The sequence below is a fragment of the Urtica dioica genome, chromosome 10, assembly GCF_054948205.1.
Source record: "Urtica dioica subsp. dioica isolate 48M chromosome 10, U.dioica_male_clone48M_v1_H2, whole genome shotgun sequence".
In the NCBI taxonomy this organism is placed as follows: Eukaryota; Viridiplantae; Streptophyta; class Magnoliopsida; order Rosales; family Urticaceae; genus Urtica; species Urtica dioica.
In genome coordinates, this window is record NC_142765.1 from 24835729 (window position 1) to 24976505 (window position 140777).

Here is a 140777-nt window from a genome sequence, read left to right on the forward strand (position 1 = left end):
TTTTTTTTTTTTTTTTTTTCGTTTGGTTTTTAAAAGTATAAAGAAAAATTACATGCCTTGATTTCACAATTACACATCTTTAATAGTATTTTTCAGTAAAATATATTACATCAGTGAATTGTGATCACCAACAATATTTATATAAAAAATTTATTTTAACTAGTCATTTCCTTGATTTTTTTTTTTTTTAATATTTTAGTAAAAACATTTCACCATTTGTAACATTTCACCATTTGTAACTTTGTACGACCTATTGTTAGAGAAATGCTTCAAAATTTTAGAGTAGGTTAAAGCATGCCCAGTATCTCAGTAGTTGTTTGAAGACTTCCCTTTTGACTGAATTAATCGATTTAAGTTGAGTTTTTAAATTAGTTGTCAGTTTGCATTTAGAAAAGGATAATTTTGTTATCAGTGAAGATTGAACCTACGATTTTCATTTTAAAGATGATGTAAAATTACCAACTACATTATGTTAAATAATAACGTTTGCATTGTTTTGCTCATTAGTAGTTTTGATGACATTTTTTTTCTTCAAAAAATGCTCAATAATTTATTATAGAGAATATATCACCAGTATCCTCTCTATTTATCGTAATGCGCGATTTTTATTCTTAATTTTCAGAAATATCAAATATATTCTTTCAGTTTAATATAAAAAATATCCCTTTTTCGTTTATTTTTTTACCAAATTTTTACCAACAAATATTTTGAACTCTCCAAAATTCCACTAATGAAATAGTTTTTCACTTTTTATTTTATCTATAAGTAATTTTTTTTTTAAAAGTAAAGAATTTTTTTTATAGAGAGAAGTTTTGATTTTTTAATAAAATAATTAAATATTTATTATATTAAGGATATTTCAGAGAATTCAAATGATTTTTTTGTAAAAAATAAACGAAAAAGTAGAATTTACAATATAACATATTTTTAAAGGAGATATATGTCATTTATTTCAGGGTGATGTAACTAAATAGTCAATTTAAAGTTATGAATTTGTAAAGTAGCAAAAGTTTGTCTTAATTTAGTGAAATAGTAAAAATGTGCAGTAAACTGGTTTAAAAAAAAAATTTGACCAAAGATTAATTTTTTTTTGAAGTGATAAATTGCTTATAATAATCATCAAAAAAATTTAATCTTGACTGTCAAAAAAATTTTGAAAACGTAAATTTGGCTATTTTGTTGAAAAATTGAAACTTTAACTATTTTACTAATCAATAAGTTTCAAAGACTATTTTATACAATTTTTTTTATATTAAACTGAAAGTATATGTTTGATATTTATAAAAGTTATTGGTATAAATCACATATTTCGATTAAACATAGATGATACGATCCATATTTTCTCTTTATTATATGATTTTTTTTAGTCCGGAGTCAATGTGACGGTGGGACCCACGAATTTTCTAGCTTTCGTGTATATTTTTTTTAGAATCATTTCATATTATATAATAGACATTAAAAAAAAAAAAAAAAACACACACACACACACACACACCGCTTAACTTCTCTGCATCTGCATGAATCTTACAATCAATTTACCAAAAAGCCCAGCAGTGACGAACGAGGCCTATAAATTCCCCTACGATATTCTCGGGAAACAAACAGATCGAGACCGCCATAGCAGGCCAACCTAACTCGTCATATCCACTGTCCTATGCGCCAGAGAGGTCGTCAACACAACCGAAGTTCCAGGAGCTTCTCCAGAAGTCGGATCGCCATTGAAGGCTCTTAGTCCTGACTTTTTCTCTTCGTAAACAAACACCTGCGATTTTCGAAATGGCCGGCGATGGGAGGAAGATTGAGAACGGTTAGAACACGGCGGCGACGGAATTCTCCGTTTTATTTGGTTTGATTGATAGTTGTTCTTATGTTTCTTTTTTCTCTTTTCATGAAAATGTAGGTGAAGAGCGAGAGTTGCAGAAGAGCTATTGGATTGAGCATTCGTCGGATCTGACTGTGGAGGCTATGATGCTCGATTCCAATGCTTCTGATCTCGACAAAGAAGAGAGACCTGAGGTACATCGTCGTTATCATCTTTCTGATTCACTGCTATCGGAGTTATTGTTCTATGTTATACGCATGCAATTCTGTTTATACTTAGGTGTCCCTGGTTTTCAACGAAAAAAAAGATCGGATCTCTGTTTTTATGCTTTATAGAAACGGATGTCTGTTTGGAATTTTGGTTTGAGGAATCAACAGTGTGTGTAGGCTCACGTGTTAGTGTTTGGGAATATTATTATCTTCCATGTTGCTTTGTCCATGAATAAACCTTTGACTTTATTTTAATTTAAAAGAAAGTTTTTTTCTTTCTTTTTCTTCTTTTGTCTAACTCTTAGATTGGTTGGCCGTGACCAGCCTTGTTACTATCGCAACTTATAACTGCATAATTAAAGTTGAGGTCTTTGCTTGGTTTGTTGGATTCTTTATTCTATAGGCTAATAGTTTGCTGTCATGAGATTGGTCAGTGATGTGAGATCTGTTTACATATGCAGGTGCTGTCTCTGCTTCCACCGTATGAAGGTAAATCGGTGTTGGAATTGGGAGCGGGAATCGGCCGTTTTACCGGTGAGTTGGCTCAGAAGGCTGGACAACTCATAGCCATGGACTTCATTGAGAGTGTCATAAAGAAGGTAACAACATTTAGTGCAATATTGATGTGGAAGTTGATCATGCGATTACTGTTATATTATGTCACTGAATTTGCTTTCGTGGTGCAGAATGAGCTCATTAATGGGCACTACAAGAATGTCAAGTTTATGTGTGCTGATGTCACCTCACCTGATCTGAGCATATCTGAAGGATCTGTTGATTTGATATTCTCAAATTGGCTTCTCATGTACTTGTCAGATAAAGAGGTAGTTTAGTTTTAGTTGAGTTCAGCCAAAAATTTCAAACTCAAGATTTTAGAAATTGGGTTTTTGTTGCTCGTTGCTAGTATCATTGTTTGTGTGTAATCCCTCATTGAGCATGAAAGCTGTTCTGTAGTGTTGCTTTTGGTTCCCTTATGTAATATGTGCAGCTGGGAATCATTTATGTTTGAAATTTTAGTATCCGGTATCTAATCTAATCTATATCTTCACTTGGGGACCGATTTATTTTCTCTTTATATCCTTTTTCTTATAAGAATTTCTCGCAATACAGGTGGAGAAATTGGTAGAAAGGATGATGAAATGGCTGAAGGTCGGGGGATTCATATTTTTCAGAGAATCTTGTTTCCACCAGTCTGGAGACTCTAAGAGAAAATACAATCCAACCCATTACCGGGAACCTAGATTCTATTCCAAGGTTTTCCATCCCGTTTACTTATTGAAATATATACCATAAAAGTAGCTAGATGGTTTTCCATCCTGTTTACTTATTCAAATGTATACCTTGAAATTGGCTAGATAGTAGATTTCAGATTTGCATCACTGGTCTACTGTTCATTGTATAACTACATGAATAGTATGTTGTCTATTTTGCCAGTGGACCATTGAGCAAAATAATGGTATTCATATTTACTCATTTCTCTTTTGCATTGGCTATCTAGGTTTTCAAGGAGTGCCAAGTGCGCGAAGAATCTGGTGATTCCTATGAGCTGTCTCTTATTGGCTGCAAATGTATTGGAGCTTATGTGCGCAGCAAAAAGAATCAAAATCAGGTAAGATACTTGATGAAATGTTATCTTCTGGTTCTTATTTATCAGTTCAATATACTGAATTGTGAGTATGTATTCCTTGATGCAGATTTGCTGGACATGGAAAAAAGTTCGATCACAGGACGATAGAGGGTTTCAGCAATTCTTAGATACTGTTCAGTACAAAAGCAATGGCATACTACGTTATGAGCGCGTATTTGGGTCAGGTTATGTCAGCACCGGAGGAATCGGTAATTCTTCATATTTTCCATAATTGTGCTTGTTCTTTCTTAGTGAAAATGAAAATGATTCAATGAACTCCAAAGAAAAATTTGACTACTGCATTTTAGTAAACCATTTGCCTCGTAGACAATAATAGCACATATTAGATTCATTGAGCTATCGGATCCAGTTTGACACGTCTTGTGTAACCTGGAGTTTCAACCTGTTCTTAGTACTTTTCAGCCATATGCGACATAAATTTTTCCTTTTACTTTTAACGCGCACAGGATTTTGAAATGCATTTTCTCTTTCAGTATGTAAACTTTCTGCTGATTGTTCACTATTTTCATTGTCATTCGTTCCCTAATGTGTTACAATGCTTCCGCAGAAACGACCAAGGAATTTGTGGAGAAGTTAGAACTTAAGCCTGGGCAGAGAGTTCTTGATGTTGGATGTGGCATTGGTGGAGGGGACTTTTATATGGCCCAGACATTTAATGTTGAGGTCGTTGGAATTGACCTCTCCGTGAACATGATCTCTCTTGCCCTTGAACGTGCGACAGGGCTCAAGTGTGCTGTTGAATTTGAAGTCGCTGATTGCACCACAAAGGTGTATCCCGAGAACTCGTTTGATGTCATATACAGCCGGGACACCATATTACACATCCAAGTAAGTTTTTTTTGTTTGCCCTTCATGTTTATCAATTTTTTTTATGAAATTTCCTATGAAATTCAACGTTTTGTGATGGCAAAAACATTTGCAGGACAAACCGGCGCTGTTCAGATCATTCTACAAGTGGTTGAAGCCGGGCGGGAAGGTTCTCATCAGCGATTACTGTAAGAGCGAAGGGACTCCATCTGCTGATTTCGCCAAATATATTGAGCAAAGAGGATACGATCTCCACGATGTAAAAGCTTACGGACAAGTAAGTTTCACACAAATAATAATCCCTCATTCGTTCACCTCACTCCTTGTATTTAATCTTATTTTTCTTTTCGGAAATAATCTCAGATGCTCAAGGATGCTGGTTTTGAGGATGTCATTGCTGAAGATCGCACCGATCAGGTTTGGCTGGCTCTTAAACGGCTCATACAAACTTGGATACATGTTATCTAAAATCACATGTTTGCTGTTTCTTCTATATGTTGTCCGTCTCAGTTCGTAGCAGTTCTGAAGCGGGAATTGAAGGTTGTTGAGAAGGAGAAGGACAAATTCATCAGCGATTTCTCTGAAGTTAGTTTCCTATCCGCTACTTTCTCACAGTTATCTGTAATACACAATGTTATAACACGTATCTTTCTTTTCCCATTACTTGCAGGAGGACTATAACGACATTGTTGGCGGCTGGGAAGCCAAGCTAACCAGGACTGCCTCGGGTGAGCAGAAATGGGGCTTGTTCATCGCCAAGAAAAATTGAAGAACTAGAACTTCGGCGAGTCATTATTTGAGTTTTATTATATATCTATCCCGACTTTGTATTCCCTTTGTGTTTCTTTCCTAGGACGACGGCTTTTTGGCTATCAACGAGACCATTTTTATTGGTGTTTTTTTTTCTTTGTTCTTTTCCCGTATGAGTTTATCTCACATTGTGCTAGCAATAAAAAGGCAGACACCAAAGTTGGGAAATAGTGAAACTACATCAATGTCATGCTTAAATATTTAGTTTTCTTGTCTTCTGATGATTGGTAAATTTATTTACAATACTGTCTTTTGACCGCGACATATATACCTTTAAGACTAGGAGTATATGAAGGGTCATTCATTTGAGAATATCTACAATACTCTTTCTTGATCTGACTACAATAGGTGTAGCAGTAAGACCATTCTCCATTGTCTCGTCCCGGCAAGTGACAATGCGAAAATTGCGTTCTTGATTCAGCTTCTTAGGCTCTACAGATTTTTCCGTCGGTGAAGAAGAACCATACATCTGAACAAGTAAGCTTCCACCTGCAATTTAACGAAGTTACCAAAATGGAACTCCACACTGAAAAACTGACTACTACTCTAAAACAAGAAGTTGGTGTATGTTTCTGTGACTTGGGTCTCTTTTTTACTGTTCCCTTTATAATAATATGAGTACTAAAAACTGAAAAAGTTACCTAGGATAAAAGTAGCTCCAATCCATCCGAGCGTACCCCACCTTTCCCCGAGTAGATACCAGGCAAAGCCAGCACCCCAGATCGGCTCGAGTCCGTAGATTATGGCTGTTTCAGTTGCTGAAACATCACGCATCGCTGCAAACTTTGTAAGCAAACACTTTGGTTAGCAAAAAAGAAAAGGAAAATAAGTTGTTTGTAGTGTGGATCACACACCTGTGTACGATTTATTGCTCAAGCGATATCAAGAAATCTTACCTCAATGAATGAGCAAACTCCGGTGGAAAAGACACCCGTGTATAGTGCAGGAATCCATGGGAATGAAAAAATCCAGTCCAAAACTTCTGTCCATTTCCACGCAAATCGGCTGAAATCTTGTTGACCCTTGAAACATCCTTCAGATAGAAGCCAAAGCGATGACAGCGCGGCAACAACAGCTGTCTGAAACGAAGCCATGGAAACGCTCGGTTGTATTGGTCGGAACGCCATAATTTTCATATTAACTTCATTATTATTCTATAACCTGGTATCCAAGAAGTGCCAAGAAATTCTTCGTGTCCGTGCTTCGTGAAATGCGCTCGGTTCGGAGCATGTGAATCCCAAAAAATATTGCACTCAGAAAGTTCAGAAGATCACCAATCTGAAGCACAACCAATGTACAAAACATTCTCAAAACAAAATAGCTATTTCTGATTTAAGTCAATTAATCAATGTTAGCAAGTTGGCACATACGTACATTTGGTGGCGATCCACTGCATTCGAGCACAGCAATTCCGACAGCAGACATGAGGACGCCAAACCATGTCCGCGTAGGAATTATCGCTCCAAGCATTCCATCTAGTAGCGGCACCGCAATAACCTGATCAAAGGTAGTGTATTTTCATCATAAATAAATACCCAGATATAAATGTGCAAATATATATATTGATAACTTACTGTGAAGAGGGAAATGAAGGAAGCGCGCCCGGCTTCTGTCGTGAGAAGTCCGACGGCTTCAAAGAAGTATGCAAGGCTGAGCCAGAATCCCAGTTCTATCCCGGCATTGCGGGTCTGGATATCGTCTGTGGACTGCAACAAAAAGGGCAAAAATGGAATTGCCGACATTGCAAATCGAACAGTCGAGAACGCCGCCGGGTCCATTGTGGCCTCTGCCCCTTTGATCACCAGAATATCACTTGCTGCAGAGTGAAACTTTCATTGAGGACTCCCCTTAATTTTAAAATCATGTTATTATTAGTATTTTATTAATAATATGTGTTATTAATTTAGTAGTTAATAACTTGTTATAAATGAAATTGTATTAAAATATGCTTTTTTCGATGACTTAAATCACAGAATATTTCATTGATCAAATTTATCAGTCTCTATAGGCGTATTTTTTTATTTCTTGGTACACGAGACTCATTTGTTTATACATATATGTGATTCTTTAGACAGAGAAAAAAAGATTCAAATGTATAATAAATAAATAATATATTGTCAATGTAAGTATATATTTTTTCATCTCAAATATATCAGTCTTTTTTTTACTTGTATAATCAACCATTATTTTACTATAGACAGTTAAAATTGTTATAATCTAATCTATATCATTATCACGTTTTTAAAAAAACCTATGACATTTTAAATTTATATTAACTGACAGCCATTCTTTACCGTAAAAAAAAAAAAGAGAGACTCGTGCTCACTTCTAATTCCCCTGGGCTATGATCTTCAACATATCAATTCAATAACTTCCTATCATAAACCATACTTAATATTATCCAAATTAAAGTTTCTGATACATAAAGCCATTGTTCGACATACCGTAGACAATGGTGATTACGTTGAGCAAAACAACACTCTGAGCTTTCTTTGATCCAAACAAAACCTTTTCCCAAAAGGGTTTCTTACAATACACTCCACCCATGCTTTTCCGCGTCATATCAGACTCGGTCCGTACAGCTGACTGAATCCCAATTCTGGTCATTTCAACCCCAACAGAGTTCTTAAGCTTCCCATATCGTCGTCTCATTTTGAAACCAAGCACTCTTTGACAAGTAGACCAAGATGAAGAAGAACAAGACGAGTGTGACGAAGAAGTGTCTGAAGAATGATCAAACCTTCTGTAACCAGCATGAGAAATCGGGATGGTTGAGAAGAAGATAAACTCTTTGCAAGCCATGTTGGAATCTTCAACTCTTGTGTATTTTTTATTTTTTATTTTTATTATTTTTTTTATCTTCAACCCTGAATATCCTTCACTTCTTTTTTATCAAGAGAAGCTATGGGCTCTATAATTTGTTTTGTAGAGAAGACGCCTTGGAGAGCCACAAATGGAAGAAAGGGATGTATTTTGTGATATTATTTTTTTCCCTCGTGGGTTTTTTAAGAGCCATAAAATTAATATAGTTTGATCAGTACATGGAGATCCAAATGAAAGAAAGGGATATGTTTTGTTATATTTTTTTCCCCTCGTGGGTTTTTTTAAGAGCCATAAAATCTATAGCTTGGATCATCACAATTGATTTTGTAAATATACCGAATAAAAATTAAAAAAAAAAACAAAAAATTAGAAAAATAGCCAACTTAAAAGTTTGATATTGCTAAATATCCAATGTTTTGTAAATATTAGGTAAATAGCCATAAATGATGACGTGACTTAATATGGCAGTGGTTATTTACTTAGTATCTACGTTTGTAAATATATAAAATTGACTATTTACCTAATATTTACCAAACATTGGCTATTTAACAATTCTCAACGTTTAAGTTGGCTATTTTGCTAAATTACCCTAAAAAAATTGGATTAAATAGCAATTTCAAACTACGAGAAATTCTATGAAATAGTTATTTCAAATGAATTGTTCAGCAAAAAACCATTGCTCGGCAACTTTTAAATTGGTAATGAATTAATGATTATTTTTCATATTTAATTATATTAAGTTTATAAAAATACTTGCTTGAACAATGCTACTTGTTGCTTAATTAAACTGAATGAGGGTATATCGTTTTGGTTGCACTCGGCTTAGTGTTTTATTGAATGCACTTTGTATAGTGCGTTATGGGTAAGTTTTGCCTAAAACTTGAAGTGAGAGAAATGAAGCTACTCGGCTTGAGTAGGCGTTTTATCACCAAACAAGGTTATCAAACATATGTGTCCTTTATTGCTTTTTGCTTGTGATTGTATATTTGATTGTTGATTTATTTAATCGTGTATAAACAATAAATTGTTTCACCCACTATTTGAACAACCATCTTATTACAGGTTTAGTAATTTCAGTTTTCAAACTTTTAACAAGTTGCTTTTAGTTATATCACCAACATTTAGAAACGACTAGGTGCTAATAATATCACTACTCAAAGTTGGTTCAATATTATTTCATGAAATTTTGGTAGTTTAAATACCCTCTTTTTTTTTTTTTTTTTTTTTTTTTTTTTTTTTTTTTTTTTTTTTTTTAATGTCATTAGTCGCTTCTAAGAGTCAGTTCAAAATTCGTGCTTTTTTTTATAGTGTCACTAGTTTCATCTAAAACAAAGATCAATATTAATTCAAAGCTTCTCTTCCTTACTTCAACAATTTGCTTCTCTCTCTACCCGAATTCCAATTTTTTGTTCTTTTTCTCTTTTTTCTACTAAGAGGAACATAAATGTTTGATTTCTCTTTTTCTTAATTTTGTTTAATTTCAAATTTGGTAAAAACAATTGTGATTTTTTTAAAACTACATATTATGAATTCCAAGCTCATTTATACTAATTGGATATTCGTGCAGGTGTTTGATATCATGTCGGCTTTCTGGGCATCCAATTCAAATGAGCAAATAAATAAATAATTTTTATTTTAAAAGAAAAACAATCGTTCCAAAAAAAAGCTGTAATTCTCAGATGATGACAAATTCTTAGAAACGGCATGTTGAACTAGAAGCAACATGTTGATTCTAGTTCATTTTTTGAGAAAATATGTCTCCGACCTTAGATATCATTGAACATTTCTGCCTAGACCCTCTCTTGTAACTCAAGAGGGGGTAAAGTGGAGTTTTAAAAGGGGGACACATACTGTTTTTAAATTCGTTTTTAATTGACTTATATTAGCGACAAATATCACTTATAAAAACTTATTTTGTGGTAAAATGCAAGGAACAAGTTCTGAGGACCCACATAATGTAATAATATTATATGTTATTTATTTACTTATTTTGAAACGGAATTTTAGCGTTTTAGGAAGTATAATTTGAATTCCTTTTCGAGTATATACTAACTTTAAAGAATTTAAACAACAATAAACATAGAAGATTTAGCAACTTTTGTACATTTAACAGTACTACTAATTCATCTTAACAATACTACTAATTTACTGTAAGAAAAAGAAAAATCCAATACTACTCATTTAAGTTCAAATTAAGTTTTATTTTTTTTTAGAATGACTACAAAGAAATATCAGAACAATAATTTCAGAGAAAGTGCATTGCGTAGTATGTTGACTCGGTCTGTAACCCTCATTCCAATGTGGTAGGAAAACATGAAAGATATCAGAATATATATATATATATATATATATATATATATATATATATATATATATATTGGGAGAGAGAGAAGTAGCTGGTATATTTTTTTCTATCAACGTCTGTCTCATCGCCTACATAATAATAACACAACGCATCTCTGCCAAAAATATATTACATGCAGAGATATATAGGCTGGAGAGAGAGAGAGAGAGAGAGTATAAGTTGTACGAAAATAACAGTGATCTCAGTGTGTGAAACGTCTGTAAAAAAAGTTGGAGACCAGAAGATTAATAATTGATAGAGAAAAAAGTTATACGTGAAAAAGAAGAAGCATAAATTTTGCTGAAGGATCAATTCTAATATTTGGAATGATGTCAACACAATATTAATTAAGACCTTACAGTCTGTGATGAATTTACTGCAACATCTTCTATTATGCCCTAACACTGTTTTGTACCTCTCCAACTCCAACATATATAATGTCTAGAGGTTATATATTCCAAAAAAAAAGTGTACCACTAAGGTTTTCATATGAAAGGTGTAGTACAACTCCATTACAGAATTATCTTAATCACTTTTTTGAAGCGTAGTAGACAACTAACTATAAGTGGTTAATTTGAATATTTTTTTTCCTCGAGATGTATAAATAACATTATATATGTATCATTAATGGCCTTCATTAAACGTATATTATTAGTGGCAATTACAATTCTACAGTGGAGTTCTCTTGGCGGTTTGATTATATAGCGTTCAGTCTTATTTCTCCATTATAACTACGATATCTAATTCTGATCAACCTTTCTACAAAGGATTAGCAAAAAATTAGATAATTAATCAATTTAGACGTTTGAGATTGCTATATAACCAATGTTTGATAAATATTTGGTAAATACCCACAAATATAACGTGACATTCTTGATTTGTCATTTATTGAAATAAAATAGTGGGGTATTTACGTTAATTTACACGTGGATGTGACTATTTAACAAATATTTACCAAACGTTGACTAAATAGCAATCTCAAAATATAAATATGCTTATATGTCTAATAGACCCAAAATTAGTAATAGATTTTTGAAGACCTACTCGTTGCCAACCAAAAAAAAGTAGTTGCAATATCTTTCATATGGAGGCTTATCTCTTTTTTTGAGAAATAGAAAATATATTTAATCCAATAGTTACGTAATTATCTGAAATAGAGTTCTGATCGAGTTGAGTAGCATCTGAAAGTTCTACCATCGAATATTTTTGTTTAAACCATCCTCATACCCATTTATTTTAGGGCGTCGTAGATTTGTAGACAAAACTAAATTATAAAATTGGGATGTAGCCAACGTTTGTAAACTTTTAGGAAAATATCCAGTGACAATTATATTTGACTTAAATATCCTTATATTAAATATGTTATGCTTTACAAAAAAAAATGTAAATAATTTAAAAATTAATGACAATTAATGTACCAATGGTGAACTCCGACGGAATTCTACAGTAGTAGACATGATTTTTCATCCAACAAAATGAGTCTATTTTTGAAGCTATTCTCGCTACGAATCTGTAGGAGTTTGAATCACTCAATTTTCGAGTTCATATGAGGAAGATATGGATTTTTGAAGTTTTGATGAGAAAAAAAGCTGTTATGAAAGAGAAAATGAGGAATCACTGTAAAAAAAAAAAAAAAAAAGGCTGAAAAGACAAAATAGAAAATTTTGCTGGCTTATTCAAGTGTCACCTCATCTGTTTGACTATTTTCTTAAAAATTTTCAAACGTTAATTTAGTTATATCTCAAATGTGATGTTTTGAATGACCTAGTAAGTTACAAATTTTTATATTTTAAAAGTGTGGGTAGTATGGGTAAAACCTATGGTCTAAGGTATATTCATGGGTTTAGGATGAATATTCTCTCTAAGAGAAACAAAGTAGACATCATCATATACTAGCAGTACCTACATTTTCTAAATAAAATTAAAAAAAGCCTAACTATATATATTTCGTAATTTTGTTTGTGTGTGCGCGCAAAAATCTCATGAATTTTCTTGAAAATGCGATCTTGCGCTAGGTTGAAATGTTTTTATTTTCCGCATTAGTCAGGAAAAGGATAGAGTGTATATACGTATATATAAGTTCAGTATAATTAATAACTTATTAGCTTCAAGTTGTGTGTGTGTGTGTGTGTATATATATATATCAATTTCTACAATATACAAAGAAAACAAAGTGGTCAAATAAAAGCCAAATAACTGGGACCGGCCAGTTTAATAGACTTCACACTTTTTTATTAATTCAATATTATTGTTGAGAAAAGAGTTGATATCAAAACGAACCAAAACAAAGCTCGAAGAAGTCAGAGAGTTATGACGAGTAGGAAATATAGTCCTCATGACGGGACGCTGTGAATATAGATGACATTTCCAATAGACAGTTGTCTATTTCAGAATCTTTTGGCTTTTTATCAATTTTATTTTCACCATCACCCCTAAATTATAACATTTAAAAATCCCATTTAGGTTTAATTTCGGTCTTGTTATGAAACCATTCGTGAGAACACAAAAATATGGTTATTTTATGCGAACCGAGTGTTTATCGCGATTTTACTTATGAGCTTTATAACATTAAGCTATTCCGCAGTTTTTGACGCAATTCGCGAAATTATATATATATATATATATATATATATATACTTCGGACTTTTTCTAGAGATTCAGTTTTTATCAACTGATAATCTATGGTTTTAATAAAGAAAAAACAATCGGATACCAATGTTAAGAGTAAAAAAGAACAGAATGACATAAATATACATGCTTAGTTAATTAGAGTAAAAAAACAATCGGATACCAATGTTAAGAGTAAAAAAAATCGGAAACGAAAAGTTAATTAGCGGGCGATGGCGATGAGATGATCTGAGGACGTGACTAGTGGCAAACACCTTTAAATAAATTTATATACATGCTTTAATTATTTATGACCTTGGGAATTTAAGATATTTTTATTTATTTCCGTAATTATGACAATATTTTCTTCGATATTATTTATCATGAATCTAATTTTTTTTTATATGCAATATTACTTTATGAAATAAAGATGTTCAATTTAAAATCCAATTTTCATTACTTTAATTTATATAAAAAAAAAAGTATGTTCCTAATAAAATCCAATTTTCGTTACTTTAATAATGGGCTATGCATCTCTTTTATGCATATCATTATTATCAATAGCTCTTCTAGTTATTACATTTATAAATTTAATGTGACTCATAACTCTCTCTCTCTCTCTCTCTCTCTCTCTCTCTCTCTCTTATTATTTTTAAATCATCATATTAAAAATAATAAATCAAATTTTGTGGCCTGTTTTACCTGTTTATTTATGATGGTTAATTTCAACGTATCTGGAACACATATGAATATAGATAGTTTATACTAAATTTTACGAAATTTAAATCCTATCACATGATTCATGCTACGAATTTTAATTCCTTATTTTAGCAGACTAGTTATCTCTCTCTCTCTCTCTCTCTCTCTCTCTCTCTCTCTCTCTCTCTCTCTCTCTCCTTATTCTAGTACTATTCTTAAATCATCGTAATGAAAAAATATAGATTCAATTTTGTAGCCTATTGTACCTGTTGGTAACGGTTTATAACGAATCTTGTGTATGAATACAAACATACTGTAATGTTTAATTTGTAAAGCCTTGTGTAAATAGTTGTTGATTTCGGTAAACAGCGTTTATTACGCAGTAACCTAAATAATTAAACAAAATGAATGAAAAAGTGGAAACATTATCAATTATATTCGTATCTATTCTCAAGTTTTATGCCATCAGTGATAGTTTCTTTATTTATTTTATAATTACGTTTGATTTTATTTCAATACTCTATCTCCCTATCTCTCTTCTTCCCATATAAACATTGACGCCACTTTTTATCGCAGTTCACGGTTCCGAAAATGGTGATGAATGATGGGAGAGTTTAATGGATTTGGCGTAGCAAGATCATGACAAAGTCTTTTTTTTTAAACCATTAATTTCTTCTAAATTATTTTACTATTTGAATTAGTAACGAAATTTTTTTTTTTTTTTTTCACTTATTGATATCTAGAGTCAGATTTGGTGGTTCATTTGTTGACAACCGTGTAATATAAATGAGAGTAGGCCTATCAATTAATATCGTAGGTGCTTTAAGATCTTCTAATCGCCATTGGAAATTACACTGGTTTCGGATCTTGGGTTTTTGCTTCGTGCAATATTTTATTTTTATTCCACTTATAGGAAATACTTATTTTATAATTTTGGTTAAAATATTGTTTCCCGAGAGGTTTGAATTGAATGGACTGTGCCCTCACATGCCTCTCTCTCGGTTCATTTATATCAATATAATATTTATGCTAAATACGTAACAAAAGAACAAAATATCTCTCTAACCTAAATTCGTAGTCACTTCAACATCAGAGTAGTCTATCGCATCTAACACCCCAACTTCCAGATTCCCCATATCAACATCAAACTCACATCTCTCATTCCATTTTCACACCCATTTCTTGAAACTCTCGTCCAAACTCAAAATGACACATATTCAAGTTACTCTAATTAGGCCCTATGTATAACTGTAACCCTATAACCTCCTGTGTAATATGCTTCCACATTATGGTAGCTTTTTATTTTTTCCATTTGATATTTGTATATGTTGAATTTAAACCAACATGGTCCAAATGCATTTTGAGGCAAAACAAGCCTTTATTTCTCAACACAACCCTAGACCCTACAATTGTCCACTTCCATCAAAATAATGAAAACCATACAAGCAAATATAACACATTACGTTAAAAAAAAAGGTCTTGTATTAATAATTCAAGATAATGCTACATATACTGATGGTCAATTCTTTAATGGAAGGAACTCGAAGAACTGGAATGGAGTCGGAGTGTTCGCCCCCGATATCGCCTCTTTGTCGTTGATAAAGTCGCCACCGCTTCTGAGTGGAAAGAGCTGAAGGGTTTGAGACTCTTGGCTGCTAGGGCAAATGTTATCATCACCATAATCATCACAATAATCATCATCATCATCATCATCATCATCTTCAATAATTTGAGAACTGTCACAGCTGTTAATCACAAGGCCATTATTTTGATGGTGAATGTGATGTGATGGTCTGTTGTAACCTGGGGTCATCAAGATGCTTATACAGTCTTGTTGTGTTATAGCACTGCTCTTCATGAGAAAACTTGGGTCCCTTGCTTTTGTGGTATTAGTAGCGTTATTATAATTATTACTATTATTATTATTATTATTATTATTATTATTTCTATCAATAGTAGTAGTAGTGATAGTAGAGGTGGTAGAAGTAGGAGTGTTTATGAGGTGGGTGAGAAGATGAGGGCTAGGACAAGTCAACTGCATCTTCTGCCACGTGGCATTCCTTTCAGCAAAGCCGTTCATGTTGTTGATATTCCATCTATTTTGCAATTCCAGTTCGCCCAATTGGATGCTGCCATCTGTCCTCATCTGCAGTGCTGATGATTCTGCCCCTGCCGCTGCTTTATTAATAATAATATTATTGTTGTTTTCTGAGACCGCCCTTTGTATTGAAACATGAGATTCCTGCAAAAATTCCACACAAAAAATTTCCCCTTCTAAATTCCAAGGACATGCAAAAAAAAAATGACGTTATTGGGCGCTCCCAATTTATTATGTTACTAAAGGCTATGTTATGTTTTGAAGTACGTAGATTAGTAGGGGTAGGATTGACTTTTTTAATAAATTTGAAAAGGGTGCTCATTTTTTATGGTTGATAAATTAATGACATGATGAGTTTTCGAGTTGATGTTATCAATATATGAAATTTGGGGCCAGAAATTGAAGCAAAAAGGCGAATGAAGGAATGAATGAATGAGATGAATAAGGCTGGTTAGCATGGGAAGCACAAGACCCAAAACCCTTGAGCAAAGTTTCACAACAGACGACCCGACAGAAAGGAAATAAGACAGCTTTTAAAGACCCTTTTCATTTCCCAACAAACAATGCTCTTTTGTTCTTGTTGGGGTTTTCCTTACATGAACCATCATCATCATCATCTCTCTATAATGATATGTGTGTGTGTGTGCATAGAGTAATAGCTAGGGGTTCTAATATTTTTTTTTCTCATAACCCACTTTGACTAATGTAAAACCTAATAATAAGTAGTAACAAACTTCAAGGTAGGTAAATGATTCTGTAGAATCATATATATGTGGTTAGATTATGACCTTGTTGTTGATATTTTTTTCGATCGTACCTTCTAGATATTATAGACATAAATAAAAAATTGTTCAAATTATAAAAATGATAGAGAGAGAGAGAGAGAGGAATATAGTAGACCTGCGAAAGAGTGGTAGTGGTGCAGTTGGAAGAGGATGGCCAGATCTTGATCTGATCAACTTCAAACACTGTCCTACTTGACTCTGTTGACAAAAAGAAAAACAAAAAGCACACTACTTTTTTCACAATCCAAACAACAATTGGAATAAACTCAGAAGAAAAGATAAATACCCTCTAACCAAACATCTATAGAAAAGAGAGAGAGAAGAGATAAAGCCAAACAAAAAAGGAACAGCCCTCTCTTTCTCCCTCTACTTTCTGTCAATTGCAGATAAGAACGTCAAAGTTTTGTTCCAACATAATTAGGTAGTAAATCAACACATATTTTAGAGACTAATTCATACAGAACGTGACAATGATATCAATCGCTAGCGCAGCAATAATACAAATTTATCAAAAACAGTGATCCGAATCCTTCATTGTTTATGCGTAAGAGACATAAAGTTCTTGTGAAAAGAATGAATCAAAACCCTAAATTTAATGAAATTATATTTGACTCACCTAGATCTTTGTTGAGGTCGTCAGCGGCGGTGGTGGACTCCATTTGGCGGCGGCGCTTCTGCCTCTCTCGGGCCTTGTGGTTCTGGAACCAGTAAAAGACGTTTTTGCCCTCGATCTTGCCGTAGCGCCGGAGCTGGGCGGTGATCTGCTGGATTTGCTCGGCGGAGGGAGTGCGAGTCCCTCGCCGGTAAAGCTCTTCGAGAGCCCTCAGCTGCTCCGGCGTTGGATTCCACCGCGAGCTCACCACAACTTGCGGTGCACCCCCACCAACACCGTTGCTGTTGCTGGAATCTCTCTTGCTTTGCTCCCCCAAATAGTTTCCTAATCCACCAAATGCACTTTTTAAATTATGAAATATATATCCCTAATGCTATTTTGATTCATCTCTTCATTTTACTACGCTTCTTTTTAGGATTTTATGAATTAGTACTTCGTACATACTTCGCTTACTGAAAATTAAAAAAAAAAAAAAAAACCATTAAATACATAACTATAGAATACGGCGTTGACATGGTGATGGCATTGAGAGAGAGAGAGAGAGATTGAAAGAAATATACGTACCGAGATGTTGTTGGTATTGAGCGAAGAAAGGAGGGTTTGAAGGAGAATTTGAGGAAGAGGAAGGCAAAGGCCTTGGGATGAGAGGACGGAGTCTCCGAGTTGTTCCGTTGAACGATGAGTCGTGTAGGTTTAGTTCACCGCCGTGGACGTCGTTATACCCCATCATCCACATCTTAATTTTTTCTCAATATAATAGATTTTCAGGGTTTGCTAATTGATGATGGGTTTATGGAGGGCATGCAATTGCAAGGGGTGTAGTGGTTATTATGTATATATACTGTTGAAGAAAGAAAAGTTAAAGCCCGGGTCTTTGGAGAATCAGCAGGGGTTTGTAATTAGTTGGAGGTGAAACAGTGAAGCAATAACAAGATATCCCTTTGTTTGTGAGACATTCGGAGGCTGTGATTCTCTAGTATATAGTACTATGGGAGAGAGAGAGAGAGAGAGAGAGAGAGAGGGAGAGAGTAGTGATAGATCATGCTGTAGGTTTTTAGGGGGTTCAATATATTACATTGAACAATGTGATCAGGAAAACATGAGGTTGACTAGCTATTCTATATTCTGTGTAGAGAGAGAGAGTATGCATGTATGTATGTATGTATATGTAATATGTGTATGTATATGTATATGTTTATGTGTATGTGTTTGAGGGTCTGGAGAGAAGGACAAAGGAAAAATAGAGGAAAAAAGCAAAGGAAGATAGCACAGAGAGAGAGAGAGAGAGAGAGAGAGAGAGAGAGAGAGAGCGTGGAATTCTGGGAGGTTTTTGGGAGTAGCGAATGAAAAACGACGTGACGATCATGAGGGTTATCATAAGCCTCATCACACACCTCTCTCATTTATTGTTCTCTTCATGTCTCGTGCCTTTCACACTTATTCTAAATCCAAACTGCCTCTCTCTCTCTCTCTCTCTCCACATTTACCTCATATTAGTCCACTCTTTCCCACAATGCCACAATATTGCAATTCTCCCTCTTTCGAATATTGTACGGATATTATTATGTATTATCTCTATCGATTACATACACGATATATACATATTCTTTTACCCTTCTATGATTCTATCTCTCACACACACACATGTACGTGGAATAAGATTTTGATGCTACGCTACTACACATACATCCAAACTTTTCATTTTGTCGATCCCCGCTACAATACATATTATATACATAATATTATTGTCCTTTCTGAGCTGTGTATAAGCTGCTAGGCATGTTGTTGCATGTATATATATGTGTGTCCATAACAAAATAGAATGGTTTTACACTTTTACGTGATACACCAAATTTACTGTGCCTTGTTTTGGACTCTTCTTTTTCCCTCATCTCTCTTTCCTCATACTAAAACCAAAACCTTTTAAATCCCATGTCTGTGTCCATATTCTGGCCGGCAAACAGCTCTCTCTCTCTCTCATGAATAAATGTTGTATATTTTAAGCCGTATATATACATGTATGTATGTATAGCCCCTTGGTCATTATGATAGAATGACTCAATTCTCGAGCGAGACAGTACTAGCCACTGTCCAATCCAGAATTTTGAAACCCATTATTGCTTAATTATTTCTAGCTTTTTGTTGGATAGAGGGCCTACGTCTGAATTATCTGAGCCCTATTAGTGTGTGGATTTATTCTCTAGCTATATGTTTAATGACTTTCAAAATAGTCAACAATATTATGCTATGCATAAACTAACCAGGTATCTAGGTCTGTGTGTGTGTGTGTCACCTAGAAATTAGCAATCTGTGATTATTAATATGAGTAGAATGTGTAATTATTGTGTCATCAGCAAAAAGGAAGAAGAAAAAAAGAATAAATATTACTTAAAACAATGCATAAAGGAGACTTTTGTAACGATGGTAAACATCCCTAGCCAGCTATAAAAGAATGTTTTCATTGTTTTTATATGATTATAATAACAAAGCAACAGCTTATTAATTATTGATGCTTCAAAATGTTATGAATGCATTTGTTTTTGCAATGTCATTCATCTATTGCCACAAAATTCTGGCTCAAAATTCTTGACAAGTATCATTTGCCTAATTAAACTTATATTAAAAAAAAATGTCACTGAAAATAACTTTAATTATTAGTTGACAACATTGATAGTCCATCCAACCATAAGCCTGACGTATTTTTGTAAGCTCTAATTTAGTTTTTCACCACAAGACCAGGGTAGTAAATAATGATGTGACTGTAACAAGCAAATCCCAATTTGTTAACTTTCTCATTTTTGTAAACCTAGCTAGTTTCTATCTTTTCGTTCTCTAGAAATGTGCTTGCATCGTTACGTGCTCCAAAATGTATTATCGACAGCTGGAACAAAGATTGTTTTGGAAATGTGTTCATAGGTTAATAATATGCAAGCTTTGTAAAATATCCACTAACTGATGATATGTATTTCTGAAGAAGGAACTGCTAAGGAATTGAAGGCCGTACTTATTTTAAAATTATTTACTTCGAGAGATCGGATTAAGATATTATAAGGCCTTAACAGGACGGGCTTCAGAAACATATAGTACATATCATTTTCACAAATTGGTAATATATATATATATATATATATATATATATATATATATGTATATGAAATATCGACGATATGTTTGTATCTTGATTTCTCTCTATTAAAAGTCATTTGTCAAAGGTGATAGTACTTACGGAGTTGCCAAAATATATACTGACGCTTTTTTTTTTAAATGTTCGGAAAAAGTATAAGCTTTGTCTTCTATATATGAAGATGGCTAGAAAATGTTTTCTGGGCCATATTCCCTTTGGCGTCTCAACAGTTTGCTTGGGATTTGTAGGAAGCTTCCGGGGGAACGTTGGTGTTCGATTCATATTTGATTTTAAACAGAAGAGTTTGGATTCAAATTTATCTTCCCATGTCTAATTCGACTTATTACAAACACCTTTGGGTCTCCTATTTAATTGGCGCCATGATCCAGGAGGCCTCTTGTATGTACTCAAGAAGAAAAACATAGGTTTTTTCAAGATTTGTATATTAGTGGGGTTTCTGGGTCTATGAGCGATTTTTCGTGCAAGTATTGTAGGCTGAGAGTGAGAGATTATTTGGGAAGATAGTTTCGTGTGTAAATTTTAGTTTTTGAGAATCAGGAATAAAATATTCTCTCCCCGAGTGCTCTTGTAAAAGGGAGGGGATATTGAGAGGAGCTTGACTCATTATGATAGATAGCAAAAGATGTTACACAAAGTTTATTTCATGGTGGGGTTCTTATTAATTCGAACTGTGTAAACTTCAGAGGAAAAAGGAAAAAACAACAACTATGGTAAACACCACAACCTGTGAAATATAAGCCAATTTTTAGGAAGGTACTTAAACGAAAGTTAGAAGAAATCGCTGTGGAAACATGAGGTTTGCACAATGGTTTCTTCAAACCATCGGGCGCACAAAAATTTATTACACTAAGATTGTTTCGAAGTACCCATTTTTAACCTAAATCATTGATGTTTCATTATCTCTATCTACATGTAAGAACACTTAAATACATAAGAAAAAAGAGGATGGAGTTACACTCCACCTTGTTGCATTTTCTGACGAGTTTTAGACTTCTGTTTTGGCGAGCTTTTTCTCGGTTCTTCTAAGTTCCCGCTCTCACTCCGAGATGATGTTTTGTTATTCTAAATGTGTGAGTGAGCTCAGGACCTCGAACATAGTTTTATTTATAGCCTACATTACCATCAATGGAGAATATTACGTTCTCATGATCGTAATTTTGGGCATTAAAATGAGCGCAATTTCATCAATGTTTAGTTAGTCAACTATTATATTTATAGAGCATAAAAGCGAAGGAAATATAATGATTTTTTTTTTATATTCTCCCACTTGATCCATATAATTACCCAACGCACACGTCACAAGAAAAAAAAAATGAATCATGGCATTAGGCTCTTTATGAGCGAGTAGGATCTTCCATGATACAATATATCAGGTCTCTCATACTTTATAGCCCTTTATTCTTTAGTGAATAAACCATATGTTTATTTTAGGTCCACACAAACGATATTACTCAATAAATTAAAATGAATGTGTACAACCATATGAGAAAATATCAAACTAAATAAGAGTTTCATGAAAAATACATGTAACATACAATAATAATAAAAAAAAAATTACATCATGGAACCAAGTCTCATGCTCCGTTGCAAGAAGGCAGTGGAGACATCGTCCAACAAAATCGTGGCGCTGCTGCGACGATGACAAATAGCAATCATTCGTACATGAGCACCGCTTTGGTGTCAAGCTATTTGTGCCATGTGCCTTCGAAGCCGATTCTGACGTTCTTGACTCCGGTGAGTTATATCATTTTAGCTATAGCTTACATTTAGCTCTATTTTATATTAAAAATATATATTATATTGTTGAATTGGTAATAGATGCCTTCAAAGTCTTTATTGATATATGAACAAAATAAGTTTTGATGAGAGAGAGAGAGAGAGAGTTAAACTGCGAGTTGAGAGAGAAAAAGACCGAGAGTTTTGAGAGAAAGTGAGTGAGACAGATGGGGTAAGAGAAATAGATTGAGACGGAGATTTGGAAGGAAAAGACACTTGTGAGAGAAAGAGAGTGAGAGCTTGATGAGAGAGAGAGAGAGATAGAGAGTTCAAAATTAAAGAGGAATGGAATGAAATGAGAAAAAAAAAGTAAGGATAAAATTGTACACAAAAATTTATATTTCCAAATTGTTAATGATGGTTTTGTCCTAATTATGCTTTTGATTGATTTTGGTAAAAATCTTCTAAACTACTAATATTTTTGTCCAAATCCCTTTTTACAAGTGAAAATTGCATATGGCAGTGTTTTACGAAATTAATGACATAAATAGGGTGTTTCAACTTTCAAGTTTATGTTTACATCTCAATAGGGCTTTTCTAAGTAATGAACAGTAGTTTATGTTCGCACATTTCATTTATTTATTTTTTGCAGTTTAGAGTGTATTTAACTGGATATTTTAAAGTTCTTTTTAAAAGAGAAATATTTGTTTATGGTTTGAAAAAAGACTAGGCTTTAAAAGATTAAAACACAAACTATTTATAAATGTTGCACTTATAAAACACCTAAATACTATTTCTGTAATTTTCCTACAAAGATTTGACAAAAAATGTGAAAAAGTTATAATGTTTTCCTAAAACCAATAGTGCTTTATGACAAAATTTGTAATAATATGTTGTCTTTTATATGACATTCGTCGTAAAAACTATAAATTTGAATAACCAAAATAAATTTCATAAACATTTTATAGGAATAAGAAATAACATTGAGTTCAGAATTGGACTTGAAAACACACACAAAAATGTGACTATTTAGTATTTATGATCATTTAAAACCTTTTTTTATATAAAAATTCATTAATAGCTTCTAATTAAACTATGATAAAATTTGTCAATAAACACAGTTTTTTTATTGACATGATTGTTGGTAAATATAGTAATTTATTGACAATTTTATTAATAAATAGTCATAATTTTGAAATTAGAAGAATTTTGGTCTAAAAATTGTAAATGGTCATAAATTGTGTATAACCCCTTTCATTTACGTAATTGGACTTGAAATGATTTCTTTTCGATTTAGAATGGGCCATTACAAAATACATAGCAATGGGGATTTCCCTTTGGGAAAATGTCAAAACTAAGAGTAATTTGGAGGATATTTACCTTTTCCTATGAAAATGAAAAAGTTACCATAATAAGACTCTAGTTTTTCCCTAAATCACTGAAATTATGACAAATTTGTAAAAAAAAAAATGTAAATATTCTTCAAATTACTCATAGTTTCGTCCATCTCTCTCTTTCCTTTTACCATAATTCAAGCTACAAAAGAGGCCCATAATTGTGCATATTTGCACTTTATCAAAGCCCAATAATTTAGTCATTGTTTTTTTTCTTTCAGCAATACAAAAATGGAAATATGAATAAAATTGTGGCATCTAGATATTGAGAATTAAAGAAAAGATGTAAGTCTCGTATCAAATAGATAGCCATCCGTATCTCAAAGTCAATTAAAAGGTCTAGTGCTCGTGTGCTATAAAAATCACCCAATTTGATCAATTTATTCACCTTAGCTATGAGGTTATTTTGTCTAATTAAAATTTATAGATTATATAGCATAGGCATATAACACTAAGAATGTATGCTCTGGACTAGCGAAACACTCTCAACGTGAGAGATGTATATTTTTTCTTCTCTATTATGTCTTTGTCGGTTTCAGCTGAGTTGATAATTATAGATTATATAAGGCATATAACACTAAGAATGATTTATAATTGATGAAACACAAATTTTTATTCTTTTAAGTAGAATTTTTTCCCCGATATATGACTTAAATATTCGACCTCTAATTATATGTTGGTGGAAGTGCTCACCAATTTAGCTATCTTGATCACTTTCTTCACGAAACAGTTTCTAATGTTCAAATTCATACAATTAGCTCATGCTCGTGATTTCTTCTAAAACAACCAATAACTATAAATCTCTACTAACATTTATTTGATCAAAACAAGAAATTGTTTATTTTTCTATTGTTGTTTCTGTTACATTTGTTCATTTTTTTTAAATGGACCAAAAAAAGGAAGGAAAACAAATATTGATAACTATGAACATCACAGTGCTAAACTTATGTAGGAAATTGAATTCTCACCCAAATTTCACCACATTTTTTTTTTCAATACACTCGCTCTCATACAAGTTCCATTTATATTAGGTGCAATGCGATTTCTATCAAATTTAGAGAATTGTAGTTTATTTTGTGTTTAAGATAAGAGCTCATAGTTGTATGAAAATAACTATTTATTATGTCTCAACGTGCCCAATATAAGTAAATGATCCACAGTTAATTGCACCTCTTAAATGTTCGAAAGAAAGGTTTATGTGTGCTTAATTGGAATTCTTACACTTCAATTAATTTTTCTACATAATATAAACGAATTAAAAAAAATAAAAAAACTGAATACAATTTTTTTTCTTCTTCTTTGTGAATTCGAAACGATAATTAGTCCCCACATCTTATCGTAGCTACAAGATATGGGTATCGTGATTTTTTTTTTTGGCTTCTCAAATCAGAAACAAACAAAGTATATCCACACACACAGAAAACAAAAACCAAAACAAAAAACAAAAACAAAGTATATCCACTACCATACGGTTTTTTGATGCAGTGCAAAACAAAAGTGATTTTCAAAAGGTTATACTTAATTACAATTCATATTTGTAGTAGCTTTGAGGGCAGATCAAGAAGTCTTTTTGTTGATGACGTTTTGGATTTTAGGACAGTCGAGAATCTCCAACTCGGTTGCCCTCGACGCAAGCAAGCTTACGGTGGAGAGAGGCAAGGCCAAATTGAGGCACAGCTTCAGCGAAAGCCTCTCCAAAGACTCAAGCTTTACAAGGCAATCGGAGATGTCTCTCAGGCTGTTGCACCGCCAAATGTTGAGGCTCTTCAGCCCCGCGAGGCCCGATAGCCCCGACGGAAGGCTCTTCACGTACGGAAGGTGGTCCAACGTCACCGACCCGAGGCTCGGAAGAAGATCCGACGGCCATCGCTTGCTGATCGGCGAGCACACGATCCGCAGCGACCGCAGATTGGAAAGAGAGGGACGCGAAGAAGCCAAGGGACTGTAAACGGTGTTCTTGAGGACGAGGCTTCGAAGCTCCGGCGAGACGGGCATCGATTCCAGCTTCGGACAGTCTTCCACGGCCAGGCTGTGGAGGAGCGGAAATTCGATCGTCGACGACGCGCCGTGGCTCCATGACCGAAGCCGAGGAAGGTCCACGAGTCGAAGCTCTCGCAGAGACGGGAAAAAAGGCTTCGAATCGCTGCTTATTATTGTTTCGTCGATCACGTGCTCGAGATCGGGCATATCTTCGAGCGACAAGGTCTCGAGGCGAGGCAGAGAGCTCAGCCCCGTCGGTAAACGCTTGCACTTGAGGCCCTTCCAGAGCGAGAGCTTCGAGAGGCTTTCTTGCAACGCAAGCCACGTCGGGAACTCGGCGGCGCCGAACCCGATGAGCGAGACCTCTTTCAGATTCGGGTGTGGTCTCAGCTCCTCGGTTCTTGTCCCGTCCCCGGGCCCCGGGTTCATCTCCCATATGAGGACCAGGGACCGGAGGCTCGCTTTCTGGCCGAGCTCGGCTTCTCTGACGTCGGTGTCGAGGCCGAGATTCTTGATCCTCAGCTCGCCTCGCAGCTCGTTTAGGTTCTTGAGCTCGGCGATCTGCTCGGTGGCGGTGCGTTTGGGGTCGGCGTTGTCGAGGACGAACTCGGAGAGCGTTTGGAGGTTCGTGAGGAGGCTGATGCCACGTGGCATGTGGGTGAGGCTGTAGCACGAGTCGAGCTCGAGGTCTCTCAGGCTCGGGGCGAGCTTCGAGATCTCCCTCGGGAGTTCCTCGAGCCTCCCGCAGAAATTGAGCTTCAGGGTCCGAAGGAGAGAGAGACCGCAGATCGAACCCGGCAGCGACTTCACGTCCGTGTTTCGCGAGAGGTCGAGGTACCGAAGTTGCTTCAATTTCCCGACCGAGTCCGAGACCGTCTTGAGCCCCGAGTTTTGGAGGTCCAGAGCCCTCAGACGGTCGAAACTCGACGCGATCACGTCGCACACGGACGTCCCCGATCTCCCCTCGATCTGCCACCTCAGCTGGCTCGGCAGCGCGACGGTCCGGACCTTCCTCGCGAGGAAAAGGAGATCCGAAATCTGCCACGGCGAGTCCAAGTGGAAATCGAACGACACGTGGCGGGTCTTCCCGTTGAGCGCGGACTCGTCCTCGTCTTGTTCCATGCCCAGCGCGGCGCACTCGATCCCCGCCACCTGTCGCGCGAGATCGTGCAAGATGTCGGGGATCGTGCACGTCGCCGCGTTCCCCGACTCGTCGTTTTCGACTCCTTCGAAGAAGAATCTCCCGAGCAGCTCCGCGAAGTGATCGTATGCGACGTCTTCGATGCGTCTCTCGGGGGAGCTCGCGACGAAGCCCAGGGAGATCCAGAGCCGGACGAGCTTTTGCACGTCGATTTCGCGTCTCTTCGGGAACAATCCGCAGATAGCGAAGCAGGGCTTCAAATGCATCGGAAGCCGCCGATAGCTCGTTTTCACGGCCGCGATCGCGTCCACTCGCTCCTGAGGCATTCTGAGAAGCTCCTTTTGGCTGAAAGACTGTTTCTCGATCCCCGCCCTTTTCAACAACACCAAGCTCCGGATCGCCTTTATGACCATCGGGTTTCCTCCGCACCTTTTCACGATCTCCGCCTCGTCTTCTTCTCTCGACGACGACGACGCTACGGCTCTGAACAGAGCCAGCGACGCTTCTTCGTCCAGAGGCTTCAAATAATAGGTCGTCTTATCGTCGTTTTGAAACTCCAAGGCCTTAGCGACCTCATCGCTGCGCGTAGTCACAATCGCTCTGCTTCCTTGCCCTGCGCGTTGCACAAACTCTCTCAAGATCTTGAACTTCGACGAATCGACGTTTCGAACGCCGTCGATCACGACAAGGAGTCGTTGATCCGCGTCTTTCGGCGGGAGGAGAAGGGATATCACCTCCGAGCTCAGCTCCAAAGTGTCGAATCCCGATATCCACAGCCTGTTTTTGAAAGATTCTCTAACGTCCTTATCGTTGAACACGACTTTAGCGAGTTCTGTTTTTCCCAAACCTCGATCGCCGACTATAGGAACCACCAAATCACGGCTCGTGAGGAGTAGCGTCTTGATCGTGAGCCGATCCCCGTCCCGTCCCACAAAGTCTTCCAAGGGCACTTGGTCGAGTTTCGGATTCCTTGGGTTTTCTTTGTTCAAGAAGCTGGACCTGAACTCGTAGGCTCTTTTTTCGACCAATTCGCTCTCTATTTCTCGGATTTGGTGAGCTATTTTGTTGAGGCGACGTGAAGCGATTCTGTTGCAGTCTCGGGCGAGCGATGAGGAGTCAATCAAGTCGTCGGCTTGGTACAGCAAATTCTCGTGCTTCTCGAACATATCGCTGGTGCCGAGAAGTTGGATCGCTTCGCTCTCTACGTCGATTAGTAAATCCTTGAGCACGTTGCCAATTCGAAGCGCCGACTCAACGCGTTGCATCGCTGCTGGGCATATCATGCTTAGAATACGCTCGACCACGTCGTTGCATGGCTTCTCTTCTTTCGAAAGCAAACTCCGAGGAAATGCACTCATTCTGGTTAAAGCAATCGAATGGTAGAGAAATAAAATGTTGAGGATTAAGTTTGAATCTCTGGATTGGGAAACAGATTAAAGTTTAGATATAGCTTGGTTGAACTTTCTAATGCCTTGTCTTCCAAGAAAAAGACTAAAAAAAAAAATTCACTGTACTCTATCTACACTTCAGTACGTTATTCTCACTCCTCAGCTGTATAATTGCTTGATGTGGGGTTTAAGTATATCTCTCTCTTGCGACCATTTTTTAATTTTTTTAATTTTTTTATTGGGAAAACGACCTTTTATTTCGATTAGGTTCTCTTTAGCATATTAAAATTCTATACTTTGCTTGAACTAGTTTATGATCCAATTATAATATACTCAAAACAGGATAACAGTGTGGTAAAGAAGAAATTTGCTTTATTTTTTTTAGAACTCTGATGATTATACGCAGAATTTTAGGCATTTTGTTATACCAAAATTGGACAGCAAATATAATGCCCTTGATCTTTTTATTTTTGTGAAATAGTTTATTAACCGCGTGGAGGAGTGTTGTGGCTGTGGGGTTCGAAGGTTGCTTCGGGTTCGGCAATGGAGGCTGAGATTTCTGGGGTTCACTTGCTGGTTTTTTTTTTTTTTTTTAATATTCTGAAGTTAACACACCTTATATTTTCTATTCAATATAACAACGTCTATTTTTAATTCCAAGAAAAAGTGGAGTGAAAATTAATTTAATTATAATTTATGAACTCAATAGATATTTATTTACAACTCTCAACTTTTAGGATTATTAATTTATAATCATGATCATCGGAACCGTAAGTCATCGAAAATTATGATTCCGATGTTTTAACTTTACGCCAACGAAAGTACCATTCGGATGACAAGCAGTATCTGATGGTGAGCTTCCGATGGAGTGACGGAACAGAAGAAAACCAACAAAAATAATCACTTTCGGTAATTTTTGTAAGTTTTTAAGTTATTATTATTATTACTATTAATTCTGTGGCCGTTGGATTTTAAACCCAACGGCTAATATAGCTTCTTTTAATAGTTTGCCACGGCGAATTGCAATGTTCGCCGTGGCGATACTGATTATTTATTTTTTTCGGTCGTTTTACATCGAGTCCTCTAGGATTCCTCTTCAAAAGTCAAAACGACCGAAAATTATTGAAACTTGAATTTCCAATACATAATCTCAGCGGAAATACTAGTTCTGATAACTTGAATTTTTCAAGTTTAACAGTCGGAAATTTCTGTTCCGATAAAAACCGGATGCCGGCGCAATTGAAACGATCCTTGCGTCCAATGCTCTAGATTATAAAATTTATAAGAGCATATTTAATGGTTTGTAGCTTAACAATTGTGAGGATTTGCTAGCAATTAGCAAAAGTTGTAAGCTAGTTGCTTATCTTATTTTGCATTTTACCTATTAGCTTAACTAAGCTACTTTGCTTAACTAAGCTACTAGCTTAGCAAATTAAATGGGTCAATTTTTTATTTTATTTTATTTAATAAGTGAGAATTGAATAGAAAATAATAATAAAATATTAATTATTGACGTGTGGGATAAAGTTAAGCTAGGAGAGTGATTTAGCTTACCAATAGAGAACAAATTTGCTTAAATTAATTGTAGCTTAAATTGCTTATGTGGCAAGTTAAGCAAATATGGTATTTGCTTACATTACTGAATGAGTTACTCTCTAATTCACCTGTAAACCGTATAAACTATCCTAAAAAAATCTTTTCGAGTATTGATTACTATCTGTTTCATACAATTACTGAATGAGTTGACAATTCAATACATATAAATCCTTATATTTAAACTTTAAATCCAAACCGAAACATTTTGCGCACAGTAAATTGTGATGTTGTACATCAACATTAGTAACAGTACTAATCTTTAAATAAACTTTTCTATCTGCCCACGATACTTGCCTCAAAGTGGCCATATGTGACTCATCTCTCTCTCTCTCTCTCAAGGTACAAATTTTTGGAGTGAAACGTGACTCTCTTGACTTGGGCCATAACTGAGTGGGTATTGCAGTAGTTACTGTTGCGTGATTCCCTTTCACATGTTTAATGATTTTATATTTCTTTTCTGTATTTCTCTTTCAAACTGTTCAATACGGACAACATTTCTCCACTGACCCTCTGACATATTCTGTCATTTGTAGCCCTGTAATTTGGCGGTGTAATTTCAGGTAACAGTACACTATGAATTTATAAAAGAATTACAGAATATATATAGATTATAGACCACATTAAATCTAAATTTAAGACCATCTCCATTAAAATCCAAAGATACTATTAAAGAAAATAGAAACATTTTAAATATTAAATAAATGTTCAAGCTATTTTTATTATATTTGAAAAACCCTAGTTAGGGTTAATTAAAGATATTATATATATATATATATATATATATATATATATATATAAAGTAGAAGATAGAACTCACAAAATTTTTAAGAAAAATTAAAAGGTTGGACCCTAAATACAAATAATATTCATTCGTACCGATTTTTTTTTATCAAAAATATAAAAATATCTTCAAAAAATTTTAAATACATTATTTTCAAAGGTAAATATTTTTGTTAGTAATTTAGTATCCACGTTTGAAAATAAAAATGATTAAATAAAATGGTATGAAATAGCCAATTCAAACTATGACTTTTGCAAAATAGCCATAGTTTTATTAAGTATAGCAAAATAACCAATTGAAATTACTACGATTTTTAATCCTGCATCGATTAATTTTAATACAGCTTTCATAAATCTTACATTCTGTCTTTATAGTTCGTTGAGATTAAATTTAATTCAGCCTAAATTAATCTTATTTTGGCTAGTTTGCTTATTATTAACAAACTATGGCTATTTTGCAAAGGCTTAAGTTCTATTTGGCTATATAGCCGCTTGACCCAATATTAATTAGTTTCCTTTTTTATGGAGGTAGTTATATCATCATTTTTTATTCCTTTCCAAAATCTTCTCTCTCTCTCTCTCTCTCTCTCTCTCTCTCTCTCTCTAAAGTCGTAGGAAAGAAAAAAAAATAGCAGTGCATGGCGGTCGGCGGCAGGCGCGGAAGAGGTAACTAGTGTTGGTCGGGATCCCGCGCGAACTCCGGCCTCGAGCCTTGGAGGGTGGTTGTTGGGCAAATATATAATTTTACGCCAATCCCTCTCAAATAAGAAGACGAAAAATAAACAATAGCAAATAACAACACTAGATTTATAATAGTTCGATCTCAACATGAGATCTACGTCCACTTTGCCGCTGCAAATTTCACTATAAACTCAATGGAAAATGTGTTTACAATCGTTCTTTCTCTCACTCTACCGATTTTTCTCTCTTTTTATTTTTCAAACTATCATGCTTATAATATCTAGAATGAATACCATTGACCTAATTTCTGACCAAATCGACATAAAAACTATCGTCTGGTCTAAAGCTCGACGATCTTCTCCAGCTGCCAGCTCGGCACCGTTCTCCAGTTTATCAGCTTGGTGACCGGTCTTCAACTGGGCAGCTCTCTAGTTGGCCGATTACGCTCCATATACCTCAACAGGCGGCGCTCATTTTGCGCTGGCGAGCAGCCACGTGTCATTGCGTAGATATGCGCGACTCTAGGCTGCGAGACGACGGCGAGGGATTAAGGCCCAGACGAAGTTGCTTGGAGGACGTCGCACGGCCAGATCTGGGCTCTGAGGATGGCAGAGCTCTTCGTCGGCTAGCGGAGACGCAGAAGCATCATGCATCATGTAAATTTTCGCAAATTAATGCTTTTGTGTTCCATGTTATACAGTTAATTTATGTAAAGTTTTGTTATAAATGCTGCGGTGTTTCTATGTTATATAGTAAATTTTTTGTAAATGTTCGTTAATAATAGTTAATTAATGTCAATATGTAAATTGTGTTCATATTCACCACCATTTTTTCAGACCATGAGAGGAAGAATATCCCACCGAAAGCGGGGGCTGACTGCAAAATGGGGAGAGTGGAAAAAAAAAAAAAAAACAAGAGCGAGAAAAACCCTAAAAAAAAAAGAAAAAAAAAAAGAGGAAGAGAACTTTATTAAGGAAATCAAAAGTTGTAGTATCCAAGGAAAGGGAAAATGTGACGAGTCGAACGTTGAATAATTAACTCGGATTTTAACTTTTTATGTTTAGTTACATATTTTGAGCTGTAACACACAACATATATTAAAGAAAGGATCTCGGTTAAAAATAAAGCATAGTTGTGTTTTAATTTTATTATCTCGAGGCTGTTGGATTGGAGATCCCATCAACAGCAACTTAACATGAGAACATTGTTCCTTCCAATACCTTTTCTCTGTTTTTTATTTTTATTTTAACTTTCACTCTCTTTATATAAAAACCCCTCTCACCGAACACTCACTCTCTACTCTCTACTTCACATTGGCCGAAAGTGTGCTCGTCTCTGCTCTCCTCTCAGCTTCAGCCATGGCGATTCCTCAGCTTCCTTTCCTATTTCTGTTCCTCATTTTCCCTTTCCTCTCCTACGTTTTAGGTACTCTCTCTCCCTCTCTCTCTCTCAATAAACAGACGTTGTTTAAAGGTATTAAAACAACATTTTACTCAAAACACATCTCTACTTTGCTCAACATCTCTTAACAATAGTATAATAAAAAAAAAACGAATCACCTAGAAGTGCATACTCTCTCTGGAAATGCAATGCAGATTAACATCAAGTAATAAAAAGTGTAAATGTTCATAGATAATGTCATTTTTTTTCACCCACGCTTCTTACCACCGCCAAAACCATGGATGAAATATTCTAGAAAACTCCATTCAAACTACAAAACCCAATTTTTGATCCTTCTATTTTGTCATCCTAAAAACTTAAAGCAACCACAATGTATGAAGATATCACAAGCAACTTCATTTTCCCATTTTCTATATAAATTAAAAAAAAGGCTCTTAACTGAATAACTAATACCAACTTCATACCAACTACAAAGCTATTTTTTTTTTTACCTTTTTTACCCCTAATTTTCGTCATGAAGTACTCTCTCTCTGTACATTGGGATCTCTCTTTTATTCAAAAAATTTCAGTGTTTCCACAAAGTATAGAGCACTCCTAAGAAAATCTTAAGCAGCCACAATAAATAAAAGGAAACTAGCAAAAGCACTTCTATTTCCCATTTTCTGTTAAATTAAAAAATAAAGCTAAAAGCAACCACAACGTTTGAAAGTTGAAACTAGCAAAAGCACTCTCATTTCTAAAGCAAACCAGAACATTTGTAACTAGCAAAAACCCCTTTCATTTCCCAATTTTTTTTCCCTTCAAAAAAATAAGATAACCATTCTAAAACGATTGAGATTAGTATATAACCAACGTTTCGTAAATCTGAGTTGAATAACCATAAAGGTCATGCCATTTCATTGAAATAAAAAAAAATACGTTATTTACGTAAATTTACGCGTGTAAATACATGGACCTGACTTTTTATCTAAGATTTACGAAATCTTGACTATATAGTAATGTGAAACTATAAATATGACTATATACCCAATGAACAGGCAGTACAAGAACGATAGTGTCGTTTCAGAACAAGTGCCCATACACGGTGTGGCCGGGGATCCAGCCGGGAGCCGGACACCCGATCCTGGCCCAAGGCGGGTTCGCCCTCCGACCCAACAAAGCCCGCTCCGTAACCCTCCCCCCACTCTGGTCCGGCCGCTTCTGGGGCCGCCAAGGCTGCTCCTTCGACTCCCGCGGCCACGGAAAATGCGCCACCGGAGACTGCGGCGGCGCCCTCTCCTGCGCCGGCGCCGGAGGCTCCCCTCCGGCGACCCTGGCCGAGATCACCCTCGGGGCCGACCAGGACTTCTACGACGTCAGCCTCGTCGACGGCTACAACCTCGCGATCTCCGTCACCCCCTTCGGGGCGGCCCCCACCGCCTCCGCCCGCTGCTCCCACGTCGGCTGCGTCTCCGACCTCAACGTCATGTGTCCCGCCAGCCTCCAGGTCAGGGCGGGGACGCGGGTCGTGGCGTGCCGCAGCGCTTGCTCCGCTTTCAATTCCCCGAGGTTTTGCTGCACCGGGACGTATGGGACGCCTCAGGCTTGTAAGCCGACCGTTTATTCGAAGATCTTTAAAGCCGCGTGCCCGAGGGCGTACTCGTACGCTTACGATGACCCGACTAGCATCGCCACCTGTACCCGCGGGAACTACTTGGTTACTTTCTGCCCTCACCAAAAGAAACACTAGATTTGTTTTTTATCTTAGTCTTTTAGACTACTACTACTAGTTTCGGTAATACTGCTGATGTTTGTTTTGGTTGATGTTTTCGGGACTTTTTAAGTATATGACTAAGTTTCTAGCTTCTGAAATTATGTGTTTTTGTGATGGTGATGATATGGATTATATACTGTGTTTAACCAGATTATAGATGTTTAATGGTAAAAGAGACTAGATTATTTTACTTGATTTGCTTGTTTTGTTAGTGTTGGACTTGGTTCAGCCTGATTATGTTTTGCTTTGGTTGATGTTTTCCACTTTTCTACGTGCTATGTCCTCTGTTATATAACACTAGGTTTCTAGCTTCTTTTTTATTTTTTTTTAATTGATGTTGTTAAATTGTCGAGCCTAATTCTTCGTCGACGATATGAAGATAAATCTTACGACAAAGAATGAGCTTTCATTGATGTTTTCCACTTTCTAAGTGCTATATACTACACACCAACGCTCATCTCTCCCTCCTCGAATCCGTCCTCTGTTACGAACATAGATTTTAGGAGGAGAATGACATTAATCGGCTTGTGTTGTGTTTTCCGCGGTTAATTTTGGAGCGCCTATTTTATTGGCAGAGCGAGAGGGAAGATTGTTCTTCGGGGCTCGAATCCTAGATGATGTTTGGGTGAGTTAATTAGTTAGCATTAGGGGATGATTAATTTGACTGGTGTGAACCTGCTGTTTTTTTTTTCTTTCTTTCAGTGTTTAGCTTATTCAATTAATGTTGGGTTAGATTAATATTCCTGCTTATTTTTTTGGGTTAGTGTTGAATGTATGAGATGAAACTTACTGGTTTTGCGTAAGTGTTTGATGCTGAAGATATACACAGGTTATTTTACTGTCTAAAAGTTACACAATTGGAGTTTAACTCTTTTTTTTTTTTTTTTGCTATTTATAGCTGATGGTATAGGTATGTGTGAGTTGTTCAGATCTCAATGAGTATAACTGGTTATTCATCATCTATCTAGTTCTGTTGTGAAAATCATTTTGTACTAGGAAGCAAACAGACAAAAGACAAGTGATGAAAAAAGAGTTGAAAAAAGAAAGTTGTTTTGCAATGAGTTTCCGGGTTTTGTAAGCATAGATAAATTATTGTACGTGTAAGGAAAAACACAGTGGCTTTTGGGTTGGAGGCTGAGGTGTGCGTGTCCAATCATGTCGTCCGATTTCAACAGCTACTTGTTGAACACTTCTTATCACCAAAATGACTACCTTTAAAATTTTATTTTGCCTGATTTCCCAACTTGACAAGAAGAGCAAGGACTTAGAACAGCTGTTATTGAAATCACGGATTGCGAGTCCTTTTCCCTTGCCGCGAAGATTTAGCATTGCTCCCTGAAATTCAGCTCATAAATACTAACCACTCTAACGAATAATTATATTCTTATTTTTACGAGTTTAGAGTGAGCATCGATGTTTTTTTTTACATTTGTGGTCCTTAATTGTCACTGCAGATGTCGCTTTCAATGGAATTATTCGAAATATCATCAACACGACATGAGCTTCCTTCAATCAAGTTTCGTGCCAATGGGCCAAGCAACAAGCCCACATGGAGAAAAGGGCTTACCTCTATTCCAGCCCGTTTACGGGATTGAAGTCAATTGGAAAACGGCCTAAACTAGTAGCATAATTTTGACAAAAATAGTAACAGCTATGTTTTTTGAACATTTTTTTTAGGGTCACTTGATGCCCGTGATTGTGTCCCTTAAATCCCTCGTGGCTCTGAAAATCTCGACTCTCGTGGTTTACGCTTGTTCGATCTCCATGATCATGTCGTTTAAGGTCCCGTGACTCCGAAAATCTCAACCTTCATTATTTAGAGTCATCTGATCCTCGTGATCAAGTCTCTTAATTAAGTCTCATGTAGCTATGAAAATTCCGACCCTCATGGTTTAGGGTCGCCCGATCCCCGTGATCGAGCGCTTAAGGCCCCTGTGACTCCGAAAATCCTGACCCTCGTAGTTTAGGGTCGCTCTATCCCTGTGATCGAGTTGCTTAATGATGCATATCAAAAGAGTCTGGAACGTTGGGATCGCAGAAATGGACATAAGAGGAGTGTTTTTTGAGTGGAAACGTCCTAGTAAACAAGACCCACAAAGTAGGGTCTCAACATTTAAGCATAATTCAGACGTTTAGGCTTTCAAAATGACGTTTTGTGTCCTGTCCGTTTTGTTTCATTGCTATTTTTTTTTTAATTTCGTTTATTAATGTTTGTTAAGAGTCTTTATTAGTGTTTAATTATTCAGTTTTAGGGATCTGAATGGTCACAAGATGCATCTATAAATCTTGGTGACTTGTTTTTGTAAAAAAATATAAATTTTTTATGAAATGAAAAATTGAAAGTTGAGTGTTTCTCCCAAATCCGAGCGTCGTGAGCGAGCTCCGAGTTGATGCCCAAAAACCGGTATTCGTGCGCGAATCAACGGTGATTGGATGCCCCGAGTCTAGCATTCACGAGCGAATCAATAGGCGAAGGAAGGTTCTTCGATCGGTTATTCGTGCGCGAATCAACGATCAAGTTCGACTATCCGGTTACGTTACTTTTTATTTTGGTTTTTTTTAAATCAATCTCTTATCTTTGAATTCTCCGCTGCATCACTTAAGGCCTCCACGGCTCCGAAACTCCCGACCCTCGTGGTTTAAGGTCGCTCGATCCGCATGATCAAGTCGCTCAAGGCCTCTGTGGCTCTGATAATCCCGACCCATGTGGTTTTGGGTCACTCGATCCCCATAATCGAGTCGCTTAATCCCATGTGGCTCTGAAATCTACGAAAAACTCAAGGTTAGACCCATCACAGTGCAGATGAGCACACACCAAGGCCATTGAAGAAAAAAAAAAAAAAAAAAAACTCCCCTAGAGCAATTAATTTCCCGCACGACCAGTCGCGTGAGAAATCAGGGGTTGATGTTGGGCCATATTTTTGAAAACCCAAGAAAGCCAGTTATCAACCACTCCCTTCTTCCTTCCGCTTTCTCACGTTGTCCACCCAAACAAATAATCCGTTCTGCCACGTCATCCGCCTAAACAAAGTAATTCCTCGCCATGTCATCTGCCCAAAAGACAAAGCAATTCCCATGTGTAAAAATACACGGCCAAACACTCACAAATGAGCTTAAAAGGCTTATTTCCAATTAGGACCCACCAATAACCCATGTAACAAACACCGCAATACCAATTCACTCTAAATATACCCTTTCACTCCATCACTCTCTCAAAAAAATAAAAACCTAGACAAATTCAAGTGAAATTTCTCTCTCAATATTCTTTCTTGATTTATCTCACAAACATATTTAAAATCCAAAAAAAAAAAAAAGACTCCCTCCACTCACATATATCACACAAAAAGAGAAATAATCTATATTCATTCTCACTAGAATGATAGAAGAAATAATTACTCTCTCAAATCACTTTCTCTAAATAATCAAGGTTAATCAAACTAAATTATATTATCTCTCTAAAAGTGTCAAAGAGCTTGAGAAACCAATTCTAATGTTCTTCACTTGATAATAGGCATATCCCACCACACACTTCACGTTTTCTTATTTCTTAGGAAATCACGGCGACGAACTCACTTCCGGTGCGAAGTTGAGTTCCCCACACAATTCAAGGATCCTCTAAAGCTCTTGAACGCGTTAGGCCTCACCCTAACTTTCCTCGAGCCCTTTGGAGTCTTGAAGAGTGATTTTTGGCCCATCCAAAACTAAGCACGTGACCAATCCAAGAAGCACACCATGTGCGCACAAATGTTAATTCAAAAAACGGCTTAATACCGATTATATAAAATTAATGCTAAAAGTCGTCCTAAATCTTTAACTTCTAAAATATCTGTTATTCGTTGTTATACATTCTCTATTTTGCTCTCGAATTGTATGAAATTGGTTAGATAAAATCCATGCGAAGTAGGGATTTGTAACAAATATTAAAACACACGAAATGGCATTCATCAGCTACAAAATCAATATTGGTTTCTTCAACCCATTTTTATCTTTTTTTGTAGAAATTAGGTTATACAACGGCCATGACGGTCCAAATTAATAACTAGCTAGAACATTATACTAAAACTTATAAGTAGGGAATAAACATGGTGGAATCCTAATATTATACACACAAAAAAATCGACTAAAACTTATAAGTAAAGAACAAACATGGTCCAATCGTAATATTATACTACCAAAAAAAAATCGTATTTAGGATGCAGTAGATATCATAAATAAGAGAGATTAAATTAATTTTTCTTTTTCCAAAAATGCTACTCTAGCCGTGGAAAACTCCCCTACTTCTCATTCCTGGGAAGGCTTTCCAATGTCTAACTGATCATATTCCTGCGAAACGTAACAAATATAGAGATGATAAATAAATAAATAAAAAACCATAGAAACGAGTCTAGAAGCATAACTAATGAATACCTTGCATTCATACCATTAATGAAGCTTCAGTCAATCCAACGTAAACTCCTTCTCTTTCTTTTCTTCTTAGGAATAACACAGCTACACAACATTGCCCCCAAAGAAAGGACACAAATAACACGAGGCCAATTATTCGAAATATGAATCGTTTAATTATTATAAAAATAAAAAAAATAAAACATATTGTAACTGTACATAAGGTACCATAATTATAAAATCCTTTGCGCGTATGATAATTAGAGCATATGATCACTTTCATACAAATTACCTCGAGGATGGTATGTCTGACTTGGTATCCTCGTCTCCGCCGCCATTGTTCGGCCACGCTGATGAAAGTTCAGGTTCAGTGGTGGCACCGGAGATATCAGACGGCGAGGCTACGGAAGGAGAAGCGATGTTGACTCCAAAGAGCCGAACCTCTCTCACCGCCATTGTTTGACTAACACTGTTATTGTCAACCACATCGCAATCATCTTCTTCTATTTGATCAATAAACTCCTCCGTGGTGGTGTCGCTGGGACTGGTGGTCCGGCCGAATTCCTTCTCCTCCGATTGCCAGCTGGGAACGAGCTCTTTCATATCATCTCTACCAGCTCTGGAATTGTAATTGTTTAGGAGGTTAAGAGCTTGGGGTTGGAACACCGGGATTGGAACCGTGGAATGTTGGAACGAGATTGACCAAGGGTTGACTTGACTCACGTCATTCTGTAATATTTGATTGTCATTATCTCCTGTTTGTTGCTTGTCCCATATAACCTGTGAATGGTTGACCACACATGAGTGAGACGTGATAAATAATATATGTATACAAGCACTTGCAAAGCAAACTTTTTAGGCATCATAGTCCAATCTAAGCAATAAAAAAAATAAACAAACCCTAAATAGGACTTTTTGGGGTGTGTACAATCTAAGCAATAAAACAAACAAACCCTAAATAGTTAAATTAAGCAATTCTAAGCATTCAGTCAGAAGAAGGTCAATACCACCTGATTTTTTTTTTTTTTTTTTTTTTTTAAGCCAAAATTAAGATGGATATAAAGAGGCGTACGTATACCTTGAGTATTCTCCATGGAGAGATGGGAAAGAAGATTGGATCAAAAGGTTGAATAGAAGAGAGAGTTCCAAGGAAAGGCTTCTTGAGAGTGGGATCGAGAGAATCCTCGAAATCCATCTTCACTTTGGCTCCCAAAGCGAACGCCGACCTATAACAAATCAGCCGATCCACCGCCTCAGCCCTCACCACAAACTCCGCCGCACCGCCGCCGAACCGAGGCTCGAAAACGACATCGAACGGCCTCCCGGCGGCGGCGAGGCTCGCCGCCGCCACAACATCCTCGGCTTTCACCTTCCCTGAATCCCCGCTCCACCGTCCTCGCCGGACTCCGACGCCCATCCCGCCGGCGGCGAGCTTGAGGAAGAGGATGCAGTCTCCGGCGACGAGGCTCTTGCTGTTCACGAAGGTGCTCCACCCGGAGGTGAGGAGGTGCCGCCGCGGCGTCCCCCGGAAGATGTGGCGGAACCTCCATTCCGTCCCGTGGACGTCTCTCGGGGCGATCGTCTGGACCGGAGGGTCGTCGGCGCTGTAGTCCAGCGCCGGAAAGATTCTGTCGGCGCAGGCTTTTGGGACCGAGAACCCGCCGCCGTTGTTGGCGTCGGATTGGGTCAGGACTTTCGAGACGCACGGCGGTTCTCCGACGTCGTATCCGCCGCCGCCGTCGATATCTCCGTCGGCGGCGCCGTAGGGGATCGGCGCGAGGGTCATCTTGGCGTAGACCTCGTCGGTTTTGGGATCGGCGGCGAGTTGTACGGCGGTGAGACGGCACCGGAACATGTGCGGGATGGTTCCGGGGAAGTGCGGAGAAGAATCGGCGGTCTCGGCGTGGCCTTGTGGGAAGTAGTACACGGCGGAGTTGACCGGAGGAAGACGGACCAGAGGGCCGGCACAAGCGTGCCATAACTCTGAATCCATGGTGGTTGATGCGCTGACGATTTTGTGTTAGGGTTTGAGCAGGATTGTTTTGTTTGTAAGTACGCGCTGTGTTTTACTATATACATGGAAAACCTAATTCGATTAGATTTTGTAGAATCGGTTTTAGTTTATATTTTTCTTCAAGCGTAATCATTGGAGGCTGTCTTCTAGTTTTTAAACTAATTAATAATGTGTATACAATAAAAACGACATATAAATACAATCAGTTGACTTTGTCAAAAGAAAAAGAATACTAAATATATAAACTTAGGATTATAAATTAATAGAAAGAAAAAGAGAGAAAATGTGAAATATAATTTCATTCTATTGACTTTATAAATAGTTAAAATCCAAGCATTACACGTAGTAGTTGTATATTTGTTAAAAGAAAAATTGTCTCATTTGCCAACAATTTTATAATTTTTTCTCATTTTTCACAAAAAGACTAATATTTCCCAAAATACCACTATCTATGTCAACAATATTGACATCTATTTTTGCGCTTCACTATAAGATGTCAACATTGTTGACATAAATGTCAACAATGTTGACATCTTGATGGCATTTTGGGAAAAATTAGTCTTTTAATGGAAAGTGAAAAAAAATTATAAAATTTGTGACAAATGGGACAATTTCTCTTGTTAAAATGGACTTCTAATATATTTTCGGACGAAAATACTTTTTCTTAAAATAAATTCATTGTTTTTCGTTTTTCATTTTTCATCCAATGATATTTACGACCAACAAAACTTTGGACTCGATGTTTCTCCTTAATTTTTTTTTTTTTTTTTTTAAATGTATCCGATGAATAACGATAAAATCTAACGAGTTCTTTATTAATTTCGATAGCTGAGAATGAAATTTTTAAATATTCATGTCGTCAAAAAAAAAAAAAACCACCATCATATCTAACAAACAAACACACCATATTCTTGGCTTAGTTCAAACGAAACATGAAAACACAACAATGTACATAAGAAACCATACGGTGGTACCAAGATTCTGGACTCTCCCACAACCAACAACCGTTCTTATTTCTCTCTTCCACAACACCACAGCACAATCTCACCAACACCAATTGGACGAAGAAGTGAGCGTGAACGACAGGTCGTACTGGACTAAAACCATCCACAGCCTCTGCTCAACCCACCGCGACGTCGACGCCGCTCTCCGCCTCCTCCGCCGCCTCACCCTCCGCGGCTACCGCCCCGACGCGCTCAACCTCGGAAGCCTCGTCCACGCGCTCTGCCACGCCAACCGCTACGCCGAGGCCCACCAACGCCTCGCCGACATCGACCGCGCCACCGTCCCCGACGAGCGCACCTGCAACGTCCTCGTCGCGCGCTTGCTCGGCGCTCGCTCGCCGGACCAAACTTGGCGCGTGGTTCGTACGCTCGTCGCGTTAAAGCCCGACTATGTTCCGTCGCTCGTCAACTTCAACCGTTTGATCGACCAGTTCTGCTCGGAGGCCCGAATCGTGGACGCCCATTGGCTTCTTTACCACCTTCAGAGTAGAGGACATAACCCCAACGCTGTTTCGTACACGACCCTGATCAATGGTTACTGCCGGGTCGGCGACTTGGGTTCTGCGCGGAAGCTGTTCGACGAAATGCGTGAGAGAGGCGTGGCACCGAATTCCCTCACGCATAGTGTCTTGATCCGAGGGGTTCTGAGGATGAGAGACCTCGAGCGAGGGAAGAGCATGATGACGGAGCTTTGGGAGAGGATGAAGCTCGAGAGCCATGATGACACGCGAGTCAACAACGCGGCGTTTTCGAACCTCGTCGAGTCGCTTTGCAGAGAAGGGTTCTTCGGTGAGGTCTTTGCGATCGCAGAGGATATGCCTCAGGGAAAGAGCGTCAGAGAGGATTTCGCGTACGCGCAGATGATCGACTCTCTCTGCAAAGCCGGGAGACACCACGGGGCTTCGAGGGTCGTCTATTTGATGAGGAGAAATAGGTTTGTTCCGAGCATGGTTTCGTATAACAATATCGTCCACGGGCTTTGCAACGATGGCGGTGTCATGAGGGCTTATCAGCTTCTCCAAGAAGGGATCGCGTTTGGGTATTTCCCTTCCGAGCCCACCTTCAAAACCCTGGTCGAGTGTCTGTGTCGGGACTCGGAGATTCTCAAGGCCAAGGAAGTCCTCCGAATCATGCTCGACAAGAAAGACTCGGACAGAACCAGGACTTACAACATTTACCTGAGAGCTCTGTGCTTAATGGACAACGCGACAGAGCTTCTCAACGTGCTCGTTCTCATGCTCCAAGCCCGGTGCCAACCCGACGCGATCACGCTCAACACGGTCGTCAAAGGGCTCTGCAAGATCGGGAGAGTCGACGAGGCTCTCAGAGTCCTCGCCGACATGACAGCTGGCAAGTTCGCCGCCCCGGACATCGTGACCTTCACCACCGTCATTTCGGGTCTGTTGGGCGTCGGAAGAGCCGAAGAGGCCCTCGAGATGCTCCGTCGGATCGAACCGGGCGTGGTGACTTACAACGCGGTGCTCCGCGGGCTGTTCAAGCTCCGGCGGGAAGAGGAAGCGATGGGTATTTACAACCTGATGGTGAGCCGCGGCGTAAGAGCCGACAGCACGACTTACAGCATCGTGATCGGCGGGCTCTGCTGGGCCGACCAGATCGAGGAGGCCAAGAGGTTTTGGGACGATATCGTGTGGCCTTCGGAGACTCACGACAGTTTCGTGTACGCCGCGATTCTCAAGGGTCTTTGCCGGTCGGGGAGGTTCAAAGAGGCGTGCCATTTCTTGTACGAGCTCGTCGATTCGGGGGTCTCGCCAAACATCTTCGGGTACAATATCCTCGTCGATTGCGCTTGCAAGTCGGGTTTGAGAGCCGAAGCGTACCAACTCGTGAGGGAAATGAGACGCAACGGCTTGGAACCCGACGCCGTGACTTGGAGGACCCTCGATAGGCTACGCCAAGGCTCGAAGAAACTCGTCTTCGTTCGGTGATTTCGAGTTTCGATTCCGAACATGGAAATGTCGAATGAGAGTTTCTTGTGAATGTCTTAGAGTAGTGGGACAGCTTGTTGCCTTGTTTCTTTTGCTTTGCAACTCGTGACGGCTTCGAATTTGTGATCGTTTAAAAGGATTTTTTTTTTTTTTTTCCGTTCAAGAAAGTACTAACGTTGTCGAGTAAAATTATGAAAGAATGGTTGGATAAATCCGTCCCGTTTTGTTCTATAGGATTACTGCCCATTGCTGGAGGGTCATGAAGGCAAGTTTTAGAGACAAGACTTTGACTTGAATTTTTAGAATTTTGAACGAGAGAGAATTGAACACTAGCTACAATTTTTATGGCGATAGTCTACGACAATGAACTCTAGGAAATTCTATTTTCAATTTTACTAGAGGATGTTTCAAAATTTATCTTGATATTTAGTATTTTTCTAGTAAAAGTTTGCAAGTTTATCTGAAGGGCAATATTATCCTTTATTTTTATAATGGGTGATTTTGTAACTTGAAAAAAATCGAGGCAATTCTCATGAAGATTTTTTACGGGTATGACGTGAATTTGAGCTCATCCCCCATATAATGCCGAAAAGTATGAATTCGGTTTAGTTAGAGTTTGAATTTGGGGAAAATTTGAAAAAAATACGATAATGTACGATGAGATTCATACAATGTATGATGATATACGATAGTGTACGATGACATTCAAAGACTGCGATTTTTTTTTTTTTAATTTTTTGAGTTATGATAGTGTACGATAAAATACAAATGATAAAATGGAGAAAAATGTATTTTTATCCTCTTTTTTTTTTTTTTGTCAAAAATCCAATTTTAGATATTTTGATAATAAAGAGTCTAGTCTTGATATTTTGACCTATTTGAGATTCATTTCAAGAAATTTCTCATCCAAATATAGATCACCACTACTGTATAAATTAATATTAATTTTTTTTAATAATTTAAAAATTGACTCGAATTTGAATTTGTAGTTACAACTTTGTCCCTAGCTTATATATATATTTAATAAGATTGATTAAATTATTAATTGAATATAGATATTTAAATCTATTTTTTAAAATACATCAATTCAACTACAACTCATATGTTCAAAAAAATTAAAACTACTACAATAAAGTCGCACTACTACATAGACAATTGAAATTAAAATAACAAAAACAAAAATATATATATATATTAAAAACATAGATAACATATAAATTTTGTGATCTGAAAAAAATAATAGATATAAAAAAAAACAAATAATAATTATTTTGGAAAAATTTACAAAATATAAAAATACTAGAGGTTTAAAATTATAATCTTAAGAAAATTAAAGTGAAAAATAATTTACTCATAATATTTTTTTAAAAAGATGTAAAATATAAATGAGTTAGAGATGTAACACACTATTCACTTACGCAAAAATGCATTTTGGATAAAAATTTACATCTGTATTGGAGATCGCTCACGGTCAGCATAAAAATAAGTACAAAGTACAAAGAAGTCTTGACTTCTTTTTTTTTTCGCCTAGAATTCAAGTCTATTTAGGGCGGACGAATTTCAGCTTGACCACCATCCCTGGGACCATGGACCTGCCCATATTGACGGCTCTAATCTAATATCACGATATTACGAGCAACTTGGAGACGCATAGGGATAAGATCTTAATAATACTAATAATAATAATACTTTCTCAGCTTGATAGATTGTGCAATTAACACCATTAATTAATATACGACGATGACAAGTCCAAATTGGGCAAGTTCTTATAAGGCGAATCTAAGGACTGCATGTAAGAGAACACATGTCCATTATACGAAGCTTTGCGGTGGCTTTTCCTTCCAACTGATAACCTCCTATTATTTTATCCTCACTCTTCATGAATGTGTCAACAAAGTTGTTTGGATGATCAAAATTTAAATATCTCTCAGCTTATATATATATATATATATATATATATATATATATATATATATATATATTATTTATACATTATATATAATTCGTTGTGACAGCTACATAGAACTATACACGTCAACCACCACGGCTAGGCCGTCGGTACAATAAATCCTTTGTTTTATTTTTAATTCATTTTTGTTAAGGTGGAGGGAAATTATCAAAAAAAAAAAAAAAAATTGGGTCAAAAACGATAAATTTTCATATACAAATGAACCATGCATACCATTCTATTTCGTCTTTACCAAACGGAAAAGGCGTTACCGTACACAAAGTTAAAATGATATTTAAAGTAAAGAGCACAAGAACCATAGAACCCATTTGTCCAATCAAAGCATAAACATTGTATTCTTCGGATTGTCATTGTCAATTTGCATTGCCTTTGCTCTGTTTTCTAGAGGAAGTTGAATGTTTGTGTAAGAAACGCGTTGAAACCGAGTTGAACAAAAGAAAAGGAAAAAAATGGGCCAATTGCAAAGTGCATGTGCAACACGAAGTTGCCGAGTATAATAAAATGGAAGTAAGCGAAAAACAGAGAGTCAGATAATTCAACATGGCATCTAATATACACTCCAGCCGACTCCAACATACGTGCTTCTTATTGAAGTGGGAAATGAGTCACACGCACATTTGTTGTGTGTGTGAATGGGCATGTGTTTATATATTGGTTGGGACCCTCCACTTAATATCAATTGATTTTGAGTTGGATTTCCACATGGTATCAGAGTCAAACTCATTCTCGATGTTGGGGATGTATCTTTTGTACTCCTTATAAAGGTCATGAGTTATTTCTCCTATTGTCAATTGGTTTTAAAATGGAACCTCATGATATTTTAACACTTTTATTCTTACGTCTTTTTTAATCTTTTTTTTTTTAAATGCAAAATGACCGTCAATTCACGATAATGTAAGATACAAAATTGGGGTGTTCGTGATAATCGTTGAACCAAATAATTCGATCATCCAAATCAAATCGTTCCATAAAAACTTGAAAAAGTTTGAGATCGAGTTGAGTTGATTTTTATTTTTTATAGTCGTGAGATTGGGCTAAACCAAATCAATCCGATAACGTTAATATTTAAATTTTTCTTAAAATTTTAAATATATTATGTGAACTATTGTTAAAAAAAATATATCTTTTTTTTAATAACACTACAATTAAATTAAACAATACTCATTATATTTTATTAAATACATGAATATTTAATTATTAAAATTATGCATGATATTATTCCAATAGTAAGCTTTCTTTAGATACATAGCATAATCCGAAAAAACCAACCCAAATTAATCCGATTATTTTTTTATTTAATTTTACTTTTTAATTGGGTTTATTTGGGCTTTAAAACCTTTTTTTTATTCCAGTCGGGTTAATAGAAACTAATGCATTTTGACTGAAGCTGATTCGTCTAATATGACTTATCATACGTCTTCAGCTTCTCAATGTATCCATAGAACTAGACCACAGACAATTGCTGCCATCAAGACCAATCAGTCAACTCGCTCGAAATGATTCATGAACAAAACTTACTATTACTTATTTTTCACTTTCTTGGAAGTAATATTAGAGAGGAGATGCTCACTACGATGTTACACTCGTGATAGTAGTAGCTCCACTTAAAGTTGGTGTAGAAATCATCCAACTATGAAGTTGTAAAGTGTTAAAATCGCGACATCTTTGACTAAATTTTTTTTGCAATACTCAAGGGTTTTCGGGATAGTTCATCCATGGAAGAAAGTCCAACTGGAAAGGAGATTGAGACGAAGAGAAGCAAAGTAGACGAAATGCAAGAAAAGTGAATTTGGGGGCATGACATGTCGCAATAAAAACTGTTATGAGAAACAAGCTTAATTAACGATTTTGGATAAATGAAGAGAGAAAAGATATTGGGTGAACTATTGAAGCGGAAAATTAGATAGTCAAGATGGAACCGAGATCATAATATTGTGGATTTCGGAGCTGAGAGCTTAAAGAGTTCAATTATGAGATAAATTTAAGATTATGGTTACCGTGAAAGGGAAGTGAAGAGTAAGCATGAATTTGAGATGAATGGTTGATCATGACATGAGAGCTCGGAATTGAAAATTTTGGTAAAAAATAGAAAAGAATGAAAATGATCTATATTTGGGCTATAAGTAAGAGAAATAAGCCGCTATATTTTTCGTTTATTTTTAATTGATTTTGCAAGATCTAGGATTTTCTCTTATTTTATTTCAAGTGTCGTGTGACAAACACATCTTAAACAACATGAGCTGAAAATTGATGGATAGATAATGTTTTAAATTGTGATTGGAAGGGCAAAGTGTTACTAGTGCAAGAATTAGTAAGAGAAATATGTGATGAGAATTCGACAACAATAATACCGTTTCTTGCCAAAAATCAACCATAACTCAAAATTTGATACATTTATTACAAAATCACTTATGCAAATATTGGAATACCCACAATGAAATATGTCATTTCGTGACATACCTGTCAGGAAATCGAAGGACTTCGTGAGATATCTGTCACGAAATAGAAAAATTTCGTGACGTTTCTTTCATGAAATTCTTTAACCTATTTTAAATTATAGTCGAAGGATAGACGTGTCACGAAATTAATTCTTCGATTTTGTGACAGATTTCATTAAAGGTATTATAACTTTTGTACAAGTGATTTAGTAATAGATGTGTCAAATTTTGAGTTTTAGTTGATTTTCGGTAATTATCAAATAAATAGTAATATTTTGTCAATTTCGCATATGTGATTCATCCTATATATAAATATTAGTGCTCTCTATTTCGCAAAGCCAAAAACGAATTTTGTATTCTTGCGTACCAGCCACCACATCATACTTTCTACACGCGGTTGCGTACTTCTTTTTCCACAAAATTAATCACTAATTATTAATAATAATAAAAAGAACTTGTTTTAACTTTTAATTAGTTAATCTAATAACCTAAATTATTAATCTTTAAAAATCTCGTGGGGACCCACGGAGAAAGTCCATCTCGTTCACCCGATGACCGATCCGCTTTTTCCTACCTCGCCCCTATAAATATATCCTCTTCAGGGCTCAGGTCATACACTAATTAACAATAAAAACATCAACACACGCATTCCAACAAACTCAGAATCAGAAGAAACAAAATCAGAAGCTTCAAATTTCAACAATGGCGACGAACCCTAGCCCAAGCCCCGCCGCGGATTCGATCCAGGCTCAAGCTCCTTCCTCGGCGTCCGTGTACCTCCAGGATCCCGACGAGGTCCGCCGCGTCTTCGAGCGGTTCGACGCCAACGAGGACGGAAAGATCTCTATCACCGAGCTCGCAGACGTCCTCAAAGCCTTGGGCACGACGGTGACGAAGAAGGAGCTCGACGGCGTTATGGAGGATCTGGACTCCGATAACGACGGCTATATCTCTCTCGCCGAGTTCACGGCCTTCTGCCGCAAGATCGCCGGCGACGGTGGCGACGCTGAGCTCCGAGACGCCTTTAGCCTCTACGACCAGGACAAGAACGGCCTCATCTCCTCCGTCGAGCTCAACAACGTCCTCAATCGCCTCGGAATGAATTGTTCCCAAGAGGACTGTACTCGAATGATCGCCTCCGTCGACGCTGACGGTGACGGTAACGTCAATTTCGACGAGTTTCAGAAGATGATGACAAACAACGCCAACGGAAATCCGTGATTCTGGATCGATTGGGAGGATCGCGTGAAGAGTACGCGCTCTCTCAATAGATCTAAATCGTCATTGTCTACTTATGGTGATAGATAATAATTATAATAATATTATCGACGATAATACAGAGTAATTTTAGAGTTGCTTCACGTTTGGCTATAGTTTCTTTGTTTAATTTTAGTATCTTCACAATTTGTGTGTAGTTTCTGCTTTGCTTGTTTCCCGAGAAAATTCGTTTGTGCTTGGGACGGCTATTGCTTCTCAGTGGAAATTATTGTTGCAAATTGCAATTCATGGAATATAGATCAGAAGATAAGTTCCGGTGTTTTTTTTTTTTTTTTTTTCTTCAAACAAATGAGCGTTGTTTTTGGGAAAATGAAATGGGACAACTTGTCGAAGGCTTTGAATGTGGGGTTCGATATCCATTTAATACTGAAACCCTCGTGCATTTATTAGTCAAACTTTGATTTATCCTGGTCAACCCTGATAGGTGATGTAATCCTCAACTTTGGACGGAATTTTGTAAATCTCATTCCGACTACGGAAATTTTGGCCTGTTTGTTTCTTCATTTGAAAACTGTTTTTGATTTTTTGACTTTTCTAACTTGAACAGATTTTTGAAAAAACTGAATTGACTGTTTGTTTGATGATTCTCAGAATACAACTCAAAAAGTTTTCAAACTGTTTTCTGTTTTAATGAAGAAAATCAAAAAACTATTTTTAGGTGTTTTCTAATTTTTTCACTCAACTTTTTTAACTTTTTTTTTTCTTTTTGTTTTTAATATATCATCTTGATATTTCCTTCTCTCCTATCAACATCATTTCATTTTCCTCACTTTTGATTATCGAATTTATTTTCGTTCCCTGAAAAACTTAAGTTTTACAATTATGGCAAACTTTAAACAATCAGAACTCCATTTTACAAACTATTAATTGGTCGTGATCCTCTCGTCAAACACACGAGTTTTCACTATTTTTAGTCAACATTAGGTATCAATATTTGATATTTGTTGTATTGACTACAAAGATAAACAATATTTTCCGATAAGCTTGTGAACAATCATTATTACTAAAGGTACGACCATTATATTCGCAGCAAAGACTTTCAATTAGTATATATCTCGACGCCTAATTCTTATGTGAATTATTACACTACAATTACAAAAAACTGAATAAAAAAAACTGAAATCCTTACCAAACAGTTATTTGAAAACAACTGCAAAAAAATTTTAGACTACAACTATATGAAAACAAAAACAGTTAGAGTGAACTACCAAACAGGCCGTTGGTTTTGTGTTTTTGGAAAATTTTTTAAAAATTTTTTGAAGTTGTTTTGTAAAAAAGTAAAGAAAAGTGAAAACAAATAAAATGTGTTTTCGGAAATTTTTTTCTTCTCTTCTCTCCTCCTTCTCCTCATCTTCTCTTTTCATTTTTTCAAAAACAAAAATGAAAACTATACCTGTTACGGGATAAAGTAGTCAGACACCGAGTAGGGTAGTCAGACTACCGAGCAGAAAGAAGAATCCAGCATCAAGCTCAGGTAGAATAGACCCAAGGGCTGTCCATTGAAAAGGAACGAACCGTTCATAAGACAAGAACGAAACCTACCGATCAGAACTTCGGAGAGAAGAGAAGATCGTGGGTCAAAGACTAGTCAAACCAAAAGAAAACATGTTTCCAATGCATAAACGCACACCTCGACGGTTCCAAAGTCATACGAAGGAAAGTAACTGTCCGCTTCAACAAAAGGGAAGTGACAGTTACCCGAAAAACCGTCTAGAACGTGGGATTGATCACCCCACGTTCCCCAGAATAACCGTCAGAGCCCACAACCACGAAGCTACACCAGACATGTATAAATAGGAGCTCGCAGAGGTTCTCGAGACACACAAAAAACTCTTGGAATACTTTTACTTACTTTCTTTCACTTAGAACCTCTAGAAAACATTGCTCTCTTGTATTAGATTCGTCTATATAAAGAGAAAGTCTTGCCTAAATCATCTCTGTACTCGAAGTTCTCGTACTCGGAGTCTGTGTATTTTCGTAAGATATTGTTGTACTAATTTTACAGGTCAACAATACCAAACACTTTTTTTAGTTTTTTCACTTTCTCAAAAACAAAAATGAAAACTGTACCAAACAGCTTTTTGAAAACAACTGCAAAATTTTTTTTCAGTACAACTACAAAAATTAGAAAATAAAAAATAATTTTTTTTTGAGTTAACTACCAAACAACCCCGAAACTTTTAGGGTGTGTTTGGTTCTCATCTCAAAAAGAAAAGTGTTTTTGAGTTTTTGAGATAAAAAAATAGGAAACAAAAAGTGAAAATTGTGTTTGGTAAAATTTTCGGAAAAGTTGTTTTGTAAAAGAGTAAAGAAAACTGAAAACAAATAAAATGTGTTTTTGAAAAAAAAAAAAATCTTCTCTTCTCTCCTCCTTCAAAAACAAAAATGAAAACTGTACCAAACAGTTTTTTCAGTTTTTTCAATTTCTCAAAAAGAAAAATGAAATTGTACCAAACAGCTTTTTGAAAACAAATGCAAAATAATTTTTCAGTACAACTACAAAAATTATAAAATAAAAAACAAAAACTTTTTGAGTTAACTACCAAACGGGCCCTAAATCCCAAAACGGATTGAATTATCCAATTGGATTTGAACGATAGCTCCGATGTCATTTGATGAGTAAATTATTTCTTTAAGATTAATTACGTTTAAGATTAATTACGGTTCTCATGTATTGAACACGAATAATCGTTTCAATATTTCTTATTGGTTAACTCAATCTCTTAACTTTTGCAATATATTTAATAGTGCAGAATAGAAGAATATACGAATAATTGCTTATCATTAACATAAACAATAATTACGAAAAAAAACTCAAAATTATTCAATAATAACATATCTAATATTGGAAAAACATTATCAACATAATACCCTAAGAGGATTTCAGATTACATACATTTCGACTCAACTACATATCATCCACGCTCCTAGCTTTTGGATTTGCTTGCTTCTTGCATCAAGGCTCCAGGGATCTTCAGATCTCGGCTGCTCTTGACTCCTTTGATCTTCAGATCTTCAAGTCTTCGGATCCCTCAGCGGCTCATTGCTTCTTGGATCTTCGGATATTCACGTTCGGGTTGAGCGATACCGCAACTTCCAAAATGTAAACTCCGAATGGATAAAGACCGAGGTGTGGGCCAACTCTTTTCTCACTAATTATTCCAACAAGATGTCAAAATAATTCTTTCTTTCTTTGGGAAGTGATATGAACAAATTTTCCAATTCCGGGAGAGAGGAAAAAACGTCCAAGACCAGGGGAAAGGGGCTGCCGAAATTCCAATGTGGAATAAGGCTTGAATGGGCGAATTTGGCACCACTCAAAACCTGTTATATATAGCTTTCTAACTTACCCAAAATAGAATATACAATTTCTTGATTTCCTTTGATCTTATACTAATTAATGTGATATATTTATTCTATGAATAGAATAAATCAAATATCTTCTAAATACTTTAATAAATAAAATATTCAGTTCAAATCTTATATTTATTTACTTCTCACTTTAAAATATATTAATCAGGTAACTGATTAATATAGAATATCTTCATGATACTCTTAATAAATAACATCATTAATATATTATTTATGTCTCATTATAAGAGATACTTTTCTATAAATAAGATAGTATAGAATATCTCCACGATACTCTCAATAAGTAACATAATTAATATCTTATTTGTTTCTCTTAATATGATATATTATTCCATAAAATGAATAGCAAAGAATATTTCCATTATACTCTCATAAATAACTACTACATTAAATATCACAAAATCGGATCATATTTAATATATAATATTTATTTCCTATTTGAGAAAAGCCCCAATCCTATTGGGCTTTGATCAAACAAATTCAAGGCCCATGAAGCATGATGTATAAGCCTACCACAAGCCTTATTGGGCCTTATGGACCGATTTAAATTGCTCTTTTTACAAACCTATTTAAATCTAAATGATATTCCGAAGTTACTTAAAATTAATAACTTATTCGTAAAAAAAATTATTACGAATGCGAAAGAAATTACAACCAAGTTGCATTATTGAGTGTATAATCAATTAACTAATTATCATGAGTATCTCTTTCCATCTTTATCAGAGCCACCTTGAGGACTATGAACCTAGTAACCGAAGCTTCTACGAATCCGAATAATTAGACAAAGCCTCTATTTTGTCTTATTCATTCGATTCATCAATCTCGTCGTCATACCACAAGATGAGCCGAGACTGCACTTTTCTTATTACTATAATTATATTTTACTCGATGTTGTGAGTGTCCATTGGTATAATTAGTTCATGAGCTCAATTTTCCGAGCTTCTGGAATCAACCCTGAGGTGAGTAAACATTGACCTTCTTTCAGGAAGACTAGATTATGTATATGTGAATCATTTTCCGCTCATATTATATCCTGAATTCCTAAGACATAAGTATTTAGGTATCTTCAAGTAGCGATTAACGAATGAGTCAAAGAACCCGAAAATACAACCTAGAAGTCCGTGACCACTTCAGAATTTAGATCAAGTCTCACTGTGACCTTCATAGGGACCCCATTTAATGTGTCGTAACAGTGATTAAACGACACATCAATAATCAAAGTCTGTCCGGGTAATACACATACCAAATGTGTAGAATGCTCCCCCTCAAGTGATCAACCTTTCACTTGTGTTCCACATATGTTATTTTAGATTCATCTATCCATGCATGGATCAAACACCGACCATGTTTTAGCTCACGCCCGAACTTAGATGTTCAACGTGTAATTCAATTTAATACAGAGGCTATGGATGATAGTTGTTATTGATTCTAATTAGAAAATAACCTACTAATTAATAATGCTAATATATTTAACTTTCTACAAAATTCAGTAAACATTCATCTTTATTTCATTATCTTTAGTGAGCAATATTTCTAATAATCTCCCACTTTGAGCAGAGAAGATAAAGCGGGTTCCTTAGATCATTAATGCTCAGCTATCGTACAACAGATGGCTCAGATTTCTTACTAGGATTAAGATTCTCAACTTAACTTGTATCTCTACCAATTATGTCGATCGATGTATATATCTCATTTAATATTCTTATAGTACATGCTTCTTTGTGAGTGACCTTTGACTTACCACTTAAGGTCAAGTTAAGTTGTTCGCTGTAAATGATTTACTATTGAACACGTTAACACTTCAGATATCTTTTAGGCCATACAGCAGACCTTATATCTTTAAGATAATAAGTCTATCTATTCTTGGTGTATATCCGTTTTGGCGCCAAAACCATTTGCACCATAGCATATTTAATCTCTCACCACTATCCAGAGTGTGATCTATTGAATTATTTATAAGAACTTTGCATTGACCTATTTTCATTACTTAGTTATTTACAGTTTGTCCTTATTAGTCATGCTCATATTCAATATACACATGACTAATGATTTACTATATTTTAATAACTTAGTATCTCACTATTTTCAAAAAATTTAGTGACGCCGAACTTTTCAAATACTAGGTTATTAAAATATAGTAAATCATTAGTCTTGTGTATATTGAATACAAACAGCTAAGGAAAAACTATACATACCCAAGTAATGGAAATAGGTCAATATATATTGCTTATAAATACGTTCAACAAGTCACACTATTTATAGTGGTGAGAGATTAAACATGCTATGGTGCAACTTATTTTGGCGCCAAAAGGGATATACCCAAGCAATAGGTAGACTTATTATCTTAAAGATATAAAGCTTGGTATATGATCTAAAAGATATGTGAATTGTGAATGTGTTCAATAGGTAGACTTGTTATCTTAAGTTTGGTATATGATACAAATACAAGTTAAGGTGAGAATCCAAAAGTTGATAGTTGAATCCAGAATGGATCGATTGTTGACACCTTTGTGCTATGAACAGTAAAGGATCTTTCGCTAGAGAATCAGTGGAACTCGGGGCTCATAAGTAACTCGAGGGTATAACGGTATATTTGACCCTTCGTGTCACGAGCTGAACCTGAAGGGTAGATACTTACGAACTGGCTATATCAATTGACACTTATCTTGAAGGATCAGGTAAATATAATTCTTATAACTTTGAGAGGTCCAGCCTTGGGATATTAGTGAAATGTCACCAAGATTTGATGAAACGAAAGAAGAGAGGTAACAGTGTCTACGCTCTCGCCCATGTTCATATAGCATTGAGTTATTAGGTTCATAGTCTTTGAGTCGGCTCTAGTAAAATGAGTTATAATACTCTTGTAGTAAATATGTGAATTTGACTACACACTTACTGGTGCAACTTGGTTGCAATATCTTTCGCATTCGTAATAAAGTACTTTACAAAGAAGTTATTAATTGTTAAGTAACTTCAGAATATCACTAAAAATTATATGCACCTGAAAAGAGCAATTTAAATTAGTACACAAGGCCCAATGAGGCTTGTGGTAGATATCTACATCAATGTCCATGGTCATTAGATTGTGTGATCAAAGCCCAATTGGATTGGGGCTTTTCTCAAATAGAAAATTAATAGAATATTGTATATTAAAAACGATCTTATTTTGTGAATATTTAATATAGTAAATATTTATGAGAGTATATCATGGAGTTATTCTCTACTATTCTATTTATAGAATAATATTTCTTACTGTGAGAAACAAATAATGTATTAATTATATTATTTAATGAGAATACCATAGAGATATTCTATATTATTTAGGTAACCAGATAATATATTCTAATATGAGAAGTAAATAAATAGCAGATATGATCTGAATATTTTATTTATTATAAAATATTGAAGATATTTAATATATTCTATTCTTATATTAAATATCTCATATTAAATAGAATAAATCAAATCAAATCAAGTAAGTGCATATTCTATTTTGGGTAAACAAGAAGGCTATAAATAAGAGGCGCAAGGTTGAGAAAAAAAATAGACAATTGTCTTCTTCCACACTTGGAATTTCGGTCAGCCCTCCCCTATAGTGCCTTGGACGTTTTTCCTCTCTCCCGGAGTTGGAAAATTTGTTCATCCCATGCGCATAATAAGTTTGTCTCGACTAGATGCCTTGGAACATGATCCGTAATATGTTGAGGAAACTTGACCACCGTGCGCATAATCTGTATATTTGGCAAGTTTTCAGTTCGCCAAGATTGTTAATAGAAGACCTTCTACGTTTATTTTCTCCGCGTGAATGGGTAAGCAAACCCTGATTCGACTTGCAAAGGTGTTGACCACTATAAAAGAAAGCTCCTACCTTTAGTGGTCTTTGACGCATTCATTCACACAATTAGAGTTCTTAGACATGCAAGACTGACGGACTAAGAAATGGTTGTGTTGTGTGTATGGTTTAATACTATAGACGTTATTCTGTTTCATAACGAGTTAAGTCTTGTGTGGGTTTTGTATTTCGTGATTGTGTATTAACGGTTGTTGACATTGAAGACAAACAAACACTTGGAGAGTGTTTGAGTGGAAGGATTGGAGCTCAGATTCGGGAGAAGCCTGAGTTGAAATTCACAGGTAGTAATAGAAAAAAATGGCCTATAAGTGAAGATCATTCATAGAAGACCATCGTGTACTATTGACGAATTTTTATATAGTGAATTTCATTTCCACAGGGAAAACTGTCCCTCAGAGTATGTGACGTTGCATCAAATTGGGTTATCATTATTTGTATCATTTACTTTATGCATTGTTTAATATTTTTCATCTATGACATCTGAACAAATTGTTGTATACATTGATTCAACAGTGTGTGCGACATCTTATTTCTGACTAAATAGAATTTCAACCGGCAATATTTCTTCACACAATTCCATAACCCCTTAATCTCCCGATCCTTTGCCTGAACAAAAAAATAATTGTATCGTCGTTAAATATTAGGTGAGAGATCAGAGATACACTCAACCTTGAGGTGGATACGTATCTATATATACTCATGTCACAAGCGTGCCCAAGCATTAATAAATTAGGTATGTCTAGAACTAGTTGCCAAATCAATTTAAGAACCACCCAACTCTCTAATAATGTTGTTTCTTTATTTCTCTAGCTAACTAATTTTATTTTTTCCTTGGACGGAACTATGGAGTCTATTGCAAAAAAACTTGAACTTGGGCAATGGAACTCAATTTAGTCACCAACTTTGTCACGTCCAATCCTAACACTAATTTGGTAAGCGCAAAGCATGTGGAATTATTGACAATCATCACTCCTAATACCATTGTGTTTAAGGCTTTAAGCAACCCATATCAAGGAATGGAAATTACTTTTTCCCTTAGACAAACCTAGCTATCTTTTGGAGCGTTGTCCAACAATATTTAGACGAGTGCTTCGGGAGAAAGTGAAACCTACATAAAAATAAAAAAAATAAAAAATAAAAAAGCTTATTATTACATGTGGGTGTATATGATTGGTTCTTCAAGGATGCTTAGAGGGCTAATTAGTCAAAAGGAAAATTTGAAAAGAGCGTTTTGCTTACTTTTTTTCGGTTAATTACACCCACTATCCTTGACAACATCATCAATTAAACCCATCATATCATAAAATGACTCTCATTCCTTGCGTTCCATATTTATTATTTCCTTCCATAGCAAAACCATAAAGCCTAAGTTTTCTTCTTCTCTTCTGTTATAGCCTTTTATTCCTTCCAAGTTCCAACTGAGTGAGATAGAAAAAGAGGAGGGAAATCAAGTCGATGGATGATTCATTTGATGAGGATTGTGATTACCTCTTTAAGGCAGTTCTGATTGGAGACTCTGCAGTTGGGAAATCTAATCTTCTCTCAAGGTTTGCCAAAAATGAATTTCGTTTTGATTCCAAGCCAACAATTGGTGTGGAATTTGCGTATAGAAACATCAAAGTCGGTGACAAGCTCATCAAAGCACAGATATGGGATACTGCTGGCCAGGAAAGGTATTTTTTTTATTTTTATTTTATATAATATTTATTTTACAATTAATAATGATCTTTTTACCTACTCATAGGATGTACGTTGATTCATACGAAAACATATACCATTTTTTTTTTTGGCATCAGAATATATATTAAAGTTATTTTCTTAGTTTTAATCTTTAGTTTAATAAAGAGAGTTTGTCAAAAGAAAATAGTAATATATAGAAGTGATGAATGATTCGGCTATTCTTATTCCTTGTTTTGTATATTAACCTTAAGTTACTTAGACTTTTTTTTTTCTAGGGTCCATTAAGTAAATAACCAATAATTTGACATTGCTAAATACTTAACGTTTCGTAAATCTTAGATAAATAATCATTTTCATATATTTACAGACGTAAAATTTAAGTAAATAAACACTTTCATTTATTATGTCACGTTATCTTTATGATTATTTACTTAAAGTTTACGAAACGTTGGTTATATAGCAATTCCAAACGTTTTAGTTGGATTATTTATCAATTTTTTTTTGTTTTTTCTATTACAAATTAAAAGTTCTGAAAGAGAAGCTTCTTTTATAAGGAGTAGTTTTATTATATGAATATGAAAGAGATATTATTTTGAAAAATGGTCTAACGAAGCCGAATTATTAATAGTACTTGGTCCTCCTATAGTTATCTACTTAATGATCATATAATCGGCCCTACTAATTACGTACCTGACTTGGTTTTTTTGGATTTTTGTCTACATTTTGCGTGCAAAATTCAACTCTATATAGAGCTTGGAAATTATAAAGTATTCTTGTATATACATATAATTAATCTGGATCTTGTAATAACTCTGCCTTTGTTTCTCATTTTATCATTTATTTTAGTCAGGAGTTTAAATACTTATAAAGCAGAAATTACGATAAGATCAGCTTTGATTGGTACCCTTTCCCATGTAAACAAAGAAATTTTATGTTTAAAACCGATAAAGGATTAATAATGGAATGAACAAACTTTGACAAGAAAGGATACGCATATTAAAAAGTCTCCTCTTTGAATTCCATCATTTATGCTTTTGATCTCAAGCTTACTTTGTCGTTTGGCCATAGCCATAAGTTATATATTATGTCACACATTTATAATTACAAGAAAAGTACGATGAAAATAGACATTTAATGAAAACTTGTCAAAGATAAGTAGATAATAAAATAATTCGTAACAATGAAATAAATCTTTGTAAAACGACGTATAGGGAAAGGGTATGTCAATGATATCCTAGCTAGCTAATTTAAACTAATAGATTTGTAAAAATAACCAAAAAAAAAAAAAATTATCTACAATTAGTTATATAGCAAAACTTTTAGAAAATACCAAGTGATAATAATTCGTCTATCCCTATCAATAAATTTATATACAGAGGTAATAATATCAAACATTAGGTTCTTTTTTTTTTTTTGTTTTTTTTTTTAAATGAATACATTGCCTTTTTGCTAAAAGCTTAAAACATTGGCTATCGGTAATTTCAAAATGTCTATTCTCTACAACATTTATTTTATTATTTTAGCATTAACCATATTTTATTTAATATAAAATAAGGTAAAATACACTTGAATTAAATTTAACGTTATTATTCTCAAAGTTATATATGTCTGTTTGATTTACGTAGTGTAAGTACCTTTTACACTTATGATCGAAATATTCGAATCAAACTATCAAAGTAATCATTACTCTAGAAATCTCTCTGTCTCTTTCCGGTTAAAATAAAACTAAAAAGTAAAAAAAGTAAACTCACTGTTTACGTTTAGCAAAATAGACCTTCACCCTTAAACTTTCTGAAAACTTAATCCCCTTTTTTCCTGAAATCAAGCCCCGACTTTTCTCTGCGAATAGATACTTAACCTTGTAATTTATTTTTCTGTGATTATAATTATATATATTTTTCAGATGATGTCAAATACTCAAATGATCCTTCTTTGTTTTTTTTTCTTTTTCTTTTTTTTTTTCATTCAGGGTAACACACACTATTAACCCATCTGGAAAAAGGTTGGATGAAAAAAAAAGGAAATAAGAAATTATTGTTTTAATTTCTTATTTTCCTAATTTTAGAAGAATTGCATCCTTACTACAAATGACTAGACATAAAGTATTTTGCAGCAATAGTATTCTTTCTGGATATACTTATATATATATATATATATATATATATATATTTAGGAAAGATATATTTATAGTTTTAATTATGCAATTTTTTTATATAAAAGAATTTTGATTATGCAATTAACTTATACGATATATTTTGCAAATTTCGGAGCCAAAATTTTTTAAACCAAACAAAAATATACAATGTTCATATAGATTCGTAATTTGTAATTTTTAATTTCATGGTTTTTTATTTACCACGCGTAAGTAATTATCACTTGTGGTGGAGCACAATAAATAATAAATATATACCTCTCAATAATAATTGAGGTAGAGCCCTAAAGAGCATGCTCAATCATATCTTTTTACCTATAGCAAACTTAGATTATAAGCGACACCATGACTCGCGCTGCACTTTTATTTATTTTTTATTATTTGTAAAAATTACAAGGAGTGAGGAGAGTCCTAAGAGCAACCATGCCTAAGAGCGTGCTCAATCACGTTTTAATAATTAAAATTAGGACCGGACGTGCCCGGAATTGATTCTCAAACTATATTGCACTTATTCTCAACGATTTTTTTTCTCAAATACAACCACTTGTATTTAATAAATAAATATGATGTTCATCATGGAAATTAATGAGAATATGTTGTCTAATACACATAACACATGATAGTTATGAACATCATTTCTCTTAATTATTAAGTTGCTCGTCATTCGATTTCTACACATTATTTATTGGGTCAATCAGAAAAATAGTCAACTTAAACGTTTGATATTACTAAATAGTCAACGTCTGGTAAATCTCAGGTAAATAGTTATTTTCATGTATTTACAGACGTAAATCTTGGATAAATAGTCACCTCTATATATTTGGCCACGTCATTATTTATGGATATTTACCTAAGATTTACCAAACGTTGTTTATTCAATAATGTCAAACGTTTAAGTTTGCTATTTTTCTAATTTTCTGTTATTTATTTGGGTTTAATTTACGGTTCAAATTTCTTCAGATTTAGAGCAATTACGAGCTCATACTACCGCGGAGCACTAGGCGCATTGCTCGTGTACGACATAACACGACACAACACGTTCACAAACATACGAAAGTGGCTTTCGGAGCTGAGGGACTTTGGGAAGCCCGAGATGGTCGTTGTGCTCATCGGCAATAAGTCCGATCTGGCCACCCAATCCCGTGAGGTGAGCGAAGAGGAGGGTCGGGTTTTCGCCGAGAAAGAAGGCTTGTGCTTCATGGAAACCTCGGCGCTTGAGAATTTGAACGTAGAGGAGGCTTTCACTAACATGATTGCTAAAATCCACAATGTCATGACAACCCAAAAGAGCTTAATCGCCAAAACCATTGCTCATGATCAAATTAGGCATGTCACCCTAAGTTCCACCAAGGAGATTATTCATATTGATGATCACGAAGTCAGTGCTACCAAACAAACGAGTTATTGTTGCGCAGCCAATTGAATTTATTGATTAATTGTTTCGTATAGACTTGTTCTTAGCAAATGGGTAATAGTATCTTTAATAATAATATTAACATAAACTACAAATTATTAGTATGAAATCATCACATATGGTTTTTATTTTACATTTGAGGAGTAATTATCATATTGTCAATTAACTAAACAAATCTAGGAGTTTACAATAATTAGTTCGTCATTTATTGTTAATTTCTTAGTGTTGAATGTTGCGAACAAAAGACACAAAGAATAAAGAAATAAATAATAACGAATAAAAAATAAATAAAAAATAAAATTAATGGTAATTATAATTCTACATAGAAGTTGTGCATTATTTACGCGTAAGACTTTAGTATGCATTATTGTAATTTTTTTTATATTAAAATAGAAGTACATAAAAGTGGAATGAGAATGCAGATACAAAATGTTCAAAAATCCCACATGAAACAAGCACTGTAAAATGAGACCAAGAGATCTACTATAAAGTAGTAAGAAGTTCACCATCTTTATTATAATAAGAAATTGTTCTATATTAAATAAAAAACAAAAATAGTAAGTTATAATGTATTATATCCAAACTAGAGGTTACGTCAGATATAGCAGGAGTATATATTTCCTCATTTGAGTAATCTTCATCATGCGTGAAATATATACAACTTTGTAAACTTTGATGCTCAAACCAGTATAGTTATATTATCACCCAATCACCCAAAATAAGGCCACAATTATCTAACATCTTCCAATTTATAGTTGCGATCATCTAACTTGAAAAACTCAATCCTTCTCTATCAAACGAGTATCAGGACCCCTATAAAAAGGAAAAAAAAGAGATAGAACTAGTTGCAGCCATAACACGAAGCAGGTATGTTGGCTATATGTTTATGTACCGATTTTAATAAAGGTAAATAACTAATAAAGTCTGCACGTCATCATTTGTGGCTACATTTGAATTTTAAATTAAATACCAACATTTCAAGTGACTTAGTTTGTGTAATTTTTCTTTATAAAATAGAAAGAGAAAAAAAAATAAACCGAGAGAAAAATCAATAAAATGTACATTGCCTTTTTCACATAATGTGGAAAATAAGCTAGTAGTGGAACTATTGATCAGTATAGAAAATAAAGACTTTCACTTGATTAAAGGTAGGGGTAATCCCGATTTTTTATTTTAAATAAGCTTGACATATGGGTCCAATTACATGATTTCTCGCCTGGTTTTGAGTATGAGAAAGTAGTGTACTACGTGGAAAACTACATTGGAGAGTTTATCGAGTAAAAAAAAAAATCGTTTGGGTCTGGCGTGAGTTCTTGCAATTAAGGAAAACCATGAACATTGACAACCCGCTTAATAGAAAGATGAAGATCTGGAAGAAAGGAGAAGCGAAAGTCTGGATTAATTTTGAATACCAAAAAATTCCAACGTTTCACCTTATCTGTGGGATCAGGAACGAAGCCACTCAATTTTTTTTTTTTTTTCATTTTTTGCCCGTTTTGATTTTTTTTTTTAAATTTTTTTTATCTTAAAAATTTACAAATAAGCCCCCTCAACTTTTTCTGCATATTAGCCCCTCCTAACTTAAATTCCTGACTTCGTCCCTGTGTGGGATCATCAGTCACTCGGAGAAATTCGGCACCAAGCTATTTGAAGCGGATGGAGAGGCTATGAGAAACCATATGGAATTGTGGATATACTTGGAACGGCGATCTTATTAATAACATCTTATCATAAAGAAAGCTCTAAGTTGGATATAAAGGAGAAGAAGTGGAGAAAGATTATCGTGGAGATGGATAGCCTGGTGCTTGTTCAAGCAATCTGAAGTTGCAAAAGAATGCTCACAAATTTTTGGTTCCTAATTAATGATTGTAAAGAAATCACTGTTCAAGTTGATAGCTAAATCGTTATTAATTAAAAGATCTCGCAAGCTTAAATTATGTAAATAAGCAGACCTTCGTTTTTCTACGACAGGTGCGTACATTTCTATTCTCATATTAGATTTAATTTTAAGAACATATTACAGCTCAAGTGCCACGTAACGTAAGTAGCAGATTAAGCCACATATTATATATCTAATCTACCGTGTGATTAAGAGGATCTCAGTCCGTCAAAAGTTCAAAGAACTAATCAATTTACACCCAGTGCCAAAAAAAAAAAAAAAAACACGATCCACTGAAATAAAATAATTTCAAATTTTAAAAATGAAAAATAAAAATGGTATAGTGGTTAGCACAATTGAGTCAACATATGACTATTAGTATTAAAACTAAAATCATTTGTAACGCGAGAGTCAGTTACATTAATAGATAATCAGTATACTAAATTTTTGACAAGTTGTGGTTCTATGGTGTAGTGGTTAGCACTCTGGACTTTGAATCCAGCGACCTGGGTTCGACTCCCGGTAGGACCTTTTATAGTTTTTAATTTATTACATTGATGATTTATAGTTAATAAACCGAGTTACCATTAAAATTAGGTTTTTTTTTGGCGATAATTGAAATGTCAACAAACTTTTACTTCATTGTCTTTCATTACGTACTTCACAGCAACATAAGAATAAAAAAATTTCAAGACTAAAATAATATTATCTTATATCATTTACTATATAATAATTCATGAAAAATTAAATATATTATTTTCACGCCAAAATCTTCTATTCAAATTAACATGCTATTAAAAGAAATTCTATAGTAATAATTCTCAAGACAAATCTGACTAAACAAGTTGAATAAGGTGTTGTCTATGAATCACCGAAACATAATCACAATTCACAAAGTGTATTTGAATCATCTCCGAAAATCCACATATAATTTGTAATACTGTTCACATATATTTCACATAGTATATACATAAATACACATCAGTAATACATTTGTGAATTGTGATTTCTATATTTACATTCGGTACTACAATTAAGCATTTAAATTGATAAAAAAAAAATTCATTAACTTAATTTTAAACACAAATGTTAGATTAATGATTTTCATCAATGACATTAGCGATCGCTGATCTAAAATAAATGGCGAGACTCGTATACAAGTGATTCTCACTTGGTGGTAGCTAGTTTGGTCTAGCGGTAATCTCACACTCACCTCGACGGAGAGGTCATGGGTTCAAACCCCCATGGAATGCAGAAATGCATGCCCCCTATAGTATTAATCCTGGCCGACAGTGCCCTGCTCAAAAAAAAAAAAAAAAAAAAAAAAAAAAAAGTGATTCTCACTTGGGAATTAGGATTATTTTTTATTTTTAGCAACCGGAGTCCGGATTTGAATTTGATTAAAAAGTTATTCTAAATTTTAACGTTTTAAATGGCAGGTCTTTGTCACAGTACACACGTGTCTTACGGGTTCCTCTCTCGATCCAATATACGATTAATTCCTCACATCACTCGCAATCCAACGGCATAAACGCTAATCGCGGTGACGCATTTCGTCACCTCGCGGTCACTTTAGTATAGCCTAGTCTGTCGGATCATCATCTTCAACTCGCGCGTGCAACGCTGCGTTTTGCTAAAATACGCTTCTACACGCGACTTCTTAATTTTTAATTTTTTTATTTGGTAGTCTTTCTGTTTCAGTTCATCTGAGAACTCACGAAGAAGAAGTAACAGAAATCTTCGTTCTTCCATGGCGAATTGGATCTCTTCCAAACTCAAAGCTGCAGAGAGCATTCTTCAGCAGGCAATGATCTCTCTCTCTCTCTCTGTGTCCACATTCATTTCCTTAAAATCCGTTTGTACTATTTTTTTCTTTCGCAACAATTCGTCATAGTTACATACACTAATTGTTTGGTTACTAAAACCCTAGGAGTGATGAATTATCTCCTTTAGTTAGCTGTTTCTTGATTATAGGATCCGACATGATTCGATCGTTATGAAATTTGGATTTGTTTTTCCTCAGAAATAGATTTTTTGCTGTATGATTCTTTTTTTTTTTTGAGATAATTAGTAATTATATTTCGAATGTGATGTGACGCTCAGATTGATCAGCAAGCCGCGGATTCGCTCGGCAAAAACGAGAAGCCTCTGGTGGACGGGGTGAGTTTTGACAGTCCGGCGAAGCCTGAGAGCAGTGTTCCTCTTAAGGACCAACTAAAGAAGAAACCCCTAGAGAGTAACAATGTCTATCGTGGGAAATTGCCTAGTGATCGAAGTCTTAACAGTGTAAATTCTAGTTCAAGTGGTAGTAAAGACGAGAGCTTTAGCTTGCACAAAGAGGGTTTTCTTAGTCCGAAACAACCCTCTCCGAAACCCAAAACGACGCTCAATGATAACGATTGGACTCAGCTTCTGAGTACGCCAACGGCTCCTTCTTCTGGTGCCTCCTCCGCTCGGGTTAATGGGGTTTCTGGAATTCGGGGGCTGAGGAAAGATCTTAGGAGACAGGTCGATTTGGGTTCGAGTTCGAGTTCGGGTTCAAGTGTTTCAGAGGGTAGGAGGAATCAGAGGGGTTTCAATGGCGGTGTAAAGGCCTCGGGGAAGGTTCGTGGTTTCGAAGGAAAGAAGGTGAACGGAAAAACTAGTGACGGGGATGAGTTGGGGTTTTCGGATTCTTCTAGAAGATCTTCCGGTGTTAAGGCTCCGAATGATGCTAGATACGCAAAGGGGCGAGAATCGGATAACAAGGAGGTTGGGGAAATTCGTCCCGCATTACAAGTGGACAAGGGAAATGAAAGAAACGATGACAGACCTTTTGACTCTATCGATCTTCCTTTGGAGGCTTCTTCGCAGTCCCACAATAGTGATTCCACCTTAAAAGGGGTACCGATCTTGGGAAATATAGATGAAGTCTCAGAGGCAAAGCTGCAAGTGGTTGATACCCGCGATAGCGTGAGAAGCACTGTAGTAGCGGAGAAGCACGAGACCCGTACTGTTGCATCGAGAAGTTCTACTTCTGATGATTTAAAAAGAGGTTCTTCTTCGGTGAGCTATCAGAGCTCAGATTCAGATTCGGGGTCCGGTTCTAGTTCTGACTCTGAAGTCGAAAGGGAGAGAGAGGAAAGGAGACGGAGAAGAGAGAAGATACTTGCTGAAAAAGCTGCAGCTAAAGCTGCGGAGGCAATTAAAGAAAAAGAAAACTTAGTTGCTCGATTGGAAGGAGAGAAGCAAAGCTTAGAGAAAATATTTGAAGAACAGACCAAACAACAAGCACAGGAGGTAAAGTTACCAGCTTTAGATGTACTCTTTAATTCAGTTACTTATGTTGTGTTGATGAATCCGATATGTATTCTTATTTTACAAAAAAAAAAAAAAAAAAAAACACAGACTGAAGAGTGTTAGAAGGCACCGAGGATACCGTAAACCTTGATAGGAAAATTACTCTTCGGAATGACAGGTCTAATTGTACAAACTTTTGGCTGCAGATAGGAAACTACTTTTGGTGGTATTAAATTGTCTGATAGTACTTGCTTTTGAAGTCAGTTGTATTTATGTAGTTGAAAAATTGATTCATCAGCTTAATAATTAAAATATGCTGGTTTTGTGCTGTATGTAAAATTCTTTATAAATGTTAACAGTAGGACCGAGATACATTTGGGACAAAGAAATTAATGGAAATCAGAAGTAACTTGAAATATTTTTTTAGTTTTAAAGTTGGTCATCTAAAGAAATGAAAGAAGTCATATTTGTGTGTATATGTATGTATATATTTGTGTCTCTGAGGTTTCGTTCAAGATTGTATTCATCATTCAGTTTTACTTCTTTCATTTAGGCTTCTAAGCTGCAAACATCTATGATGGAGACTATGGAAGCTGTTGAATTAGAGAAACAAAAACATAACAATACAAGAATGGAAGTCCTAGCACTGCTGGCAAAACTGGAGGTATTAATTCAATTTGGTTATTGTCTTTATGCTAGACTATAGTGCTAATCTCTGTTTATTTTATGGTAATTAAAAATTTCTAGCTGATGTATTTTGTACTATGCTGTGAGGTCTGTTCTCTATCAAACTTGGAAAATATTGCTATGTTGGTTAATTAAGTTTAAAAACAATTGAAAAAGAGTTAACTTCGCTGGTAGCTAAGTTGAATTTTTACTTTTTTGCAGACTTCAAATGCTGAGCTTGCTAGATCACTTGCCACAATGCAGTGGAATCTTGAAGTAGAGGTATGAGAAGACGCTTAATTAATTATCAAAATTGCCCTGTTCTGGATATATGTATTTATTGTTTTTCTTGTGTAATTATATTGGGTATGTGGTAAACTGAAGTTAAAATATAGTACTATTTAACTTATGCTAATGTCATGTACTTGACCAGTAACTTGTTCTTAAATATGTTACTAGGTTGACCGGGTCACAGAACTCCGACAACAAATCGATTTGAAAGAAGCAAAAAATGAAGGTACGTGTCTTACTTACTCATCAATCAATTCATATACGAACTTTTTTCTCTATTTCGGAACAAAAAGTGTGATGCTTTACGTTGGTATATCCAAGAGGTTCTAGTTATTGTGTTAATGTTGACACACCTATCATAAAAAAATTTCTTCAACTTTTGTCCGCCTTGATTATGAGTGATAAAATTAAAATATACTACATCATTAATTCTTGTTTAATATTTTCCGGAACAGGAAGCATACTCGTTTTATCAAACTTTTGCATGTTAACATAACATATATGATTAATAAAATTGATGCCTCTTTTCCTTAAAAAAAAAATATATATATATATATATATATATATATATATATATATATAATAATAAATAAATAAAAATTGATGCCTACTAAAAGAAGAAATTCCGACATCATGTTTATGAGATATTATGTTATTGATTGTTTCCCTTGATTTGGTAAATGGAGCATCGTATCTAATTCTTATCTTCTTAACTGAAACACTTGTCTAACAGAACTCCGGAGAAAGATTTCTAATGCTCATCAAACGGGAATGAAGAATGTAAGTTGCGCTTTTCTTCTGAAATAGAGTTGAAACTTGAAAATTCTGTACATACAAATTGAAAATTGCTGTTATGTGCTTATCTATAGAATCAGTATAATATCCAGATTTTGTTAAGCCTTTGGGTGACCCTGAAAATTGCATGTGTTTGCAGATTACAGCTTTAAAAGGGGGTGAAATTGAGCAGGAAATTTTGGAGGCAGAGTACACATTGCTTACAGATAAAGTTCGAAAATTGCAAGACAAGGTTAGGATTCTGTGTATCTCTTTTATGTGAGAAGTCGGGCCTTACTGAAAGATTTTGTTGGCCTAAATTTTTTAAGAGAAGTAAAGAGTTTGTATTTATGGGTGTAACAAGAGTATAGAAATAATAATAATATTGCAGAGCTTAACGATATTCTAATGGGTCAATTATTGCATATCTTGATTCATTGCTAGACACGAGTGATGTTTCGTAGTTGCTCGTGGTTGAGTACTGTATAAGCTTTGGACTATATTGGAGGTTTATTTTGACATTCATACTCTAAGTGCCTCAGTTACTCTGACATACTTTTTTTCTGTCAAGTTCTCAACCGACATAGATAGCCTTCAGTGTTGTATGCTTGCTTCTTTTTTAATGCTATTGATACAAGCAACGCGGTGTTTCGGAACTCATTATGTATAGGTAAAGAAAATGGAAGCAGACATTGAAATGACGAGGAAAGAAATAGAAGAGCCCACAGAAGTGGAGGTGGAGCTGAAGCGCAGACTGAACCAGATGACTGATCATTTAATTCAGAAACAAACCCAGGTTTGTCATTTAAACATGCTCTCTACACATTCAATTGTACAGAACGAACCATGATTTTCGCCCCGCAAATCAGATTAGACAATAATTGATCGGCCAGTAAGGAGTTCACTCCAGATTGCTGCTCTAAATTGAATTCGTTTGTGGGCAATTCGATTATCAATCTATATTTACAAAATGTTCTTTGTCAACCAGGTTGAGACTCTCTCCTCAGAGAAAGCAACTTTACAGTTCCGAATTGAGGTATATATTTAGTTATTATATGCTAATAACAATTAAAAAAGAAAATCTCGAAATGTTCTGCGGTGAAGTCATGTGTTTGTACGTGCCTCAGGCAGTTTCAAGGATGCTCGATGAAAACAAATCAATGGCTGACTACGCTGGCATTACATCGAGGGACTTGGAATCTGGAATATGGGACCTCTCAGATTCCAAGTTGAAGATCAAGGACAAAATACGTTCGAGCCAAAAGCACTTGTACTCGTTGCTTCAACAATTCGATTCCATATTCTTGGCAGGCGCGGTGTTTTTGAGGAGGAATCCAACGGCCAAACTTTGGTCCTTGGTTTACCTTTTGTGTCTTCACTTTTGGGTTATCTATATCCTCATGTCACATTCTCAACCTTCATATGAGTCCAAATCTGGTGCAGTTTTTTCTTTGGAAAACATCAACAACGCTTCAACCACATAGCTTTCTTCCTTTCTCCTTTTTTTTTTTTTTTTTTTTTTTTTGTATTTTTCGGTGTTTTTCGAATTCGTTTGCCTCGGCTTTTTAGAGGGGTCCCTTACTGGGGTATTATGCGTGACTCCTTTTTCATGCACAATACACTGAGTAGATAGAGCTGTAAATGTGCTTCTAAGGAATAATCATATATACATATAAAAAAAATATATAATATTCATTCACGAGCATTCACGGCAGTTGTATTTACGCGAGCTCATGAAACAAATTGTGTCACGTATTTTTATCACATCAATAATGATTGAAACCACAAATCAGTTTATTAGTGTAAAGTGTATTTTCTGGACCTTTGGAACTAACTAGGCACTTAAATGCAAAGGGGAAATAACATATAGGGTTTAATTTTTCTTTTCTTCTCAAAACTATATCCAAAATTTAAAAAAAAAATGTTAGGCATTATAAAGTCCTTGATAATTAAAAGTTAGAACTACAACCCAAAAATGGAAAAAAAAAAGAAAAAAAAAAGAAAAAAAAAAAAAGAAAAAAGAAAAAAGAAGAAGAATGAAACCAGAATAAAAAAAGGAAACATGAAAAAACAAAAGCTTCTATAAATGCTAGGTCTTTTGCATTGCATCATAAATGGACCCGAGTCTCACTAAATTGAGGAACATTGACAAAAAAATCACAAATGTCTAATTTCAACTTTTTCATCACTATAAACTTGATTGTGGGATTGTTCCGTAGTTCCACTATGAAGAAGAAAGATTATATTTTCCTAAGTAAAAATGTTGCAAGGGCAGGACCACCCGTCTCAAATCGGGGAAATTACAATAATAATACTTTTTAAGTGTAACAGTGTTGTTTTTTAAACGATAAGCAATTATTTTTCTTCTAAATTAAATTGTAAACAATGAAATTATGTTTAGTTAGAGACAAGATGTCGCACACAATGTAGAGTTAATATATATGACAATTTCCAATGCAATATATGAAAAATATAAGGGAAGCAGTGCGTAAAAGTATATGACACGAACAATGGTAACTCAGCTCGGTGTAACGTCACTTACTCTGGAGAACAGTTTGCCTAATCGAAAGAAATTCACTCTTATAAAAAAACAAGTAAATAGTCAATAGTACACAATGGTTTTATATGAACGATTCCCGTCTCAAAGTCCTTTTTTCCTAGTACTACCCGTGAGATCCCCTCACTTCCACTCTCAAACATTCTCTCAAGTGTTTGATAATCTTTGATATCAACGCTCGTGAATGCTCAATCACGAAATCACAAAATTCAAATAACACTCTAACGCTCAATGAATCTGGAATAGTGTCTAAAGAGTCACACCGCAGACACCACACAAATAGTTTCATTGTCCGTCCTCTTGCACGTCTAAGAACCTTAATTGTGTGAATGAATGCATCCAGACTAGTAAAGGCAAAACCTTTTTCCTTTTATAGTAATCAACACCTCTGGAAATCAAAATAGGGTTTCTATATTGGCCCATTTATGCGAAGAGAAGCTCGTGAGAAAGTGAGGGGATCTCCGACCTAAAGAGAGCTTAGGTTGTCATTCACCGGAAATACGAAAGACGTGTAATACCTCTAAAAGGGAGTTTAAGGTCTAAGTCCGTGTAATACCTCTACTGATTATTTAGTAAATTATTTTCACCACTAAGCGACCGCTCTCCAAAGTGTCAATTTTTATTTCCGCTTTACTCATAGATTACCATTGCTTTCAATGTGATCTAATAATTAAGATTTGTATTGTTTTGTCTTTCTTTTGAGTTTTTTTTTTCTGCAAGTGTTTACTAATTTCAAATAAAAAAGATAAGATCTTTAATAACGGATCAGAATTTGAAAAGAGGTGATCAATCAAGGTCGTTGACTTAAATGGTCATCCACTAAAAAAGATTTGTATCGTTTTTACACGGATCAGAAGCCCAAAATTCCGACGACGGTTCGAGTATTTGGCTGGTTGTATTTTTTTATGAAAACTCGGCACGGCATACCTCATTCAGAGGATGAATCTCAATAAGCTTACAATCGTGTAACGAATTCGAGGAGTTTGGCCTATCTTTAGTGATAGCAATAATTGCAGAACAAAAATGTAGGCTGCCAATCAAAGTTTGGGAAAGCCTCTTCCATGATTTAGGATCCTCATTGGGACAACAAATAAACAAATCACTCCAACTATATGAATGCATATTCCTCCAAATTCACTTATGTTTGAACTTTGAACAAGATAAAAAAAAAACATAAAAGTGGAGAAGAGAAGAGAAGAAAGAACAACTTGAATCTGATGTATAACCGTACATAACTCATCATGCACTAACTCATCTTCACTCCGCCGCTTCCTTTGGAGCTTGTTCTACACCTTGCATATATGGCAAATATCATGAACAAGGAAAATAAAACTAAAAGATAATCATAAATAATAGATGCCACATAAAGATTCATACTTATGCTCATCGTGCAATTACTATTTTCATTAAATAGTTGGCATGAATTCGATTCATCCCAGTCCATAATTTGAGTTTCAGAATAACAAAACTAACACTTATACTCTAACATGGACCATCTTAATGCCTTGATGCAGAAGTAATGTTTTCATAGTTGGTTCAAACCTCTTGATTGCTTTAAGGAATCGAGGTTGGAATAACCAATCTTTATATATAAAAATTAAATTATTTTGCTGATACATTCTTCCTTTAACTAAGACATTTACACAGCAGCGAAGTACATAGACACAAATAAAATAATTCTCGAAGAACAAAGGTCTTAAAAGGAAGGAAATGATCCGGAGTGTAAATGGTATTTGAGATGGTTATATTATATCTTTCATGTTAGTATTTCTTGCCACATGCTCTTATAAAAAAAAGTAGACAATATTTGGGGTGAAATACCCATAAATTGGTTTTGAGAAAAAGTGAATAAGTTATAGGGATGTGTAAGTACTATATCTGACATGGCTGACAAAAGTTCAAAGAAAATAGTGTCATGAAGAGAGCACCAAGCAAAATTAATAACATAAAGCCGTCGTAGTTGAGGGAAGGATCTAAAGAGCTATAAATATAGCATGAATAGTAAGTAGTTTTTGTACATGATTAGTAGACTCACCAATTCAATTCTTCAATGGGAAACTCACGGCTATACAGAGGAAGCTCAAAGAGGAACGTTTTTCTGAACCATAACGGCAAGTTTCCATACACAACCGGGGGTAGCGGAACTAAAGGGCTGAAAACACACACACACACACACACACACGTTAATTTATATATATATATATATATATATATATAATGCATTGACACGGGAAACTGACGTAACAATACCTCGTTGTTCTTTTGTACACCCTGTACGCATCCGAGTTCCCAAACTTTTTATCTGACGATGCCTGTTTGTTGAACTCAAAATATCATTAGCAAGTGAATTTTTTTAAAAAAAAGGGGTTAGTACGATTCATGATGAAAAAAAAAAAATTCAGGAAGAGAAAGTAGACCTCAAGCAACGGAAGACCACTGATGAAGAGAAGCAAGAGAGAGAGGAAGATCGGGCCGAGAATCACAAGCCACTCCGCTCCGGCAAGCACAGGCGTCGAAGCCACAAAAACCCCCCACCACAAGAAGATCTTTTCACAGAATTATTCATCAAGCTCGACACCAAAATATATATATATATATATATATATATATATATAATCGAATATTTTAAGAGAATGTAGCAAAGTTACACAAGAGGTGTGTGACAAACCTCTCCAAAATAATTCGGGTGACGAGTATATTTCCACAGTCCGACATTGCACCACTTGCCTCTATTCTCGGGATGGTTTTTGAAAGCCAGTTTTTGCTGGTCAGCGATGGCCTCGGTCGAGAAGCCTATCGCCCACATAATCCATCCGATTATGTCCCGAGCTTCAATGGCTGCTTTACTGCTACTCGCATTGACCAACGTCACGGGTAAACTCACAGTCCAAACCCACACAGCCTAAAATAGAAAAATTTAGTTCCCTAAAACAAATTAGTTTAGTTAAAAAAATACAGTAAAGGAAGAGATTAAACCTGAAAAATCCAGAAAACAGCCAATTTCCCCAATTTCCCGCGCATTTCATCGAAACGCCTGTCCTCTCCCCACTGTAAAATCCTGGTCAAGACATTATGTTTGTGACAAGAATTCATCAAAGAACAGAGTTTGTGTGTGTGATAGCGAATAACATAGTAACATAAAGATACATGTGAATTTGTGGTTCGACCGAGTCTTATCACCGAAATCATCACGAGTTGAAGAAAAAAGAAGGTAAAATCAAGTACCTTATCAATAGAAACAGTCCGAGACGGAGACCCCAAACGATCACAAGAGAACTCAAAACAACCTGAAAGAGAGCAACAGTAAGTATATTTGTATTTTTGCTAAAACCAGTTCTAATTTGTATATTTGCTTGCTTATGGAGAAAGAGGCTTGAGAAATCAAATACAAATGCATATTAGACAAAGAATTGGAAATAACTTGAAAAAATTCAACTTAACTTGAGACGAAATCCCAGGAAAAAATTTCCTCTAGTATTTGTATATTTAAGCTCTTCGAAAAGGAATGATTTTTTTTTTTTTTGTATCTTTTGTTTATTTATATGAATTTGTGTCACCAAATTGACAAAATAAATAAAACCATAAATTGAAAAGGAAAAAAAAAATTGAGTACCTGTCTGAAATGCCATGAACCCTTGAGCACTAGAGTCAATATAGCAAGTATAACGAAGTTGGTACTTCCTGTGTACAGGAAAAAAAAAAAGCCAAACAAACAAACATATTGAATTCATAAACGAAAAAAAAAAATCACACATATATTACAAGTAAAAAGTGGAGACTAATTGAATAATTATGCAACCTACACAACCACATAAGCGTACTTAGCCTGAAAAAAAAAAAAAAAAAAAAAAAAAAAAAAAACTCAACGAGATAAAAGATGCGAACTAATACCAGCAAAGTCAGTGACTTTATCGATTTTGAGAAGGGCAGTGATTATAAAGAACAAGAATTGATAGGCCACCTTCAAAAACAAAAATATAAATCAAAAGTTCAAAATCCAAATCACATAATTATATAAATAAATAAAACAGAGTAAGAAAGTTAAAGTACTGTAACAATGGCGGTTAGGCCCAAGAAATGTGCGTCGATAACAGTCCCCATATTAGTGATATTGCTGATTCTCTTCTGAGAGTAATAGTCCTCTATTCTATTATCGCTGATTCTCTCGGTTTCCGGGTTTGGTGGTTTTTTTTTCTGAAGATTATATTTGTAAATTCTTAAGTATCGGAAAAGAAAGAGTTTTTTTTTTTGTTCTGATGGAGCAAAGAACGAGTTTTGTGGTCGAAATTGTAACACACCATGCTAATGCAATATGGAATAAGCTTTATTTATTGTTATTATCTTTTTAATTTTCGTTGTAAGACTTTTCCTTGTTTTACAGACTTTGGATCCCTGGACCCAAGAATAGAGGGGGCTGACCATTCCCTCTTGTTGTTATCGTGGATAGTTTTGTTATCTCGGTTTGACCGTTAATTTCTGATAACAAACTCATCAACTAGAATAATTTTAGGTTTTCAGTGTAAATAATCTTTGAAAGTAATTGTTATTGTTGATTTCGTTTCCGAACCTCAACAATCACAAAAAAAAATTAAAGTATGTTAATAATTTGATTTGATTTAAATTGAATCACAGAGAGACTTCGTATAGGAAACAAATATTAATTATATGATAATAAATACGAGAATAACATGAATAAATAATTGGCTTTATTTATAATTCGATCTTGAGTACACTGATCGAGCTCATTCAAGTAATAACACAAATGACGAGCTCAGAAAATGCAATTATAGAGAGAGGGTATTCGATAAAAATAAGCAATGTCGGGAGAGAATTTATACTATGACGAGATGCGAAATTCTCAGAGACACGTGCTGGTGACCTCGTCCTTCATTGTCTCGTATGCACAGCCGGCCCTGGGCTAAGGCGGGCTAGGCCCAGGCCTAGGGCCCCATATGTGGATAAGCCTAAAAAATTTACACTTTTGACCCATTTTAAAAAAAAATTACATTTTTTACCCTGAAAATTTAAATTTTTATTAGTATTTTAGGGCCCCAAAATATTATTCGCCTAGGGGCCCCGGTGAGTTTGGGCCGGCCCTGCGTATGCTGCCACGTTGCCTTCTCGTTTGAATGAGCTTGGAAGAAATCGTCAACACTCCGAGTTTATAGGCGAGATCGCATCTCTCATTTTGACTTTGACTTCGTCGTGACCTGTTGCGGAGGTAGTCTAAGTTCGTTAAATCACTCTCGCCGGGCCCAAAGGATATTCCTTTGTTTTATTCGATAATAATTAGTAAAATTCGACAATTAAATATCGTTTATTAATCATTTATTCTATTTTGCAAATGAGCTTTTTCAATATTAGATTGGGCAGTCCAATATCAAGATTATAAATGGGCCGAATTCTACCCCCACAGAAATGTGATTCATAGCAATATCACTTCTTCTTCTTCTTTTTTCCTTCTTTTTTTAAGAAATTTATGTAAGGATAATTTAGACAATCTTAAGTAGTCAAGATCTCAAAACTATATGTTTTTCACATACCACTAGAGATAAAGAAAGTCTACATCGATCCATGACGAGAGCTAGTGTCTTACACCTCTATTTTGAGCTCGTCTAGGCTTAGTAACCCAGAAACCATGTCAGACTTAGAGCCCAACCCAAGATCTTTGTCTAGGGTCGCAGATGAGAATGACGATCTCCTCAAATCTTCTTTGGCTACTTCCAATGACCAGGTAGCTTTCCGTAGGAAGTTCCAGATCCATCCGAAGATTCACCTTCTCACACCCCCTCCGGAGGCAACGGCAGATACAGTCATTAGAAACTTATGTTGTGTTTACGACATTTATTATGAAAAGTGTGGCCTCAGATTTTCGATTCCATCTCTCCTTCTAGATTATCTTAAGGTCCTTAAGATCACCATCTCTCAGATGTGCCCAAACTTTGTCCGAACAGTTATTGGGCTCATCACCCTCTCGATCGAGGTGAGAGTCGACCTCACAGTGACGGATTTAATCCGTCTCTATGTGGTCAAGGCGAACTCGAAGCACGACCCTTGTTACTTCTACATGTCCAAGTCTCCAAACAAATGGGTTTTGATAAATATTCCTGGGAAAGATACCGACTCGGGAAGAATATATTTTATTTTTTCGTTAACAAGCATTCATTGGGTGCTCACGTCAGTTCATTCCAGGCGACCTGGTCTAGTGCCCCCGGTATGATTCAGTTTACGATTATTAGAAAAACGCAAGTATTTTTGTTTTTTTTAACGTCATCCTTATTACTTGTTTTTTGTTTCCAGAGAGAGTTCGCGCTCTCAATGCTGACACGGAGTTTAAGGATAAGCTTTCCAAACTCAGGAAAGGCCAAGTCGAGTGGTCTGACTTCAGACCCGTGCAGTACATAGCGACAAGACTTTGGCCAGCTCCCCTCCTTCTCGACATCAAAGAGGACGAAGAAGAAGAAGGTGAGTTCGTCCTCGCAACTTTTGTTTCATTATATGTTCCTTTTTTTACACAACTCCGCCATATTACACAGCTCCGCCAAAAAAGTTGATCGAGGCTCATTTCACTTTTGGTTAGCAAACCACTTCGTACTTAACAAGCTGGGGAATTGGTTGCTAGCGTAGCTCCGCCGCCGAGTGTTGACGATAATCTTGGAGTTTGAGGAAGACTCGATCGCCCACCATAAACTCCACGTCGGTGTGCTTCTCATCATAGACCTGCTTCATACGGTTATGCGTCGCAGCCATGATATGCTGCGAAGCATGGCGATGATCTAATCTTGGCTGTGCAGGGTCTCGTCTAACTCTGCTGACTGTGCGGTGCTCAGAACATATATAGCTCAGGAATGTCGGAGGGTCGAGCCCGTAGATGGCATAGAATGGAATGGACTTGATCTCTGAGTGCCAACTTGTATCGTAGCAATATTCTACCCAAGGAAGCCAACGCACCTAATCCTTCGGACTAGAGCTTGTGAGGCAGTGCAAATACATCTCGACCGTTCGGTTCAACACTTCTGTTTGCCCGTCACTTTGGGGGTGGTAGGCCATCCAGAATCGACTACTGAAAGTTGGATCGCAGTCGCAAACAAATTGATACCTTTCTCACATACAATCAATTCTCTATGTATTCCAACCCTTCGAATTTCATTAATAAACTTTTCTTCATCCATTCAATTTCATATATTGTTCTTTATATCTTGTTAATTGTTACAAATTCAAATCGGGCTTTGTTAAAAAAAAATTGTGACTATTTTGATTTGAGGATTCACGTAAACGCTAACCACTTAGAAAATGAAGATTTCCTTATAAACCATTCTCACATTTAGTTTCCTTAGCAATGTGGGACAAAATTTTGAATTCACAATCCATAACTATTTTAACCATATTCAAACATCAATTTTTTATTTATTTTAACTCCGAATTTTAAAAATAAATCAGTATTCTTATACCTCGTCGCGAGAAATAAGAATCCGGTTAGATCCATCTAATTTTACGTCTTAGTCCCACTCAAATTATTTTCACAAACTGAACCACACCCATATAGTCATTAAATATAATTTAATACCATTTTTCTAACACAGCACACTTCATTTTTTTTTTTTAGCAAAGTAAAATCCTTATTATAATAGCAATATTGATAAAGTTGAAAACTACACTATACTGCACTACCCGGTATTATTACTTTTTTTTCCCCTTGTAATGAAATCACAAGTCAAGAGATATAGAAAAGGGCAAGATTTCCAAGTATAGTTTGAATGATAGTATCTCCTAGAGAAGAGAAGTTGAAAATGAAAGCAAGTTTTATTAAGCAGGTGCAATGGAGACCTTATCAACCTCAACAATGTACTCAAGAGTGGCATTGGGAGGGATTTGGACACCAGAGCCCAAATCAGCACCAGCTTCTCTAAACCCCAAGTTTGGAGGGACAATGACTCTCCTTTTCCCACCAGACTTCATTGACTTGAGAACATACTCAATCCCTTCACAAATTCCCTTGCTGTACGGCCTTGACCCGATCACTAACGCCAATGCCTTCTTTTCTTTCCCAAATGTCTCCACAAACACCTCTCCACTTTCCTTCACTTTCCCTTCCACATCTATCACCACCAAATCCCCTGCCCTTGGAATTGCTCCTCCTCCAACTTTTATCTCATAGTATCTGTCAATGTCATTCCAAATTCAAAAAAAAAAAAAAATTAGTATTGACAATGTTAAAGAATTATTGACAATGTGACTTATGTTTAGCTCCTTTTCTGTTCCATTTTCAATATAAATAGTATGAAAAGGTATTCGTGTAACTGCTCGTCGAGTACTAATACCGGAGGATTATACTTATTCCTACATTCAATTTCAAATATAAAACCGGAGAAGGGATTTTTTGTGTTCATAACTTATTTTATATCGAATTGAATTCCATCGGAGAAGAGATTTATCCAATGACAAGGCAATGAGGTGTCTATGACGTTACTTACCTTATTCCATTCGGCAACACTACTTCTTCTTCCTTCTCTACGGTTCTGCGAAAACGCAAGTTATGTATAGTTATGACTAGACATATAGTTAAGAAGAAGACATGTGATGTGTTAAAAAGAGAAAGAGAGTTAGATATGAAATTGAACCTTGTGTTTGCCTCTTGCTGTGAGACCTCGAAGCGGGTCTTTACCTGCTCGGAGATGACCCCGAACGCAAGAAAGCCGGCCCAAGCGAGGCCCGCCCCGAGGCCGAACCGCCTCGTCAGCGTCGAAGCGATCCAATCGGTGGAGTCGGCTTTCTTTGTGGATTGACTTGATGGCTTAGAGGCTTGTTTGGGAGGTACAACTACAGGTGTCGGCTGCGCTGAAGAAGATGCGCTTAGCTGCTGAGCTGGCGGCGGCTGCGGGCCCGGCTGAGCTGGCGGCTGAGGAGGAGGTGTTTGTGATGATGAAGAGGTGAAGTGAGGATTTCTAGTGAGAGGGTGAGAGAGAAATGGTGATGAAGCAGGAGAGCCAAAGAAAGAAGCCATGTTGGGATATAGCAACAGATAAACAGATTTTGGTCAACATTTAAAAAGAAAGCTCAAAAAGATATTTCAACAAAATTTTATAGAGTGCTCTTTGGCTTGGTCCTACATTATCCTTAGTTTGATGACATTTGGGCTTTGAAATGGTGGGTGGTCCTCAATTTGAATTTTTTTTTTTAGAGAATTAATTTAGGACCCTGTTTGGCTTCTGCGAAAACAAAAGCTTTCAAGCCTGGCATTTTACATTAAAATAAAATAAACAAGAGCATTAAATTTGGAGTATTAAAAAAGAAAAATCATGATGATAGTTCGGGAGAAAATTTAAGCATTCAAACCAGTCACCATAGCAGAATTGGAGTATTGTTTCTATCGTTAGAAAACATGTAACTTTTTCAATTATTGTACCCCTTTTTTTTCTCATTCGTTCATAACAATTAGGCAAAACAATTCACAAGGGCAGCGAAAATTCAAGACAATGATTACAACAATTTCAATTGAATGTTATATTTTCCCTTCTTTTTTTTTTTTTTTTACAAACAAAGCACAACCTTGGAAATGGCTGCCCTGCAAAAATACGAGGAAAAAAGGAAATTAAGACAGAGAATCACAACCCCAAATTTCGATTATACGTCGTCTGATGATCTTCGATCGTTTTCTTTTTGACACTTGTTCCGAACAATCTACAAATGGCGGGAGAGAAGCTATGTCCAGTCAAATCAGGGAAGGAAAAAAAATTGGTCTACTAGTCTGCTTCTTCTGACACTCGTGGCTGAACTCTTTCGCGACCGGGTCTCGGAATTTGAGAGCTATTTATAGGCTTCTGTAACGGTTTCAATATAGCCATGATCTCTGCAAACGTCGGTCTCAGTCTTGGATCTCTGCAAAGTTCATTTCATCAATTGTGAGGTCAATAAACACACAATGTATTGACAGAAAGTAATCTAATATTCCTGAAACGATTCGTCGCCGTTTTGGGCTCTGAACGAAGATCAACTAGATAACATAACTCGCAGATTCGATACAACGAGTAAACAAATTAACAAGATCACAAAATATGACGACGACGATAACTGGCAGAAAGAACTAGCACAAGATCAGCAACTAGTTCAATGTGAGACTATTAGAGTCAAATAAACTAAACATTAAGCCTTTAGCACCAAGAAATGACAATGTTTTGCCTCTCAAACGTTCAAGAAAAATGTTAAGAGGTAGCCATAATGTGTTCAACCTGATAACTGCTAGGTCGAGAATCAGATATTCAAAGCGAAGCCAGCGGATAATAGAAATGGGATATTCAAAAAAAAAAAAAAAAAAAAAAAAAAAAAAAAAAAAAAAGTGGACTCACGTTTGCCAGCATCTTCTGATGATGTCAGCGACCGTTGGATCCAAATTCTCGGGAATCTCGAGACGGCGATGTTGGAATCCAACGGCTCCCACGACTTGCATCGGATTCATTCCTCCCCACGGCTGCTGCATCGTCGATAGTTCCCACAATATCACCCCAAAGCTATAAACATCACACCTACACATCACATCACACTAGTTTTTTAATTAAAACCCACACACACACACACACACACACACAAAAGAAGAAGATACTAAGAAGCAAGTGTCTAATCTTGGACTATCGGGAAATGAGAGCGTACTTCTCGTCTGAAGGTTCATTTCTGAGCACTTCCGGAGCCATCCATTCCGCCTGAAGAAGAGCGGGATAACTTTTAAGTGTCATTAAAACTGCTAGCAATACAGTAAGTAGGGTTATTTTGATCATCAACGACGACGAAATGACACATAATAAAAATGGCTTCTTTAAAGTTACTTTAGTAGACTGTTGGATAACCTCAAAATACGATGTCCAAGAACAATTTCACGGACCTGGTTATGGTATCTTATGAGAACTGTGTGTGTACATATATTAGCCATGGTTCAGCTTCATTGATCAACACCTTTTTTTTTCAGTCGGCAAAAAGAAAAACATGCTATAGACCCTTCAGAGACCATACACCTATTATGAAATTAAGGTTACCATATAGGGCTCGACAATTTCAAAACGTTATCCTGTTCTAGAATGATATGCTAATCGAGTATCAGAAACATCTCACTCATCTACCAGTCAAAATATTTCAAAAAAATATGAACCATGGAACAGTTCTTTTTCCAATGCTCTACGGGTCTCGAAATTATAAGTGCCAGAGTTGGACTCTTAAGATTAAGCCAAATAGAGGGAATGTGTTCAGGGATTAATATTGACAAAATATGAGTAAGCGCAGTATAAAAATATATGCTATTCACAACATAACTGAAAGGCCAGTTAAAACAGAAAGTGACCAATAAAAATAACGAGGAACTTGTCTGAAATATAAAAACGGCTTACCGTCCCCGCAGTGGACCTCGAAGAGAGAAACGTACTGTGCTTCATTTTAGACAGTCCAAAGTCACAAACCTAAAAGTAAGAAGTCAATGTTAAAAAAAAAAAAAATCATCGAATCCTAGAGGCCTTGGTTTAAGGCATGAGAGTCACCTTAACGACCCAATTTTTATCGACAAGAAGATTTGGCGACTTCAAGTCACGATGTACTATAACTGGTGTGCAGGTATGCAAATAGTTCATACCCCGGGCCTGAATACAAAAGAAAACTAGTCTAAAAAATGTATTCCCAGTATAAGAGGGATTTGTTGACTGAAAAAAAAAATGTTCGAGACATGTAAAGAAAAATCATACAGCATCGAGGGCCATTCTCAAGCGCCTCCTTTCGTCTAATTGATTATTCGGCCGATGAAGTAACCTATATAAACTACCTCTGGACACAATAAATTATTTCAGTATTCTGTCTTACATGATCATTGCTTAAATGCACATCAAACATTAAGTGGCAATAGTTTCGCACGGGACTTGGGCTTGATAAGTAACATAAGAATGAGGAATGTGAAGAAAAGATACCTCGGAAGAAATTCCGTGACGATTGAAAGATTTGGAGGCCGAGTTACAGCTCCCATGAAAAGGACAACATTTGGATGCCTTAGTTTTTTCATTATTTGAACCTTGCAATTTGAAGAAGAAAGAAAACCTCAGATATGCAAAATGTATTGTAATGATTACTTAAGAAGAAGTCTTGTATAATTTATATAGGGCATGTAATTATAGAACTTGGTTTTCCATTCCCAAAAGGCATGCAAATATAAATAGAAAAATAACACAGTTCGACGAACAATGTTGCAAATATATGAAAAGCAGATTGGGGGTTTGTGGAGGCAACAAGTTGTACCTCTTTCATGAATTCTGCAAGTGATTCACCTGTAATATCTTGGTCCAGAAATCTCTTCACAGCCACTTCCTAAAATCCGAATAAAAAAACATATTTGATGAAGCACTTTATCACAACTTTTTGTTCTTACAAAAAAGCACGTCATCACAACTTTTTTTCTTCTAAAAAAGCGGTTTATCAAAGTTCATTAGACCATGACCACGACGATGCAGAGATCATGACATCATATCTCTCTGATTCAGCAAGAATCTATCGTTATACTAGACTGTCGCGTTTCTCATATCGCATTTATTTCTTCACATGTAAAAAGTACAGAAACATAACAATGACTTTTTTCTCCAATCAATAACAAACTCAATTGAAAACTATTCTAAGAAAATCATCATAGCCCCCCCAAAAGAAAGCTGTTATCGCTTCATGCATGAGGAGAAACTTACAGTCCCGTGCCATTCTCCGCGGTAGACCTCACCATAAGATCCTGTATCCAAGAGAATACGAGAAAAGAAATGAAATTCTACGATACTCCTCCTCGGGTGGGAACAAAAGAAAAAGAAAAAAAAAGAAGCCGAGTATACCGAGTCCGATACGCTCACCGACGGAGATATCCTCCCACGGGATCTCCAAGTCGGCCACGCTCTCCATCGAGTCGGACATTGTGCTCTCGTTGCCCACCGACTTGTCGGAGATCCTGTCCCCTTCCAAGGCCACGGCCTCGGGCTCGCGGTCCCCGCTTCCGCTGTCGCTGTCGCTCCGCTCGTACTGCTTCGTCACCGCCGCCGTCGTCGCCACCACCGCCGCCGCCGTAGCCGTCGCCGCCGCCGCCACCGGAATCTCGAGGCTCGACTCCTTCGCCGCCGCCGCCACCACCATCGACGACGCCACCACCGCCGCCGCCGCAGCCGCCGCCGCCGCCACCGGAACGTTCTTCCCGTACCTCGCCGGAGAAGCGTCGGACTGGGACGCGACGATATGCCCCTCCGCCGCTTTCGGATGCGGGGCCCGGTGGTGAGGCAGAGGAGGTAAGAAGCAAGGCGGGGCTGCGGCGGTGGCGGTGTTGGTGTTGGGGTCGGGGTCGGGGGTAGTAACGTCCATTTGCTCTGGGTAGGCCTCGGTGAAGAGGTTCGGCGGAGCAACCACGCCGCTCTCGAGCAACACGTCGTGGAGTTTCTGGGCCAATCGCGGGTTCTCTTTGGCGGCGTCGATCATGTACTTGGACACGTCCTTCACCTTCTTTTTCCGGACCGCGGGCGAGCTCACTCCTTCGGTCCAAGACGGAGACCTCGCGTGGGCGTAAGTGTAATTCGCCTTGCTCGTGAAATCCCGTCCCAGCCCTCTCTCCTCGCTCGGATTCTCCGCTTTCGGTTCTCCCTCGGCCTCGGCTTGCTTCGCCTGAGAAGACGATTCCTCTCTCTCTTCGCACCCCCTCGTGCTCAAATGAGGGTTTTTCCGCCTCGCCCTCTTCTCGGAGTCTGAATGATCTTCTAAAGAACTTCCGACCCAACTTATCGACGAAGTTGTCCCAGATGAACCGACGTTTCTCGAAATCGGGCTCGCAGAGAATAAAGATTTGTCGTACCCAATATGCGATCCAGCTGTGTCGGCTGGGATTAGAGTACCCGGATCCGACATCAGATCAACTATGTACTCCCTGAAAACCAGATGGCACACGAATTAGAAAGCCTAGTGACTCGAGCTTTCTAAATCAATCATACTAGACTTTGCGACCTTCCAAGGGAACTAATACGGCAGTGCATCATAAGGACAAAAAAAAGGACAATTCTTGGATGGCACAACTCGAAATATGTATGAGTATGAGAAATAAGTTAAAAAAAATAATAATTACCTTCCATCATTCAACTTTACATAGTTCATCGCTACATCGCTGGAGCCCGTGTACTGCTCTCCCTTCACCAGTCGGCACGGAATGCTTACACTATCAGCCAAAACCTATCAAAGAAGAGACATCGAAACTCTTATTATTACATAGCTTAAGAAAACCCAATACAACAAAGGTAAATCTGTCTAGTCGTTCTTTCAGAAACATCACGATGTGGATTAATGATTGAAAAAAGAAATTATCTTACGACTAACAGAAGAAATTTCAATCGAGCAAACGATACATATTAATTTAAAACATAGAGCAATGGGCGCGAAGCGGTTTAATATAATTGGAAGAAGCGTTGGGTAATCATGCTTTATCAAAGAAATGTTATGTCGAAATCACCTTGAACAACAATGCACGATGACGAGCCAAACCAACTTTAAGAGAGCCGAGAGGCAAAACCACACTGCCAATCGTTGCTTTCAAATCGTAGGTGAGACTTTGCCATTCTCTGAGCATGTTTACAGGATTTCCAACCGGACCACCCATATAGTCCGCGACTAAGACAGCGAGTTTTTGCACCAAGTCTCTGTTCGCAGACAGCAACGATTCTGACCTCGACTTCACGGCCATCTCAAGCGCGATTTGCTCTAGTTTCAGCAAATTCGAATCGGCGGCCTTGTTCACCAAAATTGCCTCCCAAGCAACGCTCTCTGATACGGGTGTTCCTTGTAGATCAACTAGGGAAGGCATTCTTTCCGAGCTCGCATCGTTCATGATTCCGTATAGGTCATAGAAGCCGTCCAATATCTTGTCATCGTAGCTGAGAGCATTGTAATTCTGCGGAGCATGGATAAATCTACGATATGAGACACGTTAGAACAGAATAAATTTCTGATGAAGATGAGTTGAAAACAGTTTTTACAAGTATAGGGATAATTCTTCCCTGCTCGAATCATGTACCATACAAAATACACAATCCCTTATCCTAAAAGATTAGAGTACGTAGAATCATAAGTTCCTCCAATTTTGGAGAGGAAAAAAAAAACAGGTATCATAACTTCTAGCTAGTTAAATTCTTAGCAACATGATGACCAAAAATTCAAGGATATGTGAAAACAAATTTTCTACATAATAGAGTCTCGAATAAACTTTAGACTGTAAAATCAATCATACGCGACACACAACCTTTTTTAAGAAAAAGAACATGATCACAGTTCTTCTCCTTGGCCTACATAAAAACAAATATAATAACTACTTAAGTAATCTAAAATCTACTACCAAGCAAACTGAATTTTAAACGCTGGATAAGTACGGATATGAATCGCATTACTACTAAATGTGTAGGCGACATATTCAAATGAGGCTCAAACAAGACCACGCCAAAGTTGAATCTATATCGGTGTGTGTGTGTGTGTGTGTGTGTGTATTGCCACACATATGTAAACCAAAGTGAAAGAAGTTGAAAAAACCAAAGTGGATCATGTGATTGATGTCAACAAAAAGGCACCTAAGAAATTAGTACACATGACTCATAAGAACATATGTCATCCATCAATCCACTGAAGAACTCACACAGTTTCCTTCAATTCAGGGAAAACCTGAAACACCAAAAAAAAAATAAGGAACTCTAATCCAGACCAGTCCAGTCCACATCATTCATTTCCAAAAAAAAAAAAAAACCCAGAACCACCACATAAACGACGAACATTCCATCTTCGAAGCTCGGTTTTTTCCAATGCCATAAGTAAAATCTCTTACCCAATATCGGAACGCGACGACCTCGGCGGGAGTGTTGTCGAGAGCGCAAGAGCCGAGGCTGATCTGCTTGACGGCCTCGATCTGAACGGCCTCGGGATCCTCTCTCGCGCTCAGCTCGAGCGCCAGCTGTATCTGGTACTCTTCCTCGACGTCCGGGTCCCGCGACGCGGGCTCCGATTCCGCCACCTGGACGGCCTCGGGCCTCGCCGAGGACGAGACCGAGAGGTTCGAGCTGTGCCTGTTGGCCACCGAGTTGAGCCAGCCCGAGAGGCCCGTCAATGGCTTCCCGTGCTCGGGGCTCCCGTGGGCTCTCGGGTTCGCCGGCGCCGGAGAAGAGCCCTCGACGACGGACTTGTTGTTCGCCCTCGACGACCCGTCTCCGCCGTCTTCCGATTGGTTGTTCTGGGACATGATGTGAAGCTTCTTGAGAAGGTTCTTCATTGGTTTTTGCTTACTCGGACTCAAATCAATCCCTTCTCTTCGGCTGTGTTCGGCGTTGGAGTGGCTCTAAAGGAATAAAAGTCCGGCCATAAACCCCTCCATTGTCTCGGACCAAGCATGAAATCCACAGTCCCCTTTTATTGTGCAACCGAGTTCCGAAAAAGAAAGTCTTTTTTTTTCACTTACTTCGGAGGTGGAGATAAACCCCACAAGGGTCTCGAGAGTCCAAACGCCGAGCACAAACCCATCACTGGCTAGGAAGACCCAGATGCGACTTTCTAATTTTATTGCTGTTCAACAGAACAAGTGGAGAGAAGAGGGAAGCAAATAGAACGCAGAGCCGAGCAGGTAAACAGTAATATTCAAAGACATGCAATCAATCGGAATATCAAAATCTCAAATTGGTAGCAATGGATCTTTGGTTGCTAGTACTGAGAGAGAGAGAGAGAGAGAGAGAGATTGGCTAGTACTGCTTGCTTACTGGGTCAGTTTGAATAAACACTAATTGAAGAAAAGAAAGCAACCCCAAAAATATAATATTCAGAGAGAAGGGCAGGTGAGAGAGAGAGAGAGAACAAGTGGAATAGTTGGACCTCAAAAGATGACCCACTTGAGCTTAGAGAGAGAAATATAAGAATGGATTTTCACGGTCCCAGAAAAAGGTTGAAGAAAGAAAAAAAAAAAAAAAAAAAAAAAAAAAAAAAAAAAAACTGGTGGGAAAACACGAACCAACTAGCCTTCTGTCTCTCTATACTAAAGTTCTAAACTCACTTGGGTTTATGGATATCCACAAGAAAAAGAGAAATTTGCAGTCTTAAGAAAAGATTATTAATAAAGAAAAAAAATAAAACCCCAAAATCGAGTTGGAAATTTTGTGGTAAAAAGAAAACTAATCTGACAAACAAAAATGAGAGAGGAATGGGAATATGGAATGACCAAGTTGGGAAAAAAGTAATATACTCTTTGGCTCATCAATGCTTTTGCTATTTCTTGCAAGATATGATCTTTGTCATGTCCCATAACAATTCGAGGCTTCCCTTTGCTTTTCCCACTAAACGACAAACCCGTTTTTGCGCGTAACTGTATAACCCGCAAGTGGTTAAAACTTAAATATTCACTCCTATATTCACAGCCCAAAATTAATTTTTTTTATATCTCAATTATAGCTATAGCCGGCTTTTGATGTGGATCATTTAATGTACCTATTTCCTATATGCTGGTCCTTCTTTAATATATATATATATATATATACGCCTTCAAAAAAATATATATATATATTAATACAGATAGGAGTTTATTTGATGATTTATGATGTTGATATATGATACAAGTTATTTATTTATAGTTTCTAGGCATTGTGGTTGGATCATAATCAGATTGGTAGAGTAAAGTATTGACCAATTTATTTTCATCAACAAAAAATCGAAATCACTACGTTGGTTTGGTTAAACTTTTATGTAAGATTTACTCGTTGACTTAAGTGTTTGAAGGATTCATGTACCAATTATTATTACTATCTTATCCATTTCTGTTTTTCTTTCTTTTTGGGCGCCATTATCCAACTACTAAAAAAAACTATTATATTTGGTATAGGATAAGCTATTTTAGAACTTCCTAACTTTGGATTTAAATCCCTTCCTTAATCTTCTAGTGAAAATAAAATATCGTGTATGATTGTTTTATGTGTCTCCTACCAAGAAACCAAAGATCTTCCATTTGTTTTCTTACCACTTGACGAAGTGATTTATGTCCCATTTTTTTTTAGTAGGAACACTATCGACCAAGATTACATAGTAGGTGACACAATTAACCAAGATTACATAATTTTTAGAATAAATCCTAGGGGGCATGCATTTCTGCATCCCATGGGGGCTTGAACTCATGACCTCTCCATCGAGGTGTATGTGGGATTACCGCTAGACCAAGCTAGCTACCACTGATTTATGTCCCATTGTTTACATGTGATTTAGGTGAACTTAAATTTAACTGTAGATTGGGTGTTCGAGCTAAATAATATTTTGGAACTAACAGAACCATGAAATTGTTAGGAATATTGCCCACTTGAAGATAATGAATAAATGATTACTAAATTCGATAATAAGATAACTTTATTAGCATTATATGATTAGTGGGTTGAGTTCTAAACAATTAGAATCAATAACAACTATCTTCCATAGCCTCCGTATCTAACTGAGTCACGTGCTGGGCACCTGAGTTCGGGCGGTGTGCTAAAACATGGTCGATGACTGATATACGCCTGGAAAGCTATATCTAAAGTCATATATGTGGAACAGATAGGTGAAGGCTGATCACTATGTGGGAGCATTCTACACTTGTGGTAAGTGTACGACCTGGACAGGTCTTGGTGTAGATGTGTCGTTTAAGGACCGTTACGACACACTAACCGAGGCCACTATGATGGTCACAGTGAGACTTGATCTAAATCTTGAAGTGATCATGGACACTGGGTTATGTTACTGAGCTCTTTGACTCATTCGCTAAAAGGTTATTCATGCTAATCACAGCTTATGTCTTGGGAGTTTTCTCAGAGCATGATTCGAGTGGGAAGTGATTTACAGATACGGAATCCAGCCTTCCTGAAAGAAGGTTAATGTTCACTCACCTAAGGGTTGATTCCAGAACCGATGGATTGCTAGCACTTTCGAAGTAAGTAACGTTCGAAAGAATCTTTCGTTGGGGAAGCAACAATGCTTAGGGCTGATATGTATCAAGAGAAGTATAACGGATAAATTGACTTCTCTCGATACGGGTTGAACCTGGAGGATCTTGATCACGAACTGACTATATCAGTGGACACTCGTCACGATGAGTAAATATAATTCTAGTATAAAGGAGAGTTCAGTCTTGGCTTACAAGGTGGAGTATTTGACCAAGATTAGACGAATCGATGGACAAAAGAGAAAGGACTATTTCGTCTTTTTCATCGGATTTGTTAAGCTCCTATTACTAGGTCCATAGTCCCCGATTCGGCTCTGATAAAGGCGGATAAGAACTTTCTTATAATAATGTTTATCATTATTAATCTCACTTGCTGTAATTGTGATTGACAGCATTAATTCTGGAAAACGGGTATTCGCAGAATTAAATAAATATTTATGGTAGAATTGTTTATTTATTGTTTGATCAAGTAAATAAACAATTATTAATTATTTGTTTATTGTTGGACCAAGTAAATAAATAATTAATTGGGTTTTAAGCAATTGGGCCTTGCACAAATATGAAAGTCGGATTTAGGGTTTTGGCACTAGGGTTTGCGCAAATCCCCTTGGCCGTGTGCCTAAAAACCGATTTTTATAATATTGGTATTTACCAATATTTTCTCTTTAGTTGTTTAAATAAAGGAGAGAGAATAATATAAGATATTTTCCTATATTTTCTCATTATTTAAAGGAGAGTATTTAGGAGAATATTTATGAGAATATTTAGGAGAAAATTTAGGAGAATAATATATTCTCATTTATTATCTCACTAAATAAATTATTCTCTATTTAAATATCTCATAGATATTGATCTGATGGATGAGAGAAAAAGTAGGATTCACTTGTTGAGATCCAAGGGCCTAGATTAAATCCTCTAGTGTGAACATAATAAAATGAAATAAAATATTCTGGAAGATTCCAATAATATCTCATTTTACTACTATAAATAGGGGTTCATGAGAAGGCAAAAATTAGCAATTATTTGAAGCAATTTTTGGTGAAAATTTCGTGCTCTCTAGCCTACCTTGGCCGAGCACTTCACTTATCTTCCCCTCGGAAAATTCGTTTCCATTCTTAGTAAAATAAGAGCGAGATTTCGAAACACCTAGTTTCGTGATCTAGTGAGATAAAGACTGTGCCCACTCATCTTTCTTATTCGCATCGGAGATTACGTTTCGGAAGACTAAGGTGTCATCCTCGAGTCCTTCATCAAGACGACTCAAGACGAAGACGGATTGTGAAAGCTTTCAGTTCGTGAGCCAAAAATCGTAAGTATTCGTTTTTCGTCCAAATCGGTTGCTTGATAAATATGCTCTCGTGAATTAAATTAATTAAACATAACTAGATCTTGTTAATTATAACCATAATTTAATTAGCTTATGATCAGCGTAATTAATTATTTTTCCGCATTAATATGGTTATATGGTGGAATCATCTCAAAAGAGGCGCGTCGGAGCGATCGTTCGTGTCCGATGCGCGCTCGATCCACCAACAGAAATTACTATAATTTTCTTAGCAGGATAATAATAAGGGAGCCCGAGCTAAATATTAAAGTCAAACGTTGTAATTGTCAAAATAGCCAAGTTTTGGTTTATTTTTAATGTGTAGCCAATATACCACATTAACAGTTAAAAAATACAAATTTGCCCTTCATTTAAGTAATATCAAATCAAATTCCTGCGTCCAAAAAAAGAAACAAATAAAATTGGAAGCAATGAATGTCAACTAAAAAAATCCGCCGTGATAAATGCTGCGTATCTAAGAAATCTACCGCGATAAATGCCAACCAACACGCAACCACATCTACAACGCACGAGAAAAAATTCAAAACAAAGTCAAACAAAAAAATTTGAAGCGAGACCGGCGATTAAAATTAACAGATATTAACAGAAATTAACAGCAATTAACATAAATTAACAAGATTGAAATCGTTCCATACATGAATCAATTAGTGAAAAATCTTCAATCAAAGCTCTAAATAACAGCAATTAACAGAAATTAACAGGATTGAAATCGTTCCATACATGAATCAATGAGTGAAAAATCTTCAATCAAAGCTCTAAATAACAGCAATTAACATAAATTAACAGGAATTAACAGAAATTAACAGGATTGAAATCGTTCCATACATGAATCAATGAGTGAAAAATCTTCAATCAAAGCTCTAAATAACAGCAATTAACAGAAATTAACAGGATTGAAATCGTTAACACCAGATCGTCAACAACAATTAACATAAATTAACATGATTGAAAACAAGATCTTTAATTCCTGTACAAATATCAAACATAAAAACAGATAACAAAAACCTATAAATCGTTCAATACCTGATTCAAACACATGGGTGGACGACGGCGCGGCACCGGTGGCGCCGACGGCCACGGCGGGGGCAGGGGGAATGCGCTCTCCGGAGATCAAGATAAGTCTTCCCTTCTCATCGAGGTGGTGGGCTCGGGCGATGCTCCTCCGGGCGACTGGGCCTCACCCGGCGTGGCCGGCGGCGCGGCCGACCAGGCTCTGCAGGCAGCCGAGCCCGCCCAGGGCGTTGGCGCGCGGGATCGCCGAGGAGGGAGCCCCCAACCAGGATAGGCCCAGCGCTGGGACGGCTGGGACGCCGGCGAGCAAGGCCGGTGCTGCTCACGAGACGGGGCGCGCGAGACCGAGCGTTTGGCTGGGCGTGAGAGAAAAGTCTCTTCAAATCTGAACGTGTATATTTAAACGTGGAAATTCTATTAAACAAGCATTTAAAGTGGATCATTGGTTGACTTTTTCATTTTGATTCTTTACGTTTATATAAAACCAACGTTAAAAAAAAATAAGGGCATTTTAGGTAGAAAAAACACGTCTGATTTGCCTGCTCACCCATATTGGTTATTCTGCAAAAGTTTCTCAAAAGTTGGCTATTTTGCAATATAAACGTTTGGACATGGCTAGTTCGTCTAATTTTTCTAATAATAATAGCAATAATAAAATCCCAAACTACTTCATTTATGAATAAAAAAAATACACATATACAATGTCAAAAATGAAGAATACATATAACATAAAATAATAGTTTTAGCAATACGACAACAAAATTAAAATTATTCAGTGTATATTATATATATTATTTCGAATATATAATGTAAATATTTTAAATACTACGTCAAAAAATAGAAACAAAACATGAAGAATACGAAGAACTTAAACTAAATATTTTGATACTATGAATTCAAAGAACACATAACATAAAATTTTGAGATTGGACAATAAAGGTATGCAAAATTAAACACGAAGACGATAGATCAATCATGAAGTTGATGCTCAACGTGCTCTAAAGCAATAAAAAAAATATTACAAAAGAAAAAAGTCTAGTAGTAAAAAAAAAATTGATCGGAGTCTAGTAGTTAACTTGATAGTTCGCCGACAAATTTGCTTGAAATTTTCAAGCATTGACAATCTTACTAAACAATTAGTTAAGAATGGCTAATTTTCTTTAAATCTGTAATGGCTTGAACTAATCATCTAAGATACAAGCCAATTACATGTTTGGAAACAAAGTTTGAATTGTGCGCTTAAAGTTAAATTGATTTTTGATAATTGAGTGGCTTTCATCGGTTTAAAATAGACAAAAACGTAATAAATTATAGGCCAGGTTGTGTATATAACCTAGTTAGTGTTTGGATAGAGTTCGGCTTCTTCTAATAAAACGACATTGGGCCGTCAAGCTCGACAATCAACTAAATCCATCTTATAAAACGACACATAAATTTATCATTCATTGATGTAAACGCTTAAAGAATCTTTTGGGCATGTCCCAAATCCATTTACAAGCTCAAAGTACCTTCGCCAAGGATCACGACGAAGTCGAAATCAACACAGGAGATGCGATCTCGCCTTGAAACCCGGAGAGTTGACAATATCCACCGAGTCAATTCAAACAAAAGAAGTGACATAACAGGACTAGAGGCGATGAAAGGCGAAGTCGCCAACACGTGTCTCTAGAGATGGCGTATTTTCACGAAGTATAAATTCATTTCTTCAGAGAAGATTTGACCTTTTTCCCAATTATCTCTTACATCTCTCTCTCTCTCTATTGTATCTTCGAGCTTGTCAGTTTGAATTGCTGAGCTCGGCATCTGTGTTTGATCAATATATCAATAAAATCGCTTACTTTCTTATTTAATTTTCACATATATTATAATAATCAATTAATAATCGTTTCTATACGACGATTTTCCGAGATCTACATAATAAATTAAATCGAATCAAACACCAAATCTTTTTCAGTTTTCTTCGTGATTATTGAGGCTTGGAAACGACATCAACAGCTAGCTCATTTTTTTAATTAGATTAATTGTCATCTTGTTTAAGAAAATAGCCAATTTCAAAGTTCAAACCAAATTTTTTTAATATTTCTTAAATACATATGGCCTAAATCTAAAACTAAACTAAAATATTCAAACCAAAATTCCCAAAAGTAAGCTAAATATATATATATATATATATATATATATATATATATATATATATATATATATATATCAAAATATCACGAATTCTTAAATCACTCAATCTTAAAATCGCCGGTTCCCAATAATTGCTTTCTTTCTAAACTAAATTATTGATAAAAGTCTTCTTTGTGGAATAGCAAGTGGAAGACGCGGGAGACGAATTTATAATCTTATTGAATCATGTAACTTTTGATGACATTTTTTGCTTATAATTGGTATCATTGTGTTATATATTGTCATTGATTTCGAAAATGTAGATAAATTTGTTTTGCATTGCTCATGATTGAAAGAACGATTCCTGATATAATAAAATGTAAAGTCAGACTTAATACGATCGAAGGAGCGACGACACAAAGATATTCAGAGCCAATTCAAATGCAATACTAAAGATAAGAATTTCATAATTTGAGCGAACATGGATGGATGAAGCATAAAGGCTTGGTTTTGGCTAATCTACACTTTTGCAGATGAATGTTAATGTGGTATTAATGTTTTTGGTCTTGATCAAATAACAAATGTGGATGGCTATTGATTACCATCATTAGTTCATCTTCAAATAATAGTTTTGAGTGGGTTGAACCCAGAAGGTTGTATTAGTTGAGCTTTAATCGTGATTTATTTATATAGCAGTTTTTATAGTATATTTAAGCTTGAATGAGACTCTTTGTATGCATAATACGAAAAATGGTTTCATGACTATATTTAAGTGTTTAATGCCTATAAATATTTTTTCGTATTAATATATAAAAGATACACAGATGGATAATAAATAAGAATGTATCTCTTTTAAGTTCTTCGTAAATCATTTTGAACTTATCAGAATTCTTCGTGACATTCAACATGACTTATATCAAACGGGATTCCACCATCATTTATGGCATCTTCATTATACCAAGGTTCTTACTTCATTATAAGTTATAGATTACGATTTTCATCCCTCGCGAATCTGATTCTATAAAATAATTTTGAAGACTTCATTGTTGCAATTGTCGGCATGATTCATATCAAGACTTGTAGGCTTTATATATATATTTTAAAAATAACAGCTAGTTCGGGAAACAAATCAAATTTTAATGTAGCAATCAGAGCAAAATCGTTAAAGCCTTCGCCACATCAGAGTCAATAGGTTGAGCAAAAGAAGCAATGTAAGCTTGTAAGGCTAAGCTCAAAACACCTCCAATACCACACTTCTTACCAATGATATCAATGGTCAATCCAAACTAACAAAAAGCCAATGTGTTTGTTGTGTATCACTAGTTACTAACCAAAACCATTCAAAGTACCCAAACGACCAATTAATAAAATCGGTGGGAGTTCCTACCGTATTATAATGGATCATATTGTTCTGGCAGTTTACACACTCAACAAAGAGTTCAAAATGATTCAATCACGAAAATTACTAGGGAAAATAACACATTTATACTCTGTGTTTTAGTGAAATATCGAGTTTAACCCTCGGTTTTTAAAAATGTCGAGTTCATACCATCTGTTTAACTAAAATGACAAAATTATACCCTCTGTTTAACTAAAATGACGAAATTATACCCTGAAATGAATAACAACGTCACAAATCTCTCTTTCATTGATATTAACTCTTATATAAGAAAAACCAAATCAAATCTAAATCAGTGCCCTAACTTCCAAATTCTCAATTTTGAAATAAAAATAGCCTTAAATTGAAATTAAATAATAAAACTCATACCTCATAAGAAATGACTCCATTCCGTGTTCGAATTGTAACTCTAAATTCTAGATTATCTGTTCGAATATGCGATTTTGATGACTATCAACTATCGATGTTTACCCTTTTGCCTCTTTCTGTGTTCTTCACGATTAAAAGATTGTTGTTTATTTTTTAGTTTTTAAATAAATTATATATATGGCGCGAATGAATAAAGATAATTGGTGTTTATATATAAATATTATAGTCAACGTCAATGAAAAGTCAATAAAAATAATATTCGTGACACTGTTGTCTATTTCATGGTATAATTTCGTCATTTTGGTTAAACATAAGGTATAATTTCGCCATTTTAGTTAAACAGAGGATATGAACTCGACATTTTTGAAAACCGAGGGTTAAACTCGACATTTCACTAAAACACAGAGTATAAATGTGTTATTTTCCCAAATTACTATTAATTTCACTGCTAATTTAAGGTATAAATTTATGAAAATGACTCGAAGATTCTCGTCTTTTTTCAAAGATACTTCTTATAATATTTTGCTCACTTAAAATGATTATTTTAAGGATTATTTCTTCAATTTTTCTTTTGTACTTTTTTTTTATATACCTTGAATCTTTTGAAAACCAAGTTGGAAGAGAGGTTTTTTTTTTTATAAACTTTCTTTTATTATTCAATATATTTTTTGACGAGAAAAGGCCAGGAAAGTTGTTGATGAGATGAGGATAAAGCCATAAATACAATTAGACTTGTACTTTTCCTTTTTGTCCCATTACGAATACTGTCCTAATTGGCAGCCATCGCACGCACCGCCTAGGCCTCTTTTTAATATTCACTAGTTTCGACCACGCGCCGCCCGCGCGCGTATTGATTGGTCAACCCTAAAAATTTGTCATTATTTTATGGGTAATTTAATAAAATAGCCAACTCAAACGTTGAGAATTGCTAAATAGCCAAAGTTTGGTAAATATTAGGTAAATAACCAATTTGATATATTTACAATCGTAAATATTAAGTAAATAATTATTGTCATATTAAGCAACGTCATCATTTATGGCTATTTAACTAATATTTACCAAACATTGACTATTTAGCAATATCAAACGTTTAAGTTGGTTATTTTTCTAATTTTTTGTTATTTTATATCCAATGATATAAAAAATAACAATTGTGAGAGCCTCGTCCACAGTTCACATCACCGTAAATAAGTAAATCTTTTTTTTTTCCATAGAAAAAAGTAAATCTTTTTTCTTAAAGATAAGAGTCCATCCTTGATAACAGAAGCTAACGAAAATTACTGTTATCGTTAATGTGTCTTCCGATCCTTAACGAAACTGGTATTTATAATAAGCACAGTACCATAATAATGTGTTTAATAGAAATGATAATTCCGTTAAAGTTAATGAAAAGTTTTCTTCCACTAACTTCCGATTTCAATAATAAAACTAGATGACAAATAAAAACAAATGCTCTAATGGAAGTTATTGGAAGTCGGAACTTACAACACTTTTTTTCCACTTCCGACACGCGGTCAGAAGTGTGTCTTTCGATATCGTTGTTAACGGCAACGGAACTTTCGTTAGGCAATATCAAGTCGTCGGAAATGTTGGCTGTAGAGCAATTCCAAAGGTTTTAGTTGACTAATTAACTAATTAATATATATATATATTCATAAAAAACCATAAAAATTATTAATATTATTAAAATAGGAAATACTATCTTTTATTTCATCATAGAACTATCGAAAGTGAATGGAAAGAAAAGTAATTACTTCTTACTTACAAAAAATTAAAGTGATTTGTGATGATTTGCGATTAATTTGATGCATTTGACATCCATTTAAAATCATTATAAGTTACCAAAAAAAAATTAACATTTAGGTAAAAATTGATTCGGTCTCAATCAATAGAGGACTTTCGATTTAGGAAAAGATATATTTATTTTATTTTTCATTTTTTGTTTATGTTTCAATAATTCAGACTTATTAGATCTGGTTTTTGTACCGTTTGAATATCTCTTCAGATCTGAATATCAGATCCAATGTATGATTTTCTTTGTGCGTGGATTTCAGTCGGACAAGAATCATAAAAAATCTACAACAAGCGAAAACTAGCGTTTCCGCTCGTGATTCATATAGTAATCTTATAATGACTGATTTTTTGCTTAGACGGGTAACTTACATGTTGTTTTGTTGTATTTATGATTGTATGTGATTCACATTTTTTTTTCACGTAAAAGTTTTTTAATTTCTTTTGCGCTATTATTGTAATCTAAGTTTTTGGTTTTTTATCAAAACATTCTTTTGAGTAGCCCCTTCATAATAATAATAAGAAACATAAAATTAGGAAAATAACCAACTTAAACGTTTGACATTGCTAAATAACCAACGTTTTGTAAATCTTAAGTAAATAGTCACTTTAAGACGTAAATCTTATGTAAATAACCAACGTCTGTTATATGAAAGTGACTATTTACATAAGATTTACGTTTGAAAGTGGTTATTTACCTAAAATTTACCAAACGTTGATTATTTAGGAATGTCAAACGTTTAAATTGACTATTTTTCTAATGGATATAATAAAAAAAGTAAAAATTGATTCATTGTGCACATCCATTTCAAATATTTAACAAAATTCGGTATACCAGTTTATATGATTACGGTAATCCTGATAAACTTGAGCATGTGATTTTGAATGTGATTATTAAATTCTTAGACTCGAACAAGCGACACATAATGTAAAAAAATTGATGAAATTGATTTCGGAAATGGATTTTAAAAACATAAAAAAAATAAAAAATAATATGAAGTATATTTTTGTCTATGTAACAAATTGATGAAATTGATTGCAGGAGATTGAGAAAAAAAAAACATAAAATAATTAGTATGAAGTATATTTTTTGTCGGAACTAGAAAGATTATATATATAAGTTTTAAATTTTGAAATTGGTGTGTTCAGTTTATCAATTTATTTTTTTAATCATTTTTTCAACGAATACAATTTTTAGGTTAAAAAAAAATAATAATAATAAAAAAAATGCTCAGTTGACTAGATCCATGGGCGGCTTTTTCTGTCCTGCAATTTTTAATGCCAAAAAGCAAAATCTTAATATGGCTTCGTCTTTTTGAGCTCATTACTTTTCGAATTAATTATTTGCACATTCTAGTGCACTTTTGAATCAATAACATGGCTCACCGCTATCCACCCAATCAAACAAGCGCGTGTTAGAACTTGTATCCAATCAAAGCCTTGCTCTACGTCTGGCGCGTGTTTATCAATGACAGAATGGGACCCACGAGAAATGGCTGTCATGCCTGCTAATTGTGCATTCTGAGGCAGATTTTATTTTTGGCTATATATTCGAGACGGGAAGGTGTCAAATTTTTTTTTTTTGATAGAGAAATTTCACAAAATAAAATAATTAATGATTGTTTATTACAAAAATAATTAAGCATTGGCGTTGCGGTGGTGGCCGTCATTTTTCGAGAAGCCATCCTTGTGATGCTTGTCGGTGAAATGGTACCAACGAATAAGAAAATATTCACAGTATTCCTAAGCCTGATGCCTTTTCTGGGCCAAGTCAATCCTCAAGCCCAGCAGGCCCCACAGCCAACCCTAACACCGATAGGGCTGGGAAGGTCACAGTATTCCCGTCCTTTGGAAGCTCTGGGCGCGATCCCGTCTTCAACGATGGAAGCAATCCTGGGGGAAATCTCCAGAGCAGCGAATCCACGGGAGAAACTGCAAGCGGCTCAACGAAGAAGAAGAGGAAAGTGGTCTCCAAGACTGGAGAGCTCAAAGCCTGTCAAACCTCAGATACCCAAGCAGGGAAAAGGTTCACGACTTTGAAACGAGCCGCTCGAGGTGCTGGGAAGAGGACCGGACGAACCTCGGAGGGGCAGCCTGGAGTTTCGACTGTCACTCACCACCAAAGCCTCCCCCCCTGCCCGGGCATCTTAGAGGAGGAGGAGGCCTATCAGACTTATGATGTCCAAGAATCTGAGGGGAAGTTGGAAGAAGAAGGTTACAATGCAGAGGAAGGAGCGCCTCTGGGATCGGCGGGAGCTGGCGATGAAGGCCAGACCCGCCGGTCGCCATGAATACCCTATGCTGGAACGCTCGGGGACTGGGCAACCCCGACGCGTTCCGAAATCTCCAGAAGATTGTCCGACAAGTATCCCCTGATGTTTTCTTCATTGCTGAAACAAGGTTACAGTCCCACCAGTGTACCAAGTGGAAAGCAATCCTGGGAATGAATGGGTTTTTTGTTGTTAATAGCGAAGGGCGTAGTGGTGGGCTTATTCTCATGTGGTCCCCGTGTCTCGGTGACCGTGAAGTCTTTCTCGAAAGGCCATATTGATACCGTAGTCAACGATCACAGCCGTCAATGGTGTTTCACAGGCTTCTATGGAAACCCAGGACCGGAAAACCGAAGATTTTCGTGGGAGTTACTCAGAAAGCTGGCTAGCTTTTCAGTAGACCAGTCAGAGCCGTGGTTGGTGGGTGGAGACTGGAACGAGATCCTGTATGACGGTGAGAAGGATGGGGGAGCAAGAAGGAGCTGGGCATTAATGAACGACTTTCAAGAAGCCCTCGAGGACGCCAAGCTGGAGGATTTGGGGTTCTACGCGCAACGGTTCACGTGGGCCAATGGCTGGGATCCACCTGGGTTTATCCAGGAACGCCTGGATAGGTTCTGTGCTAACGAGCCTTGGCTCCAAACCTTCCCGGAGTTTCGGGCTTATAATCTGGAGTACTCACTCTCTGATCACCGTCCTATTCTCCTGAAACTCGACGGGACAAGTTCAACGGAGGCTGTCCGACCCAAAAGACGGTTCTTTTTCGAGGAAAAGTGGGTTCACGATGAGGAGTGCCGGGATACCATTACTGAGAACTGGCAACAGCACCGAAATAACTCGACGAATGCTATACAGGAGGATCTCGGCGCTGTTAGCAGGGCTTTGGATACTTGGGGTCGGGACAAATACGGCAACCTGCCGAGACAAATCAAGGAGCTACAAAGAGAAATTGAGACGGCGAGACGCGATGAGTCACACCGAGATAACCTCAGGAGAATCAGGGTCCTTAGTGCCAAGCTCGAGAAGCTTCGTTCGGCGGAGGAGCTTCACTGGAAGCAACGGGCTCGCTGCAACTGGCTAGCCCATGGGGACCGCAACACCAAATTCTTCCATGCGCAAGCTAAACAGCGTCGACGAACGAACCATATACCCTCCATCACTGACGAAACTGGAAGACGGTATACGAAGAATAACGACATCAGTGAGACCTTCCGTGCTCATTACAGGAAGCTCTTCACCAGCTCCGAGCCGCCCGAGGAGGGTATCTCAGATGACATCCCCCGCCTCTCATCTAGAGACCGGCAACGGCTTGAAGAAGACTTTACTAGGGAGGAAATCGAGGCTGCTCTATTTGGAATGCACCCCACCAAGGCTCTGGGGCCGGATGGGCTCTCCGCGATATTTTTTCAAAAATATTGGGACGTCCTTGGGGATAGAATCGTTGAGAGCTGTTCTAACATACTCAACAAAGGAGAAAGTGTAGCCAGGTGGAACGATACGTTACTCACGCTCATTCCAAAGGTCGAGGAGGCATCTCAAATCAAAGACTTCCGCCCCATCTCGTTATGCAACATCACCTACAAGATTATAGCAAAAGCTCTTGCGAACCGGATCAGATCAGCCATGACAACGATCATCGACGAGAACCAGAGCGCTTTCATCGCTGGTCGGCATATAGGACACAATATCATGCTCGGCTTCGAATGTAACCATTGGCTTCGATCGCGATCAAGGGGTAGAATCGGGTACGGGGCACTCAAGCTGGATATGAGCAAGGCATATGATAGAATTGAATGGCCCTTTCTTCGACGAATCATGGAGGTCATGGGTTTTGGGCGTGTCTGTATAGCTCGAGTCATGGACTGTGTCTCGTCAGTTCGGTTCTCGGTCCTTGTTAACGGCCACATCTCCGACCATTTTGCTGCCTCCCGCGGCCTGAGACAAGGTGACCCCCTATCGCCATTCCTGTTCATTATGTGCGCCCAGGCTCTTTCCTCTTTAATCCATGCTCAGGTACGCCAAAGAGCTATCCACGGTATCCAAATAGCCAGGAGAAGCCCCTCGGTCTCGCACTTATTCTTCGCCGATGATAGTCTCCTATTCTTTAGGGCTGAGGTGAATGAATGTCGGACCATCGTCGATTGCATCCGGCGCTATTCAAATGCCTCGGGTCAGGTCGTCAACTTTGACAAGTCGGCGGTGTCGTTCTCCCCCAACACAGATCAACAGATCCTGCAGACACTAGTAGAGACCCTGGGCGTGAAGTCGACAGGGGGCTTGGACCTATATCTCGGCCTCCCCACCTTCTCGCTTAGGTCTAAAAATATCCAATTCGGATATCTCAGGACGAGGGCGCTGAAGAGGATGAGAGGCTGGAATCAGAAGTTTTTCTCGATGGGGGGCCGCGAGACGCTCATTAAATCGGTTATCCAAGCCATACCCACATATACCATGAGCACTTTCAAGATCCCAACTGGGATTTGTGACGAGATTGAGTCAGCGTGTGCCAATTTCTGGTGGGGCAACGAGGGCAACAAACGCAGGTTTCATTGGCAGAGATGGGGAAAGCTGTGCAGGGCAAAACGCGAAGGGGGCGTGGGGTTTCGGAGCCTGAAGGAGTTCAACCAAGCTTTGTTAGCTAAACAGGTTTGGAGACTCGCTAGGGCCCCACAATCCTTTGCTACGAAGGTTATGGCGGGTAAGTACTTCCCTGATGGCTCTATCCTCAAAGGTACTAGTAAGGCTGGTTGTTCCTATGTCTGGAGGAGCCTTCTGTGGGGCATTGAACTAATCAACAAAGGATGGAGGTGGAGAGTCGGCACCGGTGAGGATATCTCGATTTACGACGACAAATGGATTCCCTCCCCGACAAGCTTCAGAGTCCAATCGCCTCGAACGCTCGAGCCCTCCGCCAAAGTCAGCAGCTTGATCACCGCGGCAGGAGAATGGGACATCCAGCTTATTCGTGACTCCTTCCTTCCTTTTGAGGCAGACCGAATTCTCTCCTTGGCGCGGCCCCACGGAAGGAAAAACGACTCTATCATGTGGCATTATGACAAGAAGGGAATGTACTCGGTGAAGAGTGGTTACCACCTGGCCATGGAAACTAACGGCGAGAGACCTGAGGCCAGCTCATCAACTCCAAGTGTTTCTCCCATTTGGAATCGTATCTGGGCGCTCAAACTCCCCCCAAAAATAAAGATTTTCATGTGGCGCGCCTGCAAGGATTTCATTCCTACTCGAGCTAACCTTGCGGGGAGACATATCCCAGTTTCTCCTAACTGCCAGATCTGTGGAGGCCCGTTGGAATCTTCAGCGCATGTGCTTATCTTTTGCCCTCTCGTCGAAGCTGCTTGGGAGGAATCCCCCTATGCCTGGATTAGAGATCTCCACCCACATCGCCATCTGCGAGACATCCTCACTGAGCTCGCCATGTCCCTACCAACCCGTGACATTGCGTTAATTTCCATCTTGCTATGGGAATGTTGGAATCAGCGGAACAAGCTCCTCCACGGTGCAGCGTACGAGAAGCGAGGAATCTTCCACCGAGCGCTGAATCTGCTGGAGGACCACGAGCTGTTCACCCAGGTGCCAGAACAACCGGCAAGACCTCCGGCGCCGTCTCTCTGGAAGCCACCTTCTGCGACCCGGTGGAAACTCAACGTCGATGCGGCTTTTCCGAGGTCAGGAGCGAGTATGGGAATGGGGGGTTGTATTCGCGACGGGACCGGGAAGTTTGTAGCAGCCTTCAGCAGGACATCCGCCAAGGCTACCTCTGTTCTGGGAGCGGAGTTGGCTGCAATCCGGGCTGGAGTTCAGTTCGCCAAAAGCTGGAACTTCTGGCCATGTGAGATTGAATCTGATTCCAAGGCCGCAATCACTCTGCTCCGATCGACTGAACCAGTTGCCAACGAGGATGGGTTCATCATAGAAGATATCTGGTCCATGACCTCTCCGGGCTACGGACTTTTCTCCTTTGTCAAGCGAAATGGGAATAAAATTGCCCATTATTTTGCTCAGTGTAATCTCAATAATTGTTTTCCTGGGACTTGGCTTGAAGAGCCCCCCTATTGTATCACTGATCTCCTTGCAGCCGATTTGGCTTAATAAAACTGATGGGTTTTTTCCTCAAAAAAAAAAAAGAAAATACTTACAACTTTAATGTCAATCATGTGTTTTTTCGTCATGTGCTTTTTTTTTTCTCTTCTTAGTGTCATGGAGCTAATACCGTGAATCCGTCGTAAGTCTATATTCGATCCGTCAACTATATCTACAAATTTTTGAAAATTGTAATACATGTATATAATAACATATAAAATTGTAGGATTGATACGAGGTGAACAAAAATAATTTCCACTACATATATAAAAATAAAAATCATTTTCATATGAACATCTTGTAGAGAAAAGAATTTAAAAGAAAAAAAAAAGAGAAAAAGAAAGAACAGAGAGATAAAGAAGATTGAGAAAGAGAACGTGGAGAATAGAAAGAGAAAATGAAAAAAAAAAAACAAATGGAAAGAAAGAAAAAAAAATGTAAATGAAAAATAAAAGTGTCAAAAACTATATTTTGATAAAAAATAAAAAAATAAAAAATTGAAACCACTATTACTTGGGTCAAATCCCTATACTATAGAAACATATTATTTTTTTATTTTTTATTTTTACCAAAGTCCATATGTATTTTTGAATTGGTAAATACAAGCAACTCAAGTTTCCATACACTTTTTCAATCATTAATACGTCCTAAATTTATCAATATTTTAATCAGTATATACTTTATCTCTAATTAAAATGATCAATATATAATTAAAATGTGTTTATTTTGTTTAATTTTTCCTGAACTCTTGCTCTTCTCGTTTTTTTTTAATTAGTTTAAATTTTGAATGAAAATAACAAAATTCTGTTATTTTTATACTAATTTTATTCAATAGCCTCTTAAAAGTTAAAACTAGTCTTCTAAAACGGTAACTGAAAAATTAGCGAAAGGAAAAGGCTATAGCTGGATTCTTCGTTACTTGACCAACAAACAATCCCATGTGCCATAACTAATACTTCATTCCGCTCTGACAAATACAGGTTGTAATTGTAGAAGTTTGATTTGGGTGATATATGAATTGTTCAAACTTCAAAGTATCCACCGTTTTATGTTCTCTACTAAATCTATTTTTTGCCAAGAAAAAATTTGCTATGAATGACGCAATATGCATTTTGTCCTTCGCGGCGATCTCAACTCACAAATATCAATTACTAGCTTAGCGAAAACATCACTTTCAAAGAGCTGTCAGCATAAAATATACTATAAGTAAGGATACTATTTTCATAATTTATTTTGTTATTTTTTCTAAAAATAACACGCAACTATGTAGACCAAATGTATAAGCCCTTGATTTATTCTGCTTCCCTAATACAATTTTTTTAATATACTGCATAGGAGCACCCCTAAATTAAGACATTATCTTAGCTGTTCCACATTACTTATGATTTGTATAGACGTATTTTATTGCATGATTACCTAAACTTTTAAGTAGAACGGACTCTCGTTATTCATCGATGGTATTGACTATGTTTGTATAGCTTTATTTTTTAAAAAAGTGCGTTTAGATTACGCTTGTTAAAAAAACTGTTTTTTCAAAAATTAAGAAAATCTAGCTTTTCAATTTTCTTTTATATTTTTACAAAAACAGTTTTCAATTTTCGCTGAAAAACATTTTGTATGCCAAACACTTTAAAACGGTTGAGCTTTTAGAAAAAAAACTAAAAGCAAACTTAATAAGCTAAGCCAAACACAATTATTAAATGATATTCAAATCAATTGATTCCAAATATAAGAAATCCAATCTCAGTTATTGGGAATACAGCCCACCATCAATGAATAATCACAATTGATTATACACGAGATTTGTGATTTTGTGATGAATGATGAAAATATTATTTCATGTTTTATTAACCTACACATTGAACATACATGTCTTTGGAAGTATGAGAGAGAGAGAGAGAGAGAGAGAGAGAGAGAGAGAGAGAGAGAGAGAGAGAGAGAGAGAGAGAGAGAGAGAGAGAGAGAGAGAGAGAGAGAGAGAGAGAGAACCAAGTTGCTAGGAGGGTGCCGGGATAAGGCTAGGACATGCACAACATTTTGTATGCCAATGTAGAATCAAGATGGACAGGGTCTGTGAGTCTGTTGCTGGCACGTGGGTCAAAACCTGAGCAGGACCGGCCCAAGCTATTATGTGGCCTTAGGTAAAAAATTCCTTAAAATTTGAGGGTTTTTTTTTCACCAAAAATGGGGCTTTAGGCCATTGCCTAAGTGACTTAAGTCTCGGGCCAGCCCTGAGCCCGATATAGTGAGGTCAGTATGAGGTCACGAGGTAGGGTTAATTATAACCCACGACACGAGTGGAGATTAGTGCATGTGACTGGGTGTTGGGACCGCACACGAGCCAAGTCTAGATTGTACTTATCTAAGATGCCGAGAAAGGCATGCCCGATCACAATGCACACAAAGATTGACTATAACTCGATTGGTCTTGCGGTAGTCTTCGATCATTCTAATGATTTTTTATAGTGAGAAAAATATACTCCGAAATTACATATTTGTTGGTCGAGGAAATTTAGTGCATGCTAAATGAAGGCTTTTCAAAGTTGTAGTGCTTTAATTGGACACACATGAAGCTTCATAGCACAAAGTTTCATTTAGTGGTGAGGTCTCTTTTCATCGGGTTATTTGTTTGTAAAAAGTGTTTGTATATATATATATATATATGTGTGTGTGTGTGTATAATGCTAACAATGTCAAACATTCACTTTATTATGTTTGAAATTCAACTTAAAGTCTAAAGTTTAACCATGAAGACGCATAACTTCAGGGCATATAAAGTTTAGAGTTTGAGTTTAACTCATTAAGTTTAAGGTGAACATGATTGACATTGTTAGCATTATATATCAATAATTAGAATAATTAAAAATCCTAAGCTTTTTAATAATGAGGTTACGAGGTTTACGGTATGTTATGAAGTTGTTTCCCATGTATAAAAAATATAACTTTCAAACCCAAAATAAAGAAAAAGGGACTCGATGGGCAAGAATGGGAATTTGGGAAATCAGGGTGTTGTCAGAGACAGGACGTGGTGAGACGCCGGGCGTGATCAAAGGCCGAACATGGTCAGAGGAGATGTTGGGCGTGGTCAAAGGCCAAATATAGTAAGAGGCCGACAATGAACATAGGTCGGACATGGGCAGATGTCGGACGTTGTCAGAGGTCGGACGTGGTCAGCGGTCAAACATGGTCAAGACATCGCGTGTGGTCAGATGCCGAGCATGGTCAGATGACGGTCATGGTTAGAGGCTGAAATGGTAAGAGGTCAGACATGGTCAAACGTCGGGCGTGGTCAAAGACCAAACATGGTCAGATGGAGGCGTGGTCAGAGGCCGGACATGGTTAGACGCAGGGCGTAGACAGACGTCGGGCGTGGTCAGAAGTTGGACGTTCATAAAAATGGATCAATTGAGGTCCTGACAAATGATAAAACTACCCCGATCGACCCTCAAGATCTCATTATAAATACCTCATTCACACAAGAGTAAGGTAAGTTTATTTCAACTTAACATAACTCTATCTCTCTCAAGGAATAGAGAAACGCCCCACACCTCACATAACAATAAGATTTATGTTGAGCATAAGAGAGTGCGCCGGAAAAAGCCCTCCATACTCTTCTAGCTCACTTCTCTCTCTTTTCTCGGACAACGAGTAATTGAAAATCTATTTCCGATGAGACAAAAACGGCGATCGAAAGATTTCATTATTGTTTGACCATCGTGTAATCATAGAGTACGGTCTTAAATCGAATCGCAACCGATTCTAAATGTTTGATCTATTTTTCAAGGTGATATCACCTTTTCACTTCCACAAATATATTTGAAGAACGAAAAAAAAAACTATGTAGTCTAATTATACAAACTTTGACAATTGGCTAATTAAGTTTGTCCCAATTAAACGCGGACAAGTGAAATTGGAACAAAAATAGACTTTCTGCTTATATGTCTCTGATAACATTTATTGGGTGGAACTTTATTATGTCACCAATATCTTTTAGTTTGTTTTACACTCCTTTATCATACAAATCGACGATCTAGCCGTGATTTAGGATTTCGTTTTTTATTTATTTATTAGTATGTGTGTGTGAACTGTGAATTATGTATATAAATAACCTTTTGGAGCGTGACTGAGCCGAAAATGACCTAACACGATAGGGCCACGTAACCAACCTAGAATATCCTAAACCATTTGTTTATTACATTGTAATCACTATTATTACTATCGTTATAATGATATTTTTTTCCCCCTAAATAAAACTCACTCCTTGGTTTCACATCAATTATTGAAATTTGGAACCCAAATAAATCTCTCTCTCTCTCTCTCTCTCTCTCATCAGATCAGACAAACAGCGATACGAGCCTATTTTTTTTTTTTTTTTTTTGAGGAAACGTGGTCGGAACCACGGGATATCATAAAAGCCCTCACGTATGGCGGAGGAATACCGTGGTTACAACGATAAGAGATACGAGCCTATTAGTTTTCCAACAAAACAGACACAATAGTTTATTATTTAATTATAAATTAAAATTAATAAAAGTTCGTGTATGTACGTGTGTCAAAGCCAGCGAAGAAGTAGAGAGAGAGAGAGCCGAGAAATGCTGTGATCGAGTGGTGGATTGAGAAGAACGAAGAACGAATCGAAAGCCTAACAAAACGATTGTTCGTATATGGGTGGTGGTACTGGAACTACTTTGGTGGACGGTGTTCGTCGCTTGTTTCAACGCCTCTCTACTTCATCTTCTTCTGCCGTATCCTCTGATTCCTTCGCTGTTTCCGCTTCTTCGAGCTACGACAATGGCGTGATTGACTCCAAGCCCGCGAAACAAGCCCGCTCCGACCTCGTGGTTGAAGATCTAGGCGTCGACGAATTCGGCTTGAAGCTTATCAGAGTCCCTATTCGGACTCGTCCCAAGACTGCCCCGACTATGCATTCCCACAAGAAGGTTGTTCTTGAGATCTCTCTTCTCTTCTTTGATCCGGTTTTTTTGTTCTTTTCTTCTCTATCTCGAGTTAAAAAGGTTTAAACCTTCTATTCATTTTACCTTTCGTTTTTGTATTTGATTTTGATCTGAACGAAAAGGACGGTTTGTTATTTCGCGAAATGTTGTTAAGCATTTAAGAAGAAAATGGATTGATTGGACTAAAAGAAAAGTAGTCTTTGTAGTGAACCCTGATTTGATCGCTCTGATGTTGTTTGATTTGATTTTTATTAGAACATTGATTAGGCTAAAGAATTTGATTTCCATGATTGAGAAATGCGTGTTTTTTCTTTTTCCAGCGCAATAATTAACCAAAAGAAAAAAAAAAGAGGGCTTGTTTGTTGTGATTGTATATTATCTTATACGCTTCTTCTTTTTCCATGGGACAGAGCGGGATCGAAACCGAGTTCTTCACCGAATATGGAGAAGGAAATCGGTACGAAATCCAAGAAGTGGTGGGAAAAGGGAGTTACGGCGTGGTGGGGTCCGCGATCGACACACACACCGGTGAGAAAGTCGCGATCAAGAAAATCAACGACGTGTTCGAGCACGTTTCGGACGCCACGCGGATTCTTCGGGAAATCAAGCTCTTGAGGCTGCTCCGACACCCCGACGTGGTCGAGATTAAGCACATAATGCTCCCACCTTCTCGCCGCGAGTTCAGGGACATTTACGTCGTTTTCGAGCTCATGGAATCTGATTTACACCAGGTCATCAAGGCGAATGACGATCTTACCCCCGAGCATCACCAGTTCTTCTTGTACCAGCTTCTCCGCGGCCTAAAATATATTCACGCGGGTTCGTTCTCGTTTCAGTTTCGTAGCTTCTTTTTTTTTTTTCTTCGATGAAGATGTATGGATCTAATTATGTATAATATTTTTGTGCAGCCAATGTGTTTCATCGAGACTTGAAGCCGAAAAACATTCTTGCAAACGCTGACTGTAAGCTCAAGATATGTGATTTTGGGCTCGCTCGGGTCGCTTTCAATGATGCCCCTTCGGCTATTTTTTGGACTGTGAGTTACAACTTTCAACTGGCCTGAAATTCCTAAAATTTTCTCTTACCTCCCTTTTTTTTATGGTGAAAGTTAAAAAGGATTTTATGGACTATCATCTTATTTACGTTTCAAAAAGGCCTTTAAGCCACAATACCCTTAATAATTTATTTTCTTGAAGGATTATGTTGCAACTCGATGGTACCGTGCTCCTGAGCTATGCGGGTCATTTTTCTCAAAGGTGAGTAGGTCTTTATATCTGTGCATTTAGCTGCAATGGGCTTCTGGAATAATCTGTAATCATGAAGCACCAAATATATTCTTTTGGTCTTGTCTTATGATTTAATTTTTTTTTTTTTTTAAATTTTTATGAAGGGTTAAGTCATTCAGGAATTAGTAGTAGTTTCTTTAACTTCTTGACACGTGTACTGTCGAGATTTTTATTTTTATTTTCTAATTTTTAATTCTAATGAACTCTAGGTCAGGCTAAATAGTTCATGGCTAAAGTTATTTGGTTGTAATTTTTTTTTTGTTGGTAAATCTTCAGTACACTCCTGCAATAGACGTTTGGAGCATTGGATGTATATTTGCTGAAATGATCACAGGAAAGCCTCTGTTTCCCGGGAAAAATGTGGTACACCAGTTAGATCTCATGACTGATTTGCTTGGCACTCCTTCTACTGAGTCCATTACGCGGGTGGGTTATTAGCTGTTTCCTCTTCTTTCGTTCGGACTTGATTGAGCATATATGTTTTTCAAATGTAAATGGACCTCTATGTTCTCTTTCTTTGCAATCACGGTTTTTTTTTTTCTTGATTTATTTACTTTTGATCTGGGCAGATTCGGAATGAAAAAGCACGGCGGTACCTCAGCAACATGAGGAAGAAACCACCTGTTCCTTTCTCACACAAGTTCCAAAATGTGGATCCTTTAGCCCTTCGCTTGCTTGAGCGCTTGCTCGCATTTGACCCCAAAGATCGTCCATCCGCTGAAGAGGTACGGGGAATCCGACATTTACAATGTGGCGAAAAGTAAAAAATTCTCCCTAATGATTGTCACGACACCGTTTGTATCTCAATTTTTGTTTTCTTTTCCTTTTTTGCTTATAGGCTCTAGTTGACCCGTACTTCAATGGTTTGGCGAATTCCGACCGTGAACCGTCTTCTCAGCCCATTTCAAAACTTGAATTTGAATTTGAACGGAGGAAGTTGGCTAAAGATGATGTCAGAGAATTGATCTACCGAGAGGTACAACCTTGCAGTTTTTAAGTTTTTTTTCTTAATTTTTAATTTTATTTTTTATGTTACAATGTGAAACTGTTTGTTTAAAAACAGATTTTAGAGTACCATCCCCAAATGCTGCAAGAGTATCTTCGAGGTGGAGAACAAACTAGCTTTATGTATCCAAGGTAAACAATCATGTACAACCTTTGAAATTGTTTGTTTGGAGAGCATTTTGCCAGTTGACAATTTTTTTTTAAAGAAACACGAACTCTGTTTACAAAATACAAACACCCTAATCAGATGGTTCCTTTATCGTTTTTAAGCTAATACTCTCTTATTCTAGTTTAGTTATTCCCAAGTTTCTTGTAGCTTAGCTTCATACTAGCAAAACAAATAAGGCCATGTTTTACAGTTTTATTTCTCAGTGATAATACTAACTGGTTAATCTCTCTCTCTCTCTCTCAGTGGCGTTGATCGATTCAAGAGACAGTTTGCGCATCTTGAGGAACATTATGGCAAAGGCGGCAAAGGTGAAAAAAGTAGTCCACTTCAAAGACAGCATGCTTCGCTTCCGAGGTATTATATACACACACACACACACACACACACACACACACACACACACACATAAATTCGTTATAAATCTAATTCTTTGTGATGTAAAATCGTGCCTGAAGCCACAAATGTTTCATCGGGACAATTTTTAGTGAATATAGCCTGAACTGCGACACTCCTACGATGATACAGATTTGAACTTTTGTATCCTTTTTTTTGTTCCCTTTGGTTTTATTCAGGGAGCGAGTTTGTGCACCCAAGGTAAACTCACAAGAGGAACAAATTGATGCGGAAAGAAGAACCGCAGCCTCTATGGCTGCAAGCTTAGAGAGTCCAGGGTCGAATGAGGCAGAGCAGCCGGTGGAGAACAAGAATGCCGATTCAGAAAATGGAATCGACAAGCAAAGTTCTCCTGGTCGAACCCTCTTGAAGAGTGCTAGCATTAGTGGTTCCAAGTGTATAGGCGTTCAACCGAGTACAGATTCCGAGGTAACAAATTTCTCATACATTTATCTTGAAACCTTTTTTTTTTAAGGTTAACTGCTTGTCATTATATGTTAAAACAATGGTGTAATCATATTCCTATATTCACTCCACAAACATTTAATTTTTTTTTTCTGTACTTCGACAGGCTCTTTTAATAGAATGTAATATTATAGATTGATGGTATTAAATTATTATAGGGGATATCTCTGTGGACTCCGAGTCAGTAAAGTTTATTGGATTTTTTTCTTCCTCCATGATTTATTATTTCGATGAAGATCTTCCTTAATTGGAAAACATGGGCTTTAAACTTCTCGCATGAATTTATCATTGTGGTTCAACTCTTAATAGATTAATGGGAAAGGGGACAGTACTGATGTGACGTGTTGTTTTCTTCAGGATGAGGCCGTTGAAGGCAATGCTGATTCCAAGCCATGATCGTAGTAACAAGTCCGAGAAACAGTTTTTTCCTCTGCCATTTTCGCTTCATTTATGCTCTCGATGGAGCGGGGCTTTGGCGAGAACAACCCATGCCCAAGGTTTTTATTTGAATTTTTTTTTTCCCAGATATAGAGACTAAGCTAACCGTATTTCTGCAACCAAATATTGCTTTCAGTTGTGCCACTACAATAGCTAAAAAAAGAGGGATTATTTCTGCCATAAAGTTTATTATTTCAATTATATTTCATTACTACAATGTTTTGTGTTCGTATATAGAGCAATGCACATTAGAAAGAAAAGAAGTTTTGGCTTGTAAGGGAAAGGAAAAAAAAAGAAAAAGAAGAAGCAGAAAAAACTGTCACGTCTTCGAAGTTTGAACTGAACACCGAGAACTGATTCAGTTTGGTTTGCTATTTGTTATATAGTAAATGGACAACAAACCTTTTTTTTTTATTATTGAGAATTTTCAGTGTTATGATCAAACCATTTGTCTAGTAAAATTAAAATGGCTGTGTTTGCTTATTTTATAATCTGAGCTTTTGCATCTTCAGCTTTTTTCTAACATTGAGCAAAATACAAAGAGAGCGGATTTCCTTTTTTTTTTTTTTTTTTTGAAAAAGAGAACGTGGAACAGTAGCCAAATGTGTTTGCATAAGCCCAACTCTAATAATAGCACCGGATATCACCAAATTTAGCGTGTTTCTTTCTCCAACCGCACATTATATCTGTCACTATATTTTTCCGTGTATATAATAGTATCTCATTCTCACCAAATTTGGTGTGGTACACGGTATAGCCTTTCTTTCTTTTTTTCTTTTTAAATCTTCTATTACAGTGTAATTTAAATATTTAAATATCTATTAATATTAAAGTTATTTAATTTTATAATATAATAATAAAAAGTGTTTTTATGCGTAAAATTTGGTGTTGTAATTGGTTGGAAAAAAATTTGATGCTAAAAACACAAAAATAGTGTGATTTCAACACCAAATTTGGTGTTAGAGTTGAAGATGTTCCAAGTGATTTTACTTTTCCATGCCCTTTCGGTTTTGTTGAAAAAGGAAAAAGTCAATAGAAAATGGGAAAGGTGCGAAAACCGAATTTTTTTTTTTCCACACTTTTGTATTGTTCGGTTTTTTGGTTTCCAATGGCTTTTCCGTTTTTAGTTACCATAAAAAAGAAGTAATCTGAAAACGATAAGTGAATTTTAGCCAAAACAGCCTAATCTTAGTTCTGAAAGTTATAGATAAGATCTATTAACCAACTTTTAAAATGTCTTATAATATAATGAAATGGCTATTAATTTACCAAATCCAAACCAGCGAATCATAAACTAATATGTTTATGTACATAAAACATTACATAGTAGCGTAGATATATTCTAACATGTACATAAAGTACAAGTCGCAACACTTGAAGACGTGATTAATACGTTAAAGCAATGTTGATAACTTAAAACTGATTGTATAGGGAATATATTCCTTTTGATCTCCTTCTTTCGCGTTGTTTAGATCAAAATTGTGTTCCAGTAAATTTAAAAAAATAAAGGTTGTTCCCCTTTAGTGTATTGCGTGTTCAAACAGACACCTATGAGACTAGTTGGGATTTTTAAATACATTGCTTATTTTCTGTAAAAATAAAATAAAAATGGTCAAACAGAGAATGGGTCTTCCCCAAATTACAATTTATTATTGGCACCAGAAATTGCGCTATATATCTTAAATGGCAGAAACCTATACAGATCCAAACTCCTTCCCTTTAGTGACGTTTTCTAAATAAAATTTGAAGTTAGAATACACAAGTAAATAAAAAAATCAAACGGGCCTGTTTTCTATAACTATCATTGGACTTTCCTTGTCCCCCAAGAAAACTACTAATCTAAAAAGAAGCAAGCAATGCAAACTTTCGGGGTTTTTTCACCAATAACCTCCGCAAGAACACGAACCCTCGCGAAAGTGATGAAACCTGTACGAGTCCCTCAGAACGATCAACCTTCCGACGATTTTCGAGATGATCGTGATCGCGTTGTGACAGTCCTCGCAGACCCGGAGATTCTTCATAACGCGGATCGGCCTCCCCGGCGGCGTCGAGAGGATCGCGAAGGCCACGGCGAGCCTCTCGCTATGATAGCGAAGCATGTTCTCTTTCTCTTCCTCTTCGACGTCGTGAAGGACGAGCTTCGTGGCCGAGACGTAGCCCTCGCGCTTCATCTTCGGCTCGAGCTCCTCCAAGAACGCGTAGATCCTTTCCTTCTCCGGGTGAGCCGTGTCTCCGACCGAGAACGTGTGGACTTTGTTCTGGGCCTCGACCCAGCTGTACCCGGGGACTTTCTTAACCCCCGAGTCCCTCATCCTCGTCCTCATGCCCCGAACGTCGCTCCAGCGCCCCGAGGCCGCGTAGAGGTTCGAGAGGAGGACGTACATCCCGGCGTTCTCGGGCTCGAGCTCGAAGATCACCTTCGCGGCCTTCTCGCCGAGCTCGGTGTTTCCGTGGATCCGGCTGGCTCCGAGCAGCGCTCCCCAGGCCGCCGCGTCGGGCTCGAAAGGCATGTTCCTCATCAGCTCTTGGGCCTCGTCGAGCCGCCCGGCTCGGCCCAGGAGGTCGATCATGCACGTGTAGTGCTTCGGGTTCGGAGCGATCCCGTACTCGCGCCTCATCGAGTGGAAGTATCTCGTCCCGGTGTCGACCAACCCGGTATGACTGCAAGCCGACAACACACCCACCTGGAACCACCAATATCTTATTAAAGGGAGTTATACTTGTGCCCCAAGAAAACCCCAAAACATTCATAGCTTATTGGATATTCGACATGGTTATCTTACTATTAAGACTAAATAAAAAAATTAGGAAAATAACCAACTTAAACGTTTGACATTGCTAAATAACCAACGTTTGGTAAATCTTAGGTAAATAGCTGTAAATAATGACGTGGTCTAATATATGGAAGTGGCTATTTATCTAAGATTTACGCCTGTAAATATATGAAAATGACTATTTACCTAAGATTTACCAAACGTTGGTTATTTAGCAATATCAAACGTTTAAACTGGCTATTTTTCTAATGAACTCAAGATTGATGTAACTAAATAGTCAATTTAAGGTTATGAATCAGCAAAATAGTCAAGATTTATCTTAATTTAGTGAAATAGCCAAAATGTGCAATAATCTGATTTCAAATTTTTTTTTTTTACTCCAAGAGTAATTTGTTTGAAAGTGATAAATTACTTATAATAATCATAACAAAATTTAATTTTGGCTGATGCAAAATGGATCTTGGTCTATCGTTGATCAGAGATTTAAAAAGTTGAAATTTTGGCTATTTTTCTAATCAATAAGTTTCAAACGATTATTTTGTACAATTTTTCCAAAATTGATTTATTATTGTTACTTTTTATTTAGGACATTTATCACTTAATTTTGTTATCATGGTTTCCCAATTACTGAAATGTAAAATTTTATGAACACATCAATTGATAAGTGGTTTTGGTTTTATTAAAAAAAAAAACAGAAAAGAAAAAAAAGGTTACCATGGTGACCTCGTCGGGAACGATCCCGGCGGCCTTCATGGAATGAAACTCCCTGAGAGCCTCGGTTCCGAAGCCGTGCCTGGCGAAGCCGGCGATCATGGTGTTCCACGAGACCACGTCCTTGTTTCGAATCTCGCGGAAGACGCGATAGGCTTCCTCGATGCTCCCGCACTTGGAGTACATGACGAGCAGCGCGTTGACCAAATAGCAGCCGGTCTCGAAGCCGGCCTTGACGAGCCGGCCGTGGAGCTGGTTCCCGAGCTCGAGGGCCCCGATCTCGGCGCAGGTGCTGAGAGCGCACGTGTACGACGACCTCGTCACTCTCTCCCCTTCCCTCTGCATCTCCACGAACACCCTCAGCGCCTCCTCCGCCAACCCGTTCTGCGCGTACCCGGCGATCATCGCCGCCCACGATATCGAGTCCCTCCGCCCCGCCATCTCGTCGAAGATACCCCGCGCCCGCGCCACGTCGCCGCTCTGCGCGTGCCCCGTCAGCATCGTGTTCCACGAGCTCGTGTTCCTGCACGTAAATGTGGCCATTTCGACCGGTTAAAATGATGATCCATTAGGAAAATAGCCAATTTAAACGTTTGACATTGTTAAATAGCCAACGTTCAATAAATCATAGGTAAATAGCCGCTTTCAAACGTAAATCTTATGTAAATAGTCACTTTCAAATACTAAACGTTGGCTATTTACCTAAGATTTACGTCTAAAATGACTATTTACTTAAGATTTACCAAACGTTGACTATTTAGCAATGTCAAACATTTAAAGTGGCTATTTTCCTAATTTTCTGTTAAAATTATCCGGTCGATTAATTTTCATTTTATCTGAACAGTTAGTTTTAGCCATTTGTTTTGGTCAAAATTAACCAAGCGGTTAATTTTAACCACTAAAAAATAAAGGGTAATTTAGCAAAGTAGCCAACTAAACGTTGGGAATTGCTAAATAAATATTAGGTAAATAATCAATTTTATATATTCACACACGTAAATATTAAGTAAATAACCACTGCCATATTAAGCCACATCATCATTTATGGCTATTTACCTAATATTTACCAAACTTTGGTTATTTAGCAATATCAAATGTTTAAATTGGCTATTTTTCTAATTTTTTTAAAAATAAAATAATATCGAAATTAACGGTTAATTGGTTAACCGTTCGTTTCGAACGGTTTAATGCCGTTCAAAATGGTTAAAGGTTAGCTTTACCTGCACGGCATCGCCTCGAAAAGCTCCCTCGCCTCTTCCATCTTCCGCGAACGAACATAACCCGCGATCATCGCGTTCCACGACACCGGGTTCTTCGCGGGCATGGCGTCGAAGACCCGCCTCGCCTCGTCCAGATCACCGTTCTGGACGAGCCCCGAGACCATCGCGGTCCAAGCGAACACGTCCGGGCTCGGGGCGGCCGCGAAGGCCCGTCGGGCCTCGTCCAAATCCCCGTTCTGAGCGTAGCCCGTGATCATGACGTTCCACGACACCGCGTCTCTCTCGGGCATCCGGTCGAAGAGCCTCTTCGCCTCCCTCGTCATCTTCTTCCTAACGAGCCCGCTCATCAGGCAGTTCCACGACACCACGGGCCAGCCCGCCCGCGACTCGAACAGCCCGCGGGCCTCCTCGACCCGCCCGTTCTGCACGTAGGCCGAGAGAAGCCCGTTCCACGAGATGTCGTTCTTCGCCGGCATGGCCTCGAAGACCCTCCTCGCCTCGTCCACGTGTCCCAACTGGGCGTAACCCGATAGCAACGCGTTCCACGAGACGACGTCGCGCTCGGGCATGGCGTCGAACAGCGCTCGCGCGGCGCCGAGGTCTCGGTTCCTCACGCACCCGCTGATCATCACGTTCCAGGAGACGAGGTCTCTGTGCGGCATTTTGTCGAACACTTCCCGTGCATGTCCGTACTTGTCGTTGGAGAGGTAGCCGGAGATCATGGTGTTGTGGGAGACGATGCTGCGGCGGGGCATTTCGGAGAAGATGCGGAGAGCGGCGTCGCAGTCGCCGGAGCGCATGTGCGAAGTGATGGCCGTGTTCCACCGGACGATTTCGGAGTCCGAGTCCTTGGCGTTCTTGTTGGGTCTTTGAGTCGGTTCTTTTCTCCATGGAATCGGTTTCGAAGCTGTGTGAAACTGCCTGAGTCGAACGCTCACGCGCATTGCTTGAAGGTTGAGTTACAGTGTTATCAACGGTCTCCTTCTACCAAATCAATGTTCCTAAAGAAAAATAGCATCATGTAAATATATTCTTTTCAAAAATGTTAAATCCATTTGAAGATCATTCATAAATGACAAAGCAAAATAACCAAAGTAAAAATTGGCCATTGATAGCTAGTATGTAATATTTTAATTTTTTTAATTTATTTTTATAAATTTTGTATACTCATTTCCACCCGATAAAGTCACACCTCGACTCACACTAGCTAATAAAATGGATAAATATATTGGTTTACAAAAAAAAAAGGATAAATATATCGTGGAAATTGGCAAATACTTTCTATTAAATAAGTTTATATCTTGAAAAACATATCATAGCTAATAGATTACATTGGTCCGTGCTTAAAAAAGAAAAAGAATCACATTGGTCTACAGAAAAATGAGATATTTTGGAAATACTTTTTTTAATTGACATCGTAGTTTTTGTACTACTTATATAGTTATAATACGGAATTACGGACAAAGAGTCGACGTTGCCAGGGATAAAAAGTAAAAGTCAACGAAAGTTCAAAGGATCGGAGTCGAGTCAAAATCGAAGATCTGGAGCGTGATCGGAGGCGAGAATGAAGAGCGAGACTATGACGCTGGTGCTGGTGAATCTGGCGGGAATAATGGAGAGAGCCGACGAGTCTCTCCTTCCCGGCGTCTACAAGGAAGTCGGAGAGGCTCTCGGCGCCGACCCCACCGCTCTCGGCTCCCTCACTCTCTTCCGCTCCGCCGTCCAGTCCCTCTGCTACCCTCTCGCCGCCTATCTCGCCACCCGCCACGACCGCACACACGTCATCGCTCTCGGCGCTTTCCTCTGGGCTCTCGCCACCTTCCTCGTCGCTATCTCCCAGACCTTCTTTCAGGTCTTCTTCTTCTTCATGGACTAGATCTACCCGACTCATTTTTTGATACATTTCTAGTTTGGCTATGATACATTTCGAGTCTATGCGAGACTTCTTCATAATTACATCATCATAAAATCCCTACCTTCCTTTTTTTTTTTTTTTTTTTTTAAACGTAAATGAATTACTTACATTACATTGCCCACAATGTTGGAATATAAGCAACACTCGTTCATGAACGACTCAGGTTCCTAAATTGGGACGAACTAGTTATCCAGGTGGCGGTTTCACGAGGGCTGAACGGGATCGGACTGGCGATCGTGATCCCGGCGATCCAGTCCCTGGTGGCGGACTCGACCTCGGACCACAACCGCGGCGTAGCCTTCGGGTGGCTGGGCCTGACGAGCAGCCTCGGGTCCATCTTCGGCAGCGTCACCTCCGTCCTCATGGCCCGCCACACCTACCTCGGCGTGCCAGGCTGGCGCGTGGCCTTCCACGTCATCGCCGTCCTGAGCGCCCTCGTGGGCCTCGCGGTTCGCCTCCTGGGCCGCGACCCGCGGGCCCCCCGCCCCGATGGCAAAGTCCCCCGAGCCTCGTTCGGCGCGGAGGTCCGAGCCATGGCGAGGGAGGCCCGGGAGGTGGCGCGGGTCCCGTCGTTCAGGATCATAGTGGCGCAGGGGGTGTCGGGGTCGTTCCCGTGGTCGGCGCTCTCGTTCGCTCCCATGTGGCTCGAGCTCCTGGGGTTCTCGCACGGCCGGACCGCCGCGATTTGGATGATGTTCACGGTGGGGTGCTCCGCGGGGGGGCTTTTCGGCGGCTGGATGGGGGATTTTCTCTCCGTTCGGTTGCCGGATTCCGGCAGGATTATGATGTCGCAGATAAGCTCGGGGTCGGGGATTCCGATCGCCGCCGTTCTGCTCCTCTTCTTGCCGGTGGACCCGCCGTCGGCTTTCGCTTTCGGCTTCGTGCTTTTGGTCATGGGCTTGTTCATCTCTTGGAACGGTGCTGCCACCAACAAGTATGTCTCAAATCCAACTTAGTATTATTTTTTTTAGAGTGCATCAGATATATAGCTAAATTTACAGTTTCACATTTCGTAAATCTTAGGTAAATAATCACGTTCATCTATTTGCACGTGTAAATTGACGCAGATACCCCACCTTTTTTAGTTCAATGAAAAGGCAAAACAGTAATGCCACATCATCTTTATGACTATTTACCTAAGATTTATAAAACGTTGGCTATATAGAAATCCCAAGCGTCTTAACCGGCTAGTTACCTAATTTTTTTATATTTTTTTATTCATACATGGAAACATGATTACAAAGAAATTCTTGAAACTTCCAATGATGAAGACAAATCGCTATTTTGGGTATAATTATTAAGAAAATAGCTCAAATTAAGAGAAGAGGCATAAACCGTCGTAGTAGTATATGAGAAATAGACGTTAGTTGATATTTGAATAATTAACTCTAATTCTGAGGATAACTGCTTGGCTATTTCATATAGTTTTTTCTTTCTTTTTATATAATAGTTACATAATAAACCAACATTTCCTAATAATTAATCACTTTTTTAATGTTTTAGATTTGACCATGTATAATGAGATTATTTTTATTATTCTACTATAATAGCAGCCAAACGATTATTCTGGAAAAAAATGAGAAATTAAGTTGGACATTACTTGATGATTGTCTCTCTTAGGAGGAGCTTCTTAGAAAATTGAAAATCATTAAATGGGTTGTGTTCGAAAACCAGAGAGTTATGTTTGTGTTTTTGAAGTCCTTTTTTTTTTCATAGCCCAATATTTGCAGAGATAGTCCCTGAGAGGTCTCGAACGAGCGTGTACGCCCTGGATCGCTCTTTCGAGACGGTTTTGGCCTCGTTCGCTCCGCCGGTGGTCGGCGTTTTGGCTCAGCACGTCTTCGGCTACAGACCGGCCCCGAAAGGGTCGTCCGAGGCGGACCGAGACAACGCCGCGGCTCTCTCCAAAGCGCTCTACACAGCCATTGGCGTCCCTATGGCCGTGTGTTGCTTCATCTACTCGTTCCTCTACAGAACTTACCCGAGAGACCGCGATCGCGCTAGAATGGACGCTCTCATTCAGTCCGAAATGCAAGGTTTAGATCAAGAATCCGATGATGATGATGAACCCAAGGATTCTACTTCCTTGCAGTTTGAAGGCTTGGGTATCGAGTCGAAGGAAAGAAGTGAAATAATCGACGTGGAATGTGGACGAGAAGATGAGAAGCGCTTGATTTCACATGGGAACTTTTCGTTATAATGACGATACTATGCCCAATATCAGAGCAGGAAAACAGAGGAAAAAAAGTCATATGATAGAACACGCTATGCGTATATTCATGTTAACGATCTGTCGTTTGAATTTTTTTTTTTTTTTTTATACATTTTTTATATATATATATATAAAGTCTAACGTGTTTAGTTGGATTAAGAAAGTTCATGGGCATTGATGCAAATGAGGAGTGATTTAGGTTAGATGTATTACAGTTGAAGTAAACTCAAGTGTACCAAATTTATTGTCATCTTTCTGTTGCAGCGAAATCACTTTCCAATCACAGGTATTGCAGATCTACCTTGGAAAGCAAGTAAACTCGAACACCAAATCAAAATCACAACGCGCAAGATTTTATCCTGGTTCGGTGAATTGCCTACGTCCAGACTGGTCGGAGCTACCTTTCACTATCACCGGAAAAGATTACACACTCAAGACTCACACCCCAAACCTTCCCGGAAAATCACAAGTCGATTTTCTTGTACAAAATCACTCAAAGTGTTTCCCTTCTCTCTCTAGGATGTTCTCTCACTTGTTTTTCATTGATTAACTCTCTTACCTCATCAAGTCCTATTTATAGATTCATAGGACTCGATTTACACACATTGCTTGAGACGCAAGAAATAACTGTTTTATACAAGTCTAACAGAAATATGATCCTGGACACTATTCCTGCTAGATACACTAGTTACATCAACTCGTCTAGGTACAATGATAACAAGTAAAAGAATTTAGATCAACTACAACAATTCTCCACCTTGATCTACATTCCCTCAAGTTACTCAGCAGCTCCGAGTTCTTCAAGCTTTTCCAATCTTCACCAATTCCAAGCAGTGGTTGAACTTACTACTTGGAACTGCCTTTGTCAGCATGTCAGCAGGATTGTCTTCTGTTGACACCTTTACAATCTTCACGTCTCCTTTGTTGATGATGTCCCTCACAAAATGCATCTTCACGTCTATATGTTTAGACCGTTCATGGAACACCTGGTGTTTAGACAAGTGTATTGCACTTTGACTGTCACAGTTTACCTCAACACAGTCCTGAGGAAAACCAAGTTCAGCTACCAGCCCCTTCATCCAAATAGCTTCCTTGATGGCTTCAGTGATCGCCATATATTCAGATTCAGTGGTTGAAAGTGCCACCACTGACTGAAGATTTGACTTCCAACTCACAGCTCCTCCGCAGACTGTGAAAATATATCCTGTAAGGGATTTTCTGGTGTCAATACTGCCTGCGTAGTCAGAGTCTACAAAGCCTTCAACTCTGACCCTCTGATCAGTGCTTCTTTCAAACACAATGCCCGTGTCCAGTGAACCCTTTATGTATCTGAGGATCCACTTAACAGCAGACCAGTGTTCTTTCCCTGGTTCTGACATGAACCTACTGACCACTGAAACTGCATGGGCCAAATCAGGTCTAGAGCATACCATTGAGTACATTAAGCTACCAACAGCACTGGCATATGGTATTTTCCTCATGTGTCTCTGATCTTCCTCACACTTTGGCCTTTGTTCAGTGGACAGCTTAAAGTGTTGTGCCAAAGGAGTAGACACTGACTTTGCTGAGATCATGTCAAACTTCTCAACTACCTTTGTAAGATAGTGCTTCTGATAGAGACTCAATCTTCCTTTGTTTCTATCCCTGTTTATTTCCATTCCAAGAATTTTCTTTGCTGGACCAAGATCTTTCATCTGGAATACTGCATTCAGTTTTGACTTTAGCTTGCTCACTTCTGTCTTGCTTGGACTCACAAGTAACATGTCATCTACATACAGTAGGAGATAGACAAACACATCACCAGACCTCTGAAGATATACACACCAATCATACTCACTCCTGGTAAAGCCATTTGTTGTCATGAATTGATCAAACTTCAAGTACCATTGTCTAGGTGATTGTTTTAGTCCATAAAGGGACTTCTTCAGCAAACAAACCTTGTTTTCTCCCTGTTCATATTCTTCAGGCTGTTTCATGTAGATTTCCTCATCTAAGTCACCATAGAGGAATGCTGTCTTGACATCAAGCTGCTCAAGTTCCCAGTCAAAATGTGCAGTCAAAGCCAAGATAGTTCTGATGGATCTGTGTTTCACAACCGGAGAATAGATTTCATTATAGTCTATACCCTCTCTCTGAGTGAAGCCTTTAGCCACCAACCTGGCTTTGTACCTTGGTTTCTCAACCCCAGGAATACCCTCCTTTAGTTTAAAAATCCACTTAGAACCTACAAGCTTCTGACCAGCTGGTGTAGGTACTAATTCCCAGGTCTTGTTCTCAGCCAAAGAGTCTATTTCTTCCTGCATAGCTGATCTCCATTCAGCTTGGTCTTTTCCTGTTAGAGCTTCTCTGACTGTTCTTGGTTCTTCAGTGAGAATCTCTGATCCTGCCATGAAAGCAAAGGATATGAGGTCTGCATGAGCAAACCTTGTGGGAGGTCTGATATTGACTCTCCTGACCCTGTCCCTTGCTAACAAGTATTGATCATCTCTGGCTTGGTCTTGTACATTTTCTTGTTCATTCTGATCATTTTGAATGATTTCCTCAGCTGCCTGTGGTTGGTTCTGCACAAGATCATTTGACACTGCTGGTTCCAGCTCCACCTCAACATTGTCATTGACAATTTCATCAGCTTCAAGAGGTGTGTCCATCTCAGTGGTAAGTGATCTGTTCTGGAAATCATCCTCCTTAAAAACCACATCCCTGCTAATTAGAACCCTCTTATGACCAGGTTCTAAGCACCACAATTTGTAGCCTTTCACTCCTTCAGGGTAGCCAATGAAAATGCACTTTAAAGCTCTAGCTTCCAGTTTACCCTGCTTGATGTGTGCATAAGCAGTACAACCAAAAACTTTGAGCCAGTCATAATTGACTTTGTGGTCTGACCACACCTCCATGGGAGTCTTGAGGTTTAGAGCAGTGGAGGGACACCTGTTTATGAGATAACAGGCTGTTGACACTGCCTCTGCCCAGAAGACTTTTGGCAATTTTGAGTGAATCAACATACATCTCACTCTCTCCATTATGGTTCTGTTGAACCTTTCAGCTAGCCCATTCTGCTGAGGTGTAGCTACTACTGTGTGATGCCTTGTGATCCCTTGATCCCTGCAGTAGCTGTTGAACTCATCTGAGAAGTACTCCAAGCCATTGTCAGTTCTGATCCTCTTGATTTTTCTCTCAGTTTGAGTCTCAATCTGTACTTTCCAGTCTTTGAAAGTTTGCAAAGCATCACTCTTCTGTTTCAACAGGAACACCCAGACTCTTCTTGAGTAATCATCCACAAAGGACATGAAGTATCTGCTCCCACCATGAGACCTGACTCTTGATGGTCCCCACAAATCTGAATGTACATAGTCAAGGATATTTTCTGTTCTGTGTACTGCTTTCTTGAAACTTGACCTGTTTGCTTTTCCCAAAATACAGTCTTCACAAAACTCAAGCTTTTTCAGATTTTTGTCACCTAAGTAACCAGCTTTGGACAAGATAGAGATTCCTTTTTCACTAACATGTCCTAGCCTTAGGTGCCATATCTTACACAGTTCAGAGTTATCCTTTTCTACTGCAGAAGATGAACCAACAATAGTACTACCAGCCAGAAAATACAGTCCATATCTCCTATGTCCTGTGAGGTATACTATCTTATCCTTGGACACTTTCAGAATTCCATTTTCAGAGTGAAAACTATAACCTTCTTGTTCAAGTGTGCCTAAAGATATAAGATTCCTTCTTAGTTCTGGAACATACCTCACTTTTTCCAAGAACCTCTCAGCACCATCAGGATTCTTGATTCTTATAATCCCTTGGCCAATGACCCTGCAGGCTTTATTGTTGCCCAAGAGAACCAAACCTCCATCTTGTTCTTCATAGTCTTGAAGCCAGCCTTTGTTGGGAGTCATGTGGAAAGTACACCCACTGTCCAAGACCCATTCTTCATCTGATTTCACAGCAATGATGTTCAAAGCCTCAGCACTCTCATAGCCTTCCTCTGCTACTGCTGCATTAGCCTTCTTGGTGGGCTTGTCAAAAGTCTTGTCCTTGTTGGGACAGTTTTTCTTCATGTGACCTGGTTCATGACAGTGATAACATTTATATGGAAATTCTTTATCATCTGCATTACCATTTTTCTTGTCACCATTCATTCCCTTTGACTTATGCCCTTTCTTGGTTGACTTGTGTTTGACATGAAGACCCTCAGCTTGAGGTTTCTTGTCAATCTTGCCTTCTCTTTCCCTGGCCTTGAGCGCAGTTTGAACCTCTTCCAAGGACAGAGACTCCTTTGCATACTTCATTGCTTCAACAAGAGTGGAGTAGGATTTTGGCAGGGCATTCAAGATCATGATGGCCTGGTCTTCTTCTTCATATTTCACCTCAATGTTGGCTAGGTCAATTATCAGCTTGTTGAATTCGTCAAGACTTTCAGAGATAGGGCGATCCTCTGAAATCTTGAACCCATGAAGCTTGCCCTTGAGATATACCTTGTTCGCCAACGATTTGGTGATGTACAGGCTCTCTAGCTTTAGCCAGATCCCAGCGGCGGTGGTTTCCGATGAGACTTCCCTGAGAACCTTGTCGCTGAGATGTAGAATCAGCGTGCTGTATGCCATTTCGAGCGCCTCAGCTTTGTCGGAGTCGCTCATCGTCGTCGGAAAACCCTTGTCTCCTTCGAGAGCCTTCGCGATCTTCATTTGAACCAGAAATGCTTTCATTCTTTTTCTCCACAGCGAAAAATCGCCTTTTCCATCGAAGCGCTCCACCTCGATTCTTGCCAAACCCATCGTGATCGATATATGGCTCTGATACCAATTGTTGCAGCGAAATCACTTTCCAATCACAGGTATTGCAGATCTACCTTGGAAAGCAAGTAAACTCGAACACCAAATCAAAATCACAACGCGCAAGATTTTATCCTGGTTCGGCGAATTGCCTACGTCCAGACTGGTCGGAGCTACCTTTCACTATCACCGGAAAAGATTACACACTCAAGACTCACACCCCAAACCTTCCCGGAAAATCACAAGTCGATTTTCTTGTACAAAATCACTCAAAGTGTTTCCCTTCTCTCTCTAGGATGTTCTCTCACTTGTTTTTCATTGATTAACTCTCTTACCTCATCAAGTCCTATTTATAGATTCATAGGACTCGATTTACACACATTGCTTGAGACGCAAGAAATAACTGTTTTATACAAGTCTAACAGAAATATGATCCTGGACACTATTCCTGCTAGATACACTAGTTACATCAACTCGTCTAGGTACAATGATAACAAGTAAAAGAATTTAGATCAACTACAACACTTTCCTTCCTGAAAATTTGAAAATTGGACTTCCTTTGCTTTTTTACAAAAGGTAATCCGAGATAAATAGATATCATCTTTTAAAGATAAAGATTCCTTTGCTCACACTCTTGCTCGTGAGGCCTTTTCTTTTGCCACGAATGTGTGTTGGCTTGATGAGATTCCTTTATGTATTCAATCTGTTGTGGCTTCTGATAAAGCCTGTTACTAATAAAAGGTTTCTCTTCTTCTTCCTCTTCTTCTTCAAAAAAAAAAAAAATATCTAGCTTCATTTTCACTAGCTATATATAACTTGGACCGTACGGAAGCTGGGCTAATCCGTATGTAAACGCGTACTCGTATGTATTGTATGTCCAGAGAAAGTTCGTTTTGTAAGTAAGTAGACAGTTTTCAAAGTCAATGGCTAAGGTACTCCGAAGTCCATCCCATTAAATGATATGCGTTGTTTTTTTCTTCTTCTTTACAATATGTCTATAAATTATAAATTGCTCTATTACAAAATAAACAAGCAGTAGAAGCGATGAAAGAAAAAAACTTAATAAAGATGCGTTCAGTTCTTCTGTATGCCGTTCTGATATTGGCAGTCCTTAGTCTTTGTACAACTCACTACGGCTTGCGTCTTGTTGGTCAAGGTATGTTAATACATAACTTGATTATGATTTATATATTAGAGTACGTGCATAGTATCAACATTGCAATCAAATGGATTTTGTTTTCCCATAAAAGTGCCATTATATTGGTCCAATATAATACACTCTATTTAATCTTACCCGTGGGAGTAAAAAGTTAATTTTTTTTTTAAGTGGGCTAGAATTTTGAACTTTTAAATAACACTATACCCATAGTCAGTGACGGAGCCAGGATTTTAATCAAAGGGGGGCAAATTTGAGAAATATTTTTTAGGAGGGGCATTATTGAAAAAAAACTTACAAATTTGGGTCAAAAACATAATTATTAGTAAAATTTAGGGGTAAAATTATAAAAAAATATAAAAGTTTGGGGTTAAAAAAATAATTTTCAAAAATTGAGGGGGGCATTGGCCCACCCTGGCCCCTACCTAGATCCGTCACTGCCCATAGTAGTATACCGGTGGTATCTCCTTGTAAAAAAAAAACACAATTATATTATACTGCTTCTAAGTTATCGACGGAATACAAATGAGATATCCGCAACCGCGTGAAAGTTAAGTTTTGGTGTGGAAAGTATAGTTACACTAATTTGGTGTAAAAATTACACCAATTTAATATCATGGATTGAAGAAGGTCTTATAAAATATTTGTTGGTAACCAAGATCTCTATGCCTATTTATGATTGTTGCATCGGTAATGATATTTCGAATATCTATAAATATTTGTCGGTATTCTCATCAGTCACTGATATTTAAGCAGAATCGAACCTTAAATATTTTGTTTATTGATAATCAGTATTTAGCCTTCGTTTATATAGTAAAATATAAAAAGTTCATAAAGTAAATTTTATTTAGCAACGAGCACACTACTAAAAAAGAAAATCTATGCGTAAAGTGGAAGCATGTATAACAAAAAAAGAAAATTCATAAAAGGAAATAGTAGGGTTCCCGTATTGAAAACATAAAATAGAAAAAAAAATAGTATTTAAATGTTCCATGTTTTTACACTTTACATCACAATATAAAAGAAAATGATGTCAAACAGATTATATATAGATCAACATGACTATAAGATTTTTATTTTTTAATGCGTTTAAGTGGCAAATGTTGGTCTTATAATGAATACTCAAAACGAACTGACTGGCTAAACGATAGACCATAATCTTCAAAACTGTGTTTCATAGAGATTGACAAGGTCTGTAATTTTTGTTTTCTTTAAATTAAGATGACACTAAAAGCTCTCATCAGTTTAATGAACAGGGAAATATTTTTCTGTGTTGCTCTCAGTGACGTTAATCATCTATGATGTAAATTTCTCGGCCAAAATTAAGGGTCCCGCAAGGAAACACAATATGGGTTAGAGATAAAATACGCGAGCTTAATTTTGGTAAGAAAGACAGACTTTTCTCATCAGAAAAAAGTCAAGTACACGTTAATATAGTTTTATTGAAAATTTCGCTAATGTCAATTCATCTATAAATTCATTTGTGCTATATTTTTCTTTTTCGTCTGCGGTCATATCGGGGTGATCGAGTCAACATTTGACTTTGAATAGTTTGGATTCATTTTCGGAGTTGTTCCGGGATATCATATATTCATTATTCAATAGTTAGACTCCAATCAACCAAAAAGTTGATGTGAAGTTCATTTGTTAGGCTCCAATCACCGTGATACAATTGAAATTAATATATTTGTTAAATAGTATTAATTGACACAGTTTTAATCAACAATAACTGTTAATAGTTAACTGAAATTTCCAATTTTCTTGATTTTTGCACAGTTAATAATCATTATTTGTTGTTAATATGTGGCCGTCTTTATCTTCGTCTTCAATATGTTTTTTTCTTAGGTTTTTGCACTTAATAGGCATCCATCTTCATCTTCTTCGTCGGTATTTTTTTTCAGTACTTTTTCTCATTAATAAATTTATGCGTTTACAGTGTTATTTTAGAATAAAGTGTAACGATTTTGTTTTGAATTTCGATAAAATAATTAATTGTGTGTATTAGGGAAGCAATTATTTAATTTGTGGAATTTTTAATTATTTTTTTATTTATAAAAATAAACAATTAAAGATTTTTTGGATAAAAAGTTAATATGTCATGTTTAATTAATTAAATTTTTTAAAACGTTGAATATACAGAAATTACAACATTTCACCAATTTTACATTTGATTTTTAAACTAGTCTATTATTTTTTACCACGAATGCCTCACTTTATCATATAGCACGAGCCTACTGATTGATGAATCGACAAAACATGATTATAATAATCCTTTCCAATAGTCAGGACTCAGGTCAACTTTTGAAATTCAAGTTGAATAGGTTCCACCTACTGTTCCTTCTATAAAAAAAAATAGATATTAATTAAGGCTAGTCCTAGTTCAGACATTTAAAAATTATAATTTAACTATTATGAATTTGAGATCGGACTCACAGCCGGAAATAACGAACATGGAGACAACTCGTTCGGACTCGGTTCAGTTGGTGATTCGCTGACGGTGAGCAGAGCTGTGGGTTTTTTTTTGTTTTTTTTTTTTATTATTTTTTTATATCGAAAGCAGAGTTGAGGTTGAGTTTTGGGGTTGGAGAAAATGAAAGTGTGAATACCATTTGATGTTCGACAGAGAGGGTAATTTTGGAACCCAAATTCTTATGGGCTATGCTCTTAAAATAAATGCCTATGTTAAGTGGCTATTTATTAATAAATTTCTATCAATTATAGTGAAATGGATATGTACTGCGAAAAGTTTAGGTATACACGTGAAACCAATGCTAAATGCAAATTCAGACTCATCTTATTTATGCATAAATTTTATATATGGGGTTGATTCCGTTTCTTCATTTATTTATACGTGATTTGATGAGAGCAGGCAGATTAATGGGTGCACGGCGGCTTCTACGAGACGTACTTTCTCCTCCACCTCCTCCGATACGGGCAATGGGACCCAGAGGTCCATAGGACCATATATAAGGCAATCATTATATATATATATATATATATATATATATATATATATATATATATATATAGTGTTTAGGAGGAAGTAATCACCATTTTTATCAAGCTCAAGGTTTATTAGATATATATGTATATATATTATGTAAGAAAATTTTACACATATTAAAGGTGTTCTAATAATATGAGCACGTTAAAGTTGAAGTGAAAATGATCGGATTACCTCCGCCATTGTTGTGTTTTCTGACGGGTTTCGGATTCCGACTTTAGCGAATTATTTTAAGATTCTTCTAAACTTTCGCTCTCATCCTAAGATAGTGTTGGTTTGCCGAATGTTCAGTGAACTTAGAGACCCTAAAACGTTTGTGTTTATAGCTTCATAGTCATCAATAAGAAAAATCACAATCCTACTATTATAAGTAATTGTTTGATGTTGACCATTTATTTAAACAAGATTTTGATTATTAGTTAGTTGGTCAACTTAATATATATTAATTATAATGGAGAGAATGATATTATGAAAAGAAAATATTCTTACATGTTATAAATAACAATAACTTTATCTATAATTAATAGTGGACACGTGACAATAGTCTATTAGCTTAAGTAGTATTACTAACTTGTGTAACAGAATTTCATATATACAAAGTGAAATGAGAACGAAACATGATCGAATATATTCATGAAACACCATTCTTGATTTCACTCCGTTCTTATTATCTCCCACCTTCTTTCATGGTATCGGAGTTGTTATGAACTAGAACTTAAGCTCATCTTTGATCATCAATGGCAAACACTACTTCCTCATTGGCAACAACTTTTGTTTATTTATTTATTATCAAATGGATTGAAAAATATGTTGTTCTTTATGCTGTTGGGAACACTGTGCTATGACATCTGGTGTTTTAATCCACGTCGTGATATGTGATGTGAAATTTCTGCAGAGTGCTTTTTTGTCTGATATGCTTTCGTGCTTTTTTTTTTATCGACCAATGAAGTTTCAACGATTGCTTCTAAAGGTCAAAAGTCGCTTCTAAATGACAAAGTCGCTTTTAAAAGTCTGTTTCTAAAGGTTAGTCGATTCTAAAAATTAGAAGTGACATTTTTAAAAGCGACATTTCGCCTCTAAAGCCGCTTCTAAAACAAAAATTTGGCGCTGAAAAAAGCTCCCGCTTATTCTCGGAATATGTCATATAAATAGAATGTTTGCCCTCTTGAGTAAGGTTACACACTTAGGATTTTTATCAGAGTTGCTACAGCCGAAACCTTGTTCTTTGTGTGATATGCATTGTTATATAAACGTAGTGTTATATTACAGAGTTGGTTTGTATATTATTGGTAATGTAAAATACGCATTGTTAAAAACGTTGTTAACCACTTAATGAGTGAATTGAATAAAAATTGAGGGGAGCTCAAACACAGGTGGAGCCTGAGTTATAATTCACACATGTAGTTTTGAAGTTTATGAAACTTGGAAGGTGATCATCCAGGGTTGTCCACCTTGTACTTATTCTAGTTGGTTTGTATATTATTGATACTATAAAATACACATTGTTATAAACGTTGTTAACCAATTGATGAGTGAATTGAATAGAAAGAGGGGAGCAAACATAGGGGAGACTGGGTTATAATTGTTTAGGAAACTTGGAAGGTGATTATCGAGGGTTGTCCGCCTTGTACTTATTCTACCTGTTAGTGAAGTTTTCTTTCCACCGGGAGTATCATCCCTCTAGAAGTTGACACGAATATTGGCCGAACTAGGTTGCCAATTTCTTGTCTCTTTATTTACCGTTTAAGTTGTTACATTAATCTGGTAAACTGTTAGTGTTGTTTAACTTGCTAAAACCTCACCAAGAGACATCACAAAAACATTACATTTAATTTTTTTAATTGATATCAGAGGGAGCACCCTGCCTATCTAGAGTGTTGTCCTTGGTATTTTGACTGTTTTTGTTGAGATGGATGTTTTCGGGGAAGGTGGTTCTGTGAGTCGTGCTCTTCTTCTCGATGACTCGAACTATGCTTACTAGAAAGCCATGATGAGTGCTTTCATCAAGTCAATCAACCATAAGACTTGAAAAGTTGTTGTGAGTGGGTGGAGTGCTCCAACAAGGTGCTTGACATTCACTATGTTCCGACTAAGAATCAGCTAGCTGATGTGTTAACGAAAACGTTCCCAATTCCAAGATTCTAAGACTTGTGTTCCAAACTAACCTCAGTTGTACATGGAGCTTAGCTTGAGGAGGACCGTTGATCATTGTTGTTGTATTTCATATATGCTTACGTGTATTAGTAGCCTTCCTATGTGTAACAGCTGATGATGAGTCAGCGCAAATAAACGAACAGCTAGAGTTCGTTATGGCTCAATACAAATGTTCTGCATCACGTCATTCATTGGCTAATAAGATTCATAATACAATCTTCAATCTCTTTTCTCTCTTTTCTTTGATAGTCTAGTATCTTCAAAAAGTAACAAAAATACTGAATATAAAACAAAGAGACGACAAATTTTACCGAAGTTCATTGAAAAAACTCGAGAAGCTCATCCACTAGTATAGTTTATCTGATTTAACGATAAACTTTTTAATTTATAAGATTTTTGTATACTAGTTCCTTGAAGTAACGAGATTTTTTTTCCTAATTAATTACTTACATATCAAATTGTATTTATGGGAAGAATAATTCCTTTGAACACAACAAATTATATGTATGTGTATATATATAACCATAATCATATTAAAACACCAAAATTCATAAAATGACTATAAAAGTCATATTAAAACAAAGTTCAAATAAAAATTAAAAACTCAAACATAAATTTTAAAGTTAAAATTGACAAATAAACATAAAAAAATAAATTTGTAATGTGATATTTATTTCAAATTTTTATTATTTTAAATTTTGTACATTTGAATTTTTATTAAGTACTCACATGTGGGATACAATTTTAATCACTTAATAAAAAAAAATAAGTATTATAATTATTTATTGAAATATTTTATTAGAGATTATATGATTTTAATATTATAATAATAAAGAATAGTATTTTTAGTGTAAAAGATGATGATGTGATTAGAGTTGAAAAAAAAATTGGTATTAAAAATACACAAAAATTATGTGATTTCAACATCGAATTTGATGTTAGAGTTGGTGATACCCTAAACTAAGCCTTGCTCGGATGTTAGTATATGTTTAAAACTGGTAGGATTCAGTATCATTGGCAACATCTGACAGCTAAAAAAGGTTACGTCTAATTTAACATATTATATTTTTTGTGAACAATTTTATATATATATTAGATCTTTGAAGGTCGCTCTACAGATAGTATGCATGCATGTACAATATATATATACACATTTCTTTTAGAAGCACTTAGTTATAACGTGGTTGTAATCGTAAGGAACTATGCAATTAGCCAGCGTTGTTAGGTGAAACTCCATATAAGGTCATAAGTTTATTCATAGTCTATGAGTAGAGATGTATCATCATGTACCAATAATTATCTTTCTTTGTGCTTATACTCTCTAATGTTTATCATAGCCTCTTTTTGTCCGCCCAAAAACTATATATTAAACTGCCACTTGTTCTTTGCGCTCATTGCATAGTATTCTCCGTTTGAAATGGTTTAGTCCAATTTGGTCTCACATTCCTATATACCAACTCCCACTTTAATCACATGTTTCTGTCCTATATATTTGGATAGATATCCAGGGGTTTGGGTGTCCAGTCCACTTATTATTTATTAACACACGACGATTAACTGTGGACTAAACATGTTGAGTTTTGTTTTAGGCTTTTTTTTATAAAATTAAATTTATATAATGAAAAATCATATTGGACTTTATGTATATCATAAAACAAAAAGTCTCTAGTAAATATTATTATAAACTAGTGATAATTGTCTACTTTCTGCAATCTTTCTTTTTTACTTTACTTTTCAGTTTTTTTTTTTTAGTTAACAATATAGTGAAAAGCATAGGTTAAGTACCTAACTTTGGTACTCAAAATGTCTTCCTCTTTCATATAAATAAAACTGGGTCATCAATTTATAATTTTTTTTTTGATCTGTAGAAGTCATAAGGAATGATTAGTACTACAATGGCCTTTCCTTTCCAAATCAACCAACCTTGTAGCCTAAAAAGTGAAAAATAAAAATGACTGAATAATAGTCATGTCTAATACAAATGCCTTACTCACCAATGATCAGGGTTATTGTTTAGATACCGTTGCTCTTTTTCTTCTTCGCTCTGCAATTTATTTGGTAACTGTATGTTATATATATTGATGATTTGCATGGTATATTGATAATGTACCAAAAAATTAGAGTAGTGCATTGTATTTATTATTAAAAATATATACCACGTATGTGAAGTATTCCTTCACCCATGTTATAACACTCGTTTTGTGGAGAGCTGCGCGTTGATATGTTCTACAGTAATTAACATTTTTTTTTCTTTCAATAGGTTCTAAAATGTTTCAACTTATTTAAAAAAAAATAGTTTCAATTTATATAGTTATATTATATATATATATAACCTATATTAGGATGGACTTTCCTAATTACTTCCGAGTCTTGAATATCCATATTAGTTTTTCACTGTGACATGCACTATATCAGTGTATCCATGTTAGGAATCATATTGAAAGTAGAAGAGAATTAACAAGATCATAAACGATCATGAGTTAGTTCTCTCATTTGATTTTGAGATGGAACCGGATACTTTCCCAATCCATGAGTAATGTGGGTAAGTAATAGCAACCGAAGATTTAAAATCTTTTGATTGAATGGATCTTATAAAATGACATGTTTTTTTTTTCAGAATATGACCGTACCTACCCACCATAACGTCACTAGTTAATTTTATATTAAAAAAATATAAAAGATCTTTCCACATGCAGTCAGTGACAAACTTAATTAAATTTAAATGACAAGTCAAATTAAGCTAACAAAAAGTTTGGATTTTTTTATTATTATTATTTTCTTCTTCGGTGGTCCTACACACACACACATATTATATATATATATATATATATATATATATATATATATATATATATATATATATGTTAGTAGTTAGGCAAGGTTTTTCTTGTAAAAGTAGAGTGTTAGTAAGCAATAGTAGTACTCGACTTTAACACTATATATATAGGTGAGTAATACATAAAGATTTTCAGCTTCTGTTTGAGCAAAAACAAATATGGGTGGGTTTTGCAGATATAAAGGTCTTAAATTGGTGAAGCTACTAATCATAGTACTCAATATTGGGTTACATTTGCATTCTTGTTCTTCCAAAACTACCCAACGTTTTGTGTTCAATGTAAGGCCTAGTGTTTTATTTTTATATTTTCAACAATACTGGTAATGTAGTTAGGGTTTCCTTATAGATATCCTTATATTGTGCCTTTTTGTATGATTTGTCAGGTGGGTTTGAAGAGAGTTACGAGGTTGTGTCACACAAAGCAGCTTTTGACTGTGAATGGGAAATATCCAGGACCAACCATCGCTGTGCATGAAGGTGATCATGTTGAAGTTAAGGTCACTAATCATATACCCGATAACACTACACTTCACTGGTAATTAAGTAAGAAATAATAATATTATATTCTTAATTTATTTGTCCTTTCTTTCAACGTAATCATTTTATACCTATACCTATAAATCTATTTACTACTACCCATCGGAAAAGTTTGGGACTCGAATCGAAGCATATACTTTTAAAAACTGAAGCTGTGAAAAATGCTTGTTAATTATTAATTATAATTATTTTACTTTTCCTGATTACGCGCACTTTATTTTCTTGAACGCCTACCGATAAATTGTGGGACTAGTACTGCTGTGCTTACATGACTTTGCATTTGCATTAGGCTATTATATGTTATGAACCAATTAAGCAATATTTTTCCTGTGATTTTGTTATTAGTTTGTAGCAAATGTTATATAGGATTACACCTAAGCATTACCTGGCGAAAAAAAAAATAATTAAACAAAAGTTAACGTATTGCCTACCACAATGTGAGTGTGTATTACACATATGTGTATATATCAATTTAATTATGTACAAAATCTACGTCAATAAAGTAACTTTGATTGGCCAATTGATTACCTTATAACATTCTTCTGATAATAAATTATACTATTATTACCAAGAAAGATGAAAAGGATCTGGTATTTATTTTGATATATATATTAGCTAGATAGTATGGTTAGATGTAACTACTGTGAACTTGAGCTCATTAAATATATATATCATAAGTTTAATTATACGTGTTGAGATTCCATGAATAAAGAGAGCTAGCTCTCAAATTTGTAGCTAAATAATAAATTGTATTGATTACGTCATCAATTTGTTTTTGCTTATTTTTTTTTGGGTATAATAATGTCATTCTGATGGCCATATCTTACTAGCTTAATACCTTTGCTCTCCCAGCCCCGCTCTATTAAAGCTAATATAAAGTTAGGATTATAGAATTATTTTTGCTTTATGTATTACTTTTCGACAGCATTATGTAGAAATATAGGTGAAGTCAGTGATTTTCTTCGGTGTCAGCCAAAAATAAAAATAAATAAACAAAGCATCGTCTTTTATTTTGCATTCATAAATTAAAGAGTGATATGTAATAAGTCATACTTATAGTTACCTTTCATTATATAACATATATTTTATAATTTTTTAAAGTGTGGCGACACAGCTGTAGATTCGTAATTAAATCGACTTAAATATTATTGATTTCTAAAAATTATAAACTTATTTATATATCAGTTAATAAATTAACAAAGTGATGCAATCTGTTTTACTGTTTACTTATAAACAAATTTAAAAAATGACCTATTTTCTAAATAGCTTGTACTTACTATAAATCCCTGAATTATATACCCTTTTACAATATGTAAGAAAAAAAAATTAAAAAACAATTAAAAACAAAATACAGATACTGTCATGAATCTCATTAAAAAAATCTAAGCATTAAAGTGGAGAATTATTGTTTATGATATATAATAAAAAAAGTGGTAAAATCTAAAATGAATTATCAATATATACATGTTCTTACTCTTAGTAATTTTAGTTTGTTGAATGATCTTGTACTTTTTGTAATAAGCTTATTATATTTTGTTTAAGAGATTAAGTTACCAAAAAGTAAGAGATAAAGAAAATTGGCATGTAAATCATTTTGAGGTCGGCAAGTTATTGACATATTTGGTATCATTTGAGGTCCGTTGTTTTGTACATAATGGAATCTCTCTCTTTTGCGGCTACATATATAATAAGTGGGTCGTTAAGCTGTCAATCAGTATATATATATATATATATATATATATATATATATATATATATATATATTGTTTGTGTGTAAAATATGTATTATTATTTTCATGTACTCACCAAAATAATAGTAAATATTTTGCGCCAAGTTTGTTTGGGACTAATATCATTTCTCCTCTTAGAACGTGTGATCGAATCACACGAACAGTGTTGTTCATATATATTTTTATAATTTTGTGTGGTAGTATAATAGATTTTTATATTTGTCCAAATCTCTCATATTTATATATATGCTCAATGTCTTAAAAAAATAGTAAATATTTTGCTTCTTCTGGAATACACGTGAATCGTAGTGAGATTTAAAAATGTTATATATGGTAAGAATTGTGGTGAAAGTGAGAGTTTAAGATCATACTATTTTTTAAATCTAAAGGTCGTCATCACACAAGATACAGATATATATATATATATATATATATATATATATATATATATATATATTATGAAAATCTATGTAGTTTAATTTTTTTTTTTAAATCAAGAACTCCCATAAAATTATTGCGCTGCACAATTTATATATTAGCAAAATCACAAAAAGATTTCGTAGTGAACAAGTTATTTAATTGCCTGATTTCATATTAAAATTTTAATGCAGTAAGTATTTTTTTTTTTTGGTTTAAATTTACTTCAAACATTTGAAAAATCTTAATTGTTTTGCAAAATCTTGAATTTGAAATTTCAGGCATGGAATAAGGCAGCTGAGAACAGGATGGGCAGATGGGCCATCATACATAACACAATGCCCAATAAGAAAAGGAAACACATACACATATAGATTCAGTGTAATTGAACAAAGAGGAACTCTTCTATGGCATGCCCATCATTCATGGCAAAGAGTTTCTATCCATGGCGCTTTTATCATCTACCCTAAAATGCCCTATCCCTTTTCTGCTCCAATTAAGGCTGAAATCCCCATTATCTTTGGTAATAATTCATTTTCACTAATCTATATTCTAGTTTTCATCACCCTTGTTTTGTCTTTTTGTTTTTGTTTTTTGGCTTTTGGAAAATTGCTTACTAACTAAAGTACTAATTTAATAACAGCTGAATCAATTATTAAGTTAGTCTTGCAAAAATCAAATTGGTGTCTTCCCAAAGTGTGCGTCTTTCTTATTTGACATATTGTGAAGTATTTTGATTCTCTATTATTTTTGGACATCTTTTCAAGGATATATTTAATATATATATAACTAGCGTGTAGAAGAAGATCCGCATATTATAAAATGGAGTGATGGTTTAGACTTAATTAGACCACATAACTCCAAATGTTATAATTATAATTTATTATAATAATTCAGAAAAATTTAAATGTTGATAAATTAATGTTTTTTTTTAGGTGAATGGTGGAACAGAGATGTTGGTGCAATAGAAAATGAGATGGCCGCTTTTGGAGGTGGGCCTGATAGCTCTGATGCTTATACCATCAATGGCCTTCCTGGGCTTCTCTACCCTTGCTCTACCAAAGGTAAACCTTTCCTTCTTTTCCAGCCCAAAATTCTCCCAAATTAATTTACAGCTTACAAAAAAGAGTATTTAAAACTCTTTTCCACAAATATTCATTAATTTCTTCTAATTCTAAAACTATGACCAAGTTTTTCAATAAACTTAGTTTTTTTATTGACATGTTTATGAATATATACGGCTATTTATTGACAAATTTGTCAATTAAGTAGTCATAGTTTTAGAATTGACTTGTAATTATTAGGTAGTTCTTGCAATTCAATTTATTCTTTATGTATTTTTCAGAGTATATATTCGTGTAACTAACAATGAAACAAATCTATTTTTATTATTCTTAACATCACAAGTAAAATTATCTCCATTTATTAAAAAATAAAAAGTGATACTATCTCGCTGAAGCCTTTCAGAATTGGAGAGAATATCTTACCAGCAGTATTGATAACTATTTTTTCCCCCTTGCAAACATTAGATTACGATCTACAATTAATGTACTCTATTGTTGTGTGATCAGACACTTTCACTCAAACCGTGGAGCAAGGCAAGACCTACTTACTACGGATTATCAATGCTGCACTAAACGATGAGCTCTTCTTCGCCATTTCGAACCACACTCTAACCGTTGTTGAAATCGACGCGGTTTACACGAAACCATTCTCAACAAAAGCCATTATGATCGCTCCCGGTCAAACAACCAATGTTCTCATCACAACCGACCAATTCCCGGGCCCCACCGCCTCCTTCGCTATGGCTGCAAGGCCTTACCTCACCTCGATTTTCCCCTTTGATAACACAACTACAGTTGGTTTCTTGCGCTACAAGCAACATAAAAAATATAGCCCTAAATATTCAAACCTCCCTAAAATCGCTGAATTCGACAACCTTCCTAGAATGGAAGACACGCCTTTCGCAACCGAGTTTGCAGCGCGCCTCAAGAGCCTCGCGTCTCCGAAATACCCTTGCAACGTGCCCAAGAAGGTTGACAAGAGAGCCGTCATAGTGATAAGCCTTAACCTTCAA

General features: G+C 36.6%; 17 protein-coding genes and 1 non-coding gene across 22 annotated transcripts in view; 10 read left to right on the forward strand and 8 right to left on the reverse strand.

The window, feature by feature from the left end:
* Positions 1 to 1503: 1503 nt before the first annotated feature.
* Positions 1504 to 5512, forward strand: LOC149384397 (phosphoethanolamine N-methyltransferase 1-like). The gene is made up of 12 exons (XM_089628497.1): positions 1504 to 1807; positions 1901 to 2016; positions 2493 to 2630; positions 2718 to 2855; positions 3142 to 3285; positions 3530 to 3640; positions 3726 to 3867; positions 4227 to 4507; positions 4602 to 4763; positions 4850 to 4903; positions 4997 to 5071; positions 5157 to 5512. Exons 1-12 carry the CDS (start codon positions 1777 to 1779, stop codon positions 5253 to 5255), a joined length of 1491 nt encoding a protein of 496 aa, XP_089484623.1. The 5' UTR covers positions 1504 to 1776; the 3' UTR covers positions 5256 to 5512.
* Positions 5513 to 5597: 85 nt separating this feature from the next.
* LOC149384398 (uncharacterized) lies at positions 5598 to 8277 on the reverse strand. Its single transcript, XM_089628499.1, has 7 exons — positions 7741 to 8277; positions 6871 to 7112; positions 6671 to 6793; positions 6458 to 6574; positions 6193 to 6375; positions 5938 to 6079; positions 5598 to 5785 (listed from the first exon to the last, which is right to left on the reverse strand). The coding sequence occupies exons 1-7, from the start codon at positions 8096 to 8098 to the stop codon at positions 5598 to 5600; spliced, it is 1353 nt and encodes a 450-aa protein (XP_089484625.1). The 5' UTR covers positions 8099 to 8277.
* Positions 8278 to 15217: 6940 nt separating this feature from the next.
* WOX1 (WUSCHEL related homeobox 1) lies at positions 15218 to 18365 on the reverse strand. The gene is made up of 4 exons (XM_089628855.1): positions 17830 to 18365; positions 17269 to 17589; positions 16768 to 16850; positions 15218 to 16011 (listed from the first exon to the last, which is right to left on the reverse strand). Exons 1-4 carry the CDS (start codon positions 17999 to 18001, stop codon positions 15289 to 15291), a joined length of 1299 nt encoding a protein of 432 aa, XP_089484981.1. The 5' UTR covers positions 18002 to 18365; the 3' UTR covers positions 15218 to 15288.
* Positions 18366 to 24988: 6623 nt separating this feature from the next.
* Positions 24989 to 27999, reverse strand: LOC149384400 (putative disease resistance protein RGA4). The gene has a single exon (XM_089628035.1). The coding sequence runs from the start codon at positions 27997 to 27999 to the stop codon at positions 25078 to 25080; it is 2922 nt and encodes a 973-aa protein (XP_089484161.1). The 3' UTR covers positions 24989 to 25077.
* A 4356-nt stretch (positions 28000 to 32355) lies between these two features.
* ATLP-1 (Pathogenesis-related thaumatin superfamily protein) lies at positions 32356 to 34551 on the forward strand. The gene is made up of 2 exons (XM_089628840.1): positions 32356 to 32511; positions 33525 to 34551. The coding sequence occupies exons 1-2, from the start codon at positions 32445 to 32447 to the stop codon at positions 34214 to 34216; spliced, it is 759 nt and encodes a 252-aa protein (XP_089484966.1). The 5' UTR covers positions 32356 to 32444; the 3' UTR covers positions 34217 to 34551.
* Positions 34552 to 38431: 3880 nt separating this feature from the next.
* LOC149384402 (auxin response factor 16-like) lies at positions 38432 to 40616 on the reverse strand. Its single transcript, XM_089628036.1, has 4 exons — positions 39702 to 40616; positions 38916 to 39403; positions 38648 to 38728; positions 38432 to 38563 (listed from the first exon to the last, which is right to left on the reverse strand). Exons 1-3 carry the CDS (start codon positions 40614 to 40616, stop codon positions 38674 to 38676), a joined length of 1458 nt encoding a protein of 485 aa, XP_089484162.1. The 3' UTR covers positions 38432 to 38563; positions 38648 to 38673.
* Positions 40617 to 41560: 944 nt separating this feature from the next.
* Positions 41561 to 44019, forward strand: LOC149384403 (Pentatricopeptide repeat (PPR) superfamily protein). Its single transcript, XM_089628788.1, has one exon. The coding sequence runs from the start codon at positions 41584 to 41586 to the stop codon at positions 43585 to 43587; it is 2004 nt and encodes a 667-aa protein (XP_089484914.1). The 5' UTR covers positions 41561 to 41583; the 3' UTR covers positions 43588 to 44019.
* A 4572-nt stretch (positions 44020 to 48591) lies between these two features.
* LOC149384404 (Calcium-binding EF-hand family protein) lies at positions 48592 to 49542 on the forward strand. The gene has a single exon (XM_089628789.1). The coding sequence runs from the start codon at positions 48697 to 48699 to the stop codon at positions 49213 to 49215; it is 519 nt and encodes a 172-aa protein (XP_089484915.1). The 5' UTR covers positions 48592 to 48696; the 3' UTR covers positions 49216 to 49542.
* Positions 49543 to 57802: 8260 nt separating this feature from the next.
* Positions 57803 to 61876, forward strand: LOC149384405 (ras-related protein RABA6b-like). 2 transcript variants are annotated; one of them, XM_089628478.1, is made up of 3 exons: positions 57803 to 58170; positions 60147 to 60179; positions 61290 to 61876. In XM_089628478.1, the coding sequence occupies exons 1-3, from the start codon at positions 57953 to 57955 to the stop codon at positions 61750 to 61752; spliced, it is 714 nt and encodes a 237-aa protein (XP_089484604.1). In that variant the 5' UTR covers positions 57803 to 57952; the 3' UTR covers positions 61753 to 61876. The 2 variants fall into 2 exon arrangements, with proteins under 2 accessions (XP_089484604.1, XP_089484605.1); XM_089628479.1 differs by lacking the exon at positions 60147 to 60179 and having other exon boundaries at positions 57807 to 58170.
* Positions 61877 to 64081: 2205 nt separating this feature from the next.
* TRNAQ-UUG (transfer RNA glutamine (anticodon UUG)) lies at positions 64082 to 64153 on the forward strand. Its single transcript has one exon. It is a non-coding gene; the product is annotated as a tRNA-Gln (tRNA).
* Positions 64154 to 65310: 1157 nt separating this feature from the next.
* GC2 (golgin Putative 2) lies at positions 65311 to 70541 on the forward strand. The gene is made up of 10 exons (XM_089629133.1): positions 65311 to 65426; positions 65726 to 66901; positions 67455 to 67565; positions 67790 to 67849; positions 68027 to 68084; positions 68592 to 68638; positions 68793 to 68885; positions 69303 to 69428; positions 69621 to 69668; positions 69760 to 70541. Exons 1-10 carry the CDS (start codon positions 65373 to 65375, stop codon positions 70114 to 70116), a joined length of 2130 nt encoding a protein of 709 aa, XP_089485259.1. The 5' UTR covers positions 65311 to 65372; the 3' UTR covers positions 70117 to 70541.
* Positions 70542 to 72220: 1679 nt separating this feature from the next.
* On the reverse strand, positions 72221 to 75541 carry LOC149384408 (3-oxo-5-alpha-steroid 4-dehydrogenase (DUF1295)). Of its 2 annotated transcripts, none has more exons than XM_089629539.1 (10): positions 75240 to 75541; positions 75081 to 75150; positions 74803 to 74870; positions 74415 to 74476; positions 74166 to 74247; positions 73858 to 74091; positions 73607 to 73735; positions 73440 to 73501; positions 73225 to 73341; positions 72221 to 72481 (listed from the first exon to the last, which is right to left on the reverse strand). In XM_089629539.1, exons 1-10 carry the CDS (start codon positions 75288 to 75290, stop codon positions 72436 to 72438), a joined length of 921 nt encoding a protein of 306 aa, XP_089485665.1. In that variant the 5' UTR covers positions 75291 to 75541; the 3' UTR covers positions 72221 to 72435. The 2 variants fall into 2 exon arrangements, with proteins under 2 accessions (XP_089485665.1, XP_089485666.1); XM_089629540.1 differs by having other exon boundaries at positions 72221 to 72475; positions 75240 to 75535.
* Positions 75542 to 78831: 3290 nt separating this feature from the next.
* On the reverse strand, positions 78832 to 80224 carry LOC149384409 (FKBP-like peptidyl-prolyl cis-trans isomerase family protein). The gene is made up of 3 exons (XM_089629560.1): positions 79811 to 80224; positions 79664 to 79708; positions 78832 to 79350 (listed from the first exon to the last, which is right to left on the reverse strand). Exons 1-3 carry the CDS (start codon positions 80191 to 80193, stop codon positions 78996 to 78998), a joined length of 783 nt encoding a protein of 260 aa, XP_089485686.1. The 5' UTR covers positions 80194 to 80224; the 3' UTR covers positions 78832 to 78995.
* A 326-nt stretch (positions 80225 to 80550) lies between these two features.
* Positions 80551 to 88401, reverse strand: LOC149384410 (Protein kinase superfamily protein). 3 transcript variants are annotated; one of them, XM_089629558.1, is made up of 13 exons: positions 87040 to 88391; positions 85681 to 86118; positions 85300 to 85403; positions 84032 to 85104; positions 83894 to 83934; positions 83457 to 83525; positions 83132 to 83232; positions 82913 to 82991; positions 82712 to 82810; positions 82565 to 82633; positions 81837 to 81886; positions 81536 to 81712; positions 80551 to 81068 (listed from the first exon to the last, which is right to left on the reverse strand). In XM_089629558.1, exons 1-13 carry the CDS (start codon positions 87478 to 87480, stop codon positions 80933 to 80935), a joined length of 2877 nt encoding a protein of 958 aa, XP_089485684.1. In that variant the 5' UTR covers positions 87481 to 88391; the 3' UTR covers positions 80551 to 80932. The 3 variants fall into 3 exon arrangements, 2 of the variants coding, with proteins under 2 accessions (XP_089485684.1, XP_089485685.1); XM_089629559.1 differs by lacking the exon at positions 80551 to 81068 and having other exon boundaries at positions 81596 to 81729; positions 87040 to 88401; XR_016301902.1 differs by lacking the exon at positions 80551 to 81068 and having other exon boundaries at positions 81666 to 81712; positions 81837 to 81924; positions 87040 to 88401.
* Positions 88402 to 109022: 20621 nt separating this feature from the next.
* Positions 109023 to 113756, forward strand: LOC149384411 (mitogen-activated protein kinase 9-like). The gene is made up of 11 exons (XM_089628085.1): positions 109023 to 109494; positions 109920 to 110328; positions 110418 to 110545; positions 110706 to 110765; positions 111072 to 111221; positions 111365 to 111520; positions 111634 to 111771; positions 111859 to 111932; positions 112213 to 112323; positions 112542 to 112791; positions 113185 to 113756. Exons 1-11 carry the CDS (start codon positions 109219 to 109221, stop codon positions 113221 to 113223), a joined length of 1791 nt encoding a protein of 596 aa, XP_089484211.1. The 5' UTR covers positions 109023 to 109218; the 3' UTR covers positions 113224 to 113756.
* A 1066-nt stretch (positions 113757 to 114822) lies between these two features.
* Positions 114823 to 119016, reverse strand: LOC149384412 (Tetratricopeptide repeat (TPR)-like superfamily protein). Its single transcript, XM_089629441.1, has 3 exons — positions 117971 to 119016; positions 116754 to 117273; positions 114823 to 115949 (listed from the first exon to the last, which is right to left on the reverse strand). The coding sequence occupies exons 1-3, from the start codon at positions 118912 to 118914 to the stop codon at positions 115143 to 115145; spliced, it is 2271 nt and encodes a 756-aa protein (XP_089485567.1). The 5' UTR covers positions 118915 to 119016; the 3' UTR covers positions 114823 to 115142.
* A 430-nt stretch (positions 119017 to 119446) lies between these two features.
* Positions 119447 to 122347, forward strand: LOC149384413 (uncharacterized). Its single transcript, XM_089628105.1, has 3 exons — positions 119447 to 119822; positions 120080 to 120819; positions 121602 to 122347. Exons 1-3 carry the CDS (start codon positions 119535 to 119537, stop codon positions 122083 to 122085), a joined length of 1512 nt encoding a protein of 503 aa, XP_089484231.1. The 5' UTR covers positions 119447 to 119534; the 3' UTR covers positions 122086 to 122347.
* Positions 122348 to 136103: 13756 nt separating this feature from the next.
* The window catches only part of LAC1 (laccase 1), a 5512-nt gene continuing 838 nt past the window's right edge, over positions 136104 to 140777 (forward strand). The window contains exons 1-5 of the mRNA XM_089628861.1: positions 136104 to 136295; positions 136400 to 136551; positions 138982 to 139223; positions 139636 to 139764; positions 140272 to 140777. The exon at positions 140272 to 140777 is cut by the window's right edge and continues 838 nt beyond it. Coding sequence (XP_089484987.1) covers positions 136176 to 136295; positions 136400 to 136551; positions 138982 to 139223; positions 139636 to 139764; positions 140272 to 140777 — 1149 coding nt within the window. The 5' untranslated portion in view covers positions 136104 to 136175. The remainder of the gene's footprint in view (positions 136296 to 136399; positions 136552 to 138981; positions 139224 to 139635; positions 139765 to 140271) is intronic.

Coding starts and splice junctions, on each gene's coding strand:
- LOC149384397 (XM_089628497.1), top strand. CDS start 1,777: ATGGCCGGCGATGGGAGGAAGATTGAGAACG. Junction 2,631..2,717: donor TTGAGAGTGTCATAAAGAAG/GTAACAACATTT, acceptor TTCGTGGTGCAG/AATGAGCTCATTAATGGGCA. Junction 2,856..3,141: donor TGTACTTGTCAGATAAAGAG/GTAGTTTAGTTT, acceptor CTCGCAATACAG/GTGGAGAAATTGGTAGAAAG.
- LOC149384398 (XM_089628499.1), bottom strand. CDS start 8,098: ATGGCTTGCAAAGAGTTTATCTTCTTCTCAACCATCCCGATTTCTCAT. Junction 6,794..6,870: donor CCTTCATTTCCCTCTTCACA/GTAAGTTATCAA, acceptor ACCTTTGATCAG/GTTATTGCGGTGCCGCTACT. Junction 5,786..5,937: donor TGGAGCTACTTTTATCCTAG/GTAACTTTTTCA, acceptor GTTAAATTGCAG/GTGGAAGCTTACTTGTTCAG.
- WOX1 (XM_089628855.1), bottom strand. CDS start 18,001: ATGTGGATGATGGGGTATAACGACGTCCACGGCGGTGAACTAAACCTA. Junction 17,590..17,829: donor TCAATACCAACAACATCTCG/GTACGTATATTT, acceptor TTGGTGGATTAG/GAAACTATTTGGGGGAGCAA. Junction 16,851..17,268: donor CGACCTCAACAAAGATCTAG/GTGAGTCAAATA, acceptor TTTTGTCAACAG/AGTCAAGTAGGACAGTGTTT.
- LOC149384400 (XM_089628035.1), bottom strand. CDS start 27,999: ATGAGTGCATTTCCTCGGAGTTTGCTTTCGAAAGAAGAGAAGCCATGC.
- ATLP-1 (XM_089628840.1), top strand. CDS start 32,445: ATGGCGATTCCTCAGCTTCCTTTCCTATTTCTGTTCCTCATTTTCCCT. Junction 32,512..33,524: donor TTTCCTCTCCTACGTTTTAG/GTACTCTCTCTC, acceptor CCCAATGAACAG/GCAGTACAAGAACGATAGTG.
- LOC149384402 (XM_089628036.1), bottom strand. CDS start 40,616: ATGGATTCAGAGTTATGGCACGCTTGTGCCGGCCCTCTGGTCCGTCTT. Junction 39,404..39,701: donor CTCCATGGAGAATACTCAAG/GTATACGTACGC, acceptor AACCATTCACAG/GTTATATGGGACAAGCAACA. Junction 38,729..38,915: donor TCAGACATACCATCCTCGAG/GTAATTTGTATG, acceptor AATGTTGTGTAG/CTGTGTTATTCCTAAGAAGA.
- LOC149384403 (XM_089628788.1), top strand. CDS start 41,584: ATGTACATAAGAAACCATACGGTGGTACCAAGATTCTGGACTCTCCCA.
- LOC149384404 (XM_089628789.1), top strand. CDS start 48,697: ATGGCGACGAACCCTAGCCCAAGCCCCGCCGCGGATTCGATCCAGGCT.
- LOC149384405 (XM_089628478.1), top strand. CDS start 57,953: ATGGATGATTCATTTGATGAGGATTGTGATTACCTCTTTAAGGCAGTT. Junction 58,171..60,146: donor GATACTGCTGGCCAGGAAAG/GTATTTTTTTTA, acceptor TTTTTCATTCAG/GGTAACACACACTATTAACC. Junction 60,180..61,289: donor ATTAACCCATCTGGAAAAAG/GTTGGATGAAAA, acceptor AAATTTCTTCAG/ATTTAGAGCAATTACGAGCT.
- GC2 (XM_089629133.1), top strand. CDS start 65,373: ATGGCGAATTGGATCTCTTCCAAACTCAAAGCTGCAGAGAGCATTCTT. Junction 67,566..67,789: donor CACTGCTGGCAAAACTGGAG/GTATTAATTCAA, acceptor ACTTTTTTGCAG/ACTTCAAATGCTGAGCTTGC. Junction 68,639..68,792: donor ATCAAACGGGAATGAAGAAT/GTAAGTTGCGCT, acceptor ATGTGTTTGCAG/ATTACAGCTTTAAAAGGGGG.
- LOC149384408 (XM_089629539.1), bottom strand. CDS start 75,290: ATGGGGACTGTTATCGACGCACATTTCTTGGGCCTAACCGCCATTGTT. Junction 75,151..75,239: donor GCCTAACCGCCATTGTTACA/GTACTTTAACTT, acceptor TTGTTTTTGAAG/GTGGCCTATCAATTCTTGTT. Junction 72,482..73,224: donor CCCATTGAAGAATTGAATTG/GTGAGTCTACTA, acceptor CATATATGCAAG/GTGTAGAACAAGCTCCAAAG.
- LOC149384409 (XM_089629560.1), bottom strand. CDS start 80,193: ATGGCTTCTTTCTTTGGCTCTCCTGCTTCATCACCATTTCTCTCTCAC. Junction 79,709..79,810: donor CAGCAAGAGGCAAACACAAG/GTTCAATTTCAT, acceptor GCGTTTTCGCAG/AACCGTAGAGAAGGAAGAAG. Junction 79,351..79,663: donor GTGTTGCCGAATGGAATAAG/GTAAGTAACGTC, acceptor TGACATTGACAG/ATACTATGAGATAAAAGTTG.
- LOC149384410 (XM_089629558.1), bottom strand. CDS start 87,480: ATGAAGAACCTTCTCAAGAAGCTTCACATCATGTCCCAGAACAACCAA. Junction 85,105..85,299: donor GTAAAGTTGAATGATGGAAG/GTAATTATTATT, acceptor TCTGGTTTTCAG/GGAGTACATAGTTGATCTGA. Junction 83,526..83,893: donor GCGGAGAATGGCACGGGACT/GTAAGTTTCTCC, acceptor TTCGGATTTTAG/GAAGTGGCTGTGAAGAGATT.
- LOC149384411 (XM_089628085.1), top strand. CDS start 109,219: ATGGGTGGTGGTACTGGAACTACTTTGGTGGACGGTGTTCGTCGCTTG. Junction 109,495..109,919: donor CTATGCATTCCCACAAGAAG/GTTGTTCTTGAG, acceptor TCCATGGGACAG/AGCGGGATCGAAACCGAGTT. Junction 111,933..112,212: donor ACTAGCTTTATGTATCCAAG/GTAAACAATCAT, acceptor TCTCTCTCTCAG/TGGCGTTGATCGATTCAAGA.
- LOC149384412 (XM_089629441.1), bottom strand. CDS start 118,914: ATGCGCGTGAGCGTTCGACTCAGGCAGTTTCACACAGCTTCGAAACCG. Junction 117,274..117,970: donor TTCGAGGCGATGCCGTGCAG/GTAAAGCTAACC, acceptor ATTTACGTGCAG/GAACACGAGCTCGTGGAACA. Junction 115,950..116,753: donor TTCCCGACGAGGTCACCATG/GTAACCTTTTTT, acceptor TGGTGGTTCCAG/GTGGGTGTGTTGTCGGCTTG.
- LOC149384413 (XM_089628105.1), top strand. CDS start 119,535: ATGAAGAGCGAGACTATGACGCTGGTGCTGGTGAATCTGGCGGGAATA. Junction 119,823..120,079: donor TCTCCCAGACCTTCTTTCAG/GTCTTCTTCTTC, acceptor CTAGTTATCCAG/GTGGCGGTTTCACGAGGGCT. Junction 120,820..121,601: donor AACGGTGCTGCCACCAACAA/GTATGTCTCAAA, acceptor TTTTTTTCATAG/CCCAATATTTGCAGAGATAG.